General features: G+C 46.7%; 2 long non-coding RNA genes across 5 annotated transcripts in view; both read left to right on the top strand.

Moving 5' to 3' along the window:
* The first annotated feature begins 37,912 nt into the window (after nucleotides 1-37,912).
* LOC118972870 (uncharacterized) lies at nucleotides 37,913-87,316 on the top strand. Its single transcript, XR_012124358.1, has 5 exons — nucleotides 37,913-38,139; nucleotides 79,380-79,594; nucleotides 84,371-84,580; nucleotides 84,753-84,987; nucleotides 87,195-87,316. It is a non-coding gene; the product is annotated as an uncharacterized lncRNA (long non-coding RNA).
* Nucleotides 87,317-136,842: 49,526 nt separating this feature from the next.
* Nucleotides 136,843-139,068, top strand: part of LOC140845524 (uncharacterized) — a 7,529-nt gene continuing 5,303 nt past the window's right edge. For 3 of the 4 annotated variants that reach the window (XR_012124356.1, XR_012124354.1, XR_012124355.1), the window contains exon 1: nucleotides 136,843-137,100. This is a non-coding gene — a long non-coding RNA (uncharacterized lncRNA). The remainder of the gene's footprint in view (nucleotides 137,101-139,068) is intronic. The other variant, XR_012124357.1, reaches the window with a different exon arrangement.

Here is a 139,068-nt window from a genome sequence, read left to right as displayed (position 1 = left end):
GACCTCACCGGGGGTGGGGGTCAGACGACGTCTGGTCAGGAGTCGGGTCTGTGGAAAGGTGGCCAGCGCTTTCTGCACAGAGGTGCCGGCTCTCCTGGGCGCAGATGGGTGCAGACTGAGGGAAACATGGCCCGCCTGGAATGAGGATGGCGGGACCCAAGAGGGCCGGCCTTCCAGCCTGACCGTCACGCTGTTGTCCATCTCACGAAGAAAACTATAAACTGCAATTAAAAATGCCTTTGGAAAAAATTCCCAAAAGACTTGAAAAGAAGCAAGGAATGTCTGAAGGGACGCTCTCAGGACTGTCGGCGTCCCCAGGACACCTGGCCCCACACGGCAGCCCTGGGCTCGCTTTCCTGGTGCTGCTTGCAGATGCGTGCACTTCACTGATGGCCTCTGTGGTGTCACCTCTTCATGAAGACGCCATAAACATCTCAGCTGGACTCAAGCGAGACCAAGCAAGGCTGGAGACACAGTGGCAGGATGCGGCCTTGCTCAAAGCACGTTCCCAGTCTCAGGCCAGCAGACACAGTCCACCAGCACCCTGCCAGGGGCAGACTGGCTGCAGGAGCCTCTGGGCACCCGGCAGAATTAAGCCAGGATTAGCCAGCTGGGATGGGTGAGGTCAGCCATCACAAAGGGTAACCCCCCAGCAGTAACCTCTGAAAGCTGCCAGAAGGGTTTGAGAAATGCCCAAATCTTAATCAAAATGTCCTGGGTATAATCTTGCAAAGGAATGTATTTTTAAATGCATAAATGTGCTCCCCTGGGAGTGATTTGCTAAAATACTGTGCTGTTGGTCTGCAGGGCAGTCAGCCCCAGAGCCTAGACAAAGGGGAAAGGAGGGACCTGACACCAGTGTGGCCAGAGGCCTTCCCAGGAGGCATGGGGACATCCAGAGGGCTCCGCTCTTGAGGACTGGCCGGTCCTGTGGTGCAGCTTACAGTTTTTATAATAATAAGATGAGTTTCCCATGTTGATGCTTTAGTAACCAGGGAAACAGAGTACTGAGGCTTTGACTTAGCCTGCTTCCCCCTAAAGCAGAGTATGGCCACAGGCGTGGGATCCATTCATTCATCTTAGAGGCAAGTCCAGGAAGCTGGCCTGGGAGTGGGGACACGAGGGCTGATGCGCCCTCGGCTGTGTGGGTCCCGCTGTGGGCAGCAAAGCTCAGAGCTGCCCGGGCCGTGGGAGGCACCAGAGGGGCCCCCAAAGGGAGTCTGGGCATCTGCCCAGCAGCTGCAGTCCTGGAAGCCCTTGCCTGCAGGCTGAGCAGGGAGAGGGCGGCTGTGAGGTAGGACAGCGGGCCATTCCCAGGGTGGACAGGGCAAGGAACCCCGAGCATGCACGGGGCCCACTGACGCCTGCCTCCCTCTGTAAGACTCCTCTGTGGCCTCCCCTCCCTTTTCCACAGCCAGGACTTGACAGCTTTAACTTCCTGTGTTCTTTGCTTTTTGAGACCCACATCAGTTACTACGGCCACTATTTTGTGCTTCTTTTGTTTGCACTTCCCTTGTTGTTTGATAAACTGCAACTTTTGCAAATTTTAATAACACTAGGTTATGCAGTATTAATCTTTTCAGTGTTTTGTATGTGTTCTCAATTTTTAAATTGAAGTGGTTGTTAACATTTAAAGTCCAGAGTTCTTATTCAAGAAAAGCGTAACGCCCAGAAATAGCTATTACTCTGCTTGCCAAAACATGACATAAAAAATAGTTCTCTGAAAAAAAAAAGATCAGCAAATCTTTTGTGGTTTTCTTAATGGCTAGTGAGAATATATTTGGCTCGTACTTTATTATGAAATGGAAAGTTTCAACATCTACCTTAAATAAGTAACATGAACTTTGTCAGACACTGAGATTCCAAGGTTCCCCGATTAGGAAGATGGAGGACCGGCAGGACAAGACGCCTGGGGCTGGTCTGCACACACGGTCCCCCACCAGTTGACCAGATGTTTCCCTTTTCTGCGTGTCCTGGTGTGGCGGGGAGCCTGACCCTGTGAGGAGCTGGGAGGCATGGCCACCGGTGGTCGGGGCCACCAGGGATGGGACTCAAAGCCGACCACACTGCCAGCTCTGGGAAAGTGTGTGCGTGTGTGTGTATTTATTGCTCGTGAAGCTGGAGACAGGCCTGATTTTATGCTCAGCTTGTCCTGAGGAAGCCACATTTTGTACATGGCATGGGGTATAGTGTCATGGAGGGAATGGCCATGTGAGATCTCAGAAAATCCTCTGATCTCAAATAAGAAACCGGAACACGTCAGGTCATTCACTCAACTGTTACCCATGCTTTTTTGGGTCCTGCTGTGCTTCAGTCCTGCCCTGGGGACCTTGTGCCCTGGGGACCAGGGAGAAGAGGACACAGCCTACCGGAGTCCCCTCAGCGCTGCAGACTTCCAGTCAGTGCGTCCCACCACTTGGCAGACGACATTGGTGACTGTGAGGATTGCAGCCAGACGACGTCACAGGTGCGAGCAGTGCACGCCAGCTCCCCACAAAGCACAGTTGGAGGCACCAGCCCTGCTCCTGCAGGCCCCTCGCCCAGACCCAGGCCCTGGCCTCGCCCAAGTCAGCTCACTGGGTGTGGCTTCAGAGCCTGGGGTCAGGCTCCCTCTGACCCCCACCCTGTCTCCCAGTTGACAGAACCAATGTGGTTTCTGTGGAGGCCAACAGGTCGCTTACTATATCCTTTCCAGTTTTTTGTTGTGCACAGCAGTCCTGGCCCTCTGACTGTGAACTGGGGGGACATCTATCCTAGGGCCTGGACTCTGTGCCCAAGACCTGGGAGTCCTATCCAGCAGACGGCAGATGACAGATGACAGGGGAGCCCGGGGCTGCTCTCACATGACTCCTGGGGACCCCTGACAAGATGTCACAGGTCTGCCAGTGGGAACGGTATGCCCTGTGATAGGTGGGCAGGGGTGGCATCCCCTGTTTTGCAACTGAAGGACGCTGTGCTGCAGAGGGCACGTGGGACTTCCTCCAGCCCTGTGCCAGAGACCCGAGCCCTGTGCTCTTTCTGCCACAACAAAAATACTGCGTGGAAACCCTTTTGCTGATGAGCTAGGCAAACAGAAGCACATGACAAAAAACAGAGCAAGTATTAGGCAAACCCCAGGCAGTCTGGGATCCTTCTCTCTTCATGTTTTAGTTACTGAGACTTCTCCTCAAGCCTAAATATCTTTTCATATATACTACGTTGTCAAAATACATGCATATCCCCTTATATTATATTAAACTCCATGCATTACTATTTCCTGAAAACAAATTAAATCTTAGGCAGCAAAACAATTTTGTTTACCTTTGATTCTAGATACATCATGTTTTCTTTCAGATTTAATGTCATATATAGAAGTTTTCACAAGTCATTTGAGACCCCATTAAATTTTGCTTTTTGTTCAAATATGTACTTTGGAACAAAGGTTAGTGCCTTTATAAAATATCTGTAGGTTAATGCTGTTTCTGGCCATAGGGGCAATATTTACTAATATAAAATTTTTGTCATCCACCGCATATAGACACACGCTCATCTTTACACACACACACACTGACACACAATGGGAGAAGAGCACATGCACACAGAATTCGGAGACTCACCAGTGCACGCTGACAGATGTGCATGCTTTCAGACAGGTAGTGATCTTGGCATAGGCTGTAACATCTTCACATTTTAAAAGACACAAACCCATGAGAAAATGGGAAAAGAGAAATGGGTTTGCATTTCTGAGAGATGCAACATTGTTACCTAATTTGGGGACATGGGCTTATTTATTTTATTTATTCTAGCCGTTGAACCAATCAACTTACTAGCTTCTTTGGTTCCTAAATATTGAGTCAGGGCCTATGGCACACCCCCCATAAGAGCTCCCCTCAGGGGCTGGATGTGTTAGGTATGGACTTATTTGTGCAGAATAAATGGGACTGCTAATCTTCAGGTTTTGAAGTTGAAAATTCCCTTCCCCATTTCCTCTGCAATTTGTTGCATAGGAAAATTGTACAAAATGATAAACTAGCTAGAATTATGTGGAAAAGAGTTAGTGGATTGTACCAAAGCAATATTTGCACAAAAATATGCATATTGCTGTGTATTTGTATTTAAGCATTGTATTTTCTTATTGCTATAATGATAATGCACTAATAATTCCAGATATCACTGGTAGGAGAAAATATGTGTATAATCTGTCCATCCATATCACTTGCTATTTTATTGACAGACTGGAATGAAAAGGCTATGACTAAAACAGCTTCTATCAGGACTGGGCCACTGAGATGGGCTCAGATCTTTCAGTTTAGTTTTCTACAAGCAAAACTTGTGCTATAATTTCAAGGACATTTTGCTTCAACAGATGTAATGGAATAGTCACTGCATTGCACCAAAAGCTTGTTTGTGACCCCTCCTTCACCAGATAGAAATCCATCGGGAGCTGGGGCCATACCTCATGTGTTTGTGGATATACAGGCATCAGGAGTGAAAGCCTCTCCAGGTGCTTTAAAAAAACAGTTTCGGTTGTAAAGATCCATGTGTCCATGGCTCCAGGGCAGGCCAGACAGCAGAGCTCTGGGGGCACACTGAAAGGGGGCCGAGTCTCCTGGGCACTGCCTGCCACGAACAGGATGTGATCAGCTACTCGGTTCCAGTTCTCAAAACAGAGGCCACACCCCCTGGAAGCCCTGACAGGTTGCTGCCATGCCATGTATGCCAATGTTTCCCGTAAAGCAGAGGAATTCTAAAGTTCTCTTGGCTTTAGATTCAGATTATTAGATGCATGATGGAAATTGTTGATGTAGAAATGCATACTCTGTATGTAATGAGTACTTGTTCTGGTTATGAGGTCCAAAACTTGCCTGAGAGATAAGCAGTTGGAGGAGGATGGACTCATGCCTCCCTCCCAGGAAGTTCTAATGCCACTTAGAACCCTGACTGGTCTTCACTGCTCCATGTGTCTATCTCTGACTGTGCAAGGAGATGCCAAGCTTAGCAGAGCAGGGGTTAGGCCTTTTCTCCTCATACCAAAGCACACGGCAGAAAACTAGAATCAGGGGAGGCACTCAGTCAGTAATTACAGGATGAATGAGCATTGTCCATCCCCACGGTGTAGTAAGGGATTTTCAGTACCAGCCCTGGAGAAGGTCGGGCACCTCAGGTGGGCAGGGCCTACTTGGGCTGGTGGCAGAGGAGGCTGCCACCTCAGTGTGGAGATTACCATGTGGGAGTTGCCTCCAGAACCCCCAGGCTGAGCCAGTCCAGCTGATGAGGCTGACGGGTCTGTGCAGGCCCAGCACCAACATCTTGACACCTAGAGCTGCTGAGAAGTGGCCTTGGTGGAAAGAGACCCAGGAGCTGGCCGCCCACCAGTCCCTGTGTTCTCCAAGGAGCTGGTCTGGAGGTCACCACTCAGTGTGGCTGCTGTGATTCTGGCATGAAGTGGCCCCCCCAGACCTGTGGCAAGCCTCCCCCCACCCTTCCAGCCGCAGGTCCCAGGCTCCTGGCTGCTCCCTGTAGGTGGGCAGCATGTGGCCTCCCCAGGGAGGGAATGGGAGCCAGGTGGGAGCTACCTGGCACTCTTGGACCTGCAGGGCCCGAGGTAGAGTCCTGTCTGCCAGATCTCCTCCAGAGGCACCCCTGGCTCCTGAGTGCACCCCGACCACATTCAGTGGCATGCACCTGTGGCCCACAGGAGGGCCTTGCCCCCTCCAGCAAGGCAGGCGATAAGATAAGACTAATTAGTAAGAGTTTGGGACAAGAAAAAGTGATGACAAGGGTCCTGGTGAGCCCCTGCATCCTGTGATTGGACCCAGTCCTGAGGGTCTGGCTCAGCCGGGCTTGAGGGGCATCAGCTCAGACTAGAGAGTCACCTTGCAGACATGGGAGTGCTTGCTGGTGACAGAGAGGAGAGTTAGGGGGAAGGAGGCACAGCAGGTGACAGGAACGGGCACAGCAAAGGTGTGCAGGTCACCCCCATGGGTGTCACCTCACCTGTGACAAAGGGGGCAAAGGGAGGGTGGTGTGACCACTGGCCGGGAGGCCTGCTACGGTACTGTGCGGGTGGCTTTCCACTTCTCCTGCCCCTGAACCAGGTTGGAAAGGTTTCATTTGCAGGGCCCCAGCTCCTGGCGTGAGCCTCCATGAGAAGCTGTTTCTGTTGAATGATAGCCCAGAACTATGAATTCTGAGAGCTTGCAAACCATGTCAGGAATGTCTCCAGAATAATACGAAGGGCTTGCATCCACAGGAAGAATCTGGGCCACGTTTACACTCGATTTCACCCTGTTACAAACCTGGGATTTTACAGTTTGCAAGAGGGAAGGATGGGTGGAATCAATGCAATGTCAATTTTTCTGTGAATACAAAATGTCCCTGAAATGTCCCCTGTGAAGGTCTGTAAACTTCTCTGGGAATGAATGATCCATGCGATTATGCATGCAGTTAACCTGTAAGAAGGCACTCCTGAAGCTCTCTGCCCCAGGTGCATGGGGTGGAGTAGAAGGAAAGGCACCTTGGCAGGAAGGAAGGCAGGTCTCTCACGTAACAAATGTCCCTCAGTGCAGGCAGAGTCCTCAGACCACAAATGGACTGTCCGGTACCCATGGGAGTGATGGAGGCAGGAGGCCGTAGATCCTAGACTTTGCTCATTGCCAGGTGGCTGCAGTGTGACTGAAAAGGTTTAGCTTTAGAAGAAATTGAGTGAGTGGTTTAAATGAAGGCAAATGTCAAGCACTTCCCTCCCTAGATGGATCCTTTCAAGTCAGTCATAAGAATCTTTTGTAGAAAGTTAATATTGACCCGTCTTACCTTTGGTATCTGAGTTTTATTCTTACAGGTAACAGGCAAGGTCAGGTCTGCTATTTCCAGATGCCTTCAGCGCCGGGAGCTGGGATGGTCTCCTCCTCCTCCCCACACGGCGCCCCCAGCGATGTCACGGCACTGCATGCCTGGGGAAGGCGGAGAGGCCCAGCTCTTGTGAATGTGTCTGCTGCCAGCGCTGGCATTCCTCCCACCTGGGTCAGCTTGGGGAGCAGGGCTGCGAGCTGAGCGCCCCGGTCAGGCCGGTGCAGGAATAATGTCAGCCACATGCACATGCATTGCTCTACCACCTCCCAACTTTGTGATGCAGTTTTGTTAATTGTGTGGCTCTGCCATGGATCCCACAGGGTCGGGGGTCGCCCAGGTCCCACACGAGACAAACACAGGAAGGGGTCTTCGGCAGTCATACCTGTGTTCTGGGTTCCCCCTCAGTCTCTTTCCCCCTGTATCTGCCTGAAGCCACTCAGCATGAGACTTCAGCCTGCAGGCAGGCCTGCAAACTCCGAGATCGATCTGATAAAGTGCCAGCGGTGGTCACACTTACTGAATAAAAAGAAGCTGTATGTGATCACCTGCGGGTCACTCTGAATGCCCCGTCCTGCCCATGTCTAAAAGGGGAGCCCAGCCAGATTGTTCTTTCTGGTGCAGGGAATGCAAATGAACGTCCCAGATCCTGAAAAGCCAGGAGGGGCGACCCCGTAGCACGTGCCATGCTGCCCTCATTCCCTGATTTGTGAAGATTCCGTACAACCTTTCCTATTTTGCAAGCCCTAGTTAGAAATCACTACCAATGCCTTTCAAATAGGACTCAAAACAGTATTACACTGGTTCCACAGAGGAAAAAGACCCACTGAGTAAGAGTAACACCAAACAAGTTTTAAAATATTTTGTCCCTAACAGAAAGAAGGCATGGGTTTTGTGGAGCTGGTGAGTGAGGGGCCTGGCGTCCTGGGGCCTGTCGGGATTGTTAACACCCGTGACTGACCAGCCCTGGAAACGGGCACCTCTCACCCTACCTTGGCCCACGCAGGCTCCCTCCCTGTGGTCATGGGCCCCCAAACCCCTGGACTCACTGGCAATGGGCTGGACCTCGGCTCTGTGGCCTCCAGTTGACTGAGTGACGTGACCCCATCCCTGCCCAGCTGGATTTCTGCAAAGGCAGATTCCAGCGTGTGCACATGCAGCATGGAGCACCTGCTAGTGACAGGGGACAGAGCTACAGATACATGTCACCCGGCAGTGCTGGCCACACACGTGGTCTCCAGGGCCAGTGGCTCTTCTGGCCCCGGGGAGCTGTGCCTACCAGTGTCAGCACTGCCAGGGGTACAAGCAACTGGCCATTTCTTTGAAAGGAAAGAAACTTGGTGTTTTCCCAATGGCGAGGCAGAAACTCTATTTTCCATCAGTTACAGAATGATTATTATTTCAAGACCTTGACTCCACTTTTACTGCCGGTGTAGAGAAGGGTCACGTAGACTTACTCTTGTTTAAGAGCCAGAAATCTACCACAATCACGTATTCCCAGATCACGCTGGTGCCGCTCAATTGGTTCTGGCCGTAGGGGGCAGTTTTGAGCAGTTATGTTGCAGAAGTGCTCATGGAGATCACACCGTATCACACCGTATCACACCGGTCCATGGCTCTGCGTGGCCCAGAGCCTGGGTGCAATGGGCACCCAGTGGTGGCTGGTGAGTGAATGTGGGAGTGAGTGTGGCCCTGGCTGCTGAGGCATTGGTCTGCCAGGAGCCATGACCCCGAGGATGGCAGGTAAGGTGCTTGACTCCTCCTCACAGGCACACTCCATGCACCACCATGCCAGTCGTGAAGCCCCCACCCCTTATCAAAAGCCATCTATGGACTCACATCAATAAAAGAGTGTCTCCATCAGTGGGTGAAGTACTTAGAAATGCCCTAGAACATGACGCAAAGCCATCCATTGCTCACCGGGTATAAGCCTCTCTTGTGGGGTTTAGTCCCTGCTTCCTTCCTCCCCACCCATTTGGCCACATGTCACCCTGAACAGCCCCCAGTCACCACAGTACAAACACTCTGTGGGACGGACTTTACATCAAAATTGTGCTGAGTGCTGTATCCACGCACAATGCATTCTTTCAAGAATGAGCAAGCGTTTGCTGCCTTTGGCTCAGCTGGAGCTTATCTTGTGTGAGACAAATCTTCTGGCAAAAAGATGATTTTTAAAGATTCTCCAATGTTCAAGTCTTCATTTCTGCATTTACTTAAATTAAAATGGAGCCAGTGTCTCTGAAAACTCACGTAACATCAGCTCGTGGGGCTGCTCTTACTCAGGTCATCCTATTCATGTCCCTCATCCTCGCTGGCAAAGAAACGGAAGACCCACCCAGTATGTGAGCAGAGCCGTCTAGTCCCAGGCGTGGAACGGAGGTCTCAACCTGTAGGAAACGAGCCCGCGGGGAGCCAGGGTCCAGCGTCTGGGCGTCACCAGCGCCCACGGATGGGAGCCGCGCTCTCCCAGCGTCGTCCCCTGAGGTCTCGTGTTGGCATTTTAGGACCGTCCTCTTTATCAAGCATGTACTGACTTACTGGTCTGCGTTTTCCTTTGTCCTTTACAAAGATAGTGCCCAGGAGCTATCTTGTGTGTGACACAATGCAATAGTTTTGCGATATGGTAAAGTAATTATGAGCAGAAAATATGAAATTAAAGAGTGCATATTGTGGTATCTGCTGATGAGGAGACCTTACGTTTTCAATTTATTTACTCATCCATCCATTTGCGTAAGTTACTGCTCATGGCTGTTTGACATTTAGCTTCAGTTCTCCCCTGTGTGATTTAGTTAGGAGAATTTCCAGATTCTCTTGACCCCACGCAGTGCTCCTTGCCACAGCAACCTTGGGCCAGGGAAGGGAGGATGGGCCAGTCCCAAGGAGGGGAGAGGGCTTGGTGTCCTGCAGGGTGGGGTGTCATCGGCAGGGCACCCGGCTCAGGGTGGGGGGCTGGGGAAGCCGATGCAGGGGTGCACGCTGGCAGGCGGGCTGTGGAGGGCAGAGGCAGCTCAGGCTGGGCGTCCCTGGTCGCAGGTTGGGCGGTGGGCGCTCACCCGCTGGGGAGAGGCAGGAGACGACACGCCGGGCCGCAGTGCCTCTGGGCTGAGGACACGCAGTCTGTGTGGCTGCACACTCCCTCATCTTCTTTCGCCTTTGCCGGCATTTCTCTTCTGGGGTGGGGGCTGCTGTCCAGACACCCGGGCCAGCCTGGCTGTAACTTCTTGAAAGCACGTGGGTGCCTGAAGTGCTTCCTTTCCTGGAAGTCCAAAAACCTCATCAGAGTATGTCTTGATAAAGATCAAATTACATCATTTTGTTTCCTGGAACACAGATGATTCGTGCTCTGTAGCCTCAATTTTTTACTTCAGAGCATTATTTCCTTCCCACTTCTGCTTCTTCCTTTCCTTCCCTGGAACCCCACTGGGTATGATGTAGGGGGGGAGTGCGGGTGGCGAAGATCCCCAGGAGATCCCAAGGTGGCTGAGCAGGGACCGGACTCGGGGGCGTGGGGCGCGGGGCGTGTGGGAAGAATTGGACCTTGTGGCGTCCTTACCACTGGGAATGGTGGGGAATGGGAGCCTGAGGGGCAGTGCCCAGCTGGTGGGGAAGGAGAGAGAATTGTCAGCTCTCCATCATTCAATGCCACTGAAAACTGTGTCATAGCGTGTCTGAAGCAGTAGACGACACGCGGGGATCATAGTGTGATCACAGAGCACACAGGATTCGGAACGGAAATGCATGTGGCTGGCGTTCATGGGCCCTCACCGGGCATCAGGCTCTGTGCTCAGCGCTCTGCAGCAACGGCCTCCTCAGATGGCCCAGAGCCGCCTGCAGGTCGGTTCACAGGCAAGTCGGCCAAGTCGCAGGGCCGGTAATCAGGTTTCCGGCAGCGCCTGGCCTCGACCCCCAGGCCCGGGGATCCAGAATGGGTGGTCCTGGCCACTCACAGTGCCAGTGCCGGAGATGGAAAAATAAGGACAGTTCCATGAAGGGACATACATGAGCTGTTCTGTTGTGCACTGTTAACAAACCCCAAAGTTCTGAGAGAAAATGTTCCAGAGGAATTAGAGGTCCTCTTACCTGGCTTTCTGCCTTGGGCTCTCCTGGGGGTGGGGCTGAGCCTGAGCTCTGACTTCCCCTTACAAGCCCTGTGGCCCGGGGTGCATCCCCTGATTAATGCCACAAAAGAAGCAAGGACTCCCAGGCACCAGGCAGTCTCTGTGCCGGGCACAGTACATTCCCAGGGCATATCCACACCAGCTGCTTTAGACCTCCGTGATTCCGTGGGGTTCACACTAGTTCCCACCAGATCCCCAAAGTTGTCAACTCCATGGGTCAGTTGAGAGGGCTGGGTGGGATGCTCCACACCAAGCACTGCAGGTGTGCTCTGCGTCCCATTTCCTGAAATGCCACTGTTCCCAGGCACAGAACCATGGCCAGGCCGGCTCATAAGGGTGGCACATTCTGCCTGCACTAGTGGTGGTGAGGAGACGCATGGGAAGCAGCTCAGCTTCAGGGGGTGCAGAAACATGGTTCTAATCAGAGGAGGGCTCTGGGCTCCTGGTCAAGGGGCCTGTGATGCGGACAAAGGGCCTGGGGTGACCGGCTGCTGGCATCCTGCTGGGGGTGTTGGCATTGCCAGGGAGAAGGGTGGAAAAGCTCAGGGCAGCAAGCGGGGCCTGGGGAATGGGGGCATGTGCGGGACCCAGAGGCCAGAGCATGGTTAGGGGTTGAGGCCCTCAGGGGTCTCCCTGCTGGGGAGGTGGTGGACAGTAAATCATCCCCGGGTCCAGGCTCATGGGCTGGCTGGGGCCCTGCTACAATTCTCCATCATACATTGGGAAGTGAGCAAGAGAAACTGTTCTCATATTTCTCAGCATCAGATAATGATGGATTCAAAGGAAATGGCTGTGAGGGCACTGAATGGCTCTTCCAGAGAAGGGCTACACTGTCCCAGGGCCCTGGGCACCGGCTCAGGCTGGGAGCCGTCCTCCGAAACTCCTCGGCAGCAGCCTACGGTCAGTACCTCCTGGAGTAAAGAGGGTCCTGCAAGAGGCCCTCTCTCTGGGGCAGGGCCATGGAGCCTGGGCGTCAGGAGACAAGCGTGGACATTGACTGGGTCACTGGCAGTGCCCTCACCATCTGGCTTAGCTTCTCCGGCCAGGGTCCCAGGTCTGCGGAGGGCAACAGCCTCTGCTTCAGGCCCCAGCACTGATGACAGGGGGCTCTGAGCAGCCTCGGACTCCCTCATGCTATGCAACCATCAACCCCCTCTCCACAGAAAACATTTCTTCCAAGGAGGTACATAAAAATGACCCAGTAATTGGTCTTAATTGAAGGATTTCTTTTTTCATTTATCCAAAGGGGGAAGGGTTTCTTTTTAAATTTAAAATATTATTAAAGGTTACAGATGCGGTATTGAAAGCAAATGTCAAGATGATGTTATTTTAGGCAGATCATAAAACAATTTGAGCCCTTAAAATATATAGACATGAGGCTAAAAGTATAATTTGGCTAAACAAAATTGCCGGGGATATACCTATTCTTAACTCATTCTGCAACATAAAACTGACTTCTCTTTCCACCGGAGTGGCCAGGCCAACGGCTCAGGCCGCCACGCTTGCCTCTCCATGTGCTGGCTTCAGGACAGAGGTGCTCCCTGCAAGGGCGCCGAGCACAGCTTCATGGGCCTCGCACACGACCCGAAATGCTCCCTGCCTGATACTTGGCCGCCCACCGCGCTGGCCCCACTCTGTGGACCGACACCCACCTGCCCTCTGCTGGCCCTGGTCTCTGCTGTCTTGCTCGTCAAGCCCAGAAGCTCTTCGGCAGGACAGGTTTCAGGTGACTCCAGGCCCTGAGTCACTCTGCATTCAGGGTGTCAGGCTACATGTTGCATTTGGAGAGAACTGTGCGAGCACCAACTGCCCTCAGCCGACCACGCTGTTTCCTAAGCCTCCTTGTCCGCGAGACCCGGGCCTCCCGGGTGACCACGTCTCTGTCCAGCTGTCCCCCCCTCCATTGTCCCCCAGGCCCCTGTGTCTTCCCTCCATCCACCTCCTCCAAGTGCGGTCTGCGGCAGGTGTCCGGCCGTTCTGTTGATGATACCTTCCAGGTGATCGCATCCAGGTGGAAAGGCCATTGTCCATGGAGGCTTGGTCTCCAAGCCACTCTTACCCTTTCTCCGTGCCAATCACCAGAGCTGCACCTCAGGCGGGACCTGCAGTGGGAAGTCTCAGGCTCCCCAGGCTGGCCAGGGTCCTGGCTCCTCTGGCGGGCACCCCGCAGCAGACCCTCCCCGCTGGGCCGGCGATGATCCTGCTCCATCATGCTGGGGGGGGGCCCTCCTTGTTGACTTTCAGCCCCTCCTCCAAAGGGCCTGGGTGCGAGGAGGGACCTGCCGTCCCCCGGGGGTGTGTGTTCTGATCACAGTTCTGGGTCCTCTGTTGCCACCTGTCACCTGAAAAACAAACATCTCACCCTTGCACTGAGACTCAAGGGAGACGGCTGTGCTGGAGCCTGCTAAAGTGCTGCTATGCTGATCAGGGGCCTTTCCCAGCTACCTGCCCGGCCTGCCCAGGGCCTCACCACACAGCTCAGCTTGCCTGCGCCTGCCGCATAGGGTTAGGCTTACTGCCTGGATCTTCCAAGCCGGGCAGTGCCCCTGTCACCATCACCTGCCTCACAGCTGTGACCTGCTATCTTGTGCCTTGCAGACCCTGGATGGTCCCTCACCCGGCAGACTCCCCAGTGAGCATGGAGTCAAGGTCCTGAACTCGCGAGTCTGACTGTTAGTGATCGGGGAGTGTGGCAGCAGACAAACCAAACCATGTGTGCATGGGGAAAACTCAGTGGCCCTTGGAGTCGGGTGTGGTGATGAGGTGGGGTGACAGCTGGGGGGTCACTGGGGGCAGCCACGGTAAGGAGGGTACCTGACATAAACACAGGGCACAGGGAAGGGCCACCTGGGACAGTGCAGGACAGAGAAGGGCCAGGAGGAGGTGGGGAGGGTATGGCTTGTTCAGGATCACAGGAAAGCCTGGTGGAGAGGGTCCCAGGCAGGCCCAGCTGGGGTCGTGCCCTTACCACCCCAGGGGCGGATGCTCTGTGCTCCCAAACAGTGGTCGCTGGCCTCTGATCAGTGGTTACGGGTCTGGGGGAGTCCCTGGTATCTGGGTTGGTGACTCACCATCCCCCCAAAAGCCTGACTCGAGAGGAAGGTGAACATGAGCAGAGCCGCCACCGGGCATTGGGGGTGCGGGAAGCCGCTGACCCCACAGAGGGCGGAGAGGCAGGTAGACTCTGACTCCCGGCACCAGGCCCAGGAGTGTTGGTGTGTACTGTGTTTCCCAAAAAGACTGAAGAGGCGGATTTTGATTTTAAAAGAAAATTGTTGACCTTTTGTTTTCCTCAAGGGAAGAACAGCCCACTTGAGTGGTGCTGGTGAAAGACCTTTAGTGATGGCCCCCTTCCTCTCTGGGGGTGTGTGGGGGTCACCCCTGGTTTAGCCCCTGGGATGTGAACTGCAGGCAAGCTTTGTGGCCAAGGAGTCCCCAGGACTCCCATCCCCACTGTCCCTGGGAAACAAGCTGTCGGTATGTGGCAGGTTGTCATGCATACCACAGGGCAGATGGAGCAGTGTGAACTGTGCTCTGGGCCGAGTCCTGGCCCCCAGGTCGGAGAGGACGTGCCCGAGGGGAACTCTCCACTCTTTCCTCTGTCTCCTTTTTCTTTAGAGTCTTTGCTCATTCTTAAGCTGTTTAAGACTAGATTATGAAAAGATCTGGTAAAGTCAAGACATACTTTGCAAATAGTGCAAACAAAATTGTGCTTATGCACCCTTCAGCAGCTTGAGATATCGCATTTTTGGCTGGCTAATCATAAAAGCTTTCAAACAAATTAGATATCTTGGTTTCCCCATTTCCTTTCTCAGACTCTGATAAATCATTAAAAAATTTCTTTTAATAAACTGCCTTAAAATATTCTTCTGATAAGCACAGATTTCCTCCCGTCCAATGTGACCAGCCGAGTCACCCACAGCGTGCACCCCCTGGACGCCACGGGCTGCATGCAGGACCGGCGGGCTTTCTGCCTCCGCTCGGGCTGCTGCTTTGGACTGCATTTTAGCCTAAACTCTCAATTTCCTGTTCACTGTGGTAACATATCATTATTTACCACCTTGTGATTTCCAGTCAGCTCAAATTTTTTGTGGAGGCAGCGAGAATGATCTCACGGTGTATTTAGGGGTGGACGGGCCCAGCTGCTCCGCCCCCGACCGCAGGGCTCCATGGGGGCCGTGAGGCCAGGACATTCCTGTTCCACACAGCTCGAGATGCAGAAAGCCCGAGTACCTGTGGCACCCTATCAAGGGCATCGTACTGCTCAGGAGCCAGACCAATGTTGGTGATGGGGCTGGCAAGTGATAAAAATGTGCCCTTATACCCTCAGAGGGGAAATAAAGAGAAGGGCAGCTGAAGAGGTGAGGTGGCCATCAGGCCTTCCGTGACCTTAAGGTGGAGGAACAGCCGACCCGGAGGGCCTGTGGCGGTGCGTGAGGGGGACTGCTCGCCAGCGGGGAGGCTCTGGGCCTTTAGATTCTATGAGCAGCCGTGGAAGCTGCTTCAGCGGAAGACATGTGTGACCCCCACTCACTCATAGTGGCAGCGTGACGGGATCACAGCGAGAGTGCGGGAAGCCGGTGTGGCCCATGCAGCCCGTGGGCGCATCCCAGGCTGGAGGCCTGTGCCCTGTGCTGGGCCTGGGTCTCACGGTGGCTCTCCCCTTGAGCGTGGCATGGAAGCTGGCACTGTTGGGAGGTCTCTCCGACCAGCTGGAAGCTGAGGGGCGCAAATGGCACAGGTCCGGGGATGGCCTTGATGTGCAGGAACACACCCTTCTTTGCACGTTGGTCATCCCCAGCTCTGATTTGGGGTGTGGAACACTGCTAGTTGGCTTGCTCATTGAGAAGAGGTCTGGCGGCCTGTGGCTTCTTGCTGTGCCCACTTGGGAGCTCCCTGGTTTTCGTCACCTCAGCACCTGGTTAGCAGCACTGGTGCAACAGGGAGATGCCTACTGCACGTACTCTTTCCTACTGCACCCTCGGGCACAGCAGAGGTCCCCATGCTTCTCCCAGGTCACCCACGGGTGTGAGTGCATCATGCCTCCCTGTCCGCTCCCCTCCAGAGACCACGCTTCTGACCATGGGCCAGTCCAAAGGGAGAACTCTGGGGACAGGGGGTTTGGAACAGTGGATGGGCGGTGCAGTGACCCCTCAGGTCACAGCGTGACCCTCAGCGGACACCAGCCTGCACAGCACCGGCTTCCACACACTGCACTGGAGACCCAGTGGAGAACTGGGCCAGTGTTCAGACCAGGCTGAGCTTGAGGGGAGAGCTGCTGTGAGACCCAGGCCCAGCACAGGGCGCAGGTCTCCAGCCCAAAGAAGCGCCTGTAGACCACGTGGGCCAGACCCGCCTCGGGCACTCAGGCTGTGATCCTGCTGCAGCATAAGAATCGTGCTGCATCACCTTTATGAGTGGGCATCACTTAAGTGGTTTACTTTCCATGGACTTTGGGTGCTTCCTGCAATGCAAGAATTCCCTGGGGTCTCGCTAGGCCCATGCCTGTCTTTGAGTACTGGGACAAGAACCCCCAAAACCCCCAAGAACCTTGCCGCCAGCCAACAGAAGGGCTTTGGTAAGAAAAAGTGAGTCAGCGACGAAGAGATCTGACCTTTGCTGCCCCTGTGAAACATCAGACCCTGAGTTCACGTGAGGACAAAGACAGGCAGGCACTACCCGACCCTCGGGGGTGCTTTCAGAGACTGGGGAAGAGCATGGCCCTCGTCAACTGACAGCAGTTCACGGGGTGAGTGTTTGAGAAGCCATTTCTAATGCTGGAAGGGAACACAAGCTTTAAAATCCTGCTAAAGTAACACAGCTACATGAATAATATGTAACTTCCTTTTTGAATCCTATCTTTTTGTATGAACAACACTGAAAACGATGTAGAATGCTTATTTCCAAAATTTGAGCATGATTCATTTTTATTAATATAGGACTTCATAAACAGGGGAAATGATTATTTTTTTTAATAAAAATATTTTGAGCTGAGAACCTTTCATGAGTTAAACACAACATGATGTTACAAAGGCAGGTCTCACTCCTCGGCTGGAGCCGCGTCTGACTTTAGGGGGGCGTCCTGTGATCGGCCTCCCGCAGCGGCTCCCGGCAGTCAGCCTGCTCGAGGCGGCTGGAGATGGTCAGCCGCCCAGTCTCCTCTGCTGATAGTCGTTAATATCTCACAGGCCCCAAGGCCCTCGGCTGGGCCCAAGATCTGTTTTCCTCTACTTATTATTTAAAGATGGTATGCGGAATGAATCTATGATTTTTAAAAAATGCAATGCTCTGCGTTTTCCCAGACAACCTGAAATCTTGATGAGTATTTTTTTTGAAAATGAAAAAGCTCTCTAGACCACAAATCTCAGTAATTTTGGAGAGAGTGTGCTCTTTGGCTCTGTGACTGGGGGACAGAGCAGGTACTTCGACTGAGTGATTTTCAAAAAGCAGCAGTAGAAAGACCACTAATAGTGCCAATGAAACCAAAAGAGAGACTATGCTTCTGCTTCCCCAGCTCTCCACTGTGTGGTCTTTCTGAACCTTGAAATCCTTGGCCCTCCATCCCTCCTTCCACACTGGTTTGAGTCCTAGGTCGGACGATTTTGGTGAGGCCTCCCCAGGGGGCTACCCCGAGCTGCCGGAGGCGGAGGGCAGGGAGGGAGCCTGGTGGGAGGCCTGCACGTGGCCCGTGTGTGGGGACGGTCAGCCCGGACCAGGCCTCACTGCTGGCTGGGGACTCGCGTGCCCATGCGCCCTGCTCTGCCTGGGCAGTGGAGAGCCGCACAAACTCCTCTGTTTTCTGCGATCATAAAGCGAGCCACCCTTGTGGACCTGCTAGGGATCAAGGAAAGTGAGTTAAATAAACAGTCTGTCTCATTTCCTCTCTGGAAAACGTTACACCTTCTCTTGTGGAGGCAATGGGTTTGTCAGGTCTGGCTCACATGTGCCAAGTTCATTTTTCTCCCTTTCCTATAAAAATAGGCTGCAGGTGCCATGCAGCTGAACTGTGTGCTCCAGAAGGAAGGAGCCCAGCCGTCCCTGGGCAGGCGCCCCACCTCTGGGCCTCTGGCTGGTGGAAAGACAAAGTGGACACATTGCTGGTGTTACAGACGCAACTGACACCCAGCAAAGCCACCCCTGAGCCCCGTGGGCTGCACAGCCCTGGAGGGATGGTCTGCTCTGGCACCTGCCTGTGCATGGGGCCCATTTCTAGATGACCCTCTGTGCCTCCTCCTCCGGCCCTCACCGCTCTGGCCTCTCAGGCACCTGAAGTGGGGGGAGAGAGCAAAGTAGTGGGTGGCAGTCGGCTCCTGGTCTTATAGTCTGCTTGGCACAAAGGCAGCTGAAGCCACCCCTTGTCAGGAGCCACCACAGAAACAGAGATTCAGGGAGGACAGGGCTGGCCCCAGGGCCTGCCTATGAGCTCACACTGTGGATCCAGAAGCGTTCCAGCCTTCTGGGAAACCAGTCCCCAAGCTGGAATATTTTTCAATGAAAACAACTGAAATTAATTGCTCATACACCTTCCAAACATTGGTAGTGGGATTCAGCCTGAGTTTCTGGGGCCCATTATTAGACACCGGTAGATTCTCCCTTTGAAAACTGCATCACACTCATGAGTTTCCGAAGGAATGAGTAGGTGCTGTGGGCTGTGTTGCCCAGAGGCAAGTCTCTGACCCCTGCAGCTTGGCGGGGGTGACCTCTCAAGCCCCCACATCAGTGATCCCTGGCCTCTCTCAGGGCACCTGCAGACGGCCCTGAGCCCCGAGGAGTGAAGGACCCCCAACAGGAAACTGGCTTATGAAAAACCCCAACAGGCCCTCAGCAGCATGGCATTACTGAGTAAGCATCCCCTCTGGATGCTGCTGCAAAGACAACTTTTCCCTTTAGCAAGAGGATGGGCAGAACAATTGCTGTGGGTTAGCGCTGGGTTTAGGACATTTATGAACCAAACGTCTAGGTTGTATTTGTGAATTTAATTGGCCAGCGTCTGGATTCAAATATACCGAGCTGCACATTGTTGAGGCTGATGGCCGTGCTTCTTCCTGTCTTTGCAGAGGCCGCAGAGCCAGCTGGGGGCTTGGCCGGCTGGCCGCCTGCTCTGCTCTCGGTGCCTGGGCTCTGCGGCTGCCACGTTGCTCAGAGCTTTTGGCAGCAGAGTTTGGAAGCTTCGTCTGCTGGCGCTGACCCCAGCCCTGCATGAAGGCTCTAAATGTTCATTTTTTTCCTTACTAGACAAAAAAATCTTTGACTACAGAATTTCCAGGAATCACAGTATGAGAACTTTGCATATGAGATTTTAATTTTCTTCTTAAAGAGATAAAAATGAAATGAAAGCAGACAGAACCAGATGGACCACACCACGTGCTGGCACATTGCGCTCTGTGACACAGACCGCATGTCCCCCAGACCCCACCTCGGATGGACATTATCAGGGTAATGGCTTCTCCCTGGGAAGAAGGCAGGGAGCATGGCTCTGGGGAACGAGTGGGGCTCTGGGGAAAAGCGGTGATGCCCTCTAGTCCCACCAAGTCTCAGTGCCAGCCACCAGAATCTGCACACCTCTCCCCTTTCTGGAGCCTCTGGCCTCGCTTAGTAAAGGCAGGGTCTTCTAAAGGCAGTGCCTGCCCTGCCACATGCCCCACCCCATGCCCCTGCCCTGTGCAGCTGCCCTGTGCCCCTGCCCCTGTCCTGCTCTGTGACCCTGCCTTCTGCCTGCTGCCTACTGCTCCCTGCCCACTGCCCCTGCCCCCTGCCCTGAGCCACTGCCCACTGCCCCCTGCCCTGTGCCACTGCTCACTGCCCCCTGCCCTCTGCCCACTGTGCCCTGCCCCCTGTCCCTGCCCCATGCCCCTGCCCACTGCCCCTGCCCCCTGCCCTGTGCCACTGCCCTCTGCCCCTGCCCCATGGAATACCCATGAGAGTGAGATATTGATACGAAGATGCTTTACAAATGTTTCACTGAATGCTCCAGACTTTAGACACCAGGTGATGTCAATGCAGAAGCACGAGGGGCAAACATTTTGCTGGCAGATGGATCAGCTTCAAGAATGGGGGGCGAACATGTGGATTCTCACTTTGCTTTCACTTCGTACTTGTTTAATGTTAACACCTTTTGCATTAAACACGTGTTTTCGAGGAACCTGGCAGGGCACCAAACATCACCAGCATCCGCTGGGTGCCAGCTACCAGTTTGGAGTCTGTAGCAGACGGATTCTGCCTCAGGGACGCCATCTGCCTGCCACGGCCTCCCAGCAGCAGGCCTCCCGACGGCCGAACATGCACAGCAGCATTGCTGCTCGCGGGTGGCCAGGTCACCCCTGAGGGTGCCCTTGTGGCCAGGCAGAAGGGCACAGCTGTGCCCATGGTCGCACCTTGCCTTCTAGGTAAATGTGGTAAAGCCCAGTTTGGTAAAAGTGTGACCTCCGACCATCAGGGTGCGATATTCAACTGCAGGTTTTAATGGATATTTTTTGTAGGTGATATTTTTGTAGATTTTGAAGATGGTGCATCTCATTAAGTGGGAGAAACAAGCGTGTATGTTTTTGACTTGTGATGTGAGGTTTAGGACACTGCTGAGCGTTGTCCCCAGCTGGCAATGCTGACATTACAATTGGACTTAATAAAATGTATGAGTTAATTCATAAGTTCATTCTGGAAATAATTTTAAGTTTTCATAAATAAAAATAATGTGCTTGTTTTCTGGCCAGAAATTAAATTGTTATTCTTATATTTCTATCTCAGTGTCAATATAAGATTTATTTTTAAATGGAAGAAAATGTGTTCTTCATCATAGAGTGTCCTGGGCCCAATCTTTGCTGCTAACTCATAAAAAATGGGCTGGGCTCTCCATCACCCCAAGGTGGCTGTGCCATGAAAATGTGCTAGAAATAGTCCCATGTGTTCAAAGAACTTATCAGGGAAATAGATCAACAGATCGGTGGCCTGTTTGTGGCCTAGCACTGAAACCATCACTTTTCAACCCTTTGTCTCTGCAGAAATATTAAGTACCAGTAACAGAAAGCTCTTTCTGCACTATTCTGGGTGTTTGGAATGAAGTAACCCACCTGTTCCTTACCTCAATCCCTGAGTCAGGCATGTTCTTGTCCTGCAGATGAAGAAACTGAGGTGCAGGAAGCTTAGTGCCCTGACAGCTCTCACCTGGCAGAGCCATGGCCCTGCCTTCTGGAATCCAGCTTGAGGTCGAGCTCTGAACCATGAGATAGGGAATCGTCACTCGGCCACCTTTATCTAGGTGGCTTCCCCTGTCTGTCAAAAATACTGAGTCATTTGTTGTTTAAAAAAAGGAGCAAATAAAGCAAAATCCCTCTTGATCACACACTTCCTCTACCAGCTCATGTTTTCTTTCCACCTTATCCTCAAAAGGAAGACTCCACGTCTCACCCGCATGTCCTCACCTTCCATTCGCATGTCACTAGAATGCGTTTCTATTTGCCCCTTTAGCCCACATGGATGCGATTACAGACAGAAGAGGCTCTACAGACATGTCTCCCTCCCATCCCGAGTCTTGGACATAATGCTGGTTAAAGAGCATGCCCGCAGTAGCAGGAGGAGGGGAGACCTGCCCACTGAAATTCTGACACGCTCTCAGAAGACAGTGAGAAGACAGACACTTGTGGATGGACAGAAGGGTAACAGGTGGTAGCCTCAAATACTCTGGAAGGAAGCGCAGGAGAGAGGAAAACCATTTTTCCTGCAAAATGCAAGTAAGCCTTTAGGCTTTGTGCCCAGGTGGGTGCAGAATGTGGGAATGAGGCATGGGCTGAGAGGAGGGGCTGCATCGCCTCCCACCCACCCCTCTCCTCCTCTTCCCCCCTTTCCTGAAGGCAAGCCGGTACCTACAACCTCCATTCCAGCTCTGGGGATCGGGATCCAAAATAGTGGTTTCCCAGCTATTCGGCCCAATATTTGAATCAAATATTTAATCAATCTTTTACTCATGGGAACAATGTAGCACAAGGTGTAATCAAATAAACAGAACCACCGAGAAACTATGTATTTGTATATAACTAGACCTATATGTTTATATTATTATTTGTTGCATGGCTGTGGAATCATGCATTTGTGGGAGCAGATCTCACACTGAGTACCTAGAAAACTGATCTCACTGTCCCATTTGTAACCATAAGCACACAGCTCAAAATCAGACACATAAACCTAGTAAGTGAAAGAAAAAGACCAAGATGAACAGAGACTTGATGCCCCCGAGGAGACAGCAGTCTGAGACACGTGTGGTCAGCACTGTAGACTCAGGGTGTCATGCAGAAGAGCAATCCGAGGAGATGAGATATAAAATGGTCTTGGGTGTTATCACATACAAAATCAGCAGCAAGAACCAGAAGACAAGGGGAAGGAAATATTTCAACGAGAGAGGGGAAAATGAAAAACACAGGAGAAACTTCTGTCACAGACACTAGTCAGAGGGGTTCGGCTCAGGAAGGAGGTCACTTCCTGGCGGGACCCCACACAGAGAGGGCGGAGGACACAGACAGCTGTGAAAAGCAGGAGACAGAGTCACAGGACCGAGGATGTGCGAGCTGCTGAGCAGGACAGGCCCAGTCAGAGGTGCGCACAGCGGTGGAGGGTGCACAGACCCGGCACACGGGGTGTGTTTCCTAAAAGCCGGAGGAGAGAGAGGATCCTAACACCCGATAGTGAGGAAAAATAGCTCAGTGGGGTGCAGTGCAGACTCCCCATGGGTAGCTTTAGCTTGAGCAAAAGACCATAGGCCTGTTACAGTTCTGAGGGGAATAGTTAGAATCTAGGATTCTTTTCCCAAGCTGTCTGTCAAATGAGAGCAAAATGAGTCTTTTCAGCCAATTTGATCTTTTCTGAAGGACTTTATTTAAGGATGTATTCCAGCAAAATAATGGCTTTAAAAAAAATCAAGAAAGAGGAAAAGCACGAGGATGCCCTACACCCCCCAGGGCGGCTGGAGCGTGTCCCCCACCTGAGTGGCCAGAGCAGAGGGTCCCTGGGGTGGGGGCTCCCGGGAGGAGGACTCAGGAGCCGCCGACCGACGGGGCTGTCTCCCCTCCACACGGCTCGGGAGCGGGAGCAGGGAAGCCCCATCTCAGCTCTGCTGGCAGATCTCTTGGGGGGATCCTTTGAGGCCGTTCATGCAGGGGCTGCTGCATTTGTGAGCAGGCATGGAAAATGTTCTTCGCGAGTTTGAATAGCTGCAAACAATGTCACTGGTATTTAAAATAAAATGAATACATCACTTTAAAATATATACAGGCATATCTAAATACCACAGCAACTCAGTACCACAGTCATCCACATCAAAAGAGAGGAGAAAAACCTCTTTTTTAGCAGCTGAAACTTCACATTATTACACACTTTTTGAATTCACAATTCCATTCTATTTCCTGAATGAATTTTTATTCTGAATACAATGTTTTAGGATAGAAATCACTTTATGGTTATTCTATCATACTACTCTTCCAATGAAAACCAGTATAATTTGAAAATTACAATAAAAAGCCTGATACTCTTAAGGTAGCATATTTTTTTAAAGTTTCTGATATTATCAATACTATTATTTTTAACATTGAATTGTTAAAAAAACACAAAATGTGACTTATTTTATTGAATATTACATATAAAAGTAAAATTTGTTGAGAAATGCATCCTTAATGAGCCAGACAGGTTTTATTTTTTTCTCAATTAGTTCACATGTACAAGGATAAACATTATTGCCATGATTAGACCATGTAATGCACCTATTAATTAAAAAAACATTATCAGATTGGATTTAAGTAATAAAATTTAATTATGTGTTCCGTACATAAGACATTGTTTAAACATATGAACACAGAGGGAGGAAATACATCACCAAAGAGAAGGAGGTCTCTTGCATCAATAGATAAAGGAGAAGTTTCCATAATGAATAAAAAGGGGGAATCTGTGGACAATATAGCTCTTCTTCATCTAAGTGAAATTTAGGTTTTAATCTAATAAAAGTAGATTAATATACACAAAGTAGCCTCAAAATATACAAAGAAAAACTGGACAAAACTAAGAGAAGAAATAGATAAATCTACTACCATAATGGGATAATTCACATACCTTCTCAGTGACCGATGAGGCAGGCGGACAAATATCAGTGGCAATTTAGAAGAGATGCAGAATTGGCCTACTACACGTGCCCTACAACACTGCAAATGAAACCCACGTGCACCTTTTCATGGGCACCTGGAAGTCACCAAAATTCACTGTGTTGGGCTATTAATTCTCAGTATTCTAACAAACCATGCCAAGCAAAACAATCCCTCTCAGAGTTCTGTATTTCCTTGGGAATCGACAATCTTTATTTCCTTGCCCCTGTCTTACACCAGCCCAGTCTCGGGGGCCTGTGCCTCACGGGTCCATCAGCAGAACCTTCGGGACTCACCAAGGCTGCCCGCACGACCCACCCAGGGGAGGGCTGAGTCCCACCTGGCTCCCCTTCCTGGCATCGCCAGCGCTGTTGACTCCCCTCACAGCTTTCCCTCCCTCCCGCTTGTGTAAGACCATCCCTTGGTTGTTCCTCGGTTTCTCCTGCTGCTCGGCTCTTGGGGCTGACCACTAGGCTTGGCTTTCTTCAGGGCTCAGCCTGCAGCTCTCTCCAGGCCCGCATGCTGCGCAGGCGGTGTTCTCCAAGGGCTGGTTTCCGTCACTGCCGTAGCCTGTGGCCCCTTGTGCACCTGTCTGTTGGCCTCTGATGCAGCAGCTCTTCCCAGATGCCTGCAAGCAGACCCAGGTGCCCAAAACTAGACTCATGGCCTCTCTGCCCGACACCTACAACCTGTGAGCAGCCACCAGAGGTCACGTCATCAGGACTGAACTTGGGCGAGCACGCTTGACACCCTCCTCTGCTGCTCTACGTCCACTCAGCAGCCAGTTTCAGCTTCCCCGCCAAGGTATCTCCTGATGTGACCCCCTCCTCATTTTCACTGCCTCCCGGAGGGGACACTGCCACCCACCTGGGTACCCAGCCACTTCCTGCCTCCTCAGGTCTGCTTTGTCGCATCCTGAACTGAGGCCCAGGCATGAAGGTCCAACCGGCTCCGTTCACCCCACACAGCTCAGGCTCTCCTGAGCCACCTGCCCCAGCCTGCGCCTCGGAGGCAGCCCCTCAGACGGAGCCAGCTCCCACCGACTCAAGCCACTCCCTTCCATGGCCCCCACCTTCCCCAGTTCCAGGGCCTTTACACATGCTGTTCCATCTCCCTCTGTCTCTGCCTCTCGTCTCTGCATCTCTCTCTGTCATCTCTCTCTCTCTCTCTCCCTGTCTCCCCACCTCTCTGTCTCTGTCACGCCCCTTACCGAGATGCCCTGTGGAGGCAGAGCTGCGTGCACATCTGCTCACAGGTGTGTCCTGGAGATGCTGCACATGGCCTGCGGGGCACCAGCTGACCTGTTAGCAAGCAGACACGGGTCAGCACCACTTTCCTCCCCACAGCCCTCCTGTGAGCCTCCTGTGTCCCTCAGTCCCCATCTCACCTCACGACAGCCTCCAGCCTTCAACATTAAGGCCTTCTACAGCTGGAGAAGTGAGGAGGCGAGCCCAGGGCTCTGTCCCAGCAACCTGGTGCTGACTCCCTGCCACATGCCCCTGGATTCCCGTCCCCACCCACCTCGGACCCCTGAGCCCAGACCCTCTGCTTTCATTTTCCCACCCCAGCTGGCCACTGGTGCTCACCCTCTGCCCTTCCTGCCCTCTTAGCCTTGTGGCTGAGCTGCATGGCAGATTTGATCATGGAATCATGGGGCTGGTTTGGAGGGAAGTGGCAGAAAGTCGAAGACATTGTGACTGTTGTCAGGAGCTCACGGACAAAGACAAAGGCGAGGCTGTAACAGCCTCCAGCTCTGGAGCCTGGGGGTTTGGAAGAACCAGCATCATGGAGTGCTTGGGGCACAGAGGGTCCATGTGGGCATCTCATGGGCTGACCACAGGCTCCCATTGATGGCAGGTCGCGCGAGGCTGCCGCTCATGCTGAGGCTTAAGCTCAGAAGCCCGTCAGCCCTTCTCTGTGAACCTGAAATCCCTTCCTCCGGGGACCACATGCAGGGAGGAGGTCCTGATGCTCTCCTCTGGTGCCCCTGTGACTCCCAGCCATGCACACAGGTCTCTGCAGCCCCACGTGCAGACACGGCTGACACAGGAGTGAGGGGCGGCCATACTGCTCTTGCCCCTGCTGAACAATGTGTCTTTGTTACTGCATTTCTGGGTAAAGAAAATCATTCCATTGTGTTTGGATGAAATGAATGTTTCTTCTGCACTGAGACAAGTTACTTTAAACATTTTTCTGTCTATGTGCCAGTTTCTGCCAAAGACCTCGCAGAACCGAATGGCCTGTAGCGGCTTCATCCCTCTGCCCCCGGCAAACACACGGCATTGGTCACACGGTCTGCACTCCTCCTGGAGGAGAATCCCAGGGATGTGCTCTCGGGCTCAGCTCAGAATATGAGCTTTGAGACTTTGGAGAAATGCTCTCCTGTGTGTGTGGAAGGCTCTGCACCCTTGGAAACACCCCTGCGGACAACCGCCCCCGCTGTGTGTGAAGCTCTCCAGCGCACCTGCGAGACCGGCCATTCCTGCCCAAGGACGTTAATTCCACCACAGACAGAAGCTCTGTGTTCATGGAGAATCTGCTGTCCAGTTTATGTTCAGAACCATTTTCATTACTTCAGTGATGCCGATTTGCATCCAAGACAGTATCTGCCATAAAACATGAGCATGTGGTTCTTGCTCCTACAGGTGTAGCTGCAGATTTATTTCTTTAGTTACATTCTGTGATTTTGTGCATCATTTAAAAGCAGAAAGAGCACAATGTGTCTTTTAAAGCCTCATTATCTCCTGTGGCAAAGTGGAGCGTCCAGGGCAGAGCGTGTCCAGCAGGGCGTGTTCAGGTCACGGTTCCGCAGCTCTGCCAGGCATAATTAGTGGGTTCATAAATTAACAAATCTGTGTCACTTCAATTTTTAAATCTACATATATTTGTTCTAGGAAATAGAAAAAATAGGCACTCCCCTGTTGCTGTGGAGTTTACTCTCTCATGGGGAGGTAGACAGCAAGAAACATACAACATGATATTGGGTGCGAGGGTAGAGAAAGACGGGAAGTCCAGGGAAGGGGCGGAGATAATGGAGAAGGCCACACTCCAGGAGAGGGCCGCATCCCTGGAGACCCAGCTGCAGGGGACGTGCACTGGCCAGCACACACGCCCAGGGGGCAGAGCTATATGGACAGATGGCAGGTGCCTGACTCGGATGCAGAAATGTAGAGTGCTTCTTTATTAACTTTGTGCTTTGAATAAGCTCTCTTGATGTGCAATCATACAATTTAATTTCTGCTTTCTACTAAATACAGAGACAGTCAGTTCCAACCTGATAGTTTAGCAAAAACTGATTCCAGAAGATAACCCTGTTTTCCTTCCTGGATATATCCCAATGGCTCGCCTCAAGAGGTGAATTCTCCACTTTTAAATCTAACACAATGAAGTGTGGAAGTGGGAATAAATTCATTTTTGCCAAAAGATGAAAAATTCATAATCTTGTTTTGAAAAAGTTGCATTCTAAAACTTGAGTGTGCATTCAAACAATGATGATCCCCACATCAATTGAGAAATTGGCCCCTAGAGGAAGAGGGCAGGAAAAGCGAGGGGCGGGAACTCGTGAGGAAGGTGGGGGGCTACCTTCAGGCACCCAGAGAGCCCCATGGGACGTGCTTTCCAGATCACGAGGGCCTGGTCGGCCTGTGGATGGCCAAACTAGAGAAAGCACAGAGAAACTCTTGTCGACCCATCTCAGTGAAGTGGTTTCTTCCACTTGGCTGAGTTTAGAGTCCTTTCCTGAGAGGGCTCCCTGCAGGGACGAGGCAGAGAGCTCTAGCGGCAGCGGACTTTTCAAGATGTTTTGATTCTTTGTCATATAAATTAAGACAAATCTCCTCTGCCTTCAGATTCAAGTACCTTAAAGAGATTAAACACCAGCGGCAGGCCTGCCAGCTAGCCTCGCCAGCTCTGGGATCTGGGGCCTCGTTCGCTGGCTGGTTTCTGCAGCTGGTCCCGGCACATCTGTAGGCCTCTCTGTCTCACTTTACAGTTTATTTCACTGTGAAAGAGACATTTGCCAATTGAAATGTGTTTGTTCTGATCAGCTAACTGCATCCTACTTTTTCATGATGTGAATTAAATAAAACGTGAACTGTTTAAACTATTACGAAGGTCATGATATTAATTTGCATTATAGAACATCAGGATAGTGAAAAATAAATCAATGTGTGCACCTCATAAAAGATTTAAGAAATTCTTATGGAAGTATAATCAATTTTATTCCCCACACATTTCTGAGCCCCATTAATAAAAAAAGAGGAAAAATTATGCTTGATAGCTTCTGTGTCTCACCAGTTCACAGCAGGAATCATTGCAAATGTGTTTTCCTAAAACAAACTAAAATTCTACAGAGAATCTGTTTCACCTCACAGATACTCATTTCAAGATTAGTATTCTAAGAATGCCTGTATTTTATTAAAATTTTATATTTGTATTTAAGAGCAGTTTTGTGATTAGCTCTGTAACTCTTGTTTTTGAGCTTTTTAGTTTTGCTGGCAGTGAAAGCCTTTGAGTAGGAAACACACGCTGGCTGGCTGGGGTGGGAAAAGATGGACCTGAGTCATGCGATGCTAGTTGTCAGCTCGACCCAGTCCTCAGTCACTGCTCCGTCTCCCTTCAGTGTGGGTCACAGACCGTCACTAGGTGGGAGCATCATCGTGGCCATCACGGCCAGCACCCAATCCTGCCATTCAGGCGTCTGCATCTGGGAGGGGAGGGGTTGGGCCCTTTGCCGAGGAGGACAGAGAAGCATGTATGTCTTGGCGGGTTGGGGCAGAGCGGGGCCAGGGAAGGTAAAGGAATTGCTGGCCTTTCTGGCCATGGTCAGATGGAGAAGGAAGTGAAATCTGTTACATGTGGCCGTCTACCTGGGAAGATCTTTGCAAGAAGATCAGGTGGGCTGTGGATGGGAGCTAGGCAGACCCCAGGTCAGCGCCCACCTGTGCTTTCTCTTCCCTGAGCCCACCTGTCTATGTTAGGGCTCTTCTCTGTGCATTTACGGCTTCTCCGACAGATAAGCCACAATGCGCAGCAGGCTCTATCTTAATTCCTTTTGGAAACTGCCTTTTCCTCCTACGTCAGTGCCTTCAAGTGCAGGATACCCAGTAGCTAAAAAGATGCTCAGAAAAGGGGGTGGATGCTCACATCACTTGTGGGAGGTGGACAGTGATGCGGGGATGTGCATCTCTGGCACCCTGTTCATTGGTGATCCAGGTAATCCTCACCTGGTAGTCTGGAGCTGCAAAAATAGAATCAGAACGCCGTAGAATTTACCTCATCAGTCTGTTCTTGAGCAGAGACACCTTTGCTGGTTGTCCAGCTATGGGTTTTGCTCTGTTCACACACGTCAGCTCCTGGCTGCGACCCACCCACTCTGTGACACTGCAGTGTGTGGCTGGCTCAGATGGTGCATCAGGTCAACGAGGGAGGTGAGCTCCCCCAGAAGGGCAGCTGGCATCCATCATGACTCTTGAGTTTGGACAGAGGATCCCTAGTCTTTCACCAGCCCTGCCGTGGGCCTTCACCCTGCCTGCATCCCTGGTGGAGGGCCGGCCACGGCAGGATCCGAGAGCAGATGTGAGTCATCATCCAATTCCAAGCACAGAAGAGAAAGCTCAGCTGAAAAGCATGCAAGGTTATTTTTTTCAAGTAACCCAAGACTGTGTTGACATTAGCAGCATTTCAAAAGTGAAAAACACCAGAATAATTACAGGGGTTGCAAGAAAGCAGTGCTTATTCCCAGGCATCCCTTCTTATCCTAACTCCCAGGGCATCACTTGTCTCATGGAAGGGAAGCCACAGAAGACTGGCTGGGCACCCATGTAGCAGGGGAGTCAGTCTGTGCTCCCTGCAGGCACTGGGCACCTTGGCCAGACTGAGAGTGGTGAGAGATGGTCAAAAAAGGGACTCCACCCCCACCTGAAATGGGCGTCTGACCACCCATATGCACAGCTCACCTCGTGATCAGCCTCTGTCTGATCCCAAAGCCATTTCCCCATTTGAGAATTCCCCACTTTGCAATCCTTTTCTTAGGGAATACGCCCTTCTGCCAACCTCAAAGCTGGGCAATCAGTGAAGGGAATTGATGTTCAAAGAGTCTTTGTGACACAATGTGACTGAGACCAAGAAGTTCTCCCTCGGGCCTGTGCCGGCCAGCACACAGGTTTTCAAATGTTCCTGAACCTCTTGTTGACAGGTTGCTTAGTTTCCCCTTCAAACCTGCACCAGCTGAGGCAAAACTCCACTCCTGGGCCAGCTGGTGGCCTGTGCGGGCGCTCCCCTCAGCAAGCAGGGAGGAGGGCCGTCCTGGCAGCCGCAGAGAGTGTGCCGAGCTTCTGGAGCATTTTGATTCGAATCCGTTCCTCTGATCTTGACAGTGATTTGGCCAAGCCAAGTGATCATGGCGAAGTGGCGAAGTGATCATGGCATGAGTGTGTCTGGTGACCCTGTGGGGAAGCCTGCAGGAACAAGCGCTCGGCTGTCTGGGCCATACCAGGGTCAACAGGCAAGCATTTTTAAGAACATCGTTTTCATTGTGGTCAATGATCTTGTAAAGACAGAGGCTGTAGGTGTTCACTGAGGTGCTTAGATCTGCCCAAATGACAAGGCAGGAGCACATACATGCCTGTGCATGCACACGCTCATGCTCACACGCTCATGCTCACACATGCACACACTCACCTTACACACTCGCACTCACATGCACACTCTCACAGTCACCTCACACACTCACACACACGCTCACACTCACGCACACCAAGGAGACATGTGAAGCTTGCACGCTGGGCAACGCTGAGCAGAAGGAAATGGCAGAACTTGTTTGTTTCCTGAGTACTTCTTTTGTATCAGTTAAATGGCCTTCTGTCATCTCCACTGAAGTGACTTGGTTTCCGAGTGAGGAGCGGGTTGTGGGACACGGCGCAGCTGGCCGGCTGGTGGCAGGGTGACACCCTCTCGGATGGCAACGCACCCCATCTTCTCCACTGCTCCTCATGCCCCCGAGGGCCTGCACATCCCCAGGAGAGGTCCCACCCTCATCACACAGGCCAGGGTCCACATGGCTCTGCAGCGGGGTCTCCTGGGACTGGCTGGGCACTCCCCACCTGCCCCGGGGCCTCCTGTTCCCTCCGCCCTCTGTTGGGCAGTGCTCCCCAGGTCACCTGCTTTGACGGGAGACACGCAGCTGGGATGGACTACCTCCCAGGGAAGAGCAGCTTCCGGTGCGGGTTGTGCTCCCACCAAACCATCCCTAGTCGAGACAGCCTTGACAGACATCTTATTTGCCCCTCCCCCAGAGGCCTGGGTCTTGGAGGCCAAGCTCCTGGAGGCCCCTGGATGGCTGTCCACAGCTACAAGCAGCAGAGAGCCAGTCAGGGTCGCTCCATGAAGCCTCTGGATAGCGAGAGTGGGCGACAAGCCTTCCGAGGAATCGGGTTTGCACACACTGTCTCTTCCTGCTGCATCTCCGTAAGCGGCCAACGAGCAGGTCCCTGCCTGGTGGTGTCACAGGGGGGCAGCACTGTGCAGAGGACGGCAGTCAGGGCTGGGGAGGGAGGGACATAGGAGGGACACCCGCCTCCACGCCAGCATGTCAAGATCCCAAGGGTCCCTCTTGGACTGGGTGTATGTGTCCTTGGTCACAGGATTTTCAGGTTTCCTCCTCTATGACCTCTTCACATTTTCCTAACAGTGTCTTTTGCAAAGGTTTTGAATTTTGATGAGGCCAATTTCTTATTATTTTTTTATTTTATCCTATCATGGATCAAGTGCTTGGTGTTAGATACAAAAAGTCATACTTTTATATCCAACACCACTTTTTCCTGACCCTGTGGTGGAAGGTCTGGGGTGTCAGCCTCTGCATACTGGCTTGCTCCCCGTTTTAGGAGCAAATCACCCTTCATGCCTTGTTCACAGTTCCCAATTTCAATTCAGTAAGAAAATCTTCCAACCTGAGTTTATAAAATCATGCTGCACAATCTCTTCAAAACGTTTTTCTCTGGATGGTATTATGCCGCTCAGACAACAGCAGGGACCCTGAAGGAAGGCTGGTGTTGTCCTTCCAAGAGCCCGCCCTGTGCTCACTGGCCAAACGACACAGCGTCCCAGACTCAAAGGACACCCACATATGTGTCACAGGGGTTAGGACTTCGCCTTCCCCCTCAGGGGGAGATGCTCCTACCTTCTGTGTGTTGTAAAGAAAGATGCAGAAATGATGTGCATTTTGGCCGTTCACAGCTAGTATTTCTTACATTTTTGCTGGCTCATGAAAGAGGGTCGATCGGGACATGCCTGGAGATTTCCTTTACACTTACTGCAGATTTAATTTTAATCAGTTTTCTCTGTGTTTATCAATATTGCTTTACAATATATAGGATCTGACTAGAGAGAAATAAACTATTAGTTAACACCAAGATATTAAAAAAATAAAAGGGCTTCAAAGTCCATAAAATTCCTTTAAAATGAGAACATATGTATGAAAGATGACTGCTGTTGATTTATAGAGACAGTTGGGGAATGTGACAACATTTTAAATATTTTTATTGGGCAGCTGTGACTGCATCTCTGAAATGTACATGCAGACAGCCCAGCTTCACTTTAAATACCTCAGGTGACCGAAGTTCCACTATTCAAGCCCAACTGGGTTTCCTACAAAACCCTGCAGCTGCTTCCCTGTGCAAACAGCTTTGTCTCCCCTAATCACCCCTTGGGAACAAGCCTCTCTCTGAGAGATGGGTTATTTTTCACCCAGGAAATTCCTCCCGTTGGAATCAAGCATGCAGCTTCTGGAAGTATGTCCATGGAATAGTGAGCGATGGGGTACCTAGCATTTAACTTACCAAAACAGTCCAAGCAAGCCCGGGGGTCACGGGTGGGCGGATGGGGTGTGAAACGCCACCCTTGCCTCCACGTGCCGTTTGCCTCCTCGCCTCGGTTCACCTCTTAGTTCCCGTTCTGTTTGTAAGTCCCAGGGACTCATCCCTCCCTGCATTACTAGATGCTTTGTCCGTGTTCCCATACGCCGACATTGGCTGACCTCTGTGGGCAGCATCTCTCTGCTCTTCACCGCACCTGAATCTCCCTGGTCTTGGTGAGCCAGCAGCCCCACGCAATCACCCTCGGGTCTGTGGGGCCGACAGATTCCACCAAGCTCTTTCCCTTGATGGGTCCTGTGGAAGCGTCACCTAGGAGGCCTAAGGTCAGCCAGCTGGCACTCTCTCTCTGGACTTTGAATCTCGAACAGAAAGACACGGGAACAATGAGCTGGTTCTGTTCCTTTCTCATGGCTACCACGCTACAACCAGCCCCTGGGCTCCTGAGCAGTCCATTCTGGGAGCTCCTGATATTCTATGAAGGCATTGCTTTAGTGTCCGTATTGCTGTCAGCCACGGCACCCTGAAGTGTGAGCCGTTTCACGTGAACCGCATACGGCCTTTTGTTACTAGTGGCAGTGTTTCCCAAACCTGTTCAGGCCATAGCACACATAAAATGACAATATTTTAACAGTATCATTGGAGTTCACAGGCAAGTTGAGGCTCGGAGGACACCATATGGGAGCTCTGGCCACTCCAAGCCCCATTTAACTGCCTTATTGGATGAGAGAAAAAGTAAACTGCCACCCCGATAAACTATTCACATGCACGTTACATATGATTAAGAATTTCTGATTTAAGGTAAAGCTATTTGTTGTTTCATTCAGACATGAAATGTCTTAAGATAAGCGTACTCCTCAAGGATGGAGACCCTGAATTCCTATGAATTTGGATTGGACATTATTCCTGATAAAGTAGTTGCTTAATGAAGACATAGTTTAAAATAAATAAGGCTGCATAGTCAACTAATGAGTGAATAAAAAGGCATAAACATTTAATTATTGGAGAGTTTTCAAAATAAATCCCCAAATGACTAAACCTCATTTGACTCCTTGGAAGCCTCACATGTATGGATTCATTTTTCAGCAGATACGCACTGCCTGCCCACCTCATTTTAGACATTCTTTTAGCGTGAGAGATGCCCTGAAGATACACTCCTGTTTCTGCTGTCTGGGTGCTCATGGGAGCTCATTCGTGTCACTGATTTCTTAGCTTGCAGACTTACAGGGAGAATCGCATTGCACAGCCATGCAACCACCGCAGCCGGCATGCGGTTGGCTGGGCTGTTACTCATGTCCCGCCGGTGGGCAGATGTCCTGGTATGTCTCCTGATCACAAGCATCCCAACAGAGGAAAACACAGGGCCCTGGGAACATGGAGGGCAGACCCGGCAAATGTGCACTGACAGCAGCTATAAGAGGGACACAAGGCCTCCCACGGAGGCCGGGAGGAGTGGCCACACTGCATGTTGGGACCCCAGGCGGGTTTCCCTGTAATGACAGCCTACAAAAGGAAAAGGTCACAAGAGATGACCTTGAGAAAACGGCTGGATTTTATATCTCCCAAAGCTAATTCTGAATCTCAAGTTACTTTAATTTTGTTTAAAATTTTTAAAAGATCACCACATTACAGTTGAAAGTGTCTCAAAGAATTATTTATGAGAGGGAAATATTATTGTCATTTTGCATTAGAACTCAACATTAAAACTACATGTATACATCTCAAAGAAAATGTAGAAGAAAACCCTTAATACCTTGGGTTACAAACATTTCTTAGAGGCAACATAAAAAATATAGACTCCATCTAAATGAGAACTTCTGCTCTTTGAGAGAAAATAAGGGAATGAAATGACAAGACAAAGTATTTGTAAATCATATATTTGATAAGGATGTCTATCCAGATTATACTGAACACTAAAAGCTCATTAATGAGAAGACAAAAACACAATATAAAAGTGGGTAAAATATCTGAGCAGACACTTCACCAAAGATGTATGGACTGCAAATAAGGACCCAAGTGACCTTCGGCATGCTCAGTCATCGGAGCCATGCAGGTCATATCTACTAGGAGATCCCACCGCACGCCTGTCACAGCCTGCAGGGGAGCAGGCTGACTGCTAAGTGTTGAGCGTGGGGGTGGGCCACTGGCACCCTGTCTTGTGCTGGTGGGGAGGCAACAGCACAACCACTTTGGAAAAGCTTGGAAGGCTCTTGAAAGCTAACATGTACAACCTGCCATATGCTCCGTCCTAGGCATTTAACCAAGCACCAGGACGGTGTGCGTCTGCACAAAGACCTGCACACAGTGGTTCACAGCATCTTTATTTCTAACAGCCAAGCCTCTTATCCATGCACAGCCGAGGAACAAAGCCTTCTTGCTGAGATTTTCTGCATCCTCTGTCATACTACGACCTTCCTCCACAACCCAATCTTGAACAGTGCTTTCTAAAATATATTTTCTGAGGTTTCTAACTCAGCTCAGTGTTGAGATACTGCATGAAAAAAATCCATGTTCAAAATAATTGAAAAATAAGCTTAACAGAGGTTTTTGCTGTTTTTTATTTTCACTGCATGCCTTCTGAAGATCAAGAAAGGTACAGCCCCATTTCCCCATATATTTTGCCATCAGACAAAACCCAATGAGAGCAGCAATCTAGTACCTTATGTAAGTAACCAGGGAGAACATACCTGAAGGTCACAGGGCCGTGTCAGTGGGGAAGGCCAGCCAGGGAACGTGGGGCCGGTCACAGCACAGCCCTTTCGTATTTCCCTACAGACAGTACTTTATCCAAGTTATGTTTGGAGAAAGATTTCTTCTTTTTTTTAAGTTTAAAAAAATCTTTTTTTAAATTTGCATTTATTTTTATTTTTTATTTTTATTATTGATATATTTTTTATTGAAATATAGTTGATATACAATCTTATATTGGTTTCAAGTGTACAACACAGTGGTTCACTAGTAACGCACATTGTTAAATCCTCACCCCCACTAGTGCAGTTACTGTCTGTCCGCACAGGGAGATGTTACAGAACCACTGGCTCTACTCTCCATGCCGCACTTCCATCCTCGTGACTAATTCATACCATGATTGAGATTTTGTGCCTCCTTACCCCTTCACCTATTACACCCCGTCCCAGCCCCTCCCCATGGTAACAGGTTCTGACTGTCCTGTACACCAAATCTGTTCAAGGGCCTGGGGTGCCCAGGGAGCAGGGCCACGGAACACAGGTTTCCTGCCCTCTGGCAATTCTATCAGTGACAAGTGCTGTGAGGGACAGTCAGTGAGGGGACAGACCCGGGAGACCTCATCAGAAACGGTGCGGGGCGGGTGCTGGTCCTGCTAAGGTCCTCCAGCCCTCCCAGTCCCTGGTCCGAGGTGAGAGGCTGGGCGGGCATGGGAGAGGGTGTGCGGGCCCTGGAAGCCAGCGAGGGCTTCCTGCCCCGGGGGGTGGGGTGAGCGGCCTGTGCAGTGGCCCCGGAGGGATTCCACAGGCTGGGCGGGGGCAGCCCTGTGCTTGGGTGAGCCCAGGTCAGCACCCTGCCAGGGAGGGTGTCCAGCCCTGAGGCAGCCTGGTAAGTCAGGGAGAACTGGGCAGATGTTTGTAGGTTTGTTTCGGGCTAATGTCCAGGCTCTGTCTGGGGTCACTGTGCCCTGAGGAAGATAACAAATCATCCTCGCTATCTGCGCAGCTGACTTCCACAGGTAGCTCTTTAACAGTGCCGTTTGCAGGACATCTGAAGACCTCATCAGGTGCACACTGGGTGGAACCGGACCCCATGGCCCTACAGGCCCCCCGCCCTCCACTCCAGCTCTACAGACCTCAGTAGGTCTCCCCAGGCACTTGCAGAGGGTAGGGGCTCCCTGGGCCTCTGTGAGCCTCCAGGGCTGGCTTCTGACTTTCCCAGGCAGGTGCTCCCCTTCCCGCTGGGCTTCCACGCCCACTGAGAGCAAAGGGCATCCTCTGCCTTGTGCCCGGTCGGGCCCACAAAGCCTGCAGCATGGTGGGCGCCCGATTAACACGGGTTTGGTGAAGGATGCAGGGGCCCTGCTGGGCACAGTGACCATGAATGATAGGCATTTGGGACAAAGTAGGAGGCGTAGTTTACTGTGGGGTGGGTGGGGCGACGCCCATGCGGTCAGGTGGGTCCCTCAGAGCCTGCGGCCGCCTCGCCAGACCCAGGAGGCAGCAGGGACACAGTGGAGGAGGGGGGAACGCAGGCTGGAGGGGATGCTGGTGAAGTGTTTACCCTCAGGGCATCCTGGGGCCTGCAGGGACACGGGGGGCGCCCCGTCCTCCCCTGCCGGACGCAGGCCTCCCCCCTGCCTTCTGAGTCCCCTGCCCTCTGAGTGCCCCACAGCCCCCAACAGCATGTGGACCATGCCTCAGATTTGGAAGGGCAGCATTCCTAGCTATCATATGTGCCTGCAAATTATTTTTATCTTTGGAAAGAGAAACTTTGACCAAGAAATCATTGCATATTTATTTTAACATTGCTTGAAGAGAAACACATTTTCTTTGTTTTATTTTGTCCTTCAGCTAGTGTTTTGGAAGAGTTTCAAGGAAAGGGGTTTGGAAAATATAAAAAGGAGCAGGTTTGTTTTGCCTGTTAATTTGGTGGTTTTTGAGCTTTTCATGTTTAGGTGACGTCAAAGCTCCCGGCCCTTGGGAATGACACCAGAGGTGTCGTCCTGAGGCTTCAAATCCATTGTCATCAGTATGACGGTCTGAGCTTTATAGGTGCTGGATATGTTTCTTTTCTCCAGGAGGCCCTGCTTGTGTTTTCATAAGTTACAGAAGCAAATTTTACTTTGAGTGCTTTAAAAAAGTATCTGCAGAGGAGCCAGCCACAGACAGCTTTCTCACCTCTAACATGCTTCTAATGCATCATTTCATTAATTATCACTGCTTTTGCACTACTGTTGCAATTCTTTCTTGTGAGATGATGGACTGAGGATTAGAAAAATCAATTAATAACGTATAGCACACCAAGACCCTGATGCCGAATTCTGCCACAGCCTCTTTTACTAGAGATGGTGAGCGTGGGGAACATAGAACAGAGCAGATCTGCGCCCAGGAGAGAGGCTGACACGCGCCAAGAGGTGGAGGAGGTGCCAGCTGTGACTCCAGTGGCCGGGGCGTGAGCAACGGGGTGCAGACCGGACGGGCCATGCGGCCGAGACGTCGGTGCCCCGCAGGCAAGGTAGGCGCTGCGATCGTGGTTGAGCCGTGAGCTCCTGTTGGAAGACAGTCCGCCGGAGGGACGTGGGGGGCCCAGCGCCCATTCCTGCGGTTCAGGCGAGGGGCTGGCCCCACAGACTCTGACACATCCCCGCGTCACATGGAGGGGAGCTCGGGGCTCCGCGCAGGACCAAGGGCTGCTACGCACTTGTGTTCCAGTGTCCTCTCGGTTTCCTTCCCCCCCTTACCTCTGCCGCGTCCATGTCAACCCCCCCTCGGTTCCTGGATCCTGTGAACGCATCTCCCAGCCCATGGCTGTAGCTGACTCGCTTCTTTCTATTTTAGGGCTGCTTTTCACCAAATCTTAGTTCCGTTTCACTGTGCTGGGCAGGGAGGGCCTCCACATCGGGGTTCACACCACAGGGCTTTCCCGGAGAAGAGCGTGGGGCAGTGGGTACGGCAGGGCAGCAGGGGCGGAGAGTCCGTCTGCCAAGTTCCTCGTACTGGTGACAGAACACGTGTTCAATATACGTGTATGGTTTCATTGTAAATATTCAAAGTGCTTATTGAACAAGGAGATAAAAAACGGGGAGACGTCTCAGCTGAGATAAGCGCGATTCCACTGCACAAATAATGCAGGCGAGGGGCCCAGGTCAGGGCCGCGGTGAGGGCTGTCCTTGAGCTCAGGGCGGCCCTAAGTGGAAATGCTGGAACCATTCCGGACCCACGCCCAGGAGACCACGTGCCTGAATCTCGTCTCCCCGACCCCCTTCGGTGTGGCAGCTCCCAAGCTGGGCGACATAGGGTAAAGGTGAGAAGATGCAATGCGCCATCGGCTCAGGTCATGGGTATTGAATTAAGTATCCAGTGATTTTAGGTATTTGACAAACTGAAGCGTGTTTCAAGAAAACTCACTGATATAATGAGGCTCTTCAGAGGAGATAAAGATGTAGGGTCTTAAGGAGGGGACACCACAACCCCGGGTGCTTGCAGCGTCGTGGAGAGGCGCCCTCACTGCATTAGTTCAGGGCACAAGCTGTTCTGACATGTGGACGTTTAAGAGGGACACCTTCCTCTCAGTGAAAAACGGACGTCACCCTGACAGGTCTCTGGGGAGGCCACGGGGACTCTAATGAGCAACAGCCACAGGGTGGGGGGGCAAATGTTGGACTAGATTACTTTCCTGAGAGTCATTCTGGAATCTGATTCTTGCTTATTGTTATTGTCTTTGCAATAGATTTTGAATTTTGGTCACAATTTGAAACTGAACTGATTTCAATAGAGAAGGTTCAGATGATTTGGACAAAACTGCGGTCTGAGCATTCTTGAAACTGCTGTAAATTATTCCTGAATGTGCCCATTGGCTTAGTGCTGCGCCGAGCTCTCATGATTTGTTCCTTATCTGACATGACTTAGTTCTGCCCTTTGCCACATGTGTGTCTTGGCACTGTGTGACCTGCCTTCCAAACCGCTGGGGTCCGAGGAGGGGGAGGTCTGTCTGTGCCCTGGTCAATGTTACTGACCAACGCTGAGTATATGCCTCACTCTCAACATTAATCTTCAAGTTTCATTGTTTTTTTTAAAATTATGATCAAATTTACAATAGATCAGTGTGTTGTGTTGTGACTCTTAACAGTTCCATTCCCTAAATCAGCAATTTCCAGGATCTTGTTGTAGGATTTACATTTAGACTGGGAAATCATTTTAATGTTGAAAGTATCTATATTTCTTATTTTCTATCCAAATTTTTCAGAAGACTTTGGTACAGCAAAAATTAAATCAATGTCTAAAAAACCTCAGATAGTTCTATAGAAAGAGTCGTCATTTCTTTTTGACAATGCTTTACAAACAAAAAACAAGTATATTATTCATAACTACTTTCAGGAGCAAAATTAATACTCCTCTCTTTAAATGGATTTTTCATTAATTCTCAAGGAACCTGGATTCAAAGTGGGTTAAAACTAACTTCATTTGGTAGTCATACTTTCATATGGAAATAAGACCTTGGCTCAGAGGCTCAGACAGAAAGGACAGTGAGTGTGTACGTTTGCTCAGCAGTCCCACCAAAAACGCTGGTTTGGAAAGTCCCGGATGCTAACATTGCAGTGGAAATTCCTGGCTCCACATTCCTCAGGGACCACATGAAGGAGCCTGTTCTCCACTTCCCAGAACGTTTCTTTCCTTTGTTTGTTTTTTATTCTTAATGGAATGTTACTTTCTCCGAGGCATTTGGAGGGGAGAGCAGATGGAAAAGGGGCACCTGGGGGTTTGGAAGCTCACCACCGAGCCTCCGTCTGCTGGCTGTGCCCAATCTCCTCGTCCTGCAGCGATTGGACGCAGCTGCTGTTTTCCTTCCGTTTTCTCTGCCCGGCGTGCTGAGTTCCCACCCGTCACATGTCCCTTGGCCCTGGGGTGTCCATGTGCTGATGCGTAAGGATCTTATTAGTCCTCTAAGGCACTGAATGGAAACGTTCTTTTTGCTCTTTGTAGTTAGTCCCTGTGAGCTACACACTCTTTTCACAGTGTGTTAACAATAATTCACATTATTTTATCTCATAAACAAATTTTAGTGAATGTAGTAGTAGGTTTCCTTTTTTCTAATTCTTTGTGTTTTAAGATACCCACTTCCCTTCTCAACTAAGTAAATAAAATTTGACATTAATTGGCTCACTTGCTAGTGTGCTCTGAGTGAACAGGAAGACACTGAAATGATATCGACAGTGTTTTCTAATAAAATCAACATTTTCATGTATGCCTTGATTTAAGTATAACTGTTGTGTGATTAAACATGTTTATAAGTTCTCAGACGTGGTTAGCCTTAAAGGATTTGTATTTTTGACCTCCATCATGGAACTGATGAACTTTAGAAAGTATAGAGGTTATGTAGATATGGCTGTAGATTCTCAAAAGTTAACAGCCTTTAAAAAGGATGAGTGACTCAGCCAAACCGAGATACTCAGAGAGATCTTTAAAAGTGTATTAAACTTAATGGTGACTCCCCCCTGAGACTCGTGGATGCCAGATATGGCTTTGAGAAAACCCATTTGCATGGGTGCTTAGAGCTCAGGATGGATGTGCAGGCCACACACTCAAGCATGTCCACACAGCAAGGAATCAGGTGAACTTCGACCCTTCTGCGGCAGACTCAGTGGGAAAGTGACCAGCTATCATCTCAGTGGGGGGTGCAGAGGGTGTTTGGGGAGGAGGGGAGACATCAGTGCCCTTCTTTCATTATCCCTAAATGTCCTTCCTCCAGGCACAATGCTGACCTGCCGCCTGTGGCTGGTCAGGGCCATGGCACTAGGCCCAGCGGAGGGACACATGTCACTCCTGGTCTGAGCATTCGGTTTGGAGCCAGCAAGACCTGTCTTCCCTGTGGCCTGGTGACGGCCAGCACTCAGAATGACGGCGGCCCACTGCTCTATTGATCAGGTATCCCTGTGTCTCTGACGGCAGGGCCCCGCCAGCCTGAGATGCCCATGGGTGTCCTTGCAGCGGCAGCAAGGAGCTGGGACCTAAGCTGGGAGGGAGGTGCTCTGCCGCATGGACGTGAGCCATTTGGTTACTGGTGAATTGAAAGGAAGACGATACACCTGGTACACTGTAGTTCTTGGAGAGGAACTTGGGAAGAGGATGTTGTCATCCACATGAGTTACCGTGGCTGCTTTTGACACAAACAGAAATGTCCTGAAGACCACAAGCAGTAAGGACGAAATGAGACTGGTGACGTGTGCAGGTATGAGCCCGAGAGAAGAGAGGGGTCCCAGGGCTGGGGGCTCGTCGGGCTGGGAGACCCCACTAGTTCTCCTGCTTCAACTATAGAAGTTAAGAGGAGAGAGTGACAGGCACAATCAGGAGGGGCTTGGAAAGACGAAGAGCCACGGAACCAGCCCGGAGCAGGCCAGGATGCCGTCTTCATCCACCTCTGGACCAGCTGTGAGGGCTCAGGGCCAAGGCACAGCGAAGGCCCTAGTTCCAGCAAAGTCTGCACTGTTTAAGGAAAAAGGGCCTTTGGGAAAGGAGGCTAAGGAAGCTGCTTTCCCCGCAAAGCCTGGCGCCTGGTGTGAGAACAACTTATTGGAGAGAGACCACAGTGGTGGGACAAACCTGAGGAGTCTGGGGAAGAACCAGGCACCTGGATTTGAACATCTGGGACTCTCTGGTACTTAGAACCCTTGTGGTGCCCAGGCTTTTCTGGGAAGGAAGTGGGCTAAGAGCTGCTCAGTCCCCGAGCGGAAATGCCCCAATACATGCTGCACATGCGGCCACAAGTGACGGGGTACAGAGCCCTGCCAGGGTAGTACGTGGGCCTGTGCAGCCACCCTAGGGAGGAGGACCAGGGCCTTGTGAAGATGTGAGGACCTCACGCTTGTGCTCAGGGGCTTAGTGGGGTCCCACAGACCAGGGACTGCCCCGCTCCCCCAGTTCCCCCTTCCTTGTCTGTCCCACTGCTGTGCAATGGGGAGTGGAGGACCTAAACCATGTGCTTAGACTGCAGACACTGGGACCAAGAGATATCACTTTGGAGAGATGTAGAGGTGAGCCTGCCTCACCGCTGACTCAGCACCTCCCTCAGAGGTTCTGGAAGAGGGCAGTCACTGGGGCTTCCCTCAGATGGTCCTGGGGCCCGTCTTCCAGGCACACTTAGGGCCATAGCTACCGGCCTCCTTATGTTCAGGTGAGGCCAAGTTACTAGTTCTGGCAATGTGTTGTGAGAAGTGGTGAGCATGAGTTCTGGGTGGAATATTTGCTCTGATGTGCATCTCTGCCTCTGGCATAGGACACGATAGATGTGACGTGCAGCTGCTCTGTCACCTGCCTGCTGTCCCCTGTCCCTGAGAGCAGAGACTCACTGTTAGCTCCAGAGGGGACAGTGTTCCCAGCCTAGGGCAAGTTTACTATGAATTTGATGAAATTGGTGTAGGACAAGGGGATGGGCAGGTTGGGAGAGAGGGGTTTCATTTCTCATAACTCAGTCTCTTGCTTGGCTTGCCCTGGCACCCCACCAAGTCCTTCCCCTCTGGTCCCCACTAGCAAAGAAACCGCTCCACCTGTGTCTTGCAGCCACGATGTGTGCTCTCCTCCTGCCCACCCCTTCTGGCCGGAACTCCACAGGTGTGTCCCTGGTGACTGGCGAGCACTAGACCAATTGTGTACCAGGGATGAAGGAGAGGAGAGGATGGATGTTTTCTCTCCACCACTTGCCCCAGATCGACCAGAAACTCTGCCATGGTAACATCCATTGGCATGTAAATGAACTAAGGTCAGGCAGGAAGTTCTGGAAATTCTGGTGAAAACGTCCATGTACCCCATGCCCACCAAAAAGAGTGGGGCCCACACGATGGCTCCTTGAAGCCCTAGGGTGGAAGGGGGGATTGTTTGTTACACAGCACAACCTTCTCTATTTTTGAAGTAGGATTTGGTTTTGCTAGTTTATCGATAAAGTTAGCTACTAGTCATTGACTCTGTAGTTCCATGCTTATAAATATGAGGACTCTGTTCTTTAAATATTAAACAAGTTTTTGGTTTACTTATACCTATAATAATAATAATTGTACTTTTATGCATAAAGTGTACAGATATGTTTGGTATTCATATGGATTTCAGAACCTTCTCAAATGATCAGGGTTAGGACTTGAGCCCCTGGAGAGGATGAAGAAGCTCAGACACCTCCAGCTCCTGGGTATTTTGCGGCTGGTGTAGCTGCCTCTGTGGACATGTGTGGGTGCTCAGGACACCTCTGGGAGGCTGACAACAGGATTGTGGGTGCCGCACAGGAGATTGCCTAGCCCCCCAGGGGCTTCTCATGGTTTCCCAATAAGGACTCCAAATTAAGATGATTTCATGAAAAAAACTTTGGTTTTTAAAATAAATACATAACTGACTGATGGATGAGTAGGATGGGCCAAATGAAGGACACGTTTAACCACATCCTTCCTCTGGGCTCCCAGGTGGACGTGAGGCGACGGAACCACAGCACCAGGCCCGAGGAGGGGCAGTCTGGCTTCAGGGCTGGTTGTGTTTGGTGGGTTGGTTGGTTTGTGTGGTTGGTTGGTTGGTTGGTTGATTAGTTAGTTGATTGGTTGGTTTGGTTGGTTGGTTGATTTGGTTGGTTGGTTGGTTGGTTTAGTTAGTTGGTTGGTTTCAGCTAGGCCAAGGTTTTTAATACATGCAGGGGTTATATAAAATCATCTAATTGTGCAATATATTTTAAGCTGAGCTGTTTAGTTCTTTTCTTACAGGTCTGAATAGCTCATTGACCTGCATTGATCCACATGCAGGTTTAGTTTTTAAATTAACTTCAAAAGGTATTAATCACACTAATATAATATGAATATTTGATATATGTCTTCCTGATTTTAGTCACTTACTGTTATTATAAGTAATGACATTACTTATAAGTGACTTCCTGATTTTAGTCACTTACTGTTATTTTATAATGACATTAGATATTCTTAAAAAATACCTTAAATATGTCAAGATGTTAATGGTTTTGTGTGTGTGTTATTACATAACATTCTTTTTTTGATAATTAGGGTGTATTAATTTGCTAAGGCCGCCTAACCAAGTGCTACAAACTTTATGGCTTAAAGTAGAAACTGACTGTCTCACAGCCTGGGGCAGGAATTCGAGATCCTGGGGTAGGAAGGTCAGGTCTTTCCAAGACCACGAGGGGGCCTCTGCTCTCAGCTTCCCCCCAGCTTCTAGGGGACGCTGCCCGTCTTCGGTGTCCTTGGCTTGTAGACACATCGTCCTGATCTCTGCCGTCACCTTCACTCTGCACGCCTGTCCCCAACTCTTCCCTCAGTATGAGGACACCAGTCATATTGGATCAGGGCCCACCTGAATGACTCTTTTTCACTTGCTCATCTCCGGAAAGACCTTATCATCAATTCCAGTCCGATTCTAAGGTCCTAGGGATTAGGTCTTATGAAGTTTGGGGGAACACAGTTCAACTTATGAAATAGGGCAATTACAGTTTTTTTAGTTATAAGTAGCACTGTAATAAACATCATTTTAGATGAATCTTTAATTTTTACTATTAATTCCTTATTATAGATTCCTAGAAGTAGGAATAATGAGTCAAACCGTATAACCATAAAAGACTCATGGTATATAATATTCAAACTGCCTTCCAAAAAAAAAATCTACTCATTTTCATTTCCAGTACCATTTGATATTTTCAAATTGAAATCCTAAACAATTGGATATGTGTCATCCATGGTACTCTGTGTTGTCTCATAATTTTGTTAATGTGTGTTTGCTTCTAGACAGGCTAATATTATATCACATGGTTTTGTGGTTGGGGAGCGATTATATTTATTCCGATGTTGTTTCATGTGGGAATGGCTTAATAATCTACTAGCTGAGATCTTTAGCTGGAAAATTCCTCTTCCTGAAATAGGACGTACCATATTAACCTAGTGATGTCATGAATTACCTCACAGGGCGGTTCCAAGTCCCACGGCAAACCACCGGGCCTGCTCACACCATGGGATTTGTCCTTCCCTAAACACTTTCTTGTTTAGGTGGAGTCATTGATGCAATGTGTTTTCCTTAAGCCAAAATTTTGGCATCCTAGTCACAGTGGGAGTACTGCATGGATCCCAGAGGCAGGTGGATGTCTTCCCTGAGTCTGCAAACCCTGCAGGAACAATGGGCCTGCATTTGGAAATGAGAGCATGTGAGAAAGAGACTGCAGGACCAGCAAGCAGCAAGCTTCGGTTTAACCTCCATCTAATGTGTACAATTAGAAGCAGTGTCAGGGGAGAAGCTCCATCTGTTGCCAAACTAAATGTTATGGCTTTAGTTAGTAACTTAAAGTACTGATTTGTCCTTTGGGTATTTCTTTGTTAGAAGGGCAAATATGGAGCATAATTTGATAATTATTGAAACAATGTGAGCAATAAAAGGGACTTGTGCTTCAGGTAATTGAGTTGCTTTTATAGTAAGATATTAGATGATCCCATGTCTTAGCAAATTTATCATAGAATTGTAGAATTGTTGCTGTGAATCATAATATGCTCTGAAATTAAACTTCACACAGCAAAAGTTTAGTATAATATGGCCTATAAACTTTTAGTCCGATAGCTCCAGAATAGATGAGGATTTTGAGAGACATTGTATTTGACTTTGTATGTTTAAAATGCTGTCATATAAAAAAAGCAGTATCTATGTTCCACCTGTTTCCAATAAATCATGGTGCAGATGTCTCAAGAGGTGATATTGTTCTCTGTGGCTCTAGAAATTTAGGCCAATGGCTATAAGATTTATTTGATTGAATCTCAACTCCTGGGGTATAAATTTGATTTTTTCCTCATTAAAGCTGTCAACTCTGTTTAGTACCTATCTTCTGCTGTTAAAACAAGAAAATTTCAGTAAAATGCTTTGATTATCAAAACAATCTTATTTCAGTTTCTCCGCCCAATTTTACATTCTATAGCAAATAAGTACTTTTTACATTATACACATACTTCCCTATATGTCCACACATGAATGTATGCATATACAGGTTTCCTTGCATTTTGAAAGCCCACATTAAGCCACTTCCTTTTACAGAAGACCAACATTTAGTACTGTGTCATTAACCAAAGAAATCGGAAGAGGATTTTCACTTTCACAAAGAAAGGTGAAAATCAAAACCAGGGCTCAGCGTCGGTTTTGCACGGAGCCCTGACAGACACCACACGCCAGGCTCCTTCCTGTCTCAGCGTCTCAGCATCGCACTGCCTGGGTTCTGAACTGTGTCTGTGGGCACCAGGGCTTCACCTCAACTGATCTGGGCATCTGTTAGCAACACATGGCCTACAGTATTAGAAAAGCCTGGGAGAGGTGGCTTTTTTGGGTCTGGAACAGCTCAGAAAGTTTTCCATAGAAATGAATGGTAATTGCTTCTTTGTATTTTGGCTCATGAGGGCTTTCACAGGAGCCCTCTACTTTCAGGTAGCGGGAAAACCTGTGTATGCATATGTACATGTGAGTACATATGCATATCCTCACATGGGCACATGCATATGCATATGTCTGTGTCTACATGTTATTTTGAAGTAATTTGGGGCTTACAGAAGAATGGCAAAGATAATACAGAGTCCCCTGTGCCCTTCACCCAGCTTCCCTTGATGCTAAACTCTTATCCATGATACAACAATCAAACTAAGAAACCCACATTGGGCTAACAAAGTGCAGACGGCTCTTACCCTGCAGCCCTCCACCGTGGCCCTTTCCTGTCCGGGGCCCAGGACGGACAGCACCATGCGATCCATTGCCATGTAACTTGACAGCTCCTCAGCTTCTTTGTGTCCTGTGAACTTGCCGTTTCTGGAGTCCCAGTCACAGCCTCTTGGGGGTGTTCTAGAAATGTTAGCTGGGTTGGACTTAGAATGGTGTCTGTATCACCTGTGTACATACTGATTTCGCTTCTGTCTCAGCCATGACTAAGAGAGGAGCGCTGACGGGTGCAGCTGTGATTATAGGTTTGCCCATTGCGCCTGTAAGCGCTGCGTTTCTGTTAGGCGTGTACATATTCAGGGCTGTAACGTCTCCAGGGAAACCGGTTCCTTTATCATCAGGCAGCTTATCCCGGGTGTGTGCCCTGTCCTCACGTCCACTTCCACATCAAGGTGGCTACTCTGCCTCTCTGGCTGGTGTTCACGTGGTGTTTCTCCATCCTTTTCATTTATCTCTGTCTTTGAACATAAAATTTCTTATAAAGAGCATATAGCTGGGTATTTCCTGATTTGTCCAATCTGACAACCTTTGTCTTTTAACTGATACGCTGGGAACATTCACATTCAAGATTATTACTGATGTAATTGAATCTATCTTGCTCACTGTTTTCTGTCTATTCTATTTATTCTTTGTTTCTTTTTCTTGCCCTTTTTGCCTTCCATTATGTAAACTGAGCACTTTTTAATGCTGTTTGATCTCTTTCATTGTCTTATTATTTATACATATTTAAAACCTTTTAGAGGCTGTCCAAGGATTTACAATATGTAGGTGCTTAATTGATCTTCATCTGTGCTGCCCATGTTGTGGCTCTCTGTGCCAGCTGCTCCTTGCTCCTCCGGCCTGGCTGGCTGGCACACAGGCTCCCTGGAGCTCGCCTTTCCCACCTTCCCAGAACCAGAATGCCAGGGGGGTGGATCCTCCTTCCTCTGCCCCCAGCGTGTAGACACCCTCCAGGGAATGGGCCGTCGGGGCTCACCTGCACCTGCCAGCCACCCCAGAGCACTCCTGACTGCCCCCTCCAAAACACACATACGAAGCCCACTGTCCCTGGCTTCAGGACAGGGTAGAAATGCAGGTGGTATCCCCTCCTGGGCAGGTAAAGGAAGCTGTATGGTGGGCCAGGTGGGGTGGGAATCACTGGACGGCCAGCCTTGGTCTCCCTCGTGGTTCTGGGCCTGAGTAGTGGGACGGCGCGTGCATGCTTGCTGAGGGCTCAGGGTGGAGGCGCAGAAGATCAGTGACCTGTGTCCACAGCATCTGCAAGACAGCTGCTCCTGGGGGATGGTGCAGCGCCAGATGCTGGGGCTTGTGAGCTGCCGCCTCTTGGAACCTGTCCTCCGCCATGGGCTGTGGTCTTCGCTAACACTGGGGGGACAGGGAGCATTCCACTGTGCCCCCACCGGCTCTGGGCAAAGTGGGTAGACTGCCATTCCCCAGAGCTAGTGCACCACAAGCGAGGTACAGTGCTGAAGTGGCCACCCATGCTCACTGGAGTGGAGGCTACAGAAAGGATTTTGGCAACTTTCGGCTGAATTAGACATTTCTGAGGCTCTTCACTACTCTGGTCTACAATCAATTGGCTAGAGACTAAGGGTCTTCAGTGCTCATATTTTTGTAAAGTTTAATTCAGTGAGATCTTTTTTTGGTCTTTGTTGGTCTTTTTTTTCTTCCTGGTAAATGGGCACACTCAATACCAACTGTCTGTTTTATGAGGCATAACTATGAAGAGCCTTAGCATTAGGGCAGTAATGAATTTATTCTGGGAAAGAAGCTTCTTTCCAGCAGGACACAGGTAAGGCAGCCTCAGGGCTTTTCCCCCTGGCTTTAAAGTCTGTTTCTCTTTGCTTATACTTCCAAAATCCTCTTGCAGTTTGCTAACAAGAAAAATATGCCTCATCTGCATGATTTTCCTGTAATGTTCTTCAGGAAGCATTAAAAGCGATATGCTTTACATCATACTGTCTGAATCCCAAACACACCATGTGACTGGATAGGCTTTTATCTGTTAAATTAAAGAAATGAATTTATAAATACTTTCAGTTTTAAACAATGTGAAAAATATATTTTATTTGCTTGTATGGTATGCACAGAAAAGAATACATGCATGTAAATATGTATAGTTACTCAAACTTTTTGTTCACTTTTAAACACATGTCCAATGAAACACAAAAATCTCTAAATATTAATATTACTTTTATTGTCTGATCTTACATAATGCAATATAAATTACTCAGTCCTAAATTATTTCCAAAGAATCTAGCTGATACATATGTCCACATTCCTCGAGATACTCAAATTCACCCGTTCATTTTTGGGTGGGTGGTAGGAAGGGAAAGTGGAAAAGAAAATATGTTTTTAATAGAAATTAGCTTTAGATTCAGTTGTGAATGAAAGAATAGGATGATTTCTAAAACTATATGAATTTAACATGTTTATCCATTTAAGTAAAAAAACAAAACACAATTGAAGGTCATCTTTCCAGGCTACCTTTAAAACTAGAGTAGTAACTATTGAAACCATCTTTGTCCTTCAAAGCATGTGAAGCAGAAGGGGTGCAGGAGGCCATCTGCCTGGAAAATGGCTACGAACAGGCTACTGCCGAGGAGAAGGTGGTCCAGAAAGGGCGCCTGTCCCCACTGCCCCTGCCTCACTCAGCTTTTGGACCAAAGCCCTGGCCTTGGGCTCTCTCCCGGCCGCCATGCAGCCTTCAGCGCCAGCAGCCTGGGTGCTGAGCATGTTGGGCAGTGTTCCGTTGGCCTCCACGCCCCATGTGCATTGAAGGCAGGTGACAGGCTGTACCCCTCACGCTCCTTCCTGCCCCCCCACCCCAGGGCTTGCAGGCCCCTCCCAGGTAGAGGCAGAAAGGAGAGCGAGGGAGGCCGGAGTCAGCTCGGGAGAAACAGCTTCCCAAGAGGCAAGTCCTCCCGCATCACAGGCCCAAAGTGGCCCAAATCGCACACTTAGTGGCAAGAGAACCTCAGAACTTTGGTTTTCTAGGCCCATTTAAATTTTCATTTTTTTTTTTTGAGAGGGCATCTCTCATATTTATTGATCAAATGGTTGTTAACAACAATAAAATTCTGTATAGGGGAGTCAATGCTTAATGCACAATCATTAATCCACCCCAAGCCTAATTCTCATCAGTCTCTGATCTTCTGAAGCATAATGAACAAGTTCTTACATGGAGAACAAATTCTTACATAGTGAATAAGTTCCTACATGGTGAACAGTACAAGGGCAGTCATCACAAAAACTTTTGGTTTTGATCACTCATTATGAACTATAAACAATCAGGTCAAATATGAATATTCATTTGAGTTTTATACTTGATTTATATGTGAATCCCACATTTCTCCCTTTATTATTATTATTATTATTATTATTTTTTTAATAAAATGCTGAAGTGGTAGGTAGATGCAAGATAAAGATAGAAAACATAGCTTAGTGTTGTAAGAGAGCAAATGTAGATGATCAGGTGTGTGCCTGTAGACTATGTGTTAATCTAAGCTAGACAAGGGCATTAAAACATCCACGATGCAGAAGATTTCTCTCAAAACTTGGGGTGGGGGTGTGAGGTTCTAAGCCTCACCACTCTTGATCCCCAATTTCTCACCTGATGGCCCCCCTGCGACTGTGCCTGTCTTAGGTTGTTCCTCCCTTGAGGAATCTTACCCGTCTCTGGCTAACCAGTCATCTTCCGGGGCCATACAGGGAGATGTAAAGTTGGTAAGTGAGAGAGAAGCCATATTGTTTGAAAAGGTTAGCTTTTTACTTCTTTGAAGATTTATGCCCTGTGGCTTCTATGCCCAGCATTTGTCTTGAGGTATCTTTACCACTTGGAGAAATTATGATACTCGGTGAATTTGATATGAGTCACGAATTCTATTTAAGGGTTGTAATTAGGAAGGAAGAAGAAAAGCTATAGAGGTAGCAGACGGAAGAAAACATGGGAAGATTGATTATTTCTTTGACATATCTTCTTGTAGAGTAACTTGAGCATGTATAGGTTTTAAACTACTAATTAAATTGCGCACACACATTAACATAATAGGAATACAGTTACATAACCAAAGCAGATCTATAATTACCAGCCATCTCCAGTGAAGCCAAGAAAACCAGTTAGGCACCCTAGGAATCTGTGAAATTTGTCTATGATATAATGGATATTGTCCAACTGTACTTGAACAGTCTGAGAGAAATCAGGCAAATTAAAACAACCCATTCCTGGGGACTGTTCACATCCCATATGTTCTTTTAACAGTAGATAGTCTGTAGTTGTAAGATTTTGGAGTGCTACAACTTGCACTTCTCCTAATTCTTGGTTGAGTTCCAACAGTATAGATCCAGTCAAATTTGTTGTTTTACTGTATGCACAGGCCAGCTTAGATATCTCCTTCTTGATTCCAATGGCAAGTCCAGGAACCAGTGGGATGAATGCAGCTACAACAGCAGCATCGCCTGGATCTTTGTTGAGGTTTTTTGATGATCATCTTCTGGTATGACTCTTCCAGAGAGTGCTGATGTTGGAAGTTCTTCTTCATATCGTATCTTAGTTCATTTTCTGGGTAGCCAAATTAGGCTTTGATCCTCTGCATAAACACAAACAGACCCTTTGCCCACACTTTGATATGCCCTTTATACCATTGTGTAGAATTCATTGGAGGTCACCACACAGGAACTGCTTTTTTTTTTTAAGAGAAAGGAATATTATCAGAAAAGTGTACCTCCATAGCCGATCATCGCACACCCTTTAAGTGATCAAAATTAAGGATATTTAAAGCATGCATTCATCATTGATTTACAGTTAGTTTTATCCTATCAGGGAGTAATCCCCCTTCTCTTTCATTCTTTTTTCTTTGTTATATTTAATCTACACTTACATGAAGAATATTATGTTTACTAGGCTCTCCCCTATACCAGGTCCCCCCTATAAACCCTGTAACAGTCACTGTCCATCAGCATAGCAAAATGTTGTAGAATCACTACTTGTCTTCTCTGTGTTTTACAGCCCTCCCCTTTCTCCCACGCCCCTATGCATGCTAATCTTAATACCCCTCTTCTTCTCTCCCTCCTTATCCCTCCCTTCCAACCCATCCTCCCCAGGCCCTTTCCCTTTGTTACCTGTTAGTCCATTTTTCGGTTCTGTGATTCCGCTGCTGTTTTGTCCCTTCAGTTTTTCCTTTGTTCTTATACTCCACAGATGAGTGAAATGATTTGGTATTTCTCTTTCTCTGCTTGGCTTATTTCACTGAACATAATACCCTCCAGGTCCATCCATGTTGCTGCAAATGGTAGGATTTGCCCTCTTCTTATGGCTGAGTAGTATTCCATTGTGTATATGTACCACATCCTCTTTATCCATACATCTACCCATGGACATTTAGGTTGCTTCCAATTCTTGGCTATTGTAAATAGTGCTGCAATAAACATAGGGGTGCACCTGTCTTTCTCAAACTTGATTGCTGCGTTCATAGGGTAAATTCCTAGGAGTGGAATTCCTGGGTCAAATGGTAAGTCTGTTTTGAGCATTTTGATGTACCTCCATACTGCTTTCCACAATGGTTGAACTAATTTACATTCCCACCAGCAGTGTAGGAGGGTTCCCCTTTCTCCACAGCCTCACCAACATTTGTTGTTTGTCTTTTGGATGGCAGCCATCCTTACTGGTGTGAGGTGATACCTCATTGTAATTTTAATTTGCATTTCTCTAATAATTAGTGATGTGGAGCATCTTTTCATGTGTCTGTTGGCCATCTGTATTTCTTTTTTGGAGAACTGTCTGTTCAGTTCCTCTGCCCATTTTTTAATTGGATTATTTGATTTTTGTTTGTTGAGGCATGTGAGCTCTTTATATATTTTGGATGTCAAGCCTTTATTGGATCTGTCATTTACAAATATATTCTCCCATACTGTAGGGTTCCTTTTTGTTCTGTTGATGGTGTCTTTTGCTGTACAGAAGCTTTTCAGCTTAATATAGTCCCACTTGTTCATTTTTGCTGTTGTTTTCCTTGCCCGGGGAGATATGTTCAAGAAGAGGTCACTCATGTTTATGTCTAAGAGGTTTTTGCCTATGTTTTTTTCCATGAGTTTAATGGTTTCATGACTTACATTCAGGTTTTTGATCCATTTTGAATTTGCTTTTGCATATGGGGTTAGACAATGGTCCAGTTTCATTCTCCTACATGTAGCTGTCCAGTTTTGCCAGCACCATCTGTTGAAGAGACTGTCATTTCGCCATTGTATGTCCATGGCTCCTTTATCAAATATTAATTGACCATATATGTTTGGGTTAATGTCTGGAGTCTCTAGTCTGTTCCACTGGTCTGTGGCTCTGTTCTTGTGCCAGCACCAAATTGTCTTGTTTACTATGGCTTTATAGTAGAGCTTGAAGTTGGGGAGTGAGATCCCCCCTACTTTATTCTTCTTTCTCAGGATTGCTTTGGCTATTCGGGGACTTCTGTGTTTCCATATGAATTTTTGAATTATTTGTTCCAGTTCATTGAAGAATGTTGCTGGTAGTTTCATAGGGATTGCATCAAATCTGTATATTGCTTTGGGCAGGATGGCCATTTTGACAATATTGATTCTTCCTAGCCACGAGCATGGGATGAGTTTCCATTTGTTAGTGTCCCCTTTAATTTCTCTTAAGAGTGACTTGTAGTTTTCAGAGTATAGGTCATTCACTTCTTTGGTTATGTTTATTCCTAGGCATTTTATTCTTTTTGATGCAATTGTGAATGGAATTGTTTTCCTGATTTCTCTTTTTATTGGTTCATTGTTAGTGTATAGGAAAGCTACAGATTTCTGTGTGTTAATTTTGTATCCTGCAACTTTGCTGTATTCTGATGTCAGTTCTAGTAGTTTTTGGGGTGGAGTCTGTAGGGTTTTTTATGTACAATATTATGTCATCTGCAAATAGTGACAGTTTAACTTCTTCTTTAACAATCTGGATTCCTTGTATTTCTTTGTTTTGTCTGATTGCCATGGCTAGGACCTCCAGTACTATGTTAAATAGCAGTGGGGAGAGTGGGTATCCCTGTCTAGTTCCTGATCTCAGAGGAAAAGCTTTCAGCTTCTCGCTGTTCAGTATAATGTTGGCTGTGGGTTTATGATATATGGCCTTTATTATGTTGAGGTACTTGCCCTGTATTCCCATTTTGCTGAGAGTATCTATCATGAATGGATGTTGAGTTTTGTCAAATGCTTTTTCAACATCTATGGAAATGATCATGTGGTTTTTGTCTTTCTTTTCATTGATGTGGTGGATGATGGTGATGGACTTTCGAATGTTGTAACATCCTTGCATCCCTGGGATGAATCCCACTTGGTCATGGTGTATGATCCTTTTGATATACTTTTGAATTCGGTTTGTTAATATTTTATTAAGTATTTTTGCATCTACATTCATCAGGGATATTGGTCTGTAATTTTCTTTTGGTGGGATCTTTGCCTGGTTTTGGTATTAGGGTGATGTTGGCTTCATAGAATGAGTTTGTGAGTATTCCCTCCTCTTCTATTTTTTGGAAAACTTTAAGGAGAATGGGTATTATGTCTTCTCTGTGTGTCTGATAAAATTCCAAGGTAAATCCGTCCGGCCCGGGGGTTTGTTCTTGGGTAGTTTTTTGATTACTGTTTCAATTTCTTTGCTCGTAATTGGTTTGTTTAACTTTTGTGTTTCTTCCTTGGTCAGTCTTGGAAGGTTGTATTTTTCTAGGAAGTTGTCCATTTCTTCTAGGTTTTCCAACTTGTTGGCATATAGGTTTTCATAGTAGTCTTTAATAATTCTTTGTATTTCTGTGGAGTCTGTCGTGATTTTTCCGTTCTCATTTCTGATGCTGTTGATTTGTGTTGATTCTCTTTTTCTCTTATAAGTTTGGCTAGAGGCTTATCTATTTTGTTTATTTTCTCAAAGAACCAGCTCTTGGTTTCATTGATTTTTGCTATTGTTTTATTCTTCTCAATTTTGTTTATTTCTTCTCTGATCTTTATTATGTCCCTCCTTCTGCTGACTTTAGGCCTCATTTGTTCTTCTTTTTCCAATTTCGGTAATTGTGATGTTAGACTATTCATTTGGGATTGTTCTTCCTTCTTCAAGTGTGCCTGGATCGCTATATACTTTCCTCTTAGGACTGCTTTCGCTGCGTCCCACAGAAGTTGGGGCTTAGTGTTGTTGTTGTCATTTGTTTCTATATATTCCTTGATCTCTATTTTAATTTGTTCATTGACCCATTGATTATTTAGGAGCATGTTGTTAAGCCTCCATGTGTTTGTGAGCCTTTTTGTTTTCTTTGTAGAATTTATTTCTAGTTTTATACCTTTGTGGTCTGAAAAATTGGTTGGTAGAATTTCAATATTTTGGAATTTACTGAGGCTCTTTTTGTGGCCTAGTATGTGGTCTATTCTGGAGAATGTTCCATGTGCACTTGAGAAGAATGTATATCCTGTTGCTTTTGGATGTAGAGTTCTATAGATGTCTATTAGGTCCATCTGTTCTAGTGTGTTGTTCAGTGCCTCTGTGTCCTTACTTATTTTCTGCCTGGTGGATCTATCCTTTGGGGTGAGTGGTGTGTTGAAGTCTCCTAAAATGAATGCATTGCAGTCTATTTCCCTCTTTAGTTCTGTTAGTATTTGTTTCACATATGCTGGTGCTCCTGTATTGGGTGCATATATATTTAGAATGGTTATATCCTCTTGTTGGACTGAGCCCTTTATCATTATGTAGTGTCCTTCTTTATCTCTTGTTCCTTTCTTTGTTTGAAAGTCTAGTTTGTCTGATACTAGTACTGCAACCCCTGCTTTCTTCTCGCTGTTGTTTGCCTGAAATATGCTTTTCCATCCCTTGACTTTTAGTCTGTGCATGTCTTTGAGTTTGAGGTGAGTTTCTGTAAGCAGCATATAGATGGGTTTTGCTTTTTTATCCATTCCATTACTCTGTGTCTTTTGATTGGTGCATTCAGTCCATTTACATTTAGGGTGACTATTGAGAGATATGTACTTATTGCCATTGCAGGCTTTAAATTCATGGTTACCAAAGGTTCAAGGTTAGCCTCTTTAGTATCTTACTGCCTAACTTAGCTCGCTTATTGAGCTGTTATATACACTGTCTGGAGATTCTTTTCTTCTCTCCCTTCTTATTCCTCCTCCTCCATTTTTCATATGTTGTGTGTTTTGTTCTGTGCTCTTTCTAGGAGTGCTCCCATCTAGAGCAGTCCCTGTAGGATGCCCTGTAGAGGTGGTTTGTGGGAAGCAAATTCCCTCAGATTTTGCTTGTCTGGGAATTGTTTAACCCCACCATCATATTTAAATGATAGTTGTGCTGGATACAGTATCCTTGGTTCAGGGCCCTTCTGTTTCATTGCATTAAATATATCATGCCATTCTCTTCTGGCCTGTAGGGTTTCTGTCGAGAAGTCTGATGTTAGCCTGATGGGTTTTCCTTTATAGGTGACCTTTTTCTCTCTAGCTGCCTTTAAAACTCTTTCCTTGTCCTTGATCTTTGCCATTTTAATTATTATGTGTCTTGGTGTTGTCCTCCTTGGATCCTTTCTGTTGGGAGTTCTGTGTATTTCTGTGGTCTGTTCGATTATTTCCTCCCCCAGTTTGGGCAAGTTTTCAGCAATTATTTCTTCCAAGATACTTTCCATCCCTTTTCCTCTCTCTTCTTCCTCTGGTACCCCTATAATATGGATATTGTTCCTTTTGGATTGGTCACACAGTTCTCTTAATATTGTTTCATTCCTGGAGATCCTTTTATCTCTCTCTATGTCAGCTTCTATGCGTTCCTGTTCTCTGGTTTCAATTCCACCAATGGCCTCTTGCATCTTATCCATTCTGCTTATAAATCCTTCCAGAGTTTGTTTCATTTCTGTGATCTCCTTTCTGGCATCTGTGATCTCCCTCCAGACTTCATCCCATTTCTCTTGCATATTTCTCTGCACCTCTGTCAGCATGTTTATGATTTTTATTTTGAATTCTTTGTCAGGAAGACTGGTTAGGTCTGTCTCCTTCTCTGGTGTCTCTGTGATCTTGGTTTGCCTGTAATTTTGTCTTTTCATGGTGATAGGAATAGTTTGCAGAGCTGGTACGAGTGACAGCTGGAAGAACTTCCCTTCTTGTTGGTTTGTGGCCTTCCTCTCCTGGGAGAACAGTGACTTCTAGTGGCTTGTGCTGGGTAGCTGCGTGCAGACGGGGCTTCTGCTTCCTGCCTGGCTGCTATGGAGTTTATCTCCGCTGTTGCCATGGGCGTTGCCTGGCTCGGGCTGCTGCTTCAAAATGGTGGAGCCCCATTGGAGGGCGAGCGGCCGGGAGGCTATTTATCTCCATAAGGGGCCTCCGTGTTCCCTGTAGCCCAGGGGATTAGAGTGCCCAGAGATCCCTGGATTCCCTGCCTCTGGACTAAGTGTCCCACCCTGCCCCTTTAAGACTTCCAAAAAGCACCTGCCAAAACGAAACGACCACAAAAAAAAAAAAATGGCCACTCGTTTTTCTTTATTCTCCGACGCCAGCCTCGGGCACCTGCTCACTGCACTTGCTGCCCTGTTTCCCTAGTATTAGGGTCCCTTTTAAGACTTCCAAAAAGCACTCACCACAATAAAACAACAACAACAACAACAACAAAAAGGTGTCCAGTCGCTTTTCTTTTGTCCCCAGGAGCCGGCCTCCGGGACCCACTCCCCGTTCTTGCTGCCCTGTTTCCCTAGTATCCAGGGCCCCGCACATGCACTGTGTCTGTGCTCCAGTGCGGATGGCTGGGGCTGGGTGTTCAGCAGTCCTGGGCTCCCTCTCCCTCTCTGCTCCGACTCCTCTCCTCCCGCCAGGAGCTGGGAGAGGGGCGCTCGGGACCCGCGAGGGTTTGTATCTTACCTCCTTTGTGAGGTGCTGGGTTCTCGCAGGTGTGGATGTGGTCTGGATGTTGTCCTGTGTCCTCTGGTCTTTATTCCAGGAAGAGTTGTCTTTGTTATATTTTCATAGATATATGTGGTTTTGGGAGGAGATTTCCGCTGCTCTACTCATTCCGCCATCTTGGCTCCACCCTAAATTTTTTAAACCTGGTCACTGGATGACCCTAACAGAAACAGGGTTTGGTTAAGAGAGAAGAAACTGGTTCCATGTTCTTGGACCCCCAGGCCTCAGGGTCGCCCACCCTGCCCCATACCTGGCTCCAGGCTGACCTCTTCTCACTCACAGGCCTCCCCGGGTCTCCACCCCCTGCCTGTAGGCCTGAGGGTGGGACCGTCTCCTCTCCACCAGCGTGTCAGCCTGATGGAGACTGTTGGTTGCACCATCTTAAAAACTCCCTCTTCCATTGCCTTCTGGGCCCACTCTCCTGAGGGTCTTGTCACCTTTTGCTCCTCTTCTTAGTCATAGGTGCTGGAGCGTCTCTGGCCGGTGCTCTCTCCCTGCTGACCGCCGATTCGCAGGGTCCTCCCTCCCCTGCTGACCTCACCCGCCACCTAGAACCACACACTTAACGGGACCCTCAGAGGCACCACAAACTGAACTCCCACATGTATAAACCTGTCTTGTGAGTTCTAGTATTTGCTGTCAAGCCTTTGGCACCATCATCTACTCAACAGTGCAGGCCGGGGACGCACAGCTGCCTACCTGCCCGCCTGCCCAGAGCTGGCTCATCCTGTCAAATGCCTCCACAAAGTCTCTCAGGTACGAAAGCTCTCCCGGGCCCAGCACCACCTGTCCCAGTGCTCCTAGCCCCCCCCACTGGGATCGCACCTGGCCCTACAAGGGTAGGAGGGCTCTGTCCTTAAGAAAGGCCCCACGATACCACCCCTGCCCACATCCAGGGAGCTGCCTGTCCCCACGAGAACCCTGATCGAGAGCTCGCTGTGACCAGTGGGCTGTGTGCGGCCTGGTTTGCGCACACTGCAGCTGCATCTTCTGATTCTCCACTCACCTTCCCATTACACCCGACGGCACATGCCCGTCCCCTGGGCAGCGTGCCCTGTGCCCTTTGGCCTTGCTGTGTCTGCTCCCTCAACCAGGGATGACACCACAGCTCTGCCATGACCTTTTTAGGTTTTGCACTTTCTACCACTTACAGCCTGAAGGTCACACTGGACACATGAGTCAGGATGCAGTCGGGCCAGCTGGAGGGCTGCAGAGCAGGCTGGAGACTGGGGCGCATGAGCCCTTAGCTGTCACCTGGGCTTCCTATTGTGGAGCTTGTCCCTGTAATGCTCCTGAGAGCTCAGGCTGAACAGTAAGTCTGCAGATGCATCTGTCTCAGACACTAATTCTTACATGAGCTAGAACTGGTCCAATGTCTATCTTTTTCTCAAAGAACTTGGCAGCCTATTCACATTTTATAGAACCACATAGAAACTCCCTGAGCAGAGGCTCGCTGCATTCCAGTGCCTGCAGCCACCTTCCTGGGTCTGTCCTGAGTAAGCCTGGCACATTCACCTTCGGGGCAGGGAGCAAACTGCCCCGTTGGAAAGCTGTTTTATCTCCTCTTGATCACTTGTGTTGCAGGCTGGAGGCTGTGTGCAGCCTGCCTGCATCCCATGGTGGGGATCGGGGGCCTTGGCTGAACTCCCAGTGTTCCTTCGCATGCAAACACCGTCTCAGGGAGGGGTGAGGCTGTGACCTGGCGAAAACCCTCATCTGTTCACACGCCACAGCTGGAAAGCGAGTCTGTAACCCTTGTTTGCTTTGTCTGAGATGCTGGCCACATGCTAAACACAAACACTGAGATGTGTTTCCATAGTTTCTCCAAAACAACAATCTTGCCCTGCTCTTCAAGATCACTACAGCCTGACAGAAGTTACATTTGTTTTCCCTGAGCTTCTAAGTGGACAGAGCTTTTATCATACATTTCAGCTCTTTGATTCATTTTCCCACATTGTTCCTTATGCACCAGTGTTGTTTGATCAACTAAACTCTAAGTTGGCTTTTCCACAGAAAGTAGGCAATACCCTGTAGTGACTGTGCATTCGGCCACTGGGCATCAAGTGGCCCCGAGCAGTAAGCCTGCTGCTGTGCTCACCCCTCACTGGCCTCGAGACGTCCTCTCATGCTGCCCCAGCCCCGTGCACCATTTCCCGCCTGGCCTTTAGATCTGAACGCCAATAGGGTGAAGTGATCACCCTGGCCCGTCACTGGATTTCCACAGAATCGGAGAATTGTGTAGTCTTTCGCTTTGCCTCAGATTGCCCAAAAGTTTTGTTTGTGTATTTTTCCTGAATCCACCAAGACTGACTTTCCCTCAAGAAGGATAAAAAATCCACATGACTGATTCACAGAAGCTCCTGGGGGCAGAGGGGTCAGAGAGAAAGGAGCCAACTGACCCTTAATGAGGGGACTGCCCCATATGGCGGTCCATCTTCTGTGGGCAGTAGAGTCTGCTTTAGGAGAGGGATTTCACTTTACATGTGAAATATTCCGAGTGAATACTTGGTGGGAGAGCAGCAAATGCCAGGTGAGCACAGGTACGGCTGCCTGTCACAGACCAGCGTCAAAATGGCACACACTGGATGCCAAGGAGGTCCCTTCACGTCCTCACCCACAGGGGTTGGAGGCCGACAGCGCATCTGTGGACTTTATTAATCACCTATCTTGTCCTGAAAAACATATGTGCCTTTATCTATAAAATGCTTGTAGTGGGAAATGAAGGCCAGTCCGGTCGCACCAGCACCCTTGGGAAGACCTGCCTCCCACTAGTCTTTCCCAGTTTACACGTATGAGAACTGAGGCTTTGGGGAATTTCCCAGAGATGCAATAGCGATGTGGGAGCAGGACCGGAAGCTGAGAGGCCCGACCAGAGACAGCGGCTCTCCTGTAAGGCATGGCGGCAGGTGCCCAGCTTGTCTGCAGCCCAGGGCCCTTTGGGGCAGACAGGTCCCATAGTCTTCTGAGTTCACAATGCACCAACCATCAAGGGTGAAGGTGAGGAATTCAGCAGAGAGGCAGCCAGGCTCTCTCAGTCAATCCCAGACACTTCCATAGCCACTGTGTTCACCAGGGCTGCACGTCCCACCCGGGGCTGTGAGGAGCTCCCCGTGACCCCCATGCTTCGTTACTGGGCTGAAGCTGCTCTGGGCTGGCATCCCCAGGTAGGGAACCAAGAGATCCAAGATGCCGAGTATCCGTGGTACCTTCTGAGGCTGCCCAGAGCAGTGGTGGTGTGGGCTGAGCGCCCAGCTGTGGCCCAGCTCCTCCATCAATGCAAGCTGCTCTAACAGCCATTCATGTGGACAAGCCTGCTTTGGAATGTGATTTCATCATCTGTCTATGTTTCCCACTGAAATTTCTGTTTTTCATCACTTCTCAAATGTGCACTTTTTAATAAAGCTGTTATCCCATGTAGCTCTTTGCTTGTCCCCATGGACATGTGTCCACAAAGAAAGGTACTTACAAAAGCCCAACACAATGGGGTCATGATAACTTTGGGATGGCGTGGGTGGCACTGTCCTGCTGGGGCTGGGTTTTGGAGAGATGCTTGCAGCCATGGCTCCAAATGGGCCACCCTGCCTCCCCAGCAACTAGGTGTCCTGGTCAAAAGGGTTTCCCCAGCTCTCTGGAAAAATGAATGCACCATTTGCCAGTGTCTTGGGTTGGGCTGGCCCCTCACGCCTCTGCCGTGTGAGCACAGGCTTCACTGCACTTGACATGGAAATGGTAGCTCTCCGAGGAGCGCGTGCCGATCCCTGTGGCAGCCCTGCCCGCGTGGGGGACGTGCCACCTCTGTCCTGCTGGTTTCCAAGGTTAAGCTGATGTGTATCATGATTCAAGGTGCCCCATACTCGGCCAGATAGGGCATGGAGTGTGCCCAGCCCTGTGGGAGGTCCCTTCCCAGCGTCCTGTGCCCACCTTGGCCCGTCACTGGCTGTCTTCTCTCTGACTCCTGAAAGTGGGATCATTCAGTGCACACACCCTTTGCTGGGCTGACTTCTCTCACTGCACAGAATGTGTGTGAGTTTTGTCCAGGTTCTTAGGTTTCCTGGGACTTCATCTTCACGAGCACTCCAGGTTGTCAGCAAAATATTTTCAGTTTATAAGCAACTTGCTTAACTATTGACAGTCTATGTGTGAAGGTGGGTGTGTTAAATACAAGCTCAGCCCCCTGGTTTTATAACATTTGATGTTAGTGCCTCATAATGCAGAGTCAAGAACACGAGCTGGTCAAAGCTCCCATGTCTTAAAATAATTTCTGTAACTAGTTCTGGGGGCCCAAAAGAACCAGTCCCTAAACGTGGTGCTTTTCATGTTGGTTTAATGGTATAGGATGTCACAACTCACAGGGAGCTGTAACTTGATCCGTGAATCGACCTGGACACTGGGCATCCCAGGAGACGGCTGCCTGGATGGCAGTGGCTTGGTTACACTGACATGGCTTGAAAGTAGTGTTCTGGGGAGTGACGGGCACAGATGTGGAAACACTCTCTGGCAGGGCAAAGATTTGCAGCAGGCGGGGTTCTGTCCAGCATGCTCGGCTTGGCTCACGATGCCCCCCGGGCGACCTGGAATCAATGCTGTGTGTGTCACGTGGTGCAGGCACAGGACGCTGGATCCTGAGGCCTGGTAGCCCGCAGATGCCTCGCTCGCCCTGGTGGGCTCTCCGGCGGCCTGCAGCCGCTGCCTCCTGCTGGAATGGCCCTCGGCCTTGGGCCAACTCACGCTCCTGCCTTAGGTCGCTTGCCATGACCTCAGCGTGATGCACATGCAGGGTCGAGGTTCCTGTCAAATTCCTTCAAAGCCTCTTTCAGGCCTGCTGTGTGGCTGGTGACTCAGTTCCTGTGGTTATCAGCGCAGGATCCTTGGGGAGAGAGTATGGCATCTCTGGAATCAGCCTCTTCTCAGGGACTCCCTTTCAGCACTGCAGCTCAAAGTACCCTTCAAAAAGGGACCCGTGTTCTCCACCTCGTAGACACACTGTGAATCCGACACTCACTCCTCATTTTGCTGAAAGCACATTGTTTTTGGTGAGTTTTAACAAAACACTAGGAGCTCCTTGGAAATCCAGAGGCCGATTCCCTTGGCCGCCTGTGCAGGAACCTGTTCCTCCCTCAGTTTCCAATGTGGGGACATCAAGGCAGAATCGCAGCCTAAGGAAATCGATGGGCAGCAACACAAAGGCAAGAACCCTCCTGAGATGATGACAGCAAACAGCGTGACCCTTTCTAAGTATATTCAGCCTCGAGCAACCATTTTCAATGCTGCTTAATTCCAATACCCTTGAAAATGAGAAGCAAGTATTGAGGAATAGAGAGCAGTATGTGCCTGCTCACAGGCGGTGCGAGAGTCCAACACTCTTGAATTGCCTTGTGCCTCCTCAGTACGTCCCTTTCTGTCCTGGTGTCCAGTTTGAGGCTCAGGGGTCACGCCCAGGGTCAGGGACGGTGGGAATGCAGGCCCCGTCTGAGCTCCACACACCTGTCAACCTGGACGTGCATGCGTTTCAGTTCCTACCGGCTTCTACTCTTCTAAGCAGCACCAGAAACATACGGGTGACTCAGTGGACATGTAGACCACGTAAGACCTCCAAACTATTTAAGACTAACCCACACCTAGCTGCCAGGGAGCTACCAGGAAACATGAGCAGACTCTGGTTCCAGTGCTAACATGACCCCTGCACATACGAGGTGTGCAACAAAATACCGCTGGCATGCGTAAATCAATGTTGGCCTCAGGGCAGCTGCTGCAAATGCTTTTCCTGTTTCACAGGCAATGAGGTGACTCAGACGGAGAAGTGCTGGCAGGTGGAATGGGCGGCAGGCATGGCTGGCAGCCCCGCACGGACCACTTCAGGCTCTGGGCTCTGGGTCTTCAACATCTGAGCACCAGTTCTTTACCATCTGCCTCTGTCACCAGCCTCTGCTGAGCCTAGGTCTATGGCAGTCCCAGAAAGGACAGCTTGATTAGAAATAGTCTTTTCCTCCCTGCTTTGAATCTTTGTGTTCTTTTTTCCTCTCCATCTGCACTTAATTTAAAGAAGGTAACTGATGCTAATCCAGTGATATTTTTTGAATACCTACTATGGGCATGTGTCTGTTCTCCATCCTTATTTCCCCATATGCAGTTTGGAAGCTTGGTGGTTTTTCTAGCTTCCTCTGAGGGGAAAAAGGAGCATATTTAAGTGAAGTCTTTGTGGAAACAACACCATTTCAGCTATGTTTACGTCAGGCAGAGAATTCCTGGTGCCACCCTGTCTGGTGTGACCTTTCTGTTCTGTGGAAAGGCATCCTGTACCACGGAGTAGATATTTTCTATGTCAATGGACAAAGTGAAAGTCAGATTCATGGAGGATGAAACTCTTTCCTTTCCTGAAAAATCAGTCTCTTGGGGCTGATCCACAAATGACAGCATTAAAAATGTGATAGCACTAAATGATAGTACCTTATTATAAATGTAGTCAACAGTAAAGAAATATATATTACTGCAATAAACTGCATATGGGAAAATACAGATGGAGAACAGAGATAGGCCTATACTAGGTGTTCAAAAAATATTATTGGATTAGTATCAATTACCTTTTTTAAAAGAATAAAACCTGGCAACTTTGTAACAACATGACGCTTGCTGATGCCTGATACCCACCAGCACCACCCATGCCCACAAGCTGATCCTTCATGGCATGTGATCACGTCAAATACAAATACTGAAGAGGTAATCTGAAATCATTTTCTAGACGCCTTAAACCAAAGCTTTCAGATGACAGAAATGGTGAAGTGAGCAATATTTTAAAAATTACTTGTTTCCCATTACATACTCTAGAGATTATTCAAATAAGAAATTTTTTCTTAAATACAACGACATCAAAAATATGAATGTCTCCAGGACTTCCTGACTAAAAAAATAACTCATCTTATTGAAAAATGCCAAAATGCAGAAACAGTTCATGTGCAGTTCTAGCCTCTGAGGAGCTGTTGACCAAAACAAGCCAAGGGAGTATTTGCTTCTGCAGTTCACCTGTGCATGCTGAGGGAGCCCAGGGAAGAATTATGAACTTAGCATAGAGTTTTGGAAACAGAAGTTGACATGGAATAACTGTGCATAAAAGTTTAAAGAAAAAGAAAATCTGGAAGATATTATGCAATGAAATATGTTACTTATAAAACTGACAGAGCCTGAAATTTGTATAGACATACTGGAAAGAGAGTGAGTTGAAGTCTTTCTGTTCCCTGAAATGTTTATTTCTGGTAAATGTGTTTTACATGCATGAGTCTTGGAGCAACCATCACCCAGTTTCAATAACGGAACCACAATTTAGAAAAGTGTGAAGTGGAGACAGTGGCCACATGTTCAGGAAGGTTGGAAGAGCCCATTTTAGAGGAGTGTGATGTGTGGGTTAATGCAGATTTATATGAAAAATACTGCATTAGGGAAACCACAGGCATGCAAGTATCATTCCTTAAAGGTTGTGAGTTCAGCCAAGAAGAAAGATGTAAAAGAGAAATAAAAATTCTATCCCAAAGCACATGCGTTTCCTTTTCCAAAAGCATGATCAAATATTCTTTGAATTCAACATTCAAAATCATTAATAGCATCAAATAATGTGGGCCATCACAATGGCTTAAACAATAAGGGGATTCTCAGAGCTTCAAAGGAGGGACGGATGATCAAGATGTCACTACAGAAAGTGAGTTTCTCTAAATGTATTAGAACCTCCTCTCAAACAATTAAGGGATACAAGGTCAGAAATTTAACAGAATTTGAACAATAAGGTTCAGATTAAACTTACACAAAAGGGTGGGGTTTTAATCTTTTTCATCGGCCGTCTCTGGCTTATTCCAATCCCCCAGCAGGACCCTGAGCTCAGGGCCCTGTGTGTTAGCTTCACTCTGCCCATCCAGGCTGCACACGTTGAGTCACTTAATGGTTCTCCAGTTGGTAAGCAAGTAATTCCAGGTTATTGCAATATGTGTTTAGAAGTTAAAGTACCAGAATATCAATGAAGAAATTATACCAAATTACTATAATCTCTTTTGCAGGTAGATGCACAGGGAACACTTCCTAATTCATTGTGTGAGGCCAGCTTTACCCCAGTACCAAAACCAAAGATATTTCAGGGAAAGAAAACTATAGACTTTCTCTACAGATTCATACAGTCCCAATCAAAATCCCAGCAATTGATTTAATGGGAATCAACAAACTGATTCTAATGTTTGTATGGAGAGAAAGGGCCCAGAACAGGTAGCACAAGACGGAAGGAGAACAAAGCTGGACTGACACCACCCAACTTCAAGACTTCCTGTAAAGCTGCTGTCACCAGGACCAAGTGGTGATGGTGGGAGAACATGCAGGGAGCTCAGAGGAACAGAACAGAGAGCCCAGAAACAGACCCCCACAGATAGCATCCATGATGCTCGACAGCGGAGCAGAGGCAGGCTCCTCAGCAAATGGATCCACGTGCAGGAAAATGAATCCAGGCCCACACCTCATACCCGTCACAAAAATGAACTCAAAGTGGATCATAGACTAAATATAAAATGCAAAACTATTAAACTCCTGGAAGATAACATAAGAGGAAATCTAGATGACTTTTTAGATACAAGACCACAGGCCTAATCCATGAAATAATGGGTAAGCTGGATTTCATTAAAATTAAAAACTTGTGCAGTGAAGACCATTATCAGGAGGAACCAAAGACAAGTGACAGACTGGGGGAGACTTCTTGTAAGGGTGCATCTGATGAAGGACTATGATCCCCAAAATACAAAGAACTCTTAAAACTCAAAAATAAGAAAACAAGCAACCTGACTCAAAAATAGCCTAAAACCTTGACAGCTCACCAAAGAAGACACACAGATGGGTTAGAAAGCACATGGAAACGTTCTCCATATCATGCATCAGCTGGGGGGGGAGGGTGCGTGCAAACTTACACAGTGGGCGCCCCACATCTACTAGGACGACCCGAATCTGGAACAACGACAACTCCAAATGCTGCCAAGAACATGGAGCAGCAGGAATGCATCCTTTGCTGGTGGAAATGCCAGGTGGTGCAGCCCCTCCAGAAGGCAGCCCGGTGGCTTCTTATAGAACCCAACATTCCTCACCATGCGATCTGGCACCTGTGCTCTTTGGTATTTACCCAAAGGAGCTGAGCCTCTGTCTACACAAAAGCCACACATGATATTTATAGTAGTAGCTTTATTAATAAATGACAAATCTTGGGAGCAACCCAGGTGTCCATCAGTTGGTGAATGGATAAATAAACCAAGAGATGTGGAATGACGTGGAGGCATGTGAACAACATTGCTAAGCGACAGCAGCCAGTCTGAAAAGGCCACGCGCTGTGTGACTCTGACTCCAGGGCACCTGGGAAAGGGCACAGCTGAGACAGTGAGGGCAGTGGTTGGGGGACCGGGAGGAGGACGACTATGTGGGGCATGGAGGGCTTAGGGCGGTGAAGCTACATGTGTGTCCCAACCCAGGGAACATAGGACACCACGAGGGACCCTGATGTGAACTGTGGATGCCGGGTGGGGATGACGTGTCCAGCGGAGGTTCATCAGGTGAAGCAGGGGCATCTGGTGGGGATGCTGATGGCAGGGAGGCCGTGCATGTGAGGGCGCAGGGGGTGGGGGATCTCTGTACCTTTCCCCCAACTTTGTTAAAAACCTAAAGCTGCTCTAACAAAGTGAAATCTTAAAACATTAATTAGAATGACCAAATATTTTGGATTAATGCCTTATCCAAGAGTTGGAAATAGAAAATTGCTGAAGTAAAAGACATACAATGTATCTTATAATTGCTTGGAGAGCAGTTCTATATTGTTTGATGAGTAATATAAATTCAGGAAAAAGTGACTGAAACAGAGGATTTCACTTCAGAAAAATTCATTATTCAGTTCACATCTTTTTTGATGTCTGTCTGGGTCCTCTGGCAACAGATGCCAAATCGAAGTTAAGAGAGCAAGTGATGTACGGGGCCTCCACGCCTCGAAGAAGGGGCAGGTGGGGTGGGCGGGGGGCACAGGGCAGGGCTGAGACCCAGGGAGAAGGGGGCAGAGGGAGGAGATTCGGTGCAGATGGCCTCAGGCTGGGCACCTCATGAAGGATGTCATGAAGGGCCCTGCTAGGACCATGGGTACAGTGAAGCCAGGGAGGCAGAGGTCAGGTGCCATGGGAAGTGGGATAATAGGGTCTCACATTCTTAAAGTCTCGCCATCTCCTCAGCATCACCGCACTGCTGGCCCCTCGGATCAACCGCAGATGCGTTCCATTCCTCATCGGTTTCCGTAAAAAGCAGCTTGAGATTTATAGTTCAACTATAGTAGCGGACGGAGCAGCGCATAGACATGTGTGAAGGGCAGCGTCGGGGTGGGTGCCGGGCCTTCCAAGAGCCTGTGGCCGGCCTGGGAGGACAGCCTGGACCCCAGGCGGCAGTGTCCTCATCACGCCGGATGAGTAATGAACTCCAGGGTCACCACATTGTATCCATTCCCTGCCCCAGGATTTGAATTCCATTTAAGATGGAATTATTTTAAGGTTATTTCTTCAGTAAATTTAAGAGGACATAAACTAAGAAAAATGAGTCTTTTTTCCCCTGGACATCTGCAGTTTAGTCCCAGGGCCCAGACTAGTGAGCATGAATCAAACCCGCTTGGATTACTTTAATCCTGATAAATGCCTGTCAAAGCTCCAGGGACTTTTTGTCCCTAATTCAAACACATCTTTCAAGATACTGAAAAAATCTAAAGTCTGCATCTTCTCACAGGAGAGTAGCCTGTGTTCCAACTTCCAGAAAGAGAAATTTCAATCTGGTGAGGGATCCTACATTCGGGGTAACCCTAGGGGCTTGGACTTTTATTGTCCCTTCTTTCAAACGAGCCATTCAAAACATCACTGTCGGTCACTGGTATCCAGATGTAGTGGTTACTTAACATCTGCTCATGTGTTTTCACAGGAAATACTTTGAATATTTGGTTGTATTTTAGACAAAAGTAAAGAACTTTTAAAAACCCATTTTCAAATGTCTATCTCAAATACAAAACCAACAGGTCAAGTATTTAGTGGCAGAAAAACTGCGTTTTCCCAGGATCCGTCATCTTCTTCTCTTTAAGTGGATGCTTCTCTGCAAGCAAAGCCTCACGTTACTGGGTCATGAGAGATGGATGGAATGTGTCCCAGTCCACTAAGTTAAAAGGTTCTGTGGGTATGTCTCTTGTTGCATGACAAGTGGGACAAAAGATTTAAAAAAAATGTTTTCCATGGTAGAAATATAATAGATTCAAAGAACAATAGAAGAATATTAGGCTTGAAAGGAAGCTGACAGGTACTTTATTTTATTAATATTTCTGTTGCAAAAACACAGATAACTGAAGCCTAGAGTTGTGAAGCCACTTGACCAAAAATGAATAGAGAGTTGGTCACAGTGGGAAAACAGTGTCAGAAGAGGTGTTAAAATAAAAGCTTTGCTTAATCTAATTTAGTAGTAAAATACATTAGCGAATTGTAAAATCGAAGTAGCATGGTACAGGGGTGTAATTAGGTGGATAAATGAATCCAGAAACAGATATAAGCATGTACTAGAAGTTGATTTATGAAGGTTAACATTAAGAAGAGCAGAGAACGATCGGACCACTCTTGGGGGAATGGACCAAACATTGTGCAAAAATTAAAGTTACACTCAACAGCTGCGTTTCAAGTAGTCTAAAAGTCTACTGCAAAATGAAGTCGTGTAAATGTACCAGGATGAGACGTAAACTGGCACGCTTAAAGACGCGCAGGTGAGCATTTCTCCCCTTGGTGTCCTCTGAGCTTCCTGGACCTGTGGTTTGGTGTCTGACACTTGGTTTGGGGAGATTGTCAGTCACGTTCCAGCTGTTGCTGTGCTTCTTCCTCTCCTTGCTCTCCTGCATCCCCATGTGCTGCTGGGACTCACTCGGGCTGCTGTGGACTCGCCCTCATGCCCAGCGCTCCTCCCTCGGCCGCGTGAGGTCCCGCAGGAGCCCATCAGAAGCGTCTTCACTCCCGCTGCCGTGCTTTTCTCTCCGGCACAGATTTTTGGCTCTTGCCTAGAGTTTCCGACTCTGCCCTGGTTCCTGCCTGTCCTCGCCGGCTGTCTGTCTGATCATCAGGGCCCTTAGCGTGTTAATCGGTTACATCCCGCACTGGCATCCCCGCAGCCCTGCCCGGGGGTTTGATGCTCACCCTTTCCCTTCATGCGGAGCTTTGTACACCTCGTAAACGTTTCCTGATGGCGGCACATGGTGCCCTGGGCAGAAGGAAGTGCGTCCTGGGGTCTGGCCCAACTCTGTAGGCAGCACTTCGCCCTGCACCCTGACTCCTCTTACAGGTCTATGCTGAGTGTGTCCGGCTTCCCCTTGTTGCCAGGAGGGAACGGGACTCCCAGGCTGCCTACCTGCCAGAAGGGAAGGATCACAAACCTGAGAGCAACATGTCAGAAGGTTGTAATATATACTATGAAGTCACACAATTGTTAGAAACACCCAACATTCCTGCAGCAGATGGGTGGTCAGATAAACTACTGTTGAACCATGACATTTCAGAAGCGTATCTTGTGACATGGAAAATATTCCCAATATATTGATAACCAAAAATAATGTGTTAAAGAGAGAATGAAAGTCATCTTACAGAATATAAAGACAATGGACATAAAATCCACATACATTTTATGCCAGCTCCAAGAAGATGAAAATTATATATTTTAACCTGTTCTACTGACATTATATTAAAAAACAGATGTGTAAAACCTTTGATGTAGAGATCTATAAGACTGCACCATGTGACTAAAGAGACTGCTATAGCCAGGAATCAGGGTGCCCTTCATGCACAGGGTGCAAGACTATCTAGTAAAAGTGCCAGTTGTCCTTCTAGCTGACCTAGAAGGTTCTACCATATTCAGCAATGTGTGTGTGTGTGTGTGTGTGTGTGAACTGACAGTTGATTCTAAGCCTTCTGTACTTTACACAGGACTAGTAAAAGCTAGGAGGGCTGCTGTACTGGTCATAAATTTCAGAATTTATGATAAAGCTGCAATACAATAAAGGCAGCTTGGTGTTGACACATAGTTATGTGGGCCAGTTAACTAGGAACACAATACGGATTCTGGAAGCACAGCTAGCACATATGGGTACTGGATATATGACAAAAATATCAATAGAGAATAGCCTGAAAACAGCAGTCATTTTGATAAATGAAGCTGGAATAATTGTGGATCCATACAGGAGAAAAAAGAGATTGTATCCTTCCTTCACATCATTTATAAAATTCAGTTCTAGGTGGACCATACTTAAATGTGGAAGGTAAAACAATGGCACTTTTCAAAGACAACATGGGAGAATTTCTTATGGTGTCAGAGTGGGGGAAACAGTTTCTAGACAAGTCTGAAAACTACTGGCTGTAGAGGAAAAGATAAACTGTATTAAGCTTTAGAACTTCTCTTCACCCAAGGAGATCTCAGCCAGAAGTCTGGGAAAAAATACTGCCGGTCACAACAAAAACAAACAATGACCAAAAAAAACCCAGTAGAACAACAATCCAGAAATTTGATCTGGCCTTTTACCAAAGAGGAAATCCAATGGCCAATGAGCACATGGAAAGGAGAGCATGTGCCATCAGCCAAGTGTGATCACGGGCCCGGACAGGTGCACCAGATGGAGAGACGCCGAGGACACCGAGGCAGAGGGGACCTCAAGTCAGGCACCGACACAGGGAGCACAGGCCTCCGGCGAGACGGCAGGCTGCCGCGGCCCCCATAGAATCTGCTTGGCCCCATCTGCCGTCCTGGGGCCATGTGTTCCTAGGCCCAGCCATCACCCTTCGGGGGAGGACCCCGGGAAGCTGCCCACTCACATGCAGCAGCCGAATGAGGGAAGTTCCCAGAGACTCACGGGGGACACCGGACACATGTCACACGTTCATCCTGGCCAGTGGCAAGAACGCTGCTGTCTGTTTCACAGGTGTCGCTATGATCAAAATGCATGAGTGGCCAGCGTGCACAATACTGTGAATTAATCTCACAAATCAGTGTTGAGCTAAAGCTGATGGACACAAAAGAATGTATATTTTAAGATTTTATCTGTGCGAAGGTAGAAAAAGAAAAACCTAAACCAGTGGTAGAGGATGCACAGGCATGTGGTAGAATTACATACCAGAGTAAGAGATCTACAACCTCACAGGTAAGGATAGAAGTCACCCTAAGTGGGGAAGGAGCCCATGATTCTCTACATGGGGTTCACTCTGTGTTATCATCTTTAACCTCTGCAATTATGTTTTAACCTTTCATAGGTGTTCTATGCTTTCCAAATAAATAAGTTAAAAATATACCATACACATCATTTGGAAAATATCTACAGGAATAAAGAAACTGGTATGTGAACCCGTTCATTAACACGTTAGAAGTTACCACTGGGAGCGCGATTATGGGTTCCTGCAGAATTTGCAGTGAATCATTTGTACAACAAATATATTTATTTTATCATTAGAAGGAGAAATAAACTTAAAGGTGTATATCTAGGCTTTGTATTAAAAAAATCCTGCTTGTATAATCTAAATTGTTAGCAGTGTGCTAAATGGCATATTCTGTTTACACAAAGACTTAGAAATCGTCACAGAACGCTTTAACCAGAAACTAGCAAGATATTCTCTCAGACTCTGTGACTCTGGTGATGGGCAACTGGATATTTTGTTGTGCAGCCATTTATGTTTCTAATGTTTAAAATTTGTCACAGGTACAAAACCTTCTAGATAAAATTTCAAAGAAACGATTGTGTCCCAAATTTTAGCTGATGTTTCAGTGGAACACTGCAGTTGTTGACCTCAGGAGCTCTAAGGTGTGGGGTGGCCAGGCACAGCCCTGCCTTTCTGGGGGAGCATCCTCGGCTGCAGAGCTGTGCCCATGGCATCCACCACCCTCGGCGCTGGGCAGGGGGAAGCAGGGGCGCGCCGGCCTTACTCAGGATGAGCTGTGCCCAGGGAGTTGCATTTGCTGAATTTTTATGCTCATAAGGTGAGATACTGAAACTCTGACTACTGTGTTGATTTCCTAATGTTTAAATTTCTCATCTTTGATAGTATGGGGAAAACCACCCAAAATACACTTTTTAAAAACCATTGTAGCTCACATGCTGCTGTGGCTGGTGGAAAGGAGGCAGACCCTCCATGGCCCCTGCAGCCGGGTCTGGGTTCCCTCTACCTGGGTCTGGGCTTCCCCTGGGGTGTGGGCTTTCCCCCAGGTCTGGGCTCCCCCCCCTGGGTCTGGGCTCCCACTGGGTCTGTCGCTGGTACAGGAAGGGAACCGGGCTCCGATCACTGAGGGTTTCTGGATCTCAGGATGTTTTATTGCCTACCTTTGCTCTGATATTGACCCAGTTATGGAACAACAGCCCTTTTCCTCAATCCTTCTTCCCCACCTTACAGATTAAATTTGAAAGGTCCTCCCGACAAGATTTACATGTAACTATAATTAGTGCAAAAGCAGGTGGCAGAGAGGAGACCCCACATCAGAGCCACACATAAGGGATTCCTCTTCTTCAAAAGAGAAAACTCTCCTGGCCTTAACCAATTCTCTTTCTGGCCTGGCTGCGTAGAAAATGCATGCCCTCTCTCCCCACCACTCCCTTAGGGCCACGGGTCCCCACAGCACCACCTACATACTTGCCGGTCTTCCAGTGGTGGCCACAGGTGGAAATGCCTCCCCACGCACTGGCGATGCCCTGTGGCCTGCCTGGTGGCCTTGTCCATGCCCTCCTGGCCTCTGCTGCACATGCTCTTACCCCTTGGCACCATCGTTCTGTTTCTCCCAACACCACAAAGCAGTGAGGGCAGCAGAGGGTTGGGACCCACCTGGCCGCTGCCACCCGCCCCTTCCCCTCTGTCCTCTCTGAAGTCCCATTGGGCCCTTTGGGAGCATCTATCTCTGACCCTTGCTTGCTCCCAGCTGCCTGCCATCATCTGTCCAGGAGCTGGAGGGGGAGCTGATGCAAACCTCTGCCCCGCCAAGCCCACTCCCAGGCTCACCCCACGAAGGCAGGCCCACCAGAGTAATGGGCTCCTTCAGGCAAAGGCCACTCATTAAGGCTTTGATCATGTCTGGAAGGGGATTCACAGACCGGGCTGTGTAAGAGAAGGGATGTGGGTTTTAGCTTTGGTTACTAGATGTATTTATGGTGATACTTTAAGATCATACACTTATGAAAAGCAGCTAGATAAACATACCTTAGTATGAGCCACAGAGAGCAGATGGGTTAAAATCAGTAATTCACTTAATTCAGTGCAGGAAATGGTAACTTGGCATTCAACTTATACATTCCAAATATTTGCTCCACACACAAAAATGTCAAGTCTAATAAAATTCAGATTAGAAAAATAAAATATTTTATTCTAGTTTTATTATAAAATACTATTTATGAGCCCTTCTATTATCTCAAAAAATATTATTTCTTATACAAACTAGTGTAAGATATATTGTACAGCCCTAAAGAAAGTTAAATTTAAAAGTCTAAGTTGTCATAATTAACATAGGCATCTAATCATCTGTGTATTTCTGGAGAAGTGTCCCACGTTGCATGCTTTTCTGCAGAAAAGCTGAGAGTTTATTTGTTTTAGCTTAAATTATGTGCACAGAGAGCCTGAGGCAAGGGTCAAGGCCCTGATGCAGACATGGCAGTTCACACTCAAGGATAACAGTGTATGTATTAGAAGTCTGTGAATGGGCCTCTTCCTGTAAACATCTCACTGAGTGACCCTCACCCTTCTCCCTGTGATGCGAGACGCTGAAACGCCTGCTTGGTGAGAGGGACTGAGGTGGCTGATGTGGGCCCTGTGACGCGGGGACGTAGAGACGGGCTGCTAGTGACCTGATGGTACGTCAGGAGAGGGACCGCCTGCTTCCAGGCGCAGGGAACCTCGGGTACCTGAGACTGTGGAGAGCGAAAGCTTCAAATAAGGGTTGGGGGACAGTAATGTCCAAGCTAGGGGTGGCACTTCAAAATCACTGGTTTCCCCTTCAATCTAACAGGGTGAAGGCAAAAATGTTGTTTTTTTAATCCACAAAACTGTTTGTCATGGGGATGGCATTCCTAATCCATGACTTCCTTAAAAAGCTTAAGTAAGAACTTAGGGGAAGAAACATTTTGGGGGTCAAGTTCTCTGGACAGACAAGCCTGTCTGTGCACGGCCAGGTCGGGGACACGGCCCCTGGTCTTGCCCCAATGAGCCTCTCCCTGCGGTCCAGGGCCTAGCGACAATGCACCATGGCCCCCCAGAGTCCCCATGATCTCAGAAGGAGGGCACGCACAGTTAAGTGAGTCCTGACCCATCACCAGCCCCAGAAGAACAGGCTGGAGCACAGACACCTCCCGATATGGTTTTGTGACGCCCCGGGTGCTGGCAGCAGCAGATGGTGGCGGGGCCTCCTGAGTTCATGACCTGTAAGAAACCTGCCTAAGTTCACAAAAAACACCAAATCCCCTGCCCTGGGCTTTTTGTCTCAGTCCTCTGCATAATTCAGGGCCTCTGTCTGAATCCAGGAGCCCCTGCTTTCCTGAGAGGTCTGCAGTTTTTTGGAGTTAACATAACTTTCTTGTTTTTAAGTTAAAACATCCATCTTAAGTCAATTAGAAAGTTCTGGCCCAATTTTAGCGAGCCATCTCTGCTTCCACATGACCACCCCCAGAAGCAATCGAGACTCACTCTTTAAGGTTCATCAAGATGTTCAAGGAGGCTGAACAAAGATTCGGTAAAATATAATTTTCCAAAGGATACATTTCAGAAGTATTGTAAAAAATTTTTTCTGGTCTCATGGGTAGAATATGGCAAATTGAATTCTTTCCTACTGCATAGGAGGGGATCTATTTTATAAATATTCGATTTGATGAGTTAGTGGAGTCTCCTATTACATTCATCCTGACCTGGGGGGACTCCCTCCCTTCATCGCCGGTGGATGGGAGAAGCCGTACAGCTTCACCTGGTGCAGCCCTGGGAAGGGTTCAGTCAGCACTGGACTATTCCTGAGTTTGAGGTGAAATAGAGTCCAGTGTCCTGTCTTAAATATAAGCTGTGTGTGTATATAAGAAAAGCAAATCCATATTTTGGCCTTGGGAAAAGGTTGCACCCTTAGTAAGGTAAAGCTGATGCTTTATGGTCATAATCCATTTGCTTTGCAAAAGGCAATTTGAACATGGAAATATCCAAGTCCTACCAAGTAAAGCCTTCAGTCGGCTTTAGGGCTCCAGACTTCCAGGAGAAGCTTATTACTCAGGGAATAATGTTGGGGGGCATCCTGTGCTTCCTCATATCTCCTTTTACAAATGCACAATCTGGCCTAAACATGGACAGAAGTGAGGAGGGAAATGATCAGTTCAATCCCTGGAGGGGCAGGCTAGGCAGGAATCCAGAGGCCCGGGTGCTGTGTGCCGTCTCCTGGAAGCCTGCCGTCCTCTCTCCCCGAGGCCGACTGCTCAGGGGACTGCCTGCTCTCTGGCTGTCCGCTTGTACCGGCCATCACAGCCGACCTGCCCCTGCTCCCTGCACTTCGTCCCCCAAACCCCCACCGACTGCTGCTCCCCAAGAGGCGCACTGCCATCCTGACCTGTGAGTGTAAACATGACCTTTGTGCAATGAAAGCTTTGGAACTGTGCTCATGGTGAGAAGAGGTCATTAGGATGGGTGCCATCCGTCCAATGTGTCTGGAGTCCCTGCCGGGGGGCTGCTTACACGAGGGGGCAGGGCGGCACCCCACCTCCAGGGAGAGCCTGCGTGCGGTGACAGCCGTCTCTTGGCCCCGGGCCGCGTCTCTGGCTGGAGCACCGTCTCACCTGAGCGTGGGGGCACCAGGGGGCGCTGTGCACGCCACTCCCCACGTGCCCCGTCTCAGCCATGCACTAGCAGTCTGAGGACATGGCCCCTGGCCACAGGCCTGCCGGCAGCACCAGGCAGGTACAGACGCTCATCACATGGCTTTGCCGCCCTTTGTCCTTCTTGCTTTGGCCCCACTGCTTCCTGCTCTGTTTCTCCTGCCCCTTACTCTCTCCCACAATTCGTGTTTGCTTTTACTAGGTTGAGAAATACATGAGAACAATAGAAACACATGAGAAATTGGAGACATGAGGTTTCCGAGAAGCACCCACTCCCCGGCCTATGGGTGTTTCCTGACAGCGCTGAGGATGTACACGATCTGCTGTGGAGTCAAACGAGGCTATTGCCAGCAGCTGGGAGAGAGGCGAGTGGCAGGGAGGGGACAAAGCTGCTTGGGGGACACCTGTGACTACTCAGGTCCGCATCAGTGGGCGGGACTGTGAACTGTCTCATCTCTGCTGGCTGGGGAGGATGCGTGGGTGCAGTGCGCAGCCGGACGCTAGTGACCTGACTAAGCCTTCAGGGACGAAACCCCCATGACCCAACTTCCTCACTTGCGAAATGCAAACAGTAGCATCCGTTTCATTGTGTTGTAACTGTAGCAACAAATAGGATCACGTACCTAAAGCGCCCAGTGCAGAACCTCTGCAGATAGGACAGCCTGCAAGTCTTGGGTCCATTAATTCATTTTGCTGTATTCTTGGTAAATGTGAGCATCTGCACAGGGTGAGGTATTTTGTAAATAGTATGAGCTACAAATAAACTGGTATTTCAAAGAATTAATAGTTTACAAATCACTAAGGAATGACTTTTTAAAATTAGTAATTCTTTTCCACTCCCAAACTCTGAACTAACTGTACTAATGTTATTTATCAGTGTGAGTGTTTATGTCATTTTTTTCCCTCTATGTAGGATTTTTAATCCTATACACTCTAAAAATATGTTATCTTAAAAAAGTAAGGAATAGAAATCCCTTACAGGAAATTTAGAAAATGCAAATCTAAATAAATAAATGTTTTTAAAAACACCCACAGTAAAACCAACCAAATGTTGGCATATTTTTTCCCAGATACTTAAAAAAATTTTATTGATGTATAGTTGACATACAGTATTTCATTAGTTTCCTGTGTATAACATGGTGATTCCACAACTGTATGCATTACTGATGATCCCCACAGTGCGTGTAGTCACCATTTGTCAATATACAAAGCTTTTACTTTTCTAGATACCTTTTTCTCTCCATGTTTGTATCAAAAAGGATAGATTCAGTATCTGCATTACTTAAAAAATGAGAGTCAAGTGTGACTTTGCATTTTGGCACATCTTTTCTGCTACTTTTCAAGTGGATAGATTTCTTCATAAAATAACATTTATTCTGAATATATACGTCCCCATTTTCCATTCTTACTGACACCGTTTCATGAAGCAGGACCAATTATCTGGAAATACTGCATTCTTAGGTCCACATTCTTAGATCCAAGGCTAGCTGACCTATTATCTTTAGCAATAATCTTAATCTTAGAAGAAGAACAATCTAACTTTGGACGTGAAGGATACCTGTAAACCAATGAAAAGATATGAACTGTGTGCCCTGTACAGATATGTAAAATATTTGTTTCCTTATTCTGGGAGGTTTCATTTTATAATTTGAAAAAAAAATCTTAAACATTGCTTGTAGCATAGAAAAAGGGGTGAGGGGGTTACATTAAACTTGCCTGAGCTCTCCAGACTGAAGGCATGGCTGTGCTTATCTGTGTGTGTGTACACCGCTCTGTCCATGGGTGCCGCAGCCAGGTTTCATCAGCAAGATGCAGTAGCCAGTAGTAATATTTATTTCCATTTTTTGTTTCTTATTTGCAGTTCATCAGAAGAAAGCTAGCATAGACCTGGGAGTTGTGTTTTTGTGTTTTGCATTACGTTTCTACATAGGATGCTATGTGAGACCTACATCTGACACTGTTTTAGGTTTTTCTAAATGTATTTTATTTATAATTTTGTTGAATTGCTACTAAAAGTCAAACTACTATGATCCCCCATCTTAATAAAAGTGACACAAGCAAAATTTCTCCCAGTTGTGAATAAACACATTCAACTTGATTTCTATTGAATTAATTAATCATCAAAAGCTTAAAAATTGATGATGCTTAAAAATTAGTGCCAGTTCTGGGAAAGGCAAAATGATTCACTACACAAATGAATCAAGAGACTGTTTCTTTGTTATATGTTTATTAAGTCTGTTTCATATTATTCACAGAAGAAAAAAAATCTTTGCTGAAGCTCAAAAATCCAGACATGCCTGTGGTACTTATAAACGTCCGCCTGGTGCTCCCAGCAGTTCAGTTGGCATGGACGTAAGATCTGAGACATCCTCCTATGGGGTGGAAGGGTCCTTTCGGACTCCATCTGCGGCCCTAGGCGACCCTGCAGGAGGAAGCGAAGCTGGAGGAACGAGATGCTTTCCCCAGCGGGGTAAGATGCTCTCTGGATTCCTTTGGTGCGCAAGGTCAGCTCTTTCTGCACACGCATTCCTTGTGGAAGGCCCGCTCTGGACCTCGTCCCTGCCCTCCTGGACGCCGGCCTGGCCGGGGAGGGCAACCCGGCTCTGCTTTTCTGCTGAGAACCACGTGCCATTCCAGGCCCTCCCTCCCCGTGGTGCCTGGGCTGCCCCCCTGGGCCTAGCAGGTCTCTCCCCCTCCAGAAGGCAGGAGATCCCAGGTCCTCAGATCCCCTTTCTTTCTGTGCTGGGGGGCTTTCCTCCAAGGGCTCATTAAATCCTCACCCTGTCGGGGAGGCTGCCTCTTCTCTGGAAAGATACCTATGGGAGGCCCAAAGTCCAAGTGTGGGGGGCAATCTCTCTGGGTCCTCGAGTCCAGAATAAGCAGTTGCCCTAGAAACATGCGGGTGGGTTACTGTTTCCATCTTAACACACCATACAGACCTTCCTCTGCGTACAGTGGGGTTACATCCCATTCTACCCATGTAAGCCAAAAACACTGCAAGTCAAAATGCATTTAATGCTCCTAACCTACCACGCACCAATCTTCTGGCTGGATGACGGCTCCCCTGCAGTGGAGAAGCACCCTTGGCAGCCGGTGGGAGCCTGAGCTACAGGGGGCAGCGCCTCGTCCCCTGGTGAGGGGCATCCATCAGGTGCTGAGCAGTCTGGACACCCCTGCGTCTGCGGCAGGGCCTTTCCCGTGACACGGTGCAGGGAGTGGTGGGAGGGAGGTAAGACCGGCCTGGCCTGGTCAGTGTGTGTGCAGCACTGGGGTGTCCAGGTCACTGAAACTTCAGTGTGGGGGCGGCAGTTCCAGTCCCCCAGATGGTGAAGCTCAGAGGTCTGGTCAGCATTTCATGGGCACAGGTCAGCTATGGGGAAAGAGGTGGGGCTGAGGCGAGGGGGAGTAAGAGGGCGCCTAGACCAGGACGGGGCTCTGCACCCCAGGTCTCTGCACTCCGGGAAGGGAGGTAAGACAGGAAACCGGAAGGCGGTGAGGCAGGGGCAAGTGGGGCGTGAGGCCATTTGCCGAGAGCAGACGCAGAAACGACCTCACCGGGGGAGCAATCCCCTTGGGCCACAGAGCTGCTCCCTCCTGCGGGCCTGGGAAAGGCATCCAGGCACCTGCCAGCTCCAGCATGGACTCGGTTGCTGCGCCAGAGACGTGTGAGCCAGGGAGACCTGAGGCGAAACTCTGCGCGGAATCCACGTTGGTGCCATTTGCAGGTTTAATTATGGTCTTTGCAGTCAGGTTTTCGCTTTTTTGTTTTTTTGACTGCTTTCCTAGAAAAAATTTTCCTCTCTTTGCATAAGTTCTAAGTACGTCAAGAAATCCTCATTTAATTTTACTGTGGCAGCTGCAGGTCTGCAACATCTGACAGCCAGTGAGATCTCAAAGTGCAGCATTTGAACCATGCTTCTTCCAAGAGTAAGTCTGGCATTTTTAGATGCTTTAGGAGTTAATGAGCAGAACAGCGATGTGTCATTCTAAGCAAGTGGAGGCTGAGGTGGAGAACCTCAAGGGACACCGCGTTTTAACACAGGGGTGAGCGAAACATTCAGGATATAGAAAAAGTCGACAGAGCGACAATTCTAGAAAACGCCTTCTTTACTTCTCATAGAAAATTTGGAGATTTTTTTTTTAGGGGAGAAAACGTAAGTGCACTTTCGGTCCTTCACTGAACCCACAAAGTCGAGTCACTTGCACACTTCCTTTCACTGCCGCTGGTTTCCAGTTGGACAGTGTGCCAAGTCGTCCCCCATGAACGCACTGTGGTTCGCACTGGGTCGTGCCTCGGTGGAGGGTCAGGGGCCCTCTGGTACTGCTACTGAGGAAAGGTCCCTGTGCCAGGAACGTGGGGCCACCCAAACGGTCTGCAACACCATCAGGGTAACGGGTGGAATTCTACAAGAAGCCTGCTGACTGGAAGGACATTCAGATCCACGGGTAACATTTTAGGTGCTTTATGTAGCACGTGGAGAGCACGAGGCTGTGCGACCTCTGATGGGGTCTCCACGGGCTTCTGGCCCCGAAGGGGAGTAGTGTCCGTCCATAAGCATGAGTAGGCACAGAAAAATGAATGGTTACATAAGAAGTCCCAGAAGCTTAAAACAAAACAAACAAGGGAGGCAGCCCGCATGTATGAGCACATGGAAGGGAAGGACTCAGGCCGGGCAGAGCCGTTGTAGGAAGCAGGAATGGGAAGGAGCAAACAGATTTACACACAAACGGCTATTGTTCTACATCAAAATGTCCCAAGAAGACCCAACCTGTTCACAAGCCATAGTCGGTGCAGATGATGAATCTGATTCAGAAACAGATGCGCTGAAGGCTTCAAGTAGGAGACCACATCACAGGAAAGCAGACCGAGGAGGAGGAAGGTGCCACCCAAGGGAGGCATGTGCTAGGAAGGGGCAGCAGGGATGTCCCCAGCCAGCACTGCTGGCCCTCGTCCCAGAGCTGCTCTGGCAGCCGCCTTCCCAAGCGGGATTCCAGGATTGTCCGGGAACGAGCTGAATGTGAGGAGCTGCAGATACTCGGCTGTCTTCACCCTGACATGCGAGGAAGACAGGCTTATCCAGGCTGCTCTGAGCAGCACTCCGTCGCTCTTCATGCTTTCTCACTATGTGGAGCTGAGACTGGCTCCATCCATTGCCCGTGCCTCCAAAGTGTGCAACATATGGGGTTCCAGGGCCACCTTGCCATCCGGGAGGGACTCGGGCCCTGTGTGCGCTCGGCAGGAGGCTGGAAACGGGGCCGGCCACATGGACCTCAGAAAGCTGCTCGAGGGAAAATAAAAGGAAAAGCAAAATGTCCATTGCATGCTGTCTGGAACTCACAGGCTGCTAACATCGCGTCTGCGCCTCACAGCCCTTCCTGCTCCTGGGTGGGCCAGCCCTGCAGCCCCCTCGGCATCTGTTTGGCCACGCCTTGTCCTGTGTCTGGGAAACTCCACCTGCTCAATTCCCGCACTGCCTTCAGCTCTGGGTGGTCCTCCTGTTGGCTTCATGCATTTGCACCAAACTCGTGGAAAATGACCTCTAGACAGAAATCGTGAGTGACCTCACCTACTGTCCAGAGGGGCACAGCCTCGGTGGACTCACTGTCAGACAGGGGTGGCCGTCTGGTGGAAGTGAGGGCAAAATGGCAGAAGAGCCAGCCCTCCACCCAGGCCGACTGGCCGCAGTCCCAGAGCAGCCCTGGGCCTCCCTACGCTCTGCCAGTCTTTGCCAAATTTCACTCACCTCCAGCAACCTTTCAGTCCTGAGTGGGAATTAACTTTTAGTCAACCCAAAAATGTAAGAATGAAGGAAAAATCCAGTGGAAAGTTGTATGTGTTGAAAGAGGGTTGTTTTGAAACAAGCTGCATTTTCTGATTTTTATCTTCTGCAGAGCCAATGGATATGATTCTGAAAGTTTCCTCTTGCTAAGCCTGGCATGTCATTTTGTAACACTGACATTTTTCTTTATTCAAGCTAAGGATCCAGTGTTATTGAAAACAGGAGTCATGGCTGCTACAACATGCCTGACAAGAGCAGCTTTTCATCATGCTCCTTGAAGACCTGGTTGTAGGATATTTTGGATAAAGTAACCCCATCTACTCACTGGCTACTTCTTATTGCTGATGTGATTAAAATCAACTTCCAAACTTTGGTGCTGATGGTTATTGCCATTGGCAAAAAACAGTGTTTGAAGGGACCCCAGAAAATATCTGTCGGTAACTTGGCCAACATTCTCGCTTCCACAATCATGCCACCTTTAGGTGCCCAAGACACAGAGGGCAGCAGAGTCTCTAGCTTAGGGACTTGCAAATCATCAACTAAAATTCAGAAGCCTGGTGATTGGGAGCTGTGAAGAATGAAATAGAACAGAGTAAACTGAAGATAAATTCTATCTGTAAAACTGAAAATGGTTCCTAAGGGCTGAAGCAACAAAATCTTGAGGAAGCACGAACAGAAAGGTCCGCAGGGCTGTGGAGAGGGTGGGCGGCGGATCTCACTCGTGGTCAGAGGAGGATTCTGGGTTCTTGCTCCACCGCCGCTGACCTGGGAGGAGCTCAGAACAACGGCACCTCGTATTCCAGTATCCGTGGGGATTCTGTCTACAGAGTGTCGACCGGTTCTCAAAACGTGTGTTGCATTTTTGGGTTTTTTGTTCATTTTTACAAAAATAATAAAGCCATTGTCCCCGTTGCATTGAGCAAAGGATAGAAATGTCTTTTACATTCTATGTTGGTATTTGATATTGCTGAGTTCCAGCATAACAAATATGTAAGTAATTTATTGGGAGAGGGGTGGAGATGTACACAGATGTTTTATTAGATTTTAATTCCATTGGCTCAAATGGAAGTAGCTTCTCATTCCAATGGCTATAATATAATTTTTCCCTGCCAGACCTGGTGTCTAGGCATAATCAGTATAGGCCGCAAAAAGTGATGAATGTGACCAGTGCTTAGGGGCCAAGCTCTTCCCATATCTCCCCTTTACATTTTGACCGAGAAACACACTTAGAAATATGGAAACCTTCCATTGCCACTTACAGACTGTGCTAAAGAAGCTTTGTGTTGTATACAGACTTTTCCAGCAAGATGCAAACAGTCCCTTTTTAATGAGGTCGCCAATGCTCTTAAAAGGCTTGCAAATCCTTTCACTCTCCCTCCTTCTCCAATCTGCCACGTTGCTGCTTTTATGCTCTTCCTGATAAGGATCATGGTCTCTCTGTTTCACTTTTCATTTTGACTTAAAAGGAAAGACAGATACATGGCACTCACACCTCCAGGGTCGAGGCTGTTGGCCTGGTTCCCAGGGGCTGAGGGGGCACCTGCAGAGGCTGCTGGCCTTCGCTGCTGGCCCACAAGCCGGGCTCCAGCTGTCTGCGGCAGACAAGAAGACCCCTGGCGTGCTTCCTTGTTCAGTAGGATTTGTAAATCAGCAGAACAGGGCTTGAATTCAGCCAGGTAAGATTCATTCTGGGGTCAGAAATGCACTGCAAACTGTGACTTTTTTGAATCTTAAGGCAGGAGAATATACCAAGCACAGGAAATTAGTGGGGAAAAGGATGAGGAATGGGGTGGGGGTGGAGGCACGGAGGAGCCTTGACATCTGCCATTCCCTGGCTTTGCCCCACAGCAGAGCTGTGAAGAGTTCTGTGGAGACAGCACGTATCCACTGGGATCCTCCAGAGGAACAGGCATTCATCAGGGCTCAAGTGGGGGGAGTTCCAGGAGGACAGCAAGGCGGAGGCATCCCTCCTGGTACCCCACCACCACATGCCAGGCACATGGGCCGCTGGGAGTCCCAGAGCCCATACTAAGTGCTTCAGAAGAAATCTGTCATCTAAAGTGCATGGCTGGGTGCAGAATCTGTAAGTCGAAGTTTCTGTTGAATTCAACCAGAATTTTCTAGAAAGAAAATTTAGGAGCAGCCCTAAAGCAATCATAACAGGGCCTGAGCATTTGTTTCATTCTCAGCATCACTTTGCACTGAACTAATTTCAGTGACTCACTTACTCATGAGCCATTTATCAACAGATGCTTGTGTAGCAGTGAAGTTGCGCAGCTGGTCAGCAAAGCACATTTGCTATCTTTCGGAAAGGAAGGTGCACCAGAAATCATGTATCAACACCTACATGCACCATAGGGCTTTTGATCATACCAAGACCATGTGGGACTCACAGCTACACCCAGCAGCAGAATTTAACTTGCACTGCTCGGAGGAAGAGCAGTTACTATACTACCTCATGCCTCGCTCATAGCCGCAGGTGGAGCTGGACCCAGGAGCTCGTGTTCACGGGGACCTGGTCCACCCACCTTACTTCAGGATTCTCCAGGCCCCTGTAGTGTGGTCCACCTGCAGGCAGCTCCCAGAGCCCCCAGATTCAGGTCTAGGGGCAAAGAGCTAGCACCTCTCTCTCGACAGCCTCATGGGGAGTCCGCAGTGGGTCATGATGGGGTTAGACACTAGTCATAGAATCGTGATGCTCTGATAAGCTGAGACTGAGTTAAATTCCAAAGACATAAACTGGAGGAAAGAAAAAAAACACTGTAGATTTGGCAGAAATCACTAGGAAAATTGCTAGGTGCAAAACTCAACGCATTTACATTTCAAAATGCTAAAACCTTGATTTTATTGTTACTTAATTTTTTTTTAGTGACTTCTTTTTTCCAGTTTTATTGAGAAATAATTGGAAATATATCACTGTATAAGTTTAAGGTGTACAAAATGATGGTTTGATTTATGAATATTGTGAAATGATCCACAATGGGTTTAAGTAACAGCTATCATCTCATAAAGACAACATTTGTTGAACATTCCCACCCCATACAGCAGAATAGATATTCTTTCTTGCTATACATAAAACACTCATCATGTATGATGGCCATATTATAGATCAAATAGCAGATCTAAAGCCACTGAAAATGCTTAAAATTGTATAGAATACCTTCTTTCTCCATAACACTATAGATTAGAATCAAGCATGAGTCATGTCAATATCAATATTATCAATAGAAAATAGACAAAACTAGAGAAAATCAAGGACACCAAAAACGGTATCTTTGAAAAGATCAGTGAAATCTATGAACTCTAAGCAGGCTGAGTAAGAAAAAAATGGGAAGATACTATTTACTAACAAGAAATAAAAGAACATTTCTAAGATCTTACAGATATTAAAAGACTAAAAAGCATTATATGCACAGTTTTACACAAATACATCTGATAAATTTGATGAAATGGACACATTCCTTGAAAGCCACAAATTACCAAAGCTGGTTGAAGAAGAAATAGAAAATCTACAAAGTCCTTTAGACGTTAAAAAAATAATACCAAAAACTTTTCACCCAAAAGTCCATATCCCAGCCCACGTAATAAAGTAATTAAAAATAAAGGGCATACAGATTGGAAAAAAGGGAACTAATACTGTCTTCATGTAGAAACGACATTAAAAAATGATCACACACAGAGAAATACTGAAGAATCTATGAAACAAAACATCTAGAGCTTATAAGTCTGCTTAGCAAGGTCACAGCACAATCTAGAAATGCAAAGATCGATTGTTTCTGTATTTTGATATAGTACTACCAAAAATGGAGATTTGAAAGTGAAGTACTATTTACAGTGGCATAAAACTATGACATACTTAGGGATAAACTTAAAGTCTGAATAAGACCTACACACTAGCAAGTACATAGGCCTGCTGAGAGAAATCAGACCTGAGCAAATGGAGAAATAGACGCAGTTCAGGGCTCAAAAGACTCAATTATGTTTAAGCATTATTTTTGCTTATGTGGTCTGTGGACTCAAAGAAATCCTAACCAAATTTATTTTTAAAAATATTTTTATTTAGAAAATGGCAAGTTGATTTTAAAATTTAGGTGGAAACACAAACCCCCTAAAGAGTCAGATAGCCTTAAGAGGAAAAGAACTCTGTAGGTCTTGTACTGTCTGACTTCAAGTCCACAATCAAGATACTATAATCAAGAGAGCAGGGGTTAGAAAAAGAGCAGACGCATCTCTCATGGAACGAGTGGGGAGTCTAGCGCAGGATGTATCTTCCCTTGTTTTGCTCCCTAGAGAAACTCCCCAAATATGGCCCTTCTCAGACTCACTCTGCTCAGTCCGAGGCCAGAAGCCAGGCAAGAGCCTCTCCAGAGGTGGATCGGCCGGCGCTGCGAGCTGAGCCTGTGGACGCGTACGCATGGCCACCCACACACCCCGGGCTGGTCATCTCAGGGCCGGGGCTCCACGTTCTTCGAGTCCCACAGTCTGGGAACAGTCAGCACAGCCCAGTGACCCTGCACCCGCGGAACTGAGGGAACAGGAACAGCAGGGCTGAACAGGAACACGGCAGAGACAAGCCCTGACCCAGCTCTGGGCTGGCATCTCCCACACAGTCAGCAAGCCCGGCTGGACCCGTCCGCTGTGAGTCAGCCCGTGACGCCCTCTGTCCTCTCCCCAAAGGTGCCCAGCACCCGCAGCCTGCACGACAGGGGGAAGACCAAGTTTCCCCTGTGTCCTACCAGCAAGTCCACACGCCCCTGCACCTGCACACCCCCTCCTCCCATGGCTCGTCCTGCGACGTGCCTCTGTGTGACATGTCCTTAGCCTCTCAGGCCGTGTGGTACATTCAGTTATCCTCCCAGCTCACTGTCTGCGTTTTCCAGCAACTTCTCATCACCATTAGACACTGAAAGCTGGGTGCATGTGAGCCCCCTGAGGCCCTTTCTGATCATCACTTTGGTCCATGCCACATACCAAGTTTTCAAATGGGATTCAATGCATCATTTTTTCCCCTCAATTTCCACTTCAGTGTTTGCTTTATTATTTTGCTTTTGTTGTTTTTTATTGTGGTAAACACACAGGACATAAGATTTACTGTATTAACTGTTTGTAAGGGGACAGTTCAGAGGCCTTGAGTGCCTTCACAACGCTGTGTGCTACAATCGTGTAAACTTGTTGATAAATTTAATTTTGTAGGCTGTGTGGTCACAGTAACTCACTTAGGTAAATGCCATTCAGTAAGCAGTACTGGTGAAGCATTATTTTGAAACTAATGAGAATATTCTGAAACAGAATACATTCGAAATATGTAATTTATATTGTTTATTGTATTTTCAGTCTTTTTCACGTTTAGTTAGATTGTGCCAATTGTAAACTCAGATTCAAAGCATTAATTTCAAGTTTTATTTCATTTCAACAAAATGGGAAGATTTGATTCCAAAAAAAAAAAAGAGAAAAGATTTCCAAGGATTCTGGTCATTAAACTTTTCTTAAAAGAGCTTTTTCAGAGAGTTAATGATAACTTAATCAAATTCGCATGCCTCAACATGTCTTTGAAAATCCAGTGATTGTGGGTAAAAACGATTTTGCACAAAAGCCTTTCAAAAATAAGTTAAGATGGGTTTTGTTGACAATAAAAGGCTGCTGGTTTCACTATCCCTGCCAACAGATACCGTTGTTGAAAATAGGGACGCCCAAACCGCAACGATCTAACGCTGGGGCCAGATGTGGGTCCTCACCCAGCAAAGGCTTCGTGATGTCCCAGAAGCACACCACGCTCTGGGCGCGCCGGCAGGAGGCTCTGCCGCTGACCACAATCGGCGTTCTCCCGTAAGTAGTCTTACGGTCAGTTCCAGGAAGGATTTGCCTCCCGTGCCTGTCCCAAACACTTTCTGTTACTCATCTCGAGACTAATATCCCTCAACGTTAGTATAAATCTTGAATTCATGACATAGACATGCATTACTTTTTTTGAATTAAACAACAGTATTGCATAAGCTGATTGCATAACTTTATGGAAGTCCGGGTTTCATTAGTAAAACGGGGTATGTTATCTTCCCTCCCCTCTGTTAGATGGTTGGAGATATGTGCACCCAGCCTGGGAGGGTGTCTGCTGGCACACGGGTGTTGCGCTCTCCCGGGGCTGCTCTGTACCCGCTGGACAGGGGGCTCTGCTCCCAGACCCTCCTCCCGCTTCAGGCAGCTGCGCTGTGGATCTTTCACGTGGGGGCCAACATCTGTGGCATTCCCCGTTTTTCAGTTACAACAGAAATCCAGCAGAACTACAGTAATGAAAAACAGGATTTCCTGAAGAGGCACATGGTGTAGGATCCGGTGGGCCCAGGGCGTGTGCCTGCATGTCTGTCAGCAAACTCCGCACCAGTTTGCCCTTCCGCCCCCTTCTCTCCACATATCTCTCCCCATTTTTTGTCTTTGCCTCTTGCTTTTCTCTGCCAGTTGCTTGCTCGGCTGGCACGGACTGTGGGGCCCAGGGGCCTCAGCCTCCTCCCAGGGGTCGTGCAGGAAAATCCTGGTGAGTGGCCTGGGTCTGCCCTTCTTCCCGTAGGGTTGCTGCTCTGGGAACAGCTCACCACCCACCTGGCTGCCAGGCCCACCCCATGTCCCGAGGGCGTGTGGACGGTGAGGCTAGCGCCCCCCATGAGGCCATGGGGTCACAGGGGAGCACGACCCGTTTGCCCGAGGAAGGGGGAGGTGGTCTCAGGCCAGGTGGCCCTTGCTTCCCATCAAAGCAGCAAAGGCACGAGTGGAAAGTAAGGCCCTGGTGTGTGCGGGTCGTCCACCGCATCACAGGCGGGCTTCCTACACTGACTGAAACAGGGATGCCAGGGGAAGACCTCGGGGGAATGAACCGCCGCCCCAGTGATGCCAGCGTCTGCTCGGCTCTGGCCCCGGACCCTCCTTCGTGCCGGGAGTTTAGAGTTTACCCGAATCTCCTATTTAATGATGAGGTTTGCTCTTCCATCTTCTCCACACCTCCCTCCCTCACTTATTGACTAAAAATATTTATTAAACGCCCTCTTGGCACTGAGCTCCATTCTGAGAATCAGTCCACAGCAAGCAGTATCATGCAAAGATTTTATTCTTCACGAAGCGCGGAGGATGGAAGGCCTCATCTCCCTGGCATGACGGCTCAGTCCGACTGTCCCACGGACCCTGCCACTCCTCCTTGGCTCTTTTCTACACACTTAACAAGGTATTTTTATAAGAGAGTATTAAACTGTTTAAACATTGTCTTCTGTGGTCAAAATGCATTGAAAATATTCTATTTCCTTTTACTTAGAGATGGTTTTGCACATAATGTTTGAATTGTGCAGTGCATAGATCCTGGGGTTACTCCCAGGCACCCTCTCTGCCTTATTATATCTCTATAATGCTTTACTTTTTAAATTATGTAAAATTTATTTATTGCACCCAATGTCCATCTCCTCTACACAAATAAGACATGGCATTGGTCTCTGAAGAGATTCCTTATAGCTGGGAGAGCAGAAATCTAAAAGCCACAGCAGATGTCACATCGCGAGTGGAGGGGTTTGCCACCCAGACCGGATGGCAGGGGCCGTGCCAGCTCGGCTGCCCGCGTCCCAGGTTGGGGGGAGTGCGGTCGGACTTGCAGTGCTCCTGTCACAAGTTATGTTTCCCTAATAACCAGACAACATTAGAAAAGTAAATTGGAAAACTAGATTTTGTGATTGAACAGGAAGATGTCTTCCATTCTAAACTTAGAAGAAAATAACAGCAACGTGGCCAAATAGGATATTTTTAAAACTCAGCTTGTGGTGAACAGAAAATAAAGAGATTACTAAAGAAAAGGCCTTTCCCTTTGAGGAAGGGTTAGCCTCTGCCCCTCTGCAAGTACAGGAATTTGGCTCAGACTGGCAAAGGCCATGGGGAACGCCTCCCCTTTTGGAGGAGCACTAAGCCTAGCACCTGGCACCCAGACCTGCTAGGGTGACAGTGAGCACAGCCCAAGGGACCCTCACTGGAAGCCCTCCCCCCACCCCCATAGGTTGCAGAGAGACTGAGGGCAGGCTGTTTCTCAAAAGCCATGAGGATATGGTAGGTGGGCAAAGGAGAAATAATAACTCAGCAAATACTAGGACTAAGTGGAAATTCTATGGGTGAGCACTTTACCTGTGCCCCACCACCAGCCACAATTGCTCTCACCTGAGCTGAGGTTATCTGCCACAGGCATCTTAGCCATGCTCTTTCTACTGAGTCTTGCCTTTAAAGTCTATCAGTCTTTCTCAGCAAGAGAGTTACAAAATTCCTACTGAAGGTGAAGCTGTTCAGCAGGGGTGGGAGAGGCCAGGGGGCCGTGCACATGGCGAGGTGAGTTTGAAGATCTACTGTCGAGAGAGTAACCACCACGTCTACTTACTAGAAAACACCTAATTACTCAGCAAGTGTCATTCATAAGGTCCCAAGTGAAATAGCCGATATTTAATGGTGGTTCTTAAATGTCTATGTGCCCCAAAACTGCATGTCCCTAAGCACCACCCTAAACATGCATGCATTTATATGCACAAACACATGTATGTGTACAACACTCACCTACGCTCATGTGAGCACACATTTGCATACATGTATTTGCACACATATTGTATATGTAGTGTGCACACACATGCACACATACACATGTAATTTATGCCAGTAGGCTTAAAGTGGAAAAACTGGCATTTTTATGAACACCCCTAGGCACCCACAGGTGGGCAGTCTTAGGATGCACGACAGGAAACTCCTCTGTGGGAGGCAGTTCTTGCCCACTGATCTCATTTCAGTGACTGCAAACACAGTGGGATGTAATCAAGCTGCTGCTGCTGCCTGGAGCTCACCCTGCAGGCTGGGGTCTTGCCCCCAACGAGGTTTCCTCACTGTAGTGCAGGGCATGCGGCCCTGACCGTCATGGGAGTCACACAGTGACGTGACATCAGACACACCATCTTTGCTCACAGCCGGAGAACCCAAGCTCAGGGCGACTGGCGGTGCACTCTGGGCACTGCCTGCCACTGCCCCACACCGCGGGGGCTGAGCTCTGGGGTTGGTTCTGAGAGAGTGTTGCCTTCTGTCGACATGTGGGGCTCTGGAGGGGTTGGCATCTTGATCCCATGGTGGTTATACAGGTATGTATGTTTATTTACCAAGCTGTAAATTTTAGATTTGCATATACTTTGCTACATGTATGTAAATACAAATTAAAAGAAACAGGTTTGTCCTGGGAATTAGACATGGGGACAACATCAAACTCACTCATCCATGACAAGGTTCCTGGGCTTTGGGCCAGTTTTGGAGAGGTGGCTGTGTGGGCTGTGGAAAGAAACACAACCTCAAGAGGCCCAATGGCTTCACGCCGTGAAATGCTTGGCGCACGTGAGCATTGCACAGCTTCATAACCACTACATCAAAACAATGACTTCACCAGTTGACAGAGAAGGCCATTGCTGATGATGAATTAAAAATGGTATAAACTGAGAAACAGGTGGTAGAAAACTGCTGCTCAAGATGTTTTGAACCCAAACCCACCCCTGTGTAATTCTGTGGTTAAGCAATTGAGGGTCCCATGTGAATGTGAGTTCCTGGCGTCTGCAGTGTGTTCATAAGGGAGAAGGCGGTGTTCTTTCCCAACAGCATGAAAGTGTAACTTCTCATTGAAATCACTAACCGACACTGTCATGGGGGAATCGGCTGATGGGGGTGGGGACGGTGTCCTTGTGGTTGCCGCTGAAGAAGAACCTGCTTTCCATGGCCTTTCAGAAACCCCACGGCACCTGCAGTATGTGTTTATGCCTGGTTAATCTCTGATGGACCCTAGAGCTGGACAGAAAGGACTTCTGTGAATAGCTATGAAAAAAATAAAACCTGAATTTACCCTGGAGATAAGACTCACCAGCGTTGATGTAAGAATGAGATCTCTTGTTCATGGGAAAACACGATTGGAAATAAGCTGCAGGGGTCTGTGTCTGTCACCCGCCCTTCTGTTCTTTCCACTGAGGGGGCAGAGTTGCATTTTCAAAGTTGGTAGCCAGTTGATTACTTTTTGTGATCTTTTAATCTTTTTCCTCCAGCACACCTCCACTCCAGGGAATTCGTCCGTCTCATTTACTCATAGACCTCCAAGACCTATATAGTGTGTAGTAGAAGATTATCAAATGATAGTTAATAAGTAAGTGCCTGCTGGCAGTGATGGCTGGGGGTAGACCCAGTGGGCCCTTCAGAGCCCAGGACACAGTGATCCTTGGTCTCAGAGAGCGTTTAATCTCTTTAGGGAGAAACATTAATGTGTAGAGAATAGCAAAATAATACAGGAGACTCTGAGCGGGCTTCCAGAAGGCTCTGGACGGACGGCAGGGAGTCTGGGGCGATCTCAGACAAAGGGGGCACCAGAAGGCAAACAGGGCCTTCTGGGGGGCAGGATGGCATCTGCTTCAGGAGGGCTTTGGGCAAGCTAAGTGCAGGCATGGGGAAAGGATGGATGATGGGACCCTGAGTGGTGCCGAACAGAGGAGCCTGAACCCACCACATGGTCGGGGCTAGCAAACCATGCAAGGCTCAGGGCCAAGGAGCGTGGCATGGCAGCGGGCGTGGGGTGGATCTGGGGGAGGGAGACCTAAATCTATGGAGCTCAGGTCAGGACTAACCATGCAGACAAGGCACGATTCTCAGTTTGGGCGGCGGTGAACCGAGCTGAGGGAGTGACGTGCCCCACCGCTGACGGAAGGGCCCATGTGCGCCCACCCTACAGTATGGATGAAGGAGTGGGCCGGGCACGGCTGAGCTGCACAGCCTGTGTGACTTTGTGGGTAGAGATCTGGGCGGGTATACCCAGGATTTGGGGTCAGTGCAAGAGCAGGAACACTGGCTTGGCTTTAGTTATTAAATCTGTGTGAGAATAATGCATTCTTGTGAGCTGTGTGGTGCTAAGCAGATCATTGATCTGTTTTTACTATTTGTTATTGATTATTTTACCATTATTATTCTTTAGACCCATCTCCTGTCAGATTGGATTTATTCTGACTCTAAAGACAGATGATCCTATGACACATCAAACAGACGGTTTGGGGAGAAGTGTGCAGGGCTGCTTAGGCCTGAGGGCAGATGAGTCTTGTAGGGAGCCTGCAGAGGGCGGAGGGAGGGAGCCTGGGTGGAAGCTGGGTAAGGAACAAAGTTCACAAGTGCAGGACTGAGGGAACACAGACCAAACTTTTGTGCAAGTAGGTGCTGCTTCTATTTAGGACAATGCATAGATGTGTCGGACGTTTAATGCAACGACTGGAGAGCCAAGAAGGGACTCTCTTGAGAGTCTTACTCCCAATACTGTTTTGTGCCAGAACAGAGGGATGGGAGGCTGCACCACTGTGAGCAGGACAGCAGGTATTTGTATTTCAGATTGTCACACATTTGACTCCAAAGACAGTTCATGGGCCTATAAACACAGAATGGTCTTCACTCGCCCAAATGCAAAGTAGCCATTATGCTCAAGCCTCGCAGAGCCCGCTGACTTCACGTGTGAATCCCCAAACTCTGCCCATCACAAAACACTATTTTGGTTGGGTGGTCTATAGTTTTGTCATTTACTCTGTCATTCGGATCTGGAGAGATACAAGTTCCCAGGATGTCTTAGAAATAGGGAAATTGACTTAAAACTGTAGCCACAACATGTGAGCATGCGTGGGGAGGGTCCCCGCTGGCTCTCTGCGCAGGGAGAGGAGGTGAGGTGGGCCTGACACAGCCAGTAGTCCAAGTTCGTCTTCACAAACCGAGCTGGCGCAAAAGGAGGCGAGGGCCAGAAACTCGGGCACAATGCGAGGAAGCAGGGAGTGTGGCTCACCCATCTTCACAACATTTTAGCGCCACTGCACAGAATTTAAAAGCAGGAGAGGAACAGAGGGCAGAGAGAAAGATCGGAAAATAGTGAACGCACGTTGGGTTTTGAAATTCTCTGTCGGCCACTGATTATTTTCTCAGCCTTCCCCAGCATCCTGATGAGCCCATCAGAGGCACCTTTCATTTGTTTAACCCTGTTTTTATTTATTGAATTTCTTTTTGAATCTTTCTTAAAGTTCCCATTCCTCCATTTAATCTATCTCCTGCTTGTTAGCACTTTTTTCATTAGAGCCTTTAGCATATTAATCATATTTATTTTATATTCCCTGTCTGATGATGCTAAAATCTGTGTTACATCTGAATGTGATCACAATGCTCACTTTTTTTCTTCAGACTGTTTTCTTCTCGCCTTTTCCATTCCATATATGTATACTTTTGTTGTTCAGTGTTGAACACAATACATCTGATAAAAGAAACTAAGGTAAAAAGGCCTTCGGTGTGAGACTTAATGCCAGTCTAGCAAGGTGTTGGTCTGTGTTTAACGTTTCCTGCAATTGTCCGTGTCAGATCTCTCTCTCCTAGTTTCCTAGAAGAAACTTTCCTGTCTCCACTCTGTGAGGCAGGCTCCCCTAAGCGCTCCTCCTCACGGGCAGTCTGAGATTTGTGGCTCTTTTTTGATTCATGACCCCCTGTTATTATGCTGGAGCCTTGCTGGCGTGGCGGTCAGGTGTGGAGAGTGGAGTGTGGTATTCCCTTAGGAATGTTTTAGAAGGCCTCCATCCCAGGTCTGTGACTTCCCCAAGCACGTACTTGTTTCCCTCCCCCTGTAGGTGAGACAGGGAAGCTAGAAGGCCTGGAGCTGGTGACTGTCCTTCCCCCAGCTCTGAAAAGCCTCCGGCGTGGTCCTTACCCTGGAGGGAGATGCTCCAGATGTGTCTCACAGTTCCCACTTTTCCCACCCCCCTGCTGGGGCCAAGAGGGGCGTTTAGGAGGAGCTCTTTCCCGAATCATGGCCACGAGAAGACGGGTGAAGGTAAAGCCAGGGAAGCATGGGGGCCTCCCTAAGCCTGCAGCCCCCAGACGCACTCTCTTGTGCCCGTCCACGGTCAGCCTCCGGCAGAACATCAGGATGCTGTCAGTATTGCTTCTGTTGATGGTCCCGCCTCGTCGCTTCGAGTTCTGTTGGTGTGCAGCAGGCAGCATGGCTCCATGCTCACTGTCTCCCCGACTCAGAGGTGCCGGCTTGCTCTGTGACCTTGACTCTCTGCAGTCCCAGAAAGTTTTGATTTTCAGTGTGTTCAGTGTTTTCCTTACAAGGATGGGAGTGACCACTTCCAGATTCTGTCCAGTGGCCTGTCATCAAGAAAGATGAATAGGCCACTAACAGGTCAGGACCAATTTCTTTCTTGCTGTTTTGTATGCTTTTCAACTTCATGAAAAAAGTTAATTGAAATGGATACATTTATACTAAGTTAGTAGTCAAGGCAATGAGATATTTGAGTATGAATTTTCCCAAAAGGCTGAAATAAAATTCAAATAGTCAATTGACTTCACCCAATCTTATAATGTGTTCACATCCAATGGAAGATACAATATATGCTTAAGAGACTGAAACTATTTCCTATTTACATGGAGAAAGATTCAGGTCAAACCTGGTCATGGATGAATAGATTCTATATAATGTAAAGCATCCAGTGTAAAAATGGAAACCAATTTTGGATGCCTTAATACTACCAATATTAACATTAACATAATAGTAACAGCTAAGACCTCGTATGTTCTTCCTCCAGTGCTGGTGTCTGTGTTCAGTGTTTCCCATGGTCTATATTATCTAATACTCATACTCCTTGAGTTATAAACTCAAGGAAAATTTAGAGAAAAGTCTTAGTGAGAGCTGTGACCATTTGCACTCCATAAAACCCTTCAACAGTCAAGTTTTTAAAAAATGGGTTTGGCCATTAATAGAATAGCATGGATTTCAGAGAAGGGTGCTTAAAGATATAGAGAATGTGTGTGTGTGTCTGTGTGCATGTGTGTATGTGTGTGTGTGTGTATGTGTATGTATGTGTGTGTGTAGCACCAGGTGTCCTAGTAATTCACATACAAAAATCCAGATGATTTTTGAAGATTCAAGAATGAGGAAGAATACTGTGGGTTTTTTCTACCATCAAAAGGAAGCTATACCTATTTAATTTTGTCATGTATTAAAGAAGATTCAAGAATCTTTTCAGGACACAGTCTAGTCAAGCATTTACAGGATTTTGAACATTGTACAGAATGTGTAGGAAAATTCTTCTTGAGGTACCACTGAGTTCCTGGGGGTAAAAGCCTTCCTGAAAACCCCAAATAGATGCTCTGTTTACAAGAAGAGGACCTGAATGGGGGCCAGAACACTATGTATGGATGGTGGCCAAACCCATCTCAGCTCGCAAACTCTTCTGAGCGGCCTTGCAGCCACAGACATAAGGACAATTGCTAAGTACAAAATGCACACAGGCAATTTTCAAGACGTGTTTTGTTCAACAGAGAAAAGCCAGGCTTGAAGTAGATACTCCACTATTTTTGCTGTAAGAACCAAATAGTGAAAGTTAGTACAATAAAGGAAGAGAAATAGAAAGAACATGCAGCTGTCACCTGCCCCTTTTAGGAATATCCAAGCATGTAAAAGGGGATTCTATATTCCCTTCTAATTCCAGGGAAGTGGAAATTAATACTGTATCTACTAACTTGAATCAAGAAATGTGTGTGACAGAGATTATCTGGCACATTTACATGTTTTGAATGAAAGTAAGGTGAAAGGCATTGTTTTTCTCAATAATGAATATGAATCAGTGGCAAGCCTCTAAGTGATGTCATGGTGCCCCTTTGTCCTTTTTAAAAATTCCTCTTTTCTGGTTCAGGTCACACATATTTGAAAGAGGCAGAGACTCAGATGTCAGCTATTTTTGTGTTTTGTTAATACCTTTTATTCCAAGACCAGCCCTCTCACTGCCAGCGCCTGTTCCCACCCGAGCTCTAAGAAGTTCATGTTTAACGTTGTTCCATCCTAGCGTCCCAAACCTAACACACGGTTCTCTTTCTCCACACTCTCCCCGCTGCTTGGTAACATCCATTCCCATGGTTTCAGCTATGGCCTGCATCCTCACCTTCAAATCCGTGTCTCTATAATCCTCTCCCAGCATTTCAGAATGCAGCACTGTGCCTGTTTCCTCCAAATTGGGTTAATAATATTTCCCATATCTGAGAGTTGTTGTGAAGGTAAATGAGTCACTACATGTAAATTACTGGGAAAAGCACCTACCACATAATTAATAGCAACAGCTCATGATCTGGATGTTCCAGAAGCATCTCATGTTCAAAGATCCCAGATTAAATTCACATTATCCTCCGTGTTTGCCCGACTCATGAACAGCCCGCCTCGGCCTAGCATGTCCCACCCACAGCATGGCCGGGACCGCGCGCTCAGGGGCCATTGCTGACAACTCCCTGACTCTGCATGGCCCGCACTTGACCGGAATTGCTGATTTTGTATTCCACGTACTTGTTGAATTTATCTCTACATCTCTTGTCTCCTACCACTTGGGTCTCCTCGTGATGTTCTGGACTACCCTGACCATCTCCTCAACCCAATCTGGCCTCCATCATATTGTATTTCTACAGATTCAGTCAGTGCCATGATCCATCAAAATCACATCTGACCACTTCATTTCAAACTCTTCAGCAATTTTCCATGATCTTCAGAGTAAATTGCAACTCACTGACATGGTAGAAAAGGCCGTTCATGACCTGTGTCCTCCACTTCTCATCTCCAAGCTTGGCCCCGATGATCCATTCTGCTTATGGGTCTTTAACTCTGACGCCAAGTAGTTATTCTCAAATGCGTCTTGACTCACTCTGCCTCCTCTGTCTGCAATACACCTCCTGCCTCTGCCTAAGCCTTGTTAGATTCCCATCACCCTCTATTTCCCCATAGTACCTGTTTACTATGATGGACCCAAATATAGGGGCAGGTATTGCAGTCCAGTTGAGTAGATCATGAAAACTGGATACTTTAAAACAGAATCGCAGACATCCTTGCTCTGGGAAATAAATGTTTTCTAATTCTCTCTTTCTAGATGGAATGCATCTTTCAGCTACAAACTGGGGTTCTCTGCCTTTTAGCCCCCCCAACACCTTGCCCCCAGTCTTTAAAATTCTATTTTCCCTTATGCAGAGCATTTTAGCCACCACTTCATGTAATACAACATCCAGAAAATACTTAGAAAGCTTCATAGCCTTAACCAAATACATTAATCATGGAATGGTTCTAAAAATAAAAAAAACCAGTTCTTAAATATATTCATAAATCACTCCCTTATCTTTTACAGGATATAGAAAAATATATTTTATTATTTTTATCTCCCAGGATAATGAGATTCACTAAATTATCTGAGGAGATTACTGAGAGAACTAACCCATCCCAGGGCTTCTCCAATGGCTCAGGCAGGGCCGGTGAGGACGGCGGCAGCACCTCCTCAGAAAGACCCCCGGGGTGAGAGAGGAGTGTGCTGGCACAGCCCACCACAAGGAAGCGAACTCAGTCACATGACATCAAAACAACACGAAAGAACAACCCAAAGGAGAAAGAAAGCCAGAGGGGCCCAGAAAGAAAAACAGAGCTCAGTGGGAAAATATCCAATTACAGATAAGAATGTCATTTTTGATTATCATTGTAAATTCCCATCTCATTCTTGGAAGGAATTTTTGGGAGGTGGGTTTGATCCCTCTCTTTGGAACCAGTCATTTGCAAAGCCAGTTTTTTAAAATAGCCTATTCTAAGGGTCATCGGTTTGCAATGAACTTTTGCAAATACTTCATATCTAAAGTCATTTTTCAGGGCTGAAGTCTGGGAATATTTCTGAGTATGTTTGTATAGAATTTTTTTTCCTTGTCATGGTAATCTTATTAAACTAATTAGAAAAGGACTTTTTCTGTTTCTCTTAGAGGTATGTGTGTGCGTCTACAGAAAAGAAACAGAGAGAACATTCCACTAAGAGGTTTTTTAAAACATACCAGTGTTTGGGATCTTTCTCTCAAAATCTTTCTATGCATCACTTAGCATCTTCAAAAATGTCAATGAGATAGAAAACATATCTCCATATTCACTTCTTCCTAAGCATAACAGGAATACTATATTTCTACCATAATTCTTTAAAGCAAGTTTTAAATGGAACATCTGTGTATTGTACTTTCTGAAACATTTGGTAGCACATCAGTTATACTAGCTTGCAAGCAACAGTAACTGTGTTCATGTTAGCATGAGCATGCTGTTTACTTTAATCAAGCAGCAGCTTGGCAATCATTTAAGAAAAATTTCTCAGAGAGATGATTAATTTATCATAGGTATACATATTTATAGAAACAACATAATCTAACAAATATGTGATGAAAGTCTACTATGAGTACAGCCCCAGACATTCCTGAATAGAAATGATTTAGCTGTACAAGTAAAATGTTGCTTTGGGCAAAAGTGGTACCTTTTGTGTCACTGAAGTGGTTCCTCACCAGCCGTCACACAGTTCAGGCTACCTTATGCAGAACTGTAGTCCTAGAGGATGAGCTAAAGCACAACAGACAAAAAATATCAGTTTGTATCAAGATATGGACATAGGAAGGCATGATTCACAGGTGGATTTGTGCCAGTCCATCTGCATTCTACCACCCAATGCGTCTTTGTGGAAAAATCACCAAGACTGGGAGGGAGAGGTGATGTCACCTCTGACCTCAGAACAAAGTGCGGCTATTTGAGCACACATGATGGATCCATAACCTGACCTCATCACCATGGTGACAGCAAATTGAGTTAGTTGGCCACAGCTGTTTCGGTAAATACTGACACACTCATAGTCATCCACAATTATTGGAATTCTATTTTAATAGCAACCACACATTCTATGTTATCACCTGCCAACTTCACGGAGAGTCTAGGGTTAGAAACATTGTCAGACTGGGAGATTAACATTCCTTTTTGTTCAGTATCCAGAATATTAAACACAAAACAGATGGTTTAAAGAATTGGCTATCTCCATAAATGGTCAACTTTATTATGTAAAATATTTAATGTTTGTATATATTCCTATTCACATTGCTTATTGATATTTTAAGATAATATATGCTGATAATACTTGATAATGGGTGTAGCAAAGAACATCAAAGAAAAATGGTACAGAAAGAGTCATCTTTAGGAGAAAATTCATGAGTGACACTACAAGACCTGACTGAACTCATTAGAAGAGGGGCTTCCAGGTGGTCAGAGGGCCATGGCAGCTTTCTGGTAACAGAGCCCAGGTCTCAAAATCACAGCAGCAGGAGGAAGAAGCCCCTGGCAGAGCCCCAAACTCTTCAAGGTCAAGGTGAGTTCAGCCAAGCTATTAGCAATGGCGGAGATGGTGGAATGGATTGGAGTTTGGAAGAGCACCAAATGAAGCAATAATTTGCTTATCCTGAAAATTATCCCTGGCCCAACCTCAACTTTCTGGAAGAAAAGAAAAAGGCAATGAAGTAGAGGCTGAAAAAAGAATCTGTGGCTTTGCTTATTCTCATTAAGCCTAGAATTGAGGCCCTAATACAGCCTAGTCCATCCTCCTTCTCAATCAAACGCACAAATGTAGTAAAGGTACACTGGTCCTCACACGGCGACATCAGTGCAGGTGTGGATCAGTGCAGGTCAGCCCATGAGGAAGGTGAGTTGGTTGCTCTAAAAGCAATGGTATGGTCTGAGTTGCACATGACTTTGGGGAAAATATAATCACTTCCTCTTCTTATCTAGCAGATGCAGAAAGAGCTCACATTCTCTGGAAACAGGCCAAATGAAAGCATGAAACCAGTTCATAGTCCAATGCCTTTCCATATACAATATTTCATTTACCATAAAAAATCATGGGACAGACAAAAGAACACAAGGCTAACAAACAAGATTAAAAAATGACACAGTGGTTGGTTCTGGAGCTAGAAAACAAGCTTTATAACATAACATTACATGTTTAAAACAACCATTGTGAATATATTTGAGGATCTGAAGGCAAGCAGGGAGGAATGAATGAAAAGATGAGGTAAGAGAGCAAAGAAAGGCAACTTAGGAAGAGGAACCAATGGAATTCTAAATCACAAGATTACAACATCTGAATTAAAAATATGCATTGGACATGTTCAAGAGAATGGAGAATGCTGAAGAAAGATGAATTACTTTGAAAAGAGGCATAAACAGAAACCGCATTAACTAAAGCTCAGAGAAAAAGAAATGGATAAAGCTGACCCATATGGCAATCCCACAAGGTCTAAGGGCACATGTCAAAGCATCAGAGGGAGAAAAGAGAGATAAAAGAGCAATGATCTCAAGAAAGAACAGGCAAAATCTCCCCAAATTTGATGAAAACAACACACATATGATACCCAACAAACCCAAGTGGGATATATATACACAAAGAAATCCACACCTATGCACATCATAAACTATGAAAGATAAAAGGTAAAAAGGAAACCCTAAAAACAGACATAGACAAAATCCACCTACATATAAGGGACCGAGGGTAAGAATGATGGGCAAGGACTTTAACGTGTTAGAAGAGAGCAGGGGGTGGGGGAGGGCAGTTAATTCAGACTCCACTGCCAGGGAAATTATTACTCAAAAATGAAGAGAAAGAAGACTGTTAACAGAATTTATTAGCAAAGGACTTATTCCTTAAGAACAAAGGGACATGAAGAATTTTCAAGTAACAGAAGCTGAGATCATTTGTTGCCAGAAGACCTGTACTGTAAAGAATGGTAAAGATACTTCAGCTAAAAGGCAAGTATAATAGGCAGAAACTCAGATCTTTATAAAGAATTCCAGATCTAGTAAATGTGTGCATATATAGAAAAGACCTTTTCTATTCTTGATATTTTAAAAGCAAATTGACTTTAAGATAAAAATTACAACACTGTATTGGGGGGATTATTTCACCTGAGCTATTAAAATATATGGAAACTCTTAAATACCTTATGTTACACCTAAATTTTCTAATATTAATTCAAGATTGCTGTGACAAATGAAGATATACATTGTCCAAGAGTAATGCCTAGAAAATAATTCAAACAGAATTAATTAAACATCCAACAGAGAAAATAAGATGCAATAAAACTTATAATTACTCAAATAAACCAAAAAAATGTAGGAAATGAAGACCAGATGAGACAAAACAAAAAACACAGGAGTTAACAGAGGGGTAATGCCAGACTGGTAGACTTAAGCAGAGCTAAAGTAATCATTGTAATAAATGTAAATTGGCTAAAACATTGAAATTAAATGATAAGAGATTGTCAGAATGGACTAAAGCAAGACCTACAGTCATGAGACTACCCTGTAAGATAACCTTTCTGTGATTGTCATTGACTTTTACACCTTACATCTCCGTTAATAGTTCTGTGCATCTTTTTCTAAAAGAGTAGCATGAATGTTGTAGAGAATGTGGATATATGGAAAATGGTGTAAGGATATCTGGGGTAATTAATTAAAAATGCAGAGAACTCCATCTTCTGGAATCAGTCCACTGAGCTCATAGATAATAAATCCTCCAAAGGCTGAAGGCCTTTGTGTTACAAAGTTTCTTTGGCAGGAGTGCCCCAGGGTGCGCACACGCACACACACACACACACACACACACACACACACACACACACCCTGCTCCTCCCTATCTTGTGCTCTCAGAATGAGACCTGAGTGGGCCAGAGGTAGTGGGTCTCTTAGCCTGTGGTAGTTTTCTGTCTTGTCCCTTTGTTTGCAACACAATCAAAATTTGTATTCCTGCTTTCCCCCTGGATGAGGTTTTTGTTTTTTTGTCCCAAGGAGTTGACGTAACCAAGCATGGAGGCTGACCATGGTTTGCTCTGAACTTAATGACAAGTCTGCAGTAGAGACTCAGCTGGACTGCTGTGCATAGTAGGAACTTCTCTTACGTCTCATTAGTACTTTAGGCAGTCAGGGAACAGAAAGTGCTGTAGACTAAAGGTTTGTGTCCCCTGAATTCATATGCTGAAGTTCTAATCCCCAGCGTGATAGCATCTGGGGGCCTGTGGGAGGTAGTGAGGGCTGGTGAGATCATGAGAGGGGGTTAGGGTCAGTGCATTATAAGAAGAGAATGTGAGGGTCCAGCAAGAATGGTGTCTGCCAACCAGGCGGTGGCCGTCACCAGACCCGCACTATGCCAGCACCTTGAGCTTGAACTCTCAGCCTCCCAAACTCTGGGAAGGAAATGTCTGCTATTTGGGTCCCACATCTATGATAATTCTGTTATAGCAGTACACAAACAGACTAGGCCACTCTTTCAAATTTGATTCATTTAAAATGACTTGTTTATCATTTCTAATTTACATAGTAATTTTTGCTCATTTTAGATTTTGAAAAACTTATAGAAAGAAATCAAAATAACCATCATAGTATCACACTAATATAACTCCCAACAATATTTTAGGAAAAATAAATATGTAAACACACAAACAATTGTATCACTCTGTATATATAACTTCATATACTTCTTATATATAGCTTTAGAATATATCATAAATATTTTCCATTTAAGTTTTATTCAAAATGTAATTTGTAGGCCTTTCTATGGGGCTACATTACTGATTTGATGATATTCTTCCCCATTCTTGTATAGTGTCTCCCTTTACCCATTCTAACCCTATTATTTAGTACAGTTACAAGCATCATTACATTTAAGATATTGAATCCCTCTTTGACATATTATTTATAATTTTAATTTTAGTATTTCCATTTTGTATTACTGCACATGTATAATACATGAATGCACAGTTAAAAAATCAGAATGTTCATATATACACGATACAGACATCTTTCAGTTCTTTGAAAACTGAATATTCATCTTTCTAACTGCACCCACTCTCCCCCAACTCCCCTCCACCCAGATAAAACTAACCCAGAATTTTACATGAATCATTCCCTCTTTTAAAATAGTTTTGCTGTATATATTTGCTTCTTAAATAATTTACTGTCCACCTTTTCTGGATTTTGGGCCACAAACAAATGGAGATACACTATACACATTCTTCTGAAGTTTGCTTTTCATTTGGTTTTTGAGACTCACTTAGTAAGTATACCTACAGTAGTCTAGAAAGTTCCACTGATGTTTGGTCCCATTCCATGACCATCCTTTCATGCCACACTGTCTGCAGATGGCCATTCGGGACCTTTGCGCTTTCTGCCCCTGTGGATATGGAGCCTCTGCTCATCCTTGTGGGCCTCCCTGGGAATAAGAACAAGAATTCTTTGCAGGTAGTGAGAATATTTTTTGAACTGGAGTTTGATCCATTTGCAAATTGTCACATCCATGTAATAATGGTGAAAACATCCCTTTTTCAAAGGAATGGAACTCAATAGAAGGGAGGAGATGGGATAGGAGGGAAAAGGAAAAAGAAAGGTGTCAGGCTTCACCTCAGGGAGCAAAGCAGAGTTCTGTGAACCTGTGCACTGGATACCTGCAGGCTGGTCTACAGCAGCAAAGGTATTGCTAACTGTGCCTTGGAATAAAGAAATGGTTGACAGCAACAATGGTTCTTTGGAACAGGGCTCCGGCATTAGAGGGGTGAGGCAGTCATAGGTTTTGTTGGGTAACACCAGTCTCGCCCCTGTGTGATTGTGCGTTTTCACCAGTGAGAGATGTAGTGAGTGCTTGCTTTGTCCAGCTCCTCAACAGTTTCAAAATTATGGCAATGATGATGCTCTTGAGTAGTAAGAGCTGTTTTTCACTGGCTTAAGGTAATTTTCCTGAGTGAGTTCACCTCCTGGGTCCCAGTTCCTTCACCTGTAGTAAGCAAGGCCTGTCGTATCAGGAGCTCTAAGGTCTCCACATAAAATGTCTTTATTACAATCTTTTCAAAGACCACACTGGTTATTCTCCTAAGGGAACAGTGGAGTGTAGGCACTCTGGTTCCCTGGAGTAACCCGCAGCACTGGACACCCACCACACAGGAGGGCAAGTCACATGAGCTGAATGCACGGCGTGGTGCTCTCTGCTTTGTAAATGTGTACTATATACATATATGGAATTATAACTCTGGCAATAAGATCGGTACCAGGTAAGCCCAGTCACACCCTTGATCTGACGTTCATAACAGGTGCCTGATTTGTATGCTGAGTACTTACTGGATGCGTCGTGTGTCATTAAACATAAACATCTCAGTGTCTTGTTACTGTTTGAGCAATTTGGGGGACTTACAAAATGCAGTTTTTCCACCAGCTGCCAGGTTGTTCAAATTTCACCATGAAAACTTGGCCTGGATGTAGAAGACTGGCTAAACTTAGAAACACATTTACAAATGCTCTCTTCCAAAGAATCTTGACTTGGGGAGCAGGAGAATGTTCATCAACCAGCTCAAGCATTTGGCGAGATCAAATCACAAAATCTCAGCCTTGTTCCTAAAGAAGGCGGCCTGCCAGGGGTCTCCCCGGCCACGGGCTCTGGCCCACAAGGACAGGTGTGCTCCTGGCTTTCTTCAAACAGCATCGCTTGGTGATGCACGCTCGCTCAAAATGGCCCACTCAACACACTATGAGCACAAGGTCTTCCAACTCTTTAAAGACCCTGCAGCCTCGAGCTGCCCATTTGAAAGGTGCTGCATTTGGGTCCAACTGGTGTTTATTCTGCATCCTTCTGTGTCTTTGTAGAGGTCCTGCCAACTTAAATCAAGAGAACATTCCAGAAGAGAGGGTCAAAGCCTTGTTGAGGGGTGAACTGTTCTGGAAGGTATGAGGGTGGTGATATTCCATTCTCCAGAGCTAGTTTTTGTCCAGATGGCAATTTTTCCTCCATGTAATCCAAAATGACACGTCCAATTCCCTTTCCCAACCCTTGAGTTTTTCCAGGGGAAAAAGATGTGGTTTTGCCCTACTTTTAGAAAATTAATGTTTCTGTGCTTTTGCTTCACTAGTGCATCTGAAAACATATGGACACTTTTGGCAAAAGAACAACAATCAAAAAAACCCATTTCTGATTCATTTGGCTACAGCATAAATTTTTCCAAATACAGTAAAAACCCTTTTATGAAATGCTTTCTTCTACCATTAGATCACGGAATAAACCTTTTCTCTGTATGCACACTGATGCCCAGGTATCGTCCTGACCCCATCTTCTCATCTGACCGTTTGCAAGGAGCGCCCCACCAGCCTGCTACCTTAGGGATCAGCGGCCGTTCCCAGAGGGCCCCTGTGCTCTTCTCACTGGAGGGCATGGCGAGGAGCTCCCGAAGGCACGGGCAGGAAGACCTCAGGAGCTGGATCAAGAAGGGGCTTGGGGTCCTAAGGGGAGACTGAGAGACAGTGCAAGTGTGCTGGAAGGAGAGGCAGAAGCAGATCCCCACTGAGGCAGCCTGTGTCACGCTGGCATTTGTGCAGAAGTATGACCATGGAATCACGGTGGGTGGGGTGGGGTGGGAATCCTAAGGCAGAGAGGGGCAACTGGCAGCCACAACAAGGCCTTTCCTGTTTGTCTGCTCAAGCCAGACAGACTCTGGAACCCAAGGGGGAGAGTGTGAGTTCTGGGAAGATGGTTTGCATCAAAACTGTAAAGCACGTCAGAAGTGACGCAAAGCATGTAAATCCCAAAAGGAACTTACGGAGAGTGGAACAAGCCCTCGCTCAGACTAGCGCTAAAGCAGGCATCTCCACCCTCACCCTACAGCCCGGCTCAGCCTCCAGAAGAACTTGCCCCACGCCCCTCAGCTGCCGCACCAGAGCAACTGAACCCCCCTCTCCAAGCTCGGGCCCTGACCGTGGAGGCAGCCACTGAGGGAACTCCAAGCAGGCAGGCCAGGGTGGGCCCTACGGGAGCGCAGTCCGCTTCGGTTAGAAGTAGATGGGGACGGACCCCTCGAAGACCAGGCCTCCTTGAAATCAGACAGCGGCTGGAAAGGACTGAGAATTCGCAGGCATTTCCTTTGTGATCCGAAGAAGTGGTTAGAAGTGGGACGCATGCATGTGTGGCACCTGTGCACCTGTGCGCGTCTAAGTGCGCGTGCGCGCCGCCCTCCCCTCCCGCGAACTGGCCGCCGTGGCGCTTCCAGGGCCCAGGGTGGCGGGCGGGAGCTGCCCATTAGCACCAACCTTCCTGAGAACTGGGTCCCGTCCTGGGGTACTGGTGGCCGCGGTGGGGAGGCCGGGGAGCTCCTGCACCAGAGGCCAGGCCCTCTCACAGGGAGCGAGGGGCTGCGGCGAGGCCAGGGGCCGCCACCCGGGCCAAGACGTCGCCTGTCCCTGATTAACGAAAGTGCATGACTTTGTGGGGTCCCAGACCCTGACATCAGAGCGCCGGGGGTTGGCAGGCGAAAGGGGCGAGCCTATTGGCTGGCAAAGCCGCCTGCGCAGGTCCAGCCAGGCCCGCCGCGACCCAGCCTCCCGTCCAGTACCAGTGAGCACCCTTGACACTGCGGCTGGAGGGGCTAGAAACCCCTCTGCCTTACAGGTCGCCAGCCGGAGCGGCGCTGCTCCCCGAGCTCAGACGGGTCCCCCGAGGGGCGCAGCAGGAAAGCCCTCGGTGCCCCCCAGCGAGGGTGAGAGCGGCCTTGAAGTCCCCAGCTGCTGCCCAGCAAAGCTCACGTTATCATGCTGCAAACATACGTAAGCCAAAACAATAATTCTCTGTGGGATTTCCCAGTATGTACAAGTAAAGTGTATGGTAGGAATTGCACAGGCTACAGAAAGGAGGTAAGGGAAGGTGAAGGTGTAAATTCCTTGACACTGTTGTGCATGAGGCGTGGACCTCCACGGACATGGCGAGCAACTAAACGCGTGAAGGTAAGCAGAGAACACACGCCCAAAGAGAAAGTGAGGTGGTAGGTTTAAGCCTAATCCTGTAAAAGAATCTGCAGGAAGTTAAGTCTAAATGATTTAAACACACCAATTAAAATGTGAAGACTGTCAGATTCAATAAATGTAAAGGCCTAGATCCAACTCTCTGCTGCCTACAAAAAACCCACTTTAGATATAATGAAACAAGTTGGCAATGAAAGGATTAAAATGTACATGCCATGCTGATATTAATCCAGAGACAGTTGGCACAGAGCATTAACACCCACAAGAAGCTTCCGGAAGGTAGCGCACTGCGGGGCATAAAGGCATGTTTCCTAACGGTAAGGTTGTCAGTTCAACCTACATAAAGGTCCTAAACGTTTAGGTGCCTAGTAACAGAGCTTCCGAATATGTTAAGAATAATTGATGTATCTGAAAGGCTAAATCAATCTGCATCTGTAGCTGACATTTCAATATCCATCTCTGACAGAACAAGTGGATGGGGCATCAACAATGACAGTAGAGAGTAGAACAGCCTTGTCACCCAACCCAATCGAATGCACGTTCACAGCTCTCCACCTGCATCAGGGACCCTTAGCAAGACAGACCATATTCCAGGCAATAAGAAATTTGATAAGGTTCAAATCATACCAGTTGGTTCTTTGATGAAAAATTGTATTAACTGAATTAATAGTGGAAAATTAATAGCAGAAAGATACCTAGAAAATCCCCAGTATTTCAAAATGCATTAATATATTTGTAAATAACCCATGTGTCAAGGAATAAATCAAGCAGGAACTAGAAATGCTTTTAACTGAACATGTTCAACATGCCCAAATCTGCCGGTTGCAGTGAGAGATGGGGGCAAATTCAGAGCACTAAGTGCCTATATTAGGATAAAAGTAGAGTCTCAAATCAATGTCCTCAGCTCCCAGCCTGAGAGTCCAGAAACAGAGGAGCAGACGAATCTGCCAGTAAGCTGAGGAAGGCGAACATCACAGTAGTGGAGATCCATGCAGTAGAGAACAGAAAAGCAATGGAAAAATGACAGACACAGAAAGCTGGTTTGTTGAGAAGTCCAGTGAAACAGATAAACCTCCAATGAGGCTTACCAGAAACAGAGAAACAGAAGGCAAAATTCACCAATATTGGGAATGACAGAGGGCTAATACTCCACATATAACAGGAGGCTATTATAACAAATTTAATGCAATAAGCTCAACAATTCAATGAAATTTAAAAAAAAGAATTTCTGAAAAAGCCATAGTACCAAAGTTCACTCAGGGAGAATAGATGGTCCAATGAAGATACTAAGTATGTACTTACAAACTTTCCTTTAAGAGTATTGCAGGCCCACATGGCTTCACTGGTGAGTTCTACCAAACATTTATGGAGCAATGTGAAGTTTACACAGATTATTCAGGACACTGAAAAGGAGGCAATACTCCCAATTCATTCCGTGAGCCAGCAGTGCTCTGAAACCAGAGCCATTGCCAGAAAAGAACTTAGAGGTCAACTCTTTTTGTCTAAATAAATGCAGAACAGATGAACACAACTTTAACAATATATAGAAAGGATAATATAATCATGATACAGTGAGGTTTAGCCCTGGAAGACAAGGTTGTTCGAACATCAATCAATGCAGTTCACCTTAGAAATAAGAAAAAAAAAAAGAACACACATGAGTATCTCAAAAAATGCAGAAAAAGCATTTGAAATTATCTAACTAATGCCAATAACATTCTCAGCAAACTAGAGATAGAAGAGAACTTTCTCACCTTGATAAACGATGTCTATATAACCTAGAGCTGACATAATTCCTAATGACGGGAGACTGAACACTCTCCTCTAGGGTCAGAACAATGGCAAGGGTGTGTGCTCACCTCACCCTCCTTCCAACACTGGACTGGAAGTTCCAGTGCAGCAGGTAGGACAAAAAAATGCCATCCAGACCAGAGAAGGCAAAGTGTCTTTATTTGCAAACAAGGTGATTATCTATGCAGATAATCTTGTGGTACCCACAGAAATGTTACTATACTGAATAAGAGGATAAAAAGGTTGAAGAATACAGGATAAATATATTTAAAAAACAGTGATCATCTATATGCTGGTGATGGGCAGTCAGAAACTGAAATTAAACATACAGTGTAATTTATAATAGCATCCTCAGTATAAAATACTTAAGGATAAACCTGTGAACAGATGTGGGGGCCTGTACAATTAAAGTTATAAAACTTTGTTGAGAGAAATTGAAGAGCTAATAGTGTAAAGTCATAGCACATTTATGGTGCCAAAGACTCAATGTTGTTCAGTTCTTCCCAAATTAATCTACAGAACCAACACAATTTCAGTCAAAACCCCAAGGGCTTTTTTCTGTAAAAATTGGAAACCATAATTTAAGCCTTATTTAGAAATGCAAACTATCTAATTAGCCAAACAACTAAAATGAAGGACAAGATTGAAAGATGCACAGTACTTACTTTCAAAGCTTATTATAAAGATACAGTAAACAAAAGTGTGTTGATACAGGGTTATACAAACAGAAGACTCAGTCCTGAAATAGACCCACATGTCTATAGTGTATTGATTTTCAAGAAAGGTGAGAAGATATTTCAGTGCAGGAAAAATAATAGCCTCTCAGTAAATGTTGCTACAATTGCTATCTTATGCAAAAATTAATTTTACCCATATCTCACACTATGTAAAAAAACCCTCTAGATCACACACTTAACACAAAATATATATATGGTAATGAAAATTCCAATAAAAATCATTGGAGAATATCTTTGTGACCTTGAGTTGGCAAGGATGTTTAAAATTTGACAGCAGAAGCATGATCCATAAAAGAAAGTAAATTAATAGATATGACATAATCAAGATGAAGAACATACACTTGTCATAAGGCACCACTATTGGCAGAAGCCAGGAGAAAGGCTTGCAAGTCCCATGTCTGAGAAAAGGCTTCACTTAAAAGTGGGAGGACTCTCAAAACTCAACAGGCAAACAACTGATTAAGAAATGGGCAAAAGATTTGAAGACATGTCCCCTAAGAGGTCAATGGGTAGAAAATAACCACATGGATGATGCTTGTTAACCAATAAGGAAATGCAAATGCCATTGTGAAGGTCACATGTCTGTCAGCAGCACCCATTAGAAAGGCCCGAGTGCCCAGTGCTGGTGAGGACATGTGGGAAGGAAACACAGGCGGGATGGCAGCCTTCAGCATGGCACCCAGGCCCTATCTGGACACCAAGAAGGGGGCATTCCCTGTTAAATTTCCACAAAGTCAAGAGCCCCAGCTGCTCCATAAAGCCCCAGGGTGCAGAGGGACCTTTCTCTGTGTGCCCCCTGGCCTCAGAGCATGCTCCTTCTTTAAGGAGCAGGTCCCATTTTATTGAGGAGAACCTCATTTTCAGAAAACCTCTTAGGTGCATGCCCCAAAGCATCTCACTACAGCAACTGAGTGTGAGGGACCTGCCTAAACTGAGGCATTCTAAAGCCCTGAACCCACTTGTTCAGTGGGTGAGAGATGGGAGGGCTAGTGCACCAACAGCTACAGGAGAGGCTGGAATTCACATTGGCCTGGCTGTGTCACTGACACAGTTTGTGAGTCAGGCACATCTGAAACAGATGGAAACCATATGTGCCTGCCATTTCTCACAAAAGTTGCAGGTAAGTTATTTAGAAATGCCGTTTGCTTACAGTTTTCCTCTCAAGGAAAAGAACCTCTGGGACCTACTTCACGAGGCCCTCCAGCCAGCGGGCCCCAGACTAGGGGCCGCCACATGAATGAATCATCATAACAGGCCAGGACGTTCTAAGCTTTTGCCTGTATTTCATAAATGAGGAATCTGAGCATCAGAGAACTAAAGCAATGTGTCCAAGATTCAAGAGTGAGTCCAAAGCTTGAACCAGTACTTCCTGACGTGTGTCGGCCATTCCCCACACTCCTTTGGTTCTATATTTAGACCGAGTGAAGAGGTCTGGAAAGTGCATTAACCCGTTTGGAGGTGGACTGGATAGTTCTCCTTTGTTGAGCGCGTAAGGCCAAGACCACTGTGAGCCCAGCCTCAGCTCAGCCCCTTCCCTCCCACTGTCTATGCTCTTCTCCCAAGACCTTTCCCGAAAGCTTGCTCCCCACCCGATAAAGTGGTAATTCTGATACCGTGCTGGGTTTGAAGATTTTAATTTGCCTACGAAAATAAAACTTGGTTCCCATGTACGTACTTGGTGAGCATTATCATGTATGCTCTTCAAGATAGCATGGCTAGTTTATGCCCTGTTGTGAAAGGCCAGGAAGTGATTTTCCTAATACATGTCTTCTCTGCTCCCCATCATGAAATGCAGTATAGATTATGTCTCTTCATCGTAATCTCCTTTCTCCTGTTAGGCAAAGTATTTTCACTTCCAACAGTTGAACTTTTCAAAGAGGTTTGCTTATGGACAGATTCTTTTCAAATATGTATTATTCTTTCGGATAGTAACTCAACCACTTTTTTCTTAAAAAGTATTTCAAAGGTTTCATGAATCCAGCTGGCGATGTGTTTAGGGAAAATGCAGCATTTGGGAAGCTTTTTTAAAAAATAGCATTACTTTAGTAGAAGGAAGGGAGGCACTGCAGGCCCCGACGCCGGCTACCCTGAGAACGTGTGGCACGCGAGGCCGCGGTCGTGGAGTCACTCTGTGCATAGTGTGTCAGCGGCTACCGAGGGCTGGCAGTGGAGGGGGTGACTACTCGTGGGCATTGGTTTTAGAATAAAAATGTCCCCTAATTATATTGTGGTTATGGTTGCACGACCCTGAGAATATGCTAAAAACATCAACTTGTAGGGCACATGTAATATATCTCAATGATGCTATTAAAATACTCAGTTTCAAAAAAAGGCTAGTCTGTATTCAGTAGTTCTGGATCTACTGGAAACTCTTGAATAAAATATAATAAGTAAGGTCTATTTAACACATTTCTATGGAGATTTGAGTTTAATTCTCTGAAAATTTTTCGATTTTTATTGCATCTTTAAAGGTACGGATTCTAGTTCTTGGACTTACTGTGTGATCCTGAGCAACGTATATAACCTTTCAGAGCGTTGTGTTCTTCTCTCATAAAAGATAATACCAGCCTCCCCAAGTCACACACATGCCCGTGCACACACAGACCCACTACCAACATGTATTACTCTGGGAAAGAGTTTTCAGAAAGTTAGAAAAGAGAAAAATACAGTCTTGCATTCAAAATACAATGAATGTATAAGACATGTACACAGGTATGCCGTGAGAACTAACCAATAAAACAAGAGATGCATATTGTAGCTTCTTAAGAATCTTCAGGCCTTAAAGGCTTTCCAGGGGTGGTGGAGCACAGCTCATCCTTTATAGAAAAGGAAGCTTGCAGGAGCCAAATAATAATGGAAGAAAGAGACATAGAGGGAGGTCCAGTCCATGGCATGAAAGCCATCTGAATTACTTTTTTATGAGGATTAAGTGTTGATGATCAACTCCACACAAAACTGCGAGTTTGTTGATCAAAGTTAAGTTTATCAGATTTACTGCCATGAGGAGACTCATCACTGGAGGCCTTAGTTTCTTGTTCAGAAGAGGAAAGAAAGTGTAGGTCTAAGAGATGAGATTGCGTGGTTCATGCAGCAAGACCTTTGGAGCTAGTTTTCACATGAACACTTTGTTTGACAAATGCGTATTTTGCTCAGATTAGCTATACCTTGTTCTATAGACTTTTTTCAGGTGAACAAATAAATGGTTTTTCTTTATAAATTAGTTTATAGGAATCTCTTGAAACAACCATTAAAGTTGCATCTAAAATGTCACTTTATGATTGAGCACAATTACCTGGGAAACCACCTGATATGTCACAGACGCTGGTACCAAAGACTCCAGACGGCAGGCACCCAGAGGCAGTGAGAGCGGACCTGAGAGTTGTTCTGATTATATGAATCATCTAAACATGAGAACATTCAAACCAGAAATTAGACTCCTGGCAAGAAGGGACTGGGACGAAAATGGCATATTGCAGATGGTGTCATAGACATCATGGCTGAGAGGTAACAGATACAGATTCTCACATGTTAACGATACAGAATCTCACATGAGCAAACAGTAATGAAAATTCCCAGGAAAACAGAAGAAAAGCTAACTGAGGCATGGCATTCTCTAGAGGCAGCCACCAGAGAGCATTCAGTGGGTCTTGGCTAGAAACTACCCACTTCATACAATTGCAGTCTTCATCTGAAGGTCTTGGGGTAAGTTTTCTCCTCCCCAAAACCATCTGTTCTGGCACATTCCTGGCACCTTTGGTTGTAAAATTTCCTGATGGGAAGGTGGCCCAGGAGATTCCAGGTGAGACCTTGTGGCTTCTCACCTAAGAGACAGACACGGGGGTCTACACTCTGGAGTTCACAGCTCTGCCAGGAGTCATGGCAGCTGACAGGGCCCTTCCACCTCGGTGCCATTCTTTTCTTTGCTCTTTCCAAACAGTAGCCTGCAGGTTCCCTCCAGGCCCCAGGACATGGAGATGGTCAGCTGGTACCCACTGGTGATGAGACTGGGTACAGCGCAGAGACATTTTGAAGTAATCTGCTTTGCCTGATGTAAGTAAAGTTGAAAACGGGGTGGTGGGGTAAACACCTTACGCAGCAGTGACACCTGAGCAGACTCTGTATGCGGAGGGCTTGTGACAGCAGAGGGCATACGCTCATGGCCACAGTGTGAATGGCCCTTGTCCTGGAAGCCAGACGGGATGGCTGGCACAGTTCTGTGTCTCTGGGCTTCTGTCCACAGAGGGTGATGAGGCGGCTGGGCCTCTCTTATTCGCAGTTCTCTGATGAACAGCCCTGTAACAAAGGGCAGATTGATTTGTTCTCTACATTGGGAACCAGCATAGTTAGTTATTAGTTATTTGTATATATTTACTTTTTTCTGCTGTCCTAGCCACAGATTCCTGACAAGTGAAAGTTCCAGTCAGTTCTGAGAACAATAAAACAGTGACCAGGACATAGTCAAAACTCATTATATGGAGAAATTATGCAAAATGCAGGAAGGGGCCCTGAGCACAGGCTCTTGAGCATTTCCCACTTTCTCGGTTTAATTAGTGATATGCTCTTGACCAACAGACACGCACCAGAGCTGCATTCAGCAATTTCAGTAAAATTTCCTCACACACATTGAGTAGAGTGGCCCATCTATTCTTTGCTGAAATAGGTAATTTCACATAAAAATGTTGCAAAGTTCGCCAGAGGTCCTCTGGCACCACCAAGTGGCTGACCCTGCAGCCCCTCAGCTCCTCACATAATTTGCTGGAATATTCTCCCATCTCTTCCAGTTCTGGAGCCAAGTTTTTGAGTCGTGTTATCATTTGTGATACAATTAGATTCATTTGGTACAAGCTGCATGCCATCCTGGTTGTCTGTTTGTTTACTTTGCATACAGTAACTGTTACTCCGGTTTGTCTACAGCTTTGGCATTTCTGTGGCCATTTCAATTACATGATCATGTATCTGCTGCCCGTGCAGAACGTTCCTTCACTGTCAGCATCCCGTGTGTGGCCTGTTTCCACTTAACCCCTTCCCTACCCTGGAAAACGACTGATCTCTTTCCCATCCCTGTATTTTGCCTGTTCCAGGGTGCCATGTCAATGGGAGATGCAGTCTGCTGCAGCCTGTGGGGCTGGCCGCTCACACTGCCCACAGCAGGGCTGAGGTCCACTAGGGCTTCAGCGGTGCCCTGGCCCTTTGCGGCTGCTCTGTGTCCCAGACTGTTAACCCACTGTCTGCTAAAGGACATGGCCGTTTGCAGTTTGAGGTGTCATAAATAAAGTTGATATAAACATTTACAAGCAGGTTTTTGTGGGAACCTAAGTTTTCCAGACACATAGGTAAAATCTGGGAGAGGATTTCTGGGCCATAACGTAAGTGTATGTTTATCATGATAAGGAACAACCCAACTGTTATCCAGGCTACTTTACTGTCATACTCCTGCCAGCAAAGAATGAGCATTCTTGTGACTCCACATTGTTACCAGCATTTGGTACTGTCACTGTTTAAAAAGCCATTTAATTCTAATGATACTTAATATTGAGAGAGAGAGAGAGAAAGAGAGAGAGAGAGAGAGAGAGTGTGTGTGTGTGTGTGTGTGTGTGCTGGATGGTAAGTTTGCAAATAGTTTCTTCAAGTCTGTGGCTTCTCTTTTCATTATATTTACAGTGTCTGTTGTAAAGCAGGGTTTTTTGGGGTTTTTTTTGATGAAGTCAAATGCAGCAAATTTTTCTTTTTTGGGTGCTTTTTGTTGTGTATTTACAAACATGGCCCAAACTAAGGTCATAAGGTCATGCAGGTTTTCTTTGGTGTTTTCTTCTAAAAGTTTAGTTTCGCAGTTACATGTAAGAGCATTAACTCAGGATGAATTAATGTTTGTATCTGGGGCAAGGCATGGATCAGTTCTGAGAACAATAAAACAGTGACCAGGACATAGTCAAAACTCATTATATGGAGAAATTATGCAAAATGCAGGAAGGGGCCCTGAGTACAGGCTCTTGAGCATTTCCCACTTTCTCGGTTTAATTAGTGATATGCTCTTTTTTGGATATGAATATACAGGGGCTCCAGTACCACTGCCTGGAAAGACTGGCTTTCTTACTGAAACGCTGTTTCTCCTTTGCCGAAACTCAGCATATGTGTGGACTGTTTCTGAGCTCTCTGCCCCATAGATTTGTTTGTACGTCACAATGCCAACACCACACTGGACTGATTATTGTTCCTAGGTAGTAAGTCTGGACATCAGGTGACAGAAGTCCTACATCTTTGTTCCTTCGCTGTCGGCTCTCCAGAATAACGTTTTACGCAGCTCCTTTGTCTTTCTGTGTGAACTTTAGATTCAGTTTCTTATGTGCAGAACAGACTTGCTGGGCTTCAACTGGGAAGCCTGATCCAGGGGGGACCCTGGGACGATCGGCAGTGGTGAAGAACCGAGTCTTCCCATCCAGGAAACTGCACTTCCACGTGTGCGGGGATCCCCCCAGCTCTCTCATGGGTGTTCTGTAGTTTTCAGCATACAGATATTTCATTTACTTTGCTATCTTTAGTACTACACTTGCTTTGTGGTAATGTAAATGGTATTTTTAAAATTCAGATTCTACATGTTCGTCATTATACATCAGAAATATGTTTAATGTTCCTGTAAGTGGTTTAATTGATGGGCACAAAGATGTTCATAGTATTACTGCTTTTAGATGCTTCCTATTTTATTTTATTTTATTTTTCTTTGTAGATAATTATTTTTTATTGAAGGGTAGTTGACACACAGTATTACATTACTTTCAGGTGTACAACACAGCGATTCAACATTTATATACATGATAATTCTAGGTACCAGCTATCACCATACCAAGTTGTTACAATATTTTGACTATATTCCTTATGCTATATATTACATCCCAGTTACTTATTTATTTTACAATTGGAAGTGTGCACTTTTTCTTTCTTTTTTTTTTTTTGTGAGGGCATCTCTCCTATTTATTGATCAAATGGTTGTTAACAACAGTAAAATTCCGTATAGGGGAGTCAGTGCTCAATGCACAATCATTAATCCACCCCAAGCCTAATTCTCATCAGTCTCCAATCTTCTGAAGCATAATGAACAAGTTCATACATGGAGAACAAATTCTTACATAGTGAATAAGTTACATGGTGAACAGTACAAGGGCAGTCATCACAGAAACTTTTGGTTTTGATCATGCATTATGAACTATAAACAATCAGTCCAAATATGAATATTCATTTGATTTTTATACTTGATTTATATGTGGATACCACATTTCTCTCTTTATTATTATTACTTTTAATAAAATGCTGAAGTGGTAGGTAGATGCAAGATAAAGGTAGAAAACATAGTTTAGTGTTGTAAGAGAGCAAATGTAGATGATCAGGTGTGTGCCTGTAGACTATGTGTTAATCCAAGCTAGACAAGGGCAATAAAACATCCACGGATGCAGAAGATTTCTCTCAGGACAGTGGGGGAGAGGTTCTAAGCCTCACCTCTGTTTGTCCCCAATTTCTCACCTGATGGCCCCCCTGCGACTGTGCCTGTCTTAGGTTGTTCCTCCTTTGAGGAATCTTATCCGTCTCTGGCTAACCAGTCATCTTCTGGGGCCATACAGGGAAATGTAAAGTTGGTAAGTGAGAGAGAAGCCTTGTTGTTTGAAAAGGTTAGTTTTTACTTCTTTGCATATTTATGCCCTGTGGCTTCTATGCCCAGCATTTGTCTTGAGGTATCTTTACCACTTGGAAGAATTATGATACTCGGTAAATTCGATATGAGGCACGAATTCTATTTAAGGGTTGTAATTAGGAAGGAAGAAGAAAAGCTATAGAAGTAGCTGGCGGAAGGAAACATGGGAAGATTGATTATTTCTTTGACATATCTTCTTGTAGAGTAACTTCAGCATGTATAGGTTTTAAACTACTAATTAAATTGCGCACACACATTAACATAATAGGAGTACAGTTACATAACCAAAGTATACCTATAATTACCAGCCATCTCCAGGGAAACCAAGAAAACCAGTTAGGCACCTTAGGCATTTGTGAAAACTTATCTATGATATGGTGGATATTGTCCAACTGAACTTGAAAAGTCTGAGAGAAATCAGACAAATTAAAACAGCCCATTCCTGGGGACTCTTCACATCCCATATGTTCTTTTAACAGTAAATAGTCTGTAGTTGTAAGATTTTGGAACACTACAGTTTGCACTTCTCCTAATTCTTGGTTGAGTTCCAACAGTATAGATCCAGTCAAATTTGTTGTTTTACTGTATGCACAGGCCAGCTTAGATATCTCCTTCTTGATTCCAATGGCAAGTCCAGGAACCAGTGGGATGAGTGCATCTACCCCTGTAGCAGCGCGTGGATTTTTGTTGGGGTTTTTTGATGATCATCTTCTGGCATGAGTCTTCCAGACAGTGCTGATGTTGGAAGTTCCTTTTCATATCATATCTTAGTTCATTTTCGGGGTAGCCAACTTAGGCTTTGATCCTCTGTATAACTGGGTGCCCCCTATAAACCTCATTACAGTCACTGTCCATCAGCATAGCAAAATGTTGTAGAATCACTACTTGTCTTCTCTGTGTTGTACAGCCCTCCCCTTTCTCCCTCCCCCCATGCATGCTAATCTTAATACCCTCCTTCTTCTTACCCCGCCTTATCCCTCCCTACCAACCGATCTTCCCCAGTCCCTTTCCCTTTGTTACCTGTTAGTCCATTCTTGAGTTCTGTGATTCTGCTGCTGTTTTGTTCCTTCAGTTTTTCCTTTGTTCTTATACTCCACAGATGAGTGAAATCATTTGGTATTTCTCTTTCTCTGCTTGGCTTATTTTGCTGAGCATAATACCCTCCAGCTCCATCCATGTTGCTGCAAATGGTAGGATTTGCCCTCTTCTTATGGCTGAGTAGTATTCCATTGTGTATATGTACCACATCTTCTTTATCCATTCATCTATCGATGGACATTTAGGTTGCTTCCAATTCTTGGCTATTGTAAATAGTGCTGCGATAAACATAGGGTGCATCTGTCTTTCTCAAACTTGATTGCTGCGTTCCTAGGGTAAATTCCTAGGAGTGGAATTCCTGGGTCAAATGGTAAGTCTGTTTTGAGCATTTTGATGTACCTCCATACTGCTTTCTACAATGGTTGAACTAATTTACATTTCCACCAGCAGTGTAGGAGGGTTCCCCTTTCTCCATAGCCTCGCCAACATTTGTTGTTGTTTGTCTTTTGGATGACAGCCATACTTACTGGTGTGAGGTGATAACTCATTGTAGTTTTAATTTGCATTTCTCTGATAATTAGCGATGTGGAGCATCGTTACATGTGTCTGTTGGCCATCTGTATTTCTTTTTTAGACAACTGTCTGTTCAGTTCCTCTGCCCATTTTTTAATTGGGTTATTTGTTTTTTGTTTATTGAGGCATGTGAGCTCTTTATATATTTTGGATGTCAAGCCTTTATTGGATCTGTCATTTTCAAATATAGTCTCCCATACTGTAGGGTTCCTTTTTGTTCTATTGATGGTGTCTTTTGCTGTACAGAAGCTTTTCAGCTTAATATAGTCCCACTTGTTCATTTTTGCTGTTGTTTTCCTTGCCCGGGGAGATATGTTCAAGAAGAGGTCATTCATGTTTATGTCTAAGAGGTTTTTGCCTATGTTTTTTTCCAAGAGTTTAATGGTTTCATGACTTACATTCAGGTCTTTGATCCAGTTTGAATTTACTTTTGTATATGGGGTTAGACAATGGTCCAGTTTCATTCTCCTACATGTAGCTGTCCAGTTTTGCCAGCACCATCTGTTGAAGAGACTGTCATTTCGCCATTGTATGTCCATGGCTCCTTTATCAAATATTAATTGACCATATATGTTTGGGTTAATGTCTGGAGTCTCTAGTCTGTTCCACTGGTCTGTGGCTCTGTTCTTGTGCCAGTACCAAATTGTCTTGATTACTATGGCTTTATAGTAGAGCTTGAAGTTGGGGAGTGAGATCCCCCCTACTTTATTCTTCTTTCTCAGGATTGCTTGGGCTATTCGGGGTCTTTGGTGTTTCCATATGAATTTTTGAATTATTTGTTCCAGTTCATTGAAGAATGTTGCTGGTAGTTTCATAGGGATTGCATCAAATCTGTATATTGCTTTGGGCAGGATGGCCATTTTGACGATATTAATTCTTCCTAGCCACGAGCATGGGATGAGTTTCCATCTGTTAGTGTCCTCTTTAATTTCTCTTAAGAGTGACTTGTAGTTTTCAGAATATAGGTCTTTCACTTCTTTGGTTAGGTTTATTCCTAGGTATTTTATTTTTTTTTGATGCAATTGTGAATGGAGTTGTTTTCCTGATTTCTCTTTCTATTGGCTCATTGTTAGTGTATAGGAAAGCCACAGATTTCTGTGTGTTGATTTTGTATCCTGCAACTTTGCTGTATTCCGATATCAGTTCTAGTAGTTTTGGGGTGGAGTCTTTAGGGTTTTTTATGTATAGTATCATGTCATCTGCAAATAGTGACAGTTTAACTTCTTCTTTACCAATCTGGATTCCTTGTAATTCTTTGTTTTGTCAGATTGCTGTGGCTAGGACCTCCAGTACTATGTTAAATAACAGTGGGGAGAGAGGGCATCCCTGTCTTGTTCCCGATCTCAGAGGAAAAGCTTTCAGCTTCTTGCTGTTCAGTATAATGTTGACTGTGGGTTTATCATATATGGCCTTTATTATGTTGAGGTACTTGCCCTGTATTCCCATTTGCTGAGAGTTTTTATCATGAATGGATGTTGAACTTTGTCAAATGCTTTTTCAGCGTCTATGGAGATGATCATGTGGTTTTTGTCTTTCCTTTTGTTGATGTGGTGGATGATGTTGATGGACTTTCAAATGTTGTACCATCCTTGCATCCCTGGGATGAATCCCACTTGGTCATCGTGTATGATCCTTTTGATGTATTTTTGAATTTGGTTTGGTAATATTTTGTTGAGTATTTTTGCATCTACGTTCATCAGGGATATTGGTCTGTAGTTTTCTTTTTTGGTGGGGTCTTTGCCTGGTTTTGGTATTAGGGTGATGTTAGCTTCATAGAATGAGTTTGGGAGTATCTCCTCCTCTTGTATTTTTTGGAAAACTTTAAGGAGAATGGGTATTATGTCTTCCCTGTATGTCTGATAAAATTCTGAGGTGAATCCATCTGGCCTGGGGGTTTTGTTCTTTGGTAGTTTTTTGATTACCGCTTCAATTTCATTGCTGGTAAGTGGTCTGTTTAGATTTTCTGTTTCTTTCTGGGTCAGTCTTGGAAGGTTGTATTTTTCTAGGAAGTTGTCCATTTCTCCTAGGTTTCCCAGCTTGTTAGCATATAGGTTTTCACAGTACTCACTAATAATTCTTTGTATTTCTGTGGGGTCCGTCATGATTTTTCCTTTCTCATTTCTGATACTGTTGATTTGTGTTGACTCTCTTTTCCATTTAATAAGTCTGGCTAGAGGCTTATCTATTTTGCTTATTTTCTCAAAGAACCAGCTCTTGGTTTCATTGATTTTTGCTATTGTTTTATTCTTCTCAATTTTATTTATTTCTTCTCTGATCTTTATTATGTCCCTCTTTCTGCTGACCTTAGGCCTCATTTGTTCTTCTTTTTCCAATTTCGATAATTGTGACATTAGACCATTTATTTGGGATTGTTCTTCCTTTTTTAAATATGCCTGGATTGCTATATACTTTCCTCTTAAGACTGCTTTTGCTGTGTCCCACAGTAGTTGGGGCTTTGTGTTGTTGTTGTTGTTTGTTTCCATATATTGCAGGATCTCCATTTTGATGTGGTCATTGATCCATTGATTATTTAGGAGCATGTTGTTAAGCCTCCGTGTGTTTGTGAGCCTTTTTCTTTCTTTGTAGTTTATTTCTAGTTTTATGCCTTTGTGGTCTGAAAAGTTGGTTTATAGGATTTCAATCTTTTGGAATTTACTGAGGCTCTTTTTGTGGCCTAGTATGTGGTCTATTCTGGAGAATGTTCCATGTGCACTTGAGAAGAATGTGTATCCTGTTGCTTTTGGATGTAGAGTTCTATAGATGTCTATTAGATCCATCTGTTCTAGTGTGTTGTTCAGTGCCTCTGTGTCCTTACTTATTTTCTGTCTGGTGGATCTGTCCTTTGGAGTGAGTGGTATGTTGTAGTCTCCTAGAATGTATGCATTGCATTCTATTTCCTCCTTTAGTTCTGTTAGTATTTGTTTCAGGTATGTTGGTGCTCCTGTATTGGGTGCATATATATTTATAATGCTTATATCCTCTTGTTGGACTGAGCCCTTTATCATTATGTAGTGTCCTTCTTTGTCTTTTGTTACTTTCTTTATTTTGAAGTCTGTTTTGTCTGATACCAGAATTGCAACACCTGCTTTCTTCTCTCTGTTGTTTGCATGAAATGTCTTTTTCTATCTCTTGACTTTAAGTCTGTGCATGTCTTTGGGTTTGAGGTGAGTCTCTTGTAAGCAGCATATGGATGGATCTTGCTTTTTTATCCATTCTATTACTCTGTGTCTTTTGATTGGTGCATTCAGTCCATTTACATTTAGGGTGATTATTGAGACGTATGAACTTATTGCCATTGCAGGCTTTAAGTTTGTGGTTACCAAAGGTTCAGGGTTAGCTTCTTTACTATTTTACTGTCTAACTTAACTCGCTTGTTGAGCTATTATAAACGTGGTCTAATGATTCTTTATTTCTCTCCCTTCTTATTTCTCCTCCTCCCTTCTTCATATGTTGGGTGTTTTGTTCTGTGTTCTTTTTAGGAGTGCTCCCATCTAGAGCAGTCCCTGTAGGATGCCCTGTAGAGGTGGTTTGTGGGAGGCAAATTCCCTCAACTTTTGCTTGTCTGGGAATTGTTTAATCCCTCCTTCATATTTAAATGATATTCGTGCTGGATACAGTAGTCTTGGTTCGAGGCCCTTCTGTTTCATTGCATTAAGTATATCATGCCATTCTCTTCTGGCCTGTAGGGTTTCTGTTGAGAAGTCTGATGATAGCCTGATGGATTTTCCTTTGTAGGTAACCTTTTTTTTCTCTCTGGCTGCCTTTAATACTTTGTCCTTGTCTTTGATCTTTGCCATTTTAATTATTATGTGTCTTGGTGTTTCCCTCCTTGGATCCCTTGTCATGGGAGTTCTGTGTACCTCTGTGGACTGAGACGCCATTTCTTCCCCTAGTTTGGGGAAGTTTTCAGCAATTATTTCTTCAAAGACACTTTCTATCCCTTTTTCTCTCTCTTCTTCTTCTGGTACCCCTATGATGCGGATATTGTTCCGTTTCGATTGGTCACTCAGCTCTCTTAGAATTCTTTCATTCCTGGAGATCCTTTTATCTCTCTCTGCATCAGCTTCTCTGCGTTCCTGTTCTCTGTTTTCTAGTCCATTAATGGTCTCTTGTATCTCGTCCATTCTGTTTTGAAGTCCTTCCAGAGCTTGTTTTATTTCTGTATTCTCCTTCCTTAGTTCTTCCATATTTCTCTGCAAGTCCATCAGCATGGTTATGACTTTTGTTTTGAATTCTTTTTCAGGAAGACTGGTTAAATCTATCTCCCCAGGTTCCTTCTCAGGGGAAAATGTAGCAGATGCTGAAGCTGTCTGGGTTAGTCTTGTCTGGATCATATTTTTTGCCTTTTCATGTTGATGAGTGCTATTGACTGTCAACTGGGGGGGCCAAACTTTTCACTTGCTACTGGCCTTTCTTTACTGGGACAACTGCGACCCCTAGTGGCTTGTGTTGGGTAATTGCATGTAGACTGGGTCTTTGTGTCTTGCCTGGCCAATATGGAGGAATTTCCCTTTCGGTGGGTGTGGTCTGCCTTAGGCTGTTTCTCTGCTTTCGCAGCGCCCGGAGGGGTAATGGACCCGGGGGCTGTTTGGCTGTTTACCTCCATGAGCAGTCTCAGAGCTGTTGCCCAGGGGGTTAGTGCGCCCAGTTTTCCCTGTAATTTCCAGCCACTGAGCTGTGACCTGTGTTGTAGCCGTCCAGCTGTTATGTCCCTGTCCCTTTAAGACTTTCAAAAAGCACTCGCTTTTCTTTGTCACAGGGGCATCAGCTTCGGAACCCACTCAGAGGTCTTGCTGCCCTATTTCCCTAGTTTCCAGCCCTCCATGCATGCACTGTGTCTGCGCTCTGGTTTGGGTGGCTGGGGCTGGGTGTTTAGGAGTCCTGGGCTCCCTCTCCCTTCCGCCGGGAGCTGGGGGGAGGTGTGCTCGGGTCCCACCAGGCCGGGGGTTGTATCTTACCCCTTTCACCAGGCGCTGGGCTCTCGCATGTGTGGATGTAGTCTGGCTGTTGTCCTGTGTCTTCTGGTCTCTCTTTTAGGATTAGTTGTATTTGTTGTATTTTCAAGAATATATATGCTTTTGGGAGGAGATTCCCACTGTCTTACTCACGCCGCCATGTTGGCTCCACCTCGATGCTTCCTATTTTATAACAAGCATTTAATTTTCTAAATTCCCCTCTAAGCACTGTGTTGGGTATATTCTGCAAGTTTTGATATATTGTGTCTTCATTTAGCCTAAAATATTTTTAATGTATAAGATTTCTCTTACATCCCATAGGTTATTTAAATTTATGCTCTTTAGTTTTCATATACTCACAGATTTTGCAAATATATTTTTGCTTTTTATTTACAGTTAATTTCACTATGCTCTGAGGATATGCTTTGTATATTTTCTATTATTTTATTTATAGGGTTAGCTTATGGCCCAGAATATCATCTATGTTGGTGAATATTTCAACTTGAGGAAAATGTATTTTGCTGCTCTTGGGTGGGGACAGGTATAAATGTCAATAATGCCAAGTTCATTAATAGTATTTATAGAAAAAACATAGAAGAAAAGATTATTGAGCTTCTGTTTAGTATGATTTTCCTAAAAAGGACACAAAGAAACATAAATTATAGCTAAACCAAAATTATGAAAATTTACCCTTTAAAAGACATCATTAAAAATTATATCACAAATTGAGAGGAAATATTTGATGTCTTCATGAGTGTATCCATATATCAGAACTTATCAAAACAGCATTTTACATCTATGTAATTTATTGTACAAAAGTATTCTTCATTAAAACTGTGAAGACATAGATGAAATAAAGACATTTTGAGTCAAACAAAAGCTGAGAAATTTCCTGTCCAAAAACTCCTCTAGAAAGAAGTAGTAAAGGAAGTTCTTCAAGTTGGAAAAGAGACTCAAAATTATCTTAGAGGTAAGCACAGATATTCAGGAAGGAATGAGGAAGGACAGAAAGTGTAATTGTGAAAGTACAGTATTTCAGGGAAATATTTAAAGTACTAATTTAAACATCAGTTACTCAAGGATGCATATTGTAAGCTCTGTGGTAACTGCTAACCTAATAAAAGAATATTAATTAAAAATAGGCAAGAGAAAAATTGATGATAATAACTGACTTATCTGAAATAAAACAAGAAAGATGGAATAAAGAAAAACAGATGAGACAGAATCAAATGGAAAAGTGGTAGACTTTAGAGAATCATGTCAGTAGCAATTTTGAATATGAACAACTGAATACAATTAAAAGATAAAAATCATCTGTATCTAAAAAAAGAAAGGACCCAACAAAATGTAGTTTGCAGAGGCTAATTTTAAATAAATGGAGTCAGACAGGTTGAAAGTAAGTGGACGTAAAACAGGAGGCCTGGAATATTACCAAATAATACCAGAGAGAAATGGGGTATTTCATAAAGAAAACAGAAGATACAAAACTCAATTTCACGTGTGCCCAATAATATTGTTAAACAGGGATAAGAAAACTTCCTGTCATTAAAGGGAGAAGGGAAAACACCCACAAGCATGGCTGAGGATGTGAACACACCTGTCAGAGGATGGCTGAAGGAACAGACCGCCCCCAAAAAGGAAATGTGAAAACAGATGTGAAGGGCGCAGCTAAACTCCCTCAGTTGGCAGGGACAGAACAGGTCTTAACAGCAGTATGAACTCCTTTTTCAGGTGATCAATGAAAATGCATCAAAATTGGACTACAAAGTGTATATTGACAAATTATAAGTATGGAAATAAAGTCACACACAGTGCGTTTTCCTGCACAATGCCATCCCACGTGATGCAATAGGGACTTAACTAAAATAATTGCACATCACACGTGTGTATTCTTCATCTGTATACTAAATAGAATGGAAATGAGAAAATATTTTGCATTGAAAGAATGAAAATACGGCATATCAAAACTTGGGGGATGCAGCTAAGCAGGGCTTAGAGAAAATTCTATAGCTGTTAAGTGCATATATTTAATAAGAAGAAAAGCTTATAATAAGAGCTAAACTTCCAGCCCCAGAAGCTAGGAAAAGAACAATAAATTAAACTCAAAGGTGGGATGAAAGAAATTATAAAATAACATGAGAAATTAAGAATTTTCTGTATGGGCAGGTATGAGTTTGATTTTTTAATGCCAAATTTTTTCTGATTATAGAGCAACAAAATTATTTTTTTCACTCACAGACTTAACACGTTACAGGCGTTGGTGAAGCTCTGGGCAGAATACCGAGTGAGCTGTCTAGCTGGGGAATTAGAACTAACACGTTAAAAATTCAATGAAAGCAAAAGAGAACCACCATTTCAGCGATAAAATAGCTTTCAGAAGGCTAAATATGAAACAAAAGGTTGCATCATGAATCATGGGCCTCCAGAGGAAGGCTGGTGTGACACGGGGTCAAGGCTGCGGTGTGGCCCCGGGTCACTGGGGAGGCCCCCTCTGAGCATCGGGGACCCGGGGGCGCAGGTGGGATGCCTCCACCAGGAGCCGTGGGCTCCTCCTCATTCATACCAGCGAGCGCCCGTTGCTCTTCCTTCCACTGCCACCCGACTCCAGGATGGGAAGGTAGAAATCGTGTTGCCACTTTATAGATGAAGAGATGCATTTAAACAGCAAGGTGGCTATGGTCAGCGCCCATGGGTAGCATCACGGTGCTTTCCGGCGGGGGCCTGCCCGTGTCTAACGTGGGCACTGAGGGTTCAGAAGAGCCTGGAGGGCCACAGGCTGGAGCGTTTGCAGGCGACTGGAAAAGGTCAGCCGGCTCTGGAGGGGGGCCGGTGGCCCTGGGGGCAGGGGCCGGCGGGAAGGGCCCGCACCTGGCACAGCACGGGACAGAAGGGCCGGGCAGGGCTCGCGTTCACAGCTGACACCCCAAGACATGCACGAACATCGTTTTCTTTTTAAAGCATCACTACTTAGGTAAAAACCTCAGGTTTTCACTACTACTCTCCACCAACTTCCTCCACAGGTGACAACTGGCAGTGCTGCCCTCCAGGACCCTGGGCTGCAGAGCGCAGCTCAGTGCCGGCCGCTTCATGCACAGCACTGCATCCGGGAAGGGCTTCTCCAGGCCGGACGGGGCGCCCGGGGCGGGGCCTGCAGTCTGCACCCCGGGCAGCCCGGCCTTCGTGAGCGTGTGAACCGGCCCTTGGCGGCGTGTCTGCAACAGGGGCGCCTGGGTGCATGGCGAGCCTCAGTCCCGCTCTCGCGCGGCAGCATGTCCTCCCTGGTCCCGGCTGGGGTGGGACGCACACCGTCCCGGGAGCCGGGCTGTACTGGGAGCAGCAGGCTGCCCAGCCCCGGCGCTGTTGTGAAACGCAAACCCTAGATTTGCACATGTTTTTCAACACAAAGTCATGGGAATGGAAGCTCCAACACCAAAACAAAGTTACATAAGAGAAATAATAAATTAAAGATGTCCAGTGGCTGGTGTGGCAGAAAAACAAGCTTGTGCAGGCTCACGTGGCTCGGGCTGCAGCCACACACGCCCCCGCCACGGAGTGTCTCGGGTGTGGAAGCACCCGCACTCCGGGACCTGGCAAATCACTGCTTGGGCATTCTGACGAGTTTAGATGAGCAGAGAGAACGAACTGTTTTAGTTTGTTTTCTCATATTTGGCTCGGCAAACAGAAGAGAAACGCTGGAAGCACTTTGCAGGCGAGCCTGCTGTCATTGGGGCAACGATACGAAGCTCTGCTGTCACAGCCTGCGTGACCGAGGGGCTCAGGCCGCGGCAGCACCCCCAGCCTGGCTCCTAAGCACTGTCTTGCCTTATCTCCTGGGCTCCCACATAAAGCACCTGAAGCTGCGTGGGGGTGGTGGGCACTCCAGTCTTAACGTTCATGAAGTGAGGTGGTAGCGACGGAAGCTCTTTCAGCCGCCGCCCGACCCCGCGGGCTCTTCCACCTGGGCAGTCTGCGCCCCTTGCAAAGCCTCTGCATATTTCTAAAAGGAAATAATAATAGGGCCTGCCTCACAGGGCTGTCCTGGGAACTCATGGACAAGGCACTAACCGTGCATGAGCAGTGAGGCCAGGTGGGTCTGTGTCGATCAGCCTCCTCACGGTGCCAGAGGAGTGCTGGGACCCTCCTCCCTAGCAGCTGCCCGGCCAGCCTCTGCAGCCACTCGCCTGGGTGGCCACAGGTCAGTTACTCACTCACCTGAGCTATTGTATCTTCTATGTGGGATGGGCCAGGACACAGGGAAGGCAGTGCTGGGGTGGGAAGGAGATGCTGCAACTTTGAACAAAATGATGAACACTTGGGAGTGAAGGTGTCCCTTGATCATCGTATTTAGAAAGCCCGGGAAGGGGCCCATGCGGAAACTGGATATTCAGGCAGAAAGGGCAGATGTAAGGCTCTGAGGCAAGCGCCTGCCTGGGGCTAAGCTAACAGGAAGGAGACCATGTGATCAGCTGGGAAGAACCAGGGATGGAGCCCAGAAGGACATGAGGTGCCCTAGCAAAGGAAAGAAAGCTGGCATGTTCAAAAAAGGCACATGAAAGTACGGTCAGATGGGAGGCAAAGCACCTATCCCTCGGTCCAAAGGGAGAAGGGGCCTGCACAGCTACCATCCCCACGAGCCCCTTGGCTTCTGGTGAGTCACTGGACGGGACTTCTGGTCATAGGCAGGAATAGGCCCTGCCCGCCCTGAGTCCAGGAGGAAGAGAGAGGACAACGTCCCACCTCCATCATCTCCCCATCCCTACCTCTGGTGTCTCTAACCACATTGACACGGAGGACAAGGGACCCTGTAGATGAGGTCATACAGTTTATAAAGCCCCTGGGCACACGACAGGTGACAGAGAGAGGAGAGTTGATAGGGAGGGACAAAAGACACTATCGTTTAGAAGCAAGAGAGGCCCCAGGGAGGGGCTAGGACAGAAGGCCTTGCAGCCCCTGGGGTGGATTTTTCTCCAATGGAAGGGAAGGCACAGGAACTTGAGTCGGGGCAGTGAGCGCATCCACTTAACACTCAGCAAGGTCATTCTGGCTGCTGGGCTGGAGAGGGAGAAGGGGAGGGAAGACAACGCAAGGAGGACATTTAGGGGGCTGTCCCAGAAGTGAAGTAAGAGGTCATTTTATCCAGAGGTTTCCAAGAAGGCTTGGGGAAGCTTGTTGTCAGCAATGAACGTATAATAGAGTCAGAATCCTGAAATGTTCTAATGGTGCATCAACTAGGTTTGCTGACGGATTGGATCTGAGTGGTGAGAGAAAGGGTGGAGTCAGTGACTCTGGGATTTTGACCTCAGCAGCTGGCAGGAAGGTGCCGTCATCACAAACGGGAGAGCTCTGTAGGGGCTGTTGGCTTGGTGTGGGGACTCGGGGCATGTGCATTTGAACCACTTCAATATCCAAGTAGAAAGTTTAATAAGAAAATTTTATATGAGCCTGTAGTTCAGGGAATTTGTTGTATTGACACAGGAATGTTGGAATAATGGTGAGATGGAAACTAATTCATAAAAGAGGGTGTGCACGTGTATTTGTGTGTGTGTGTGTGTGCCTAGCACACAGCATTCTGCAAATGATCGATATTGTTTGTATTCTTAATTCTTTTTTCCCTTTACTGTTCTGATTGAGGATTTATACACTGTCTCTTTGCTGACTTTTACCTTGAAATTGTGTATAACTACAGCTCAGACTGTAGCTTAAGCAGGACTTCTGATCTGGATGAGATGGTATAAACCTGTTTTTCCTGCTCTTATCAATAAGTACAGCTAGAAACCCTGAAAGTAATGCAAGAAGTGACAAAGGCCAGCTCTGAAAGGCAGCTGGGGAAGGTGACATGGCATGTGACCCCAGGTCCTGGGACATAGCATAGTGGGGGGCATCTTAAGTCCTCCCATCAAACTGAGGAGTTTCCAGACCCCAAAGCCAACAGCAGAACAAAGCCCAGGTGGGCTGGTCCTTCCCCAGGCCCTGACAGCACCCCTGGGACACCCCAGTGAGCTGGCACTATCCCTGCAGAAGGGCAAGACTCGGAGCCCTGCCGACACCTGGAGGCGAGGCAAGCACCTGCCTCCTTGTTGCCTAATAGTCCCCCGCTGCCCAGAGTACAGGACAGTCTCATGGCCCTGGCAGAGGGGACCCATGTGGCCTGGCCCAGGGGCCTCTAGGTCTCCTAGGCCCGAGGCTCTCGTGCCTCACCAAGGTCTCCAGGGGGGTCTGAGGGCAGCATGATGGGGTCCCACCACAGCAGGCGTCTGGGGGTCTGAGCATCTTCCCTGCCAGACATGCATGTGGCAAACATCTTCATTCCAAGAACCAGGAAAACCACAACTTAAATATCAAAAGACAATCAGTGGATGCCAAGATCAAGGTGAATCTGATTTGGGATTCATCTGACAAGGATTTTAAAGCAGCTGTCATAAAAAGAAATTGCTTCAACAATCCCTTACAAATTCTCTTGTAACTAATGAAAATACAGAAAATCTCAGGAAACGAGAGTTTACAGGCTGTTAGTCTCAATATCTGTTACTAAGCTTCACATATAAAACTTCATAGGTACCAGGAATTTTCTAAACTCCTTAGCAGCAAAGTTCTCCTTTCCTCTTTTTTAAGTGTAAAGTTTTGTAACTAATTTTTAAATATAAGAAATCAAGACTGGTGCACTCTGGTTTGAAGCGGGTGAAAAGACCCCCTTCTATCTATCCTTCCTGAGCTCTGTCTGGGGCACCCCCACCGTCCCTTCTAGGAGCTCAGGTCCTCATAGAGTGAGAAAATTACCTCAACTTGGTTTCATTCACATAGTGCTGAATTAGTGGATGTTTCAGAAAGTCATTCCAGAGTGAATGTGGTCAGCAGCAGTGGGACTGGGTCTGCGGAGTTAGTGACTGTCTTATTGTGACATGAACTCATGTGTGACAGACATTATGCAAGAATAAATAATTGTAGCTGAACATAAAAAATAAAATGAAGTCTCAAAAAAGAGGAGTTAAAAAACAGAACCTAAAGGAAATCACGTAACTGACAAAACAGAATGACAGAAATAAAACACCCACCAGATGTTTTCGATAGTCAAATGAGGATGACAGAAGTTGGAATCATTGGTCTGAAGGACAGATAAATAGAATTCGCTCAGTTTAACAGAGAAACAAAGAACTGAACAAAAAATGAGCAGCCTCAGGGACACTGGGACAACATCAGAAGCACCTGCACTTGTGCTCTGAGCCCCAGAAAAGACAGGCAGTGTGGAATGAGTATTCAAAGATGGGAAGATATTCCACATCTGAAAACAACAACAAACAAAACACACACACACACACACACACACACACACACATGCGAGATTCAAGAGACTGAGCAAAGTCTAAACAGAATAAACCCAAAGAAGCCCATGCACACCAAAGCACATAATTATTAAAATTCTGAAAACTAAAGACAAAAGAAACATCTTGAAAACAGCCAGAGAGAAACAACACATTGCTCACAGGAAAATGCCAGTTAAAAGGACAGTAGTATTCTCTAGAACAATGAGGCAAAAGGTAGGAGCACAAGACTGCTTTCCTTTCCTTCCCTCCTTCCTTTCTCCCCCCTCCTCCTCCCCTCCCTCCCCCTCCCTCCCCCACTCCCTTCTTTCTTCTTTTTCTTATTCTTCTTTGGAAGCACAACACTTTTTAAGTGCCAAAGGAGAACTGCTAACTTCAGATTCTACATCTGAAAAGGTTAACCTTGAAAAATTACATGGAAATAAAGGCATATTCAGATGAAGGGAATGTAGAAAAGACTTAATTTCCAGCATATCTATGCTTAAAGACTGGATACAGGAATATTTTCAGTCATAAAGATAATGATAAAAAGGATGAAAAAGATAAACCATGCAACAATTAATTAAAATAAGCCAAAGCAGTTACATTAATATTCAAAATATCTTTAGAGCAAAGAGAATTACTAGAGTTAAAGAGGGATATTACATAAATGATAGAAAGTTCAACCCAGCAGGAAGTCATAATGATCTAAAATATGTATGCACCAAACAGAGCCTCAAAATACAAGAATCCACAGTTAGAAGACAAAAATGTAGAGCATGGTAATCAAATGTACAACATGGTGACCATAGTTAATGTTACTGTAGTGCAAATAGTAAATATATTTGAAATTTGCTAAAAGAGTAGATTGTAAGCAATCTCACAATAAAAAGAAAAAAGGTAACTATGTGAGGTCATAGATCTGTTAATTACCCTGAGTGTGGCAATTCTTTCACAAAGTATGTGTACTTAAATCATCATATTATACACCTTAAATATATATAATTTTACTTTCTGATTTATCTCAAAAAAGCTGGAAAAATAGATTAAAAAGTCAACAACTGATACAGCTGAAAGAAGAAATGGACAAGTCCACAGTTATAGGGAGGGACTTCAACACTGCCCTCTTAGCAACTAATAGAACCAACAGAGAAACAGCTGATCTGAACAACATAATGAATCAACAGTATATGACTGACATATATAGAAAATTCCACCCCAAAAATAAAATACACAGTTTTAAAATACCCATAGAATGTTCACCAAAATAGACCATATCCTGGGCCATAAAACAAACCCCAACAAACTGAAAGTAGTGAAAGTCAAATAGGGTATATTACCTGATGTAATGGAAGCAAACTAGAAACAATAACTGAAAGTTGACAGGAAAATCTATAAATATGAGGTAATTAAGCAACAGCCTTCTGAATAACTGATGGGTTGTAAAGGAAGCCTCAAAAGAAAATGTTAAAAATAAATAGAACTGAATGAAAATGGACATACATTTCAAAGTAAGTGAGATGCAGCTAAAGCAGTGTTGAGGGGAAATTTTATAACACGATTTCTTATATTGAAAAAGAGTGATATTCCCAAAGCAGTTATCTAAGTTCCTACCTCAGTAAAGCAGAAAAAGAACAAAATAAATCAAAGACAAATGGATGACATGAAATAATAAGGAAAGAAAACCAATGAAACTGAAAAGAGAAATTCAATACAAGAATTCCATAAAGCCAAAAGCCAGTTCTTTTTAAGAATCAATAAAATTTATGAACTCTAGCAAGACTGACATAAAAAGACAGAAGACATCAATTAGCAACATGGAGAATAAAACTACAACACTACAGATCCTACAGCCACTGAAGGGAAAATATGGGAATACAACAAACAATTTGTGCTCATAAAGTTAACAGCTTAGACTAAGGCAACCTACTCTTTGAAAACCACGAACTACCAAATCAGAGCAAAGATGAAGTGCACCATCCGAGTAGTCCTGTGACCACTGGGACTTTGAATTTGTAACTGGAAATCTCTGCAGAAAGAAACTCCAGGCTTAGATGATGTCATTGGAGGATTGTACAAACCATTAAAGAAGAATTAGCACCCTTTCTACACAACTTCTTCTAGAAAGTAAAAGAGAGGGGAATACTTCCTAATGTGTTTTATAAGACCAGATTTATCCTCATACTAAAAATAGAAGACAACAAAAAAGAAAACAATACCTTAAGCTTTATCAGGAGGAGTGGTGGCGCTTGGCATCAAAATGTTTTAACCGCCATCACCTCTCCCAATTTATGTTCAATTGTTTCTGTGCATTTTGGTTATTTATTGTCCTTAACCCCAAGAGAAATTATTACTCTATTATTGTCCTTTTCACCATTACGCTTGTTCACGTTTATGCGCAGTTAACATTCTTTTCCTCTTCACTCCTTTTTCCATTTCATACCCTCATTCCAGGATTACTGTCTCCTTCCTGAAGTACACCATTTGGAGAAATTTTCAATCATATTTTACTGGGAGACGACTCCTCTTATTGTTTCTGAAATGTCTTTATGTCACTCTTATTCTTGAGATGAATTTGGTGGATGCCCCATTCTCAGCTGGGAATTCTATTCTCTCGGCACTTCAAAATTTTACTCTTCTGTCTCCTAATTGTCATTGTTTCTATTCAGAATTTTTCTGATAGTCTAGTTGTTATTTCATTAAATATGTCCTCTTGTCTTTATAGCTGTTTTTAAGATCTTTGTGCTTGGATTGTAGCTTTATTGTAATATATCTAGGGGTGGGTTTCTTTTTCTATTGTTATAGTTGGTATATATGCAGCTATTTGTTCTCCCAAAATATTGCTTTGCTCCATTCCCTTCATTCTTTCCTATGGGACTCAGTTTGGACATATATTAGGATTCTTCGCTGTATTTTTCGTATGTTTGCTCCTCTCTCTCACATTTGCCATCTCACTGTATCTTTGCACCCTCATGTAATTTCCTTAGAGCAATCTTATATTTTAGTAAGCTCTCATCATCCATTTTAATTAACTATTGAGTTTCTAATCGTAGTGGTTATATTTTTTATGCCTACAAGTTCTATATTTTTAATTTTGCCTGGTTATTTTTTATAAGCTTTTCTCCTTGATCTCAGTGCTGTTTTGGTTTCTGTGACTGACTTTCATGGTGGTGTTTTTTTCCATGTTTTTGGTAATTTTGTGAGTTCATATGTGGTTCATCCTAATACACAAATACACTAACTGGGCTGACGAAAGCCTCTCCTTCAGAGAAGATTTGCACTTGCCCCTGTTAGGGGCTGGGGGCACTGCTGGGTTAGGAATGCTCTTGGAGGTTCAAAGCTTAGTGTAAGACCCACGCTTACCCCTTAGAGCCGACCCGTCACATTGCCGTCGACCGAGGGCAGCCCCAGCTCCGTGTATCGGAAAGTGGCTGGCCACGTCTGCTTCAGGCGTAGCTTGCACCCTCTGTGTTACTGATGTTTAGTTTCCAAGGCCCAAGTGCCACAGCTATAAGAGCTCCCTAAAAAAGATAGCAGCCATTCTTCTGGAAAATCTGGAAGCTGGAAGACTGGTGGAGGGGGCCACGCTCTGTCTTCTGCAGTTCTGGGTGCAGTGAGGACAGCTTCAGGATCTTGAGGGGAGAACTGGGGTGTTTGTTCTATGTGGAGTCAATCATAAATGTGCATGCCATAGATATTTCCCTATCTCTTTTGTTAGTGATAAATAGTGAATAAGTGGCTTTGTTAAAACATAACACATTTGTTGGGAATAAAATAACATTTTTAGAATCCCTGACAAGTTTCTGAGGAGCATTACAAAGACCACATGAAGCCGTTTCAAGTGTTCAAGTCAGTGATCCTTGCACGCCTTGGTTCTAAGTAATGACACATGTCGCCTGTGTCCACTTGTAGTTTGAAAACACTTACTGTGAGCCGAGAAGCCTGCTGAAAGATGGAGAAAACCAGATGGTTTTTATTTATATGACTACGCGAAAACAAACTAGAATAGTTTTTTTTTTTGTCATTTGGATATTCACTTGCGTCTCTTTCCAACTATTCCTAATGACAATTTTATGACTCATGAGTCAGTTAATGACAGACTTTGCATCTGGGTCTTGCAAAACAAGAGGGACCCTGTGTACCTTCAAAAGGGGAATTCAGTTCATCCATCTCCTTTGTGTAAGGATAAGCCTTCTTGGTACTTCCTACCCCGTCCTTTCTGGAAGGGACCAGTGTGAGGACTGATTTGGTTCGTGCGACATTCCCACTAAGCAGGGGCTCTGAAATCAGTCTCTGGAACCAACACGGGCAGCACAGGGGTGGTCCTGCCATGGGAGTCACACAGCTGAGCGCATCTAGAAGAGAGACGGGTGAGCCTGCTCAGAGCCCTCTTGAAAGAGTCTGGGCGCCTCCTGGGAGAGAACTGACCAGAGGAAGTAAGGCCAGGGGATAACAGAGCTGCGGGGAGCAGGTGTGGGTGGCTGGGATGGGTGGCTCCCTGGTGGAAATGCCCCGTCACCCTCTTTCTCTGTCTGCCTGCCTGAGTGGGACCCACGCACGCCTCTGAGGGAGCAGACGTGCCTCACCATCAAGCACAGGCAGCTGTGGTAGAAATGTGTTCTCGCAGATGTCAGAGCCGCACCAGGATGTCCCCTTACAGCTGGCTCCCGACCCTCCCAGAAATCCAGCCATCGCCCCAAAGCGGGAAGGTCACTTGCATCTTATCAGCAGGACAGCACGTGGGGAGAGATGACCCCGATGCCCTCCTGAGGGGCAGAGAAAGGTGCTTCTACCCCCGCCGACACCCAGCGTGTGACAGGGGCAGCGCCATCGCGCGGCCGGGAGCAGGTCGGCAGACGTCCTGGGAAGGGCAGGGAAGGCGGATTTCAGGCTCTGCCGCCGTATGGTTTGCTCGCGAGTACTCGGCTCTGCTGCTGCGGGTGGAAGGCAGCCATAGACACCCTGCCAGCTGGCGGTATGGCCGTGCGCCAGAGTTCACAGGGACGCTCGGCAGGGTGCCTCGATGCCCGCAGGCTGCAGCGGGCTGACCCCTGGCCTGGCGGACAGAGTCCAGAGCCTCCCTGCTTGGGCTGGTTAACACTGCCCCCAGCGGGTGACTTCGCCAAGCGCCCCGTCTGTAGGTCCTGCAGGGGTGGTGAACCGTGGGGTCCTGTCCCTCACTGTTCCTGAGATCTTAAGGGGTTCACTTTGACTTCTCTGTACTCAGTTTTCTTGACTGCATAATCGACATAATAAGATGAGTGCTGCAGCTCTCAAACTTTTTTATGGGTAAAAACTTAATTGGAGGATTTAATACTGTGCCTGGTATGGAGCTGTTATTATTGTTGTCCTAAAGAACAGCAGGGAGGAGGAAGGAGAGAAGGTGAGCAAAGGTCGCGTGCTCGAGTTTTCTTCTGGCTTGAAGAGAACACATCTGGGTGCTGGTCTGGGTGGAGAGGCAGGGAGTGGTTTGTGACCCGCCGGGTACCCGGATAGCCGTCCCAGCCAGCAGACAGGGCCGGTGTCCTTCTTGGCCCCGAGAACGTGTAGCAGATGCTCTCGAGTCTCTCTGGGGTCATGCAGCAGTGACACTACAGTCGAGAGAAACAGCCTCTCCTGTCTGCAGCCATGACTGAGCCAGAGGACAAGCTGACCAGGTGGCATAGTTCAGGGGTTTCTTGCTGGGCTGAGGTGCCAGGTGGATGAGACAGGCTGAAAGCTGGCGGGATATACAGCCAGTAAGAGCCGAAGGTGTGTGCAGTCAGTGAAAGTCCCCAACAGGCCCTGAGCACCACTGGAGCTAAGAGGCCCTCCAGCGCCTTCACAGCAAACAGCAGCAGAGCAGAGGAGAGGCGGATGCACGCAGCCCGGAGCAGCCGGGAGCCACTGGGGCGGCACAGGGGGGAGGGACGCCTGTGCATCCCCGTGGCTCTGCAAACAAACTACTCAGGTCCCCTAAGAAGGCCACTTTATAGCGCTGGATCCCACTTTAAGGACTAGGCTTCATTTCCTTTCTAACCCCTTGTGGAAGGCTTGTTGTGAAGGGGGAAGTAGCCTATTAATGGGGCTGTGACTCTAGCTCACCACTTGCACTGACACTTCTGCAAGTTTGGGGTACAGGTGGCACAGCTCTGGGACATCACAGAGATTGAGTGACCCTGAGGGGGCAGGGAGAAAGGTTTCCACTCTAACAAGTGGAACACAACCAACTTCAGCTCTGGCATCAAGGGCTTTTGAGCTACGCTCTGCAGGGAGAGGCCTGTGGTGCAGACACAGACAGCCTTGCTCAGAAACACGGCCTGAAGTCATGGTGGCATTCATGACGGTGTCTAAACAAACTGTCTCTATACATACATAGACAGGCATTTTTACAAGATTCCTTAAAGTTCAGTCAGATTTGTGTT

Source organism: Manis javanica, chromosome 13 (genome assembly GCF_040802235.1).
Source record: "Manis javanica isolate MJ-LG chromosome 13, MJ_LKY, whole genome shotgun sequence".
Taxonomy (NCBI): domain Eukaryota; kingdom Metazoa; phylum Chordata; class Mammalia; order Pholidota; family Manidae; genus Manis; species Manis javanica.
This window is presented reverse-complemented; position numbering and strand designations above follow the sequence as displayed.